General features: G+C 34.7%; 3 protein-coding genes across 6 annotated transcripts; 2 read left to right on the top strand and 1 right to left on the bottom strand.

Moving 5' to 3' along the window:
• Positions 1-12,842: 12,842 nt before the first annotated feature.
• ZFC3H1 (zinc finger C3H1-type containing) lies at positions 12,843-66,407 on the bottom strand. Of its 2 annotated transcripts, none has more exons than XM_074270531.1 (35): positions 65,541-66,407; positions 56,212-56,628; positions 52,649-52,713; positions 50,129-50,327; positions 49,608-49,831; positions 48,392-48,515; positions 45,730-45,842; positions 42,998-43,207; positions 42,632-42,796; positions 41,149-41,286; positions 40,688-40,806; positions 40,041-40,190; positions 37,317-37,491; positions 36,900-37,031; positions 35,690-36,232; positions 35,495-35,604; positions 34,351-34,482; positions 34,130-34,251; positions 32,856-32,957; positions 32,528-32,653; positions 31,173-31,356; positions 29,186-29,372; positions 28,401-28,589; positions 27,591-27,828; positions 22,904-23,009; positions 22,614-22,812; positions 21,940-22,034; positions 18,906-19,016; positions 18,494-18,598; positions 18,219-18,384; positions 16,664-16,764; positions 14,747-14,848; positions 14,177-14,216; positions 13,865-13,927; positions 12,843-13,737 (listed from the first exon to the last, which is right to left on the bottom strand). In XM_074270531.1, the coding sequence occupies exons 1-35, from the start codon at positions 66,184-66,186 to the stop codon at positions 13,600-13,602; spliced, it is 6,036 nt and encodes a 2,011-aa protein (XP_074126632.1). In that variant the 5' UTR covers positions 66,187-66,407; the 3' UTR covers positions 12,843-13,599. The 2 variants fall into 2 exon arrangements, with proteins under 2 accessions (XP_074126632.1, XP_074126633.1); XM_074270532.1 differs by having other exon boundaries at positions 45,745-45,842.
• Positions 66,408-67,025: 618 nt separating this feature from the next.
• Positions 67,026-79,231, top strand: THAP2 (THAP domain containing 2). Its single transcript, XM_074270538.1, has 3 exons — positions 67,026-67,162; positions 70,624-70,819; positions 76,526-79,231. Exons 1-3 carry the CDS (start codon positions 67,092-67,094, stop codon positions 76,856-76,858), a joined length of 600 nt encoding a protein of 199 aa, XP_074126639.1. The 5' UTR covers positions 67,026-67,091; the 3' UTR covers positions 76,859-79,231.
• On the top strand, positions 67,049-99,818 carry TMEM19 (transmembrane protein 19). Of its 3 annotated transcripts, none has more exons than XM_074270536.1 (7): positions 67,049-67,162; positions 84,030-84,180; positions 88,049-88,162; positions 93,788-93,925; positions 94,338-94,592; positions 97,220-97,429; positions 98,734-99,818. In XM_074270536.1, exons 2-7 carry the CDS (start codon positions 84,051-84,053, stop codon positions 98,895-98,897), a joined length of 1,011 nt encoding a protein of 336 aa, XP_074126637.1. In that variant the 5' UTR covers positions 67,049-67,162; positions 84,030-84,050; the 3' UTR covers positions 98,898-99,818. The 3 variants fall into 3 exon arrangements, with proteins under 3 accessions (XP_074126637.1, XP_074126634.1, XP_074126635.1); XM_074270533.1 differs by lacking the exon at positions 67,049-67,162 and adding an exon at positions 83,272-83,387; XM_074270534.1 differs by lacking the exon at positions 67,049-67,162 and adding an exon at positions 83,427-83,787.
• Positions 99,819-132,324: the final 32,506 nt, after the last annotated feature.

Below are 132,324 nucleotides of genomic sequence, written 5' to 3'. Positions count from 1 at the left end.
GGGAATCAGAAGTTTAAATTTAAGGAACTTTTTAATCAGAGGTTGTAACCCTATTCTGTCTTCCTGTTTAATTGGATATTAGCGCCTACGAGGAAATACACTAGGATCCCACAGCTTTTTGAGAGCTGGAGTGGCATGCGTGGTTCTTCCAGGGATGCCTTGATCTCACACAGAGGAGTCTATGTCCCCCCAGATTTCATAGGGAATGTGGGAGAGTCTGGAAAGGAGCACAAAGAGATTATTTGGAGGTTTGAGCAGAGAGAATTGGGCTCCCAGATTCACTATTAAGTCTCTCCCCATTAACGGGGTGGGACAGGAAATGATAATTAAAAATGAATGTGGAAACAATAGGTCCCCAAACCAGCAAGGCAGGGGGAGAGTTTCCAAGCAGTTCCGATGTCTCCTGTCAATTCCCATCACCCAAATTCCCAAAGGGGGGAGGGGGCGCGAGTGGGACCCAAATGGGCAAGCAGAACAGAAAGAGAGGCCTGTATAAAAGAGAAACAAGATGGGCATGTCCAAAATGACCCTGGTTTCAGCAGCGGTGATGGAGCAGAGGGAGCCATAGTCGAACCCAGGGCCCTGTCAGTCCAGGTCTTGAGAGGCCCAGAGGGCCAGACTGAAGGCGGTGGCCCTCCCCTTCCCTGGGCAGTCACTCTTCCAGTGTCCTTCCTGTTTGCATCTAGGGCAAGGACAATTTCAGAGGGCAATTCCTCACCCAGTAACCATGCCTTTTGCACATAAAGCACGAGCCCTGGGGCTCCTTGGAAATAGCAGCAGCCAGAATCTGGGCCTGCTCTTTGTTCTTTGCTCTGGCCTTTCGATCCTTCTCTCAGTTCCTATTATTGAATATCCCAAAGGCGACTTCCAATAACTGAGTCATGGGAGTCTGGGGCCCCAGAGCCAATTTCTGTAGCTTCTGTCTTATATCTGGGGAAGACTGATTGATAAAATGCATGCCAATGACAGTGGTCTCCTCTGTAGAAGTGGGATCCAGATTAGTATATTTCCTCATGGCCTCTACAAGCTTATTGTAATTCAGCTGCTTTTTAATCCCTTTTTTCATGCCTTCAATGAGGCGGGTTAGGAGATGATCCCTCTTCCCTCTGTCCCTGCTCCCCTCCTGATAGTTCCACCCGGAGTCTGAGACAGGCACAGTTATGGCCCCTGCTTGATATCTACCAGTGGAGGAAGCAGCCATGTCATCCCCAAACTTCTAGGCCAGGTCCCAGATCCTCCTTTTCTCCTCTATGGTACAACAAGAGGAGATAATGATATTAATATCTCCCCAGGACAGAACGTACTGGAGGGTAATGCCTTTAAACCCCTCGATATACTTGGTGGGATCCTCAGAGTATCTCCTTAATTTGGGAGAGATCTAACATGGAGAAGGGCATCTGCACTCTAAGATTTCTGCCCTCCCCCAGGGTTGGCCACTTCCCTCAAGGGGCAGAGTTTAGAGAGGATAACCAAATCAGAGTCCTGAGCAGCAGTATGGCTGAATCAGGCTCGTGGGGAGGAGTAAGAGAAGGATAGAGGCTTAAGGGCAGAGTGGCCTCAGAAGGAAGCAGGAGGGGACGGGATGAGGAGAAGGAAGAGCTGTTTCTTGTCCAAGAAGGACTAAGCAGTGGGGTAATCCCAGAGTCTGACTCTGGGGGAGAGGGGAGTTGGATAGGTGGGATCCAAGGTCCCCTTTCTGATAAGGGGGCAGCACTGGAGGTGATTTGGGAGTGTCCTGCTGAGGGCTGTAGAGTGGGGGCAGATGCTCCTTGCACCCCCAAAGGAGTGGGAAAGAGGGTATCATTCAGGTGATCAGTGTCTATCTGCAATTCCCCCACAGTAAATTTAACTGGCAACATTCTGCAATTTAGCATTAATTTAGGATCCTGAGACAGACCCATGAAGGCCTGAACATAGGGAATCTCCGTCAATCTACCCTGTCTCCTGCAAAATAAATCCAGTTCCCAATAGTAGTGAAATTGATTAAGCCATTAATTGGCTGTGCCTTTGGGTTGTCTAACTTATATTGTGGCTAGACAGTATTGCAAAAATAGATTAGCTTTTTTGATTTTAAGTCTCTCAAGCCGAATTTGTCCCTATTTTTTAAGAGACAGCCTCTATTCTTTAGGAATAGAAGAAGGAAGCTGACCCATCCTGCCACAAGCCCCAAGCTTTCCAGTTCTATAGCTCTCATCTGCTTTAGGCATCCTCAGAGAGACAGAAAGATGTAACAAAAGCTCTCCTCAATAAGAGGGCTATTTATCATCCCACAAAAGTTTGTCTGTCCAAGCGTCCTCAGAGAGACAAATCTGCCCCAGTGCAAGGCTCCAGACAGCTCCAAGTGTGTGCCCTGAGAAAGTCAAAAGGGTGGTCTTTTTTCTACCCAGTGATGGAAGATGCCTGTGGAGCATTCTAGCCATTCAGATATCATCCAATGTTTTTGCTGCATAAGATAATGTATTATCATCATGTCACTTTTTGAGGAAATTGTTATCCTTCTAGTTATTCAGATTCTCAAATTGAGTCCTCTTTTATGTTTTCCTGTCCCTCATTTCTCTGTTTAATTAGTTGGCAGATCATGTGGCTTTCCCAAGATCACACAAGTGTGTGGCAGTGGTAGAATATGAATCCAGGTCATTCATCTGGCTTAAAATTCATTCTTTCCATTTTAACATAATTTGACATCTATGCTCTGAAACGAAAGATAATTTAATATGTCTTCAATGTGATTGTTCCTCACACATATTGTAGAGGGCAGGAACTCTGAAAAGGTATACTTAAGGCTCAGTAGGATTGATTTAATCCTACAAGATATTAACTCCATAGAATTGATGAGATAATTATTGGCTTATACTCAGTATGATCAATTGATTTAATTGAAATAGGGTATTTAAGAGGTCAAAGTCAGACTGAAGTCAGAACAGAGACTGAGATGTGCAGACTGCTGACTGACTGGCTGACTGACACTGCTGGTGCAGACTGGGAGACTATAGGAGACAATAAAGACTTTGGACTTTATTCCTGGCTTTTCTCCTGGTGATTATTCTGCTGAGACCAAGGCTATTCCCAAGAAGGCCCAAAGCTAGCCAGAACATTACATATAGTCCTTATATTTACTTTGAAGTCCTTTCATATGAAAGCCAAACACCTCCAATTTAAAGACCTATAAAATCTGTTAGATGAGCCTTCAGAGATCATTTGATTTTAAATAGAAATTCGTTCCATAATATATCTGATAAATGTACATTCACTCTCCACAGACCTTTCCCAATTCAGAATTTACTCTTCCTAAAGTGGTTTATGCAATTGTGGGGTGTGATCCAATTGTTAAAAAGCTTTTCCTTATATAAAACTTAAATCTTCAACTCTGAAGCCCAGGAGAGCAAGTAAAAAAAAAAATTCCTTTGATCTTTAAAACTTCTATAGGCTCAGGATCCTCAATTTCTCCAAGTAGATGATTTATAGTCCCTTTATTATCCTTGTTCTCCTCCATCCCTAAGTCTCCACACAAATGTACACTAGTTACACTCCAGTTTTTAAGTGTAATGTCAGAGAAACTGAGGCAAGACAAAGATGAGATGTGTAATATTTTAATAGTGGAGAACTGGGGCTAGCAAAGCCAACTGGCTGGATGGGACTCTTGTCTCAAAGCATCCAGCACCCAGCAATTCCAGAAATTTTTATAGGGTTCCAGCTATCAGGGGAAATAAGGCAAGGGGGAGGGGACAGAGCACTAGATAAGTGGAAATTCTAGGAAAGGACCATCAATTCTGATTAAGTTGGGGGTCAAAAACAGGAGACAGGAAGTCTGAGCCAAAAAGAGAGAGTACTACACAGGCCTTTGAGATAAGCCATCTGAGTTTTATGACTCTTTGGAATGTAAGAGTGGCCAGAGCTTTGAGGCCTCAATTTTCTCAGTCCCAATGGGGCAAGGAAATCAGGGGTGGCCACCAGGGAAACTGAGGCAGAACAATTCAGGGAAACTGAAGTATTACAATTGTTATTCTTCCTAAAATATATCAATCACATCTGATAATAATAATCTAGATAACATCTGACCAAGACAGAATATAGTAAGTGCTAAATTTGTTAAATTGTTTTTGAGCAAGCCTCTTTAAAATAAAAAGACCTTTTTGCTTTCCTTAATCTTTTTCACAAACCTTAATTTCTAGTTCAAAGAGGCTTAGAGAGAACTTAAAAAGAAGCCTAGATTTTTATGCTGGAATTTTTATTCTTCATACTAGCCATATGAGTGAACTTGGATAAACTATAAGCAAGACAGTGAGCCCAGGACATTTCCCTGAGCCATTAAAGCTTAAAGTAGTATGCGTTGTCCCCTGGCATATGCAGATACTATACTTCTTGGTCCTTTTCTGTCCCATCTCCCTTTACATCTACAGTATGGCTTCCCTTAACCATCACCCATATGAGTACATAGAACATGAGGTCACTGCCAGTAAAAACACTGGGCTCCATGTATACCAATCTTCCCCCCCCCCACTGAATCCATATCCATGTACAACTACCCCCAAAAGTCTTATCACAATAATATCTCTCTCCCTAGGACTCTGTAGCATGTAAGTCTTCATTAGATCATTTTGCTAAAATATGGAAGTGAAAAGACTGTTTCTGGGGTAAATTATCTAGAGGAGGAATTATCCACACTCATTGCTTCTTTTCCACAAAACCTACCTTTGGACTATTTTGTTGTTTCCTAACACTTTGTCACAAGGAAATAAGAGATCCAAGGAGTTGAAGCTTCAATTATTCCATCATGCCATTCTTGGGAAAAGCTCCAATAAGAATCAAAAAACATGTTTCAAATGAATATTTAGAATGAATTTATTAGATTAACTGACTTGCAGTAATGCTTCCTGTGTGTCTAGACATCTCTCTTATTATTTGATTGTCCTTTGTCATATACTGGAAAGAGCACTGGCTAGTGGCAGTCACTAGAATACCTCTAAAATCCCTTCTAGTTTGAAAACTAAGATCTTATGATAACTAAATGTGGATTATGTTATAAGCTAGAACTCTGAACTTGAAACATAGGATTCTTACAAGGTACTAAGTCAGTGGAGACAATAGTTATCTAATTTAGCATGGTTCAGTTATGATTGATTTAATCCTACAAGGAGATGTTAAAGGCCAGGACTTGAAACAAGGTACTAAGTGGAATTGAGGAGACAATGGTTAAATCTAGTTTAGCATTGATTTAATCCTACAACAAATAATGGCTTCCTAATGATATAATAATTTGTTTGTACTCAATATGGAGCATATAAGGAGAAACTCTCAAGGCTAGAAAAGACAAGCGCACTAGAAGCTCTCAGAGGCTGAGGCAGATTCATTCCATTGTCCATCTCTGTGGTGGCTGGAGGCTGAAGGCTGGAGCACAAACCCTTGGACTCAGACAGATTCATCCCATCTCACATTGCCTTGGTGACAGGTTCTCCTCCTTCCCTTCTCCACTGAAACCAAGGCTCTGGAAGGCTTCCAGAAAACTAGCTGAGCCCCAGGTGAAGGAGATGGGACTTTGAATGAGACAGTAAAGGATTTGGACTTTAACACCTGGCTACTCATATGGTAATTTAGTGAACTGAAAGACAGGCTGCCTCCAGAGACCCCAAGAAAACCTCAATAGAGAACATTACATTTTAAAAGAGAATATTACAGAATTAAATGTAAGTAGTCTTGGGTCCTGGTTCTCAAAGGGTAAATAACCTTCTCCCTAAATATCAACACAGAGATCAGTTAAGATTCTGTTAACCAAGATTTCTGAGGACTAAGTGGTAAAGGAGAATGGTTTTCTCAGTACTCCCAGAACTCAATTGGTTTTTGGCAATGTGTGACCCTAATGCCAATGATATGCATTTATTCTTTTGCCTAAGGTGAAGAAAATATCCTAGAGTAACGTTGGAATGGCCCACTGAACCTAAATTGGAATTGGCCACTTGCTTTTATTTGTAGTTTCTTAATCATGAATCAGTGCTGGAGACTTGTCCTTGGGCACATATTTTTTATCAGCTCAGAAAAATTAAATTATATCCCTGAGAAGCAAATTAATATTTTATCGCATCTCTTTAAACTTATGAGGGGTTTTAAAAAAAGGTTCCTCAAACCAATCTCAAAAATAACATTACATAGAAACTTTTTCTAAGCATTTTCCCTCATTGTCTTATCTGAACCTTACAACATTCTCATAATGTATTTACGGTAGGATAGAGACAAGGACTGGATCTGTGGATTCATTAAGATTAGGAATTTCCAGATGAGGAACTTTCTCCTTCTACAACTTTAAGAGTTCTTGGAAACTTAAATTCTTAGAGCTTTCTAGAACACTGAAAGAATAAATGAGTAGTCCAGAATCAGAAAGACATGTGTAGCCAAAGCAAGATTTAAACCTCCAATCTTTCGCAATCGCCTCCTTGAGATATTTATCATTATCCCAATCTTGTACATTTACAAGATTGGGTGAGACCTGTACTTCTGGTACTTCTGAGATGTTGTCACAGAGATTTATGAAGCTACTATTACAATCAAATCTTCCACATCTCTTCAAATACCCATTTTGGAGATTTTTAAGTTTGCAGCACAGGAAACTGCACTTGAGTGACTTGCTAAGGTCATTATGATGGAACTAAGTCTAGCACTCATGTCTGTTACTCATGCTATCATTTCTTCATATTCTCCTCTTTTTTTTTTTTTCCCTTGCCTAGACCCCCTAATTCAACTAGCACAGAAAAACCAGATCTGCATTCACGCAGACTCATAAGCTTGGTAATATGATATATCAGGCTAAATATGTGTTTTGGCTGAACTATGCTGTTAAAGCATGCAGCTTGCTGTGCTGAACTCTCTCCACCACATCTTCCTAATTGGTATGGACCACCTACAACAGGTTGACCATTAGCTATCACCAGTTTACTTCCATAGGGACTATTTCACAAAGTAAGAACTTATGTAAAAACAGTGCAATGAGATAGCCACAAAAGAAAAGTATTTTTAACCTCACCTTTGATCTTGGCTACACACTAAGGAAAAAACAAAACTAAAAAGACAAAAACAAACAAAATACCCTGGCAGAGAGATCTCAAATTACTGCTTATGCAAGATGTTTTTGAAGAAGAGTTAAAAACAGAATCATATTTTTTATGTGTTTGATTTTGGATTTTACAGTCTCTGATTCATAGAGAGTTCTTAAAGTTATTTACTCTTACATTTTGGATAGATTCCAAAAGTCATTGTATAAGCTTGCAAAAACAAAAAACAAAACAAAACAAAACAAAAAACCACTAATGTTATTCTACTATATTTGTAGAGCATACATAAACAATTTTTTGGCTCCTATGTACAGAGACTAAAAGATTCTTAGTGGGGGGGTGAGGGGTAAGGAGGAGGAGAGAAAGACCTCTCTGGTATCTCTGCCAAGATCACATCTTAGTTAAGGCCAGTATTAATTGACTGTAGAAGCTGCATGCTCTGGGATGTATGCTCTTTGGATCAAACCAGGAGGGGGGGGGAGCGGGAGGGCACCAGGGGACCCACATAAGGGCCTCGGCTCATTGCGAAGCTAGTGAGGCCCATCAGGCTCTCCCCACCCCCTCTGCTGCTTCTACAGCGGCCCCGTCCCAGGACGCCCTGTCCCTGAGAGAAGGTTCCAGCTGTGGCCCGGGCGGTCCCGGCATCAGGGGAGCCCCCCCCCACTCACCTGGAACTGGTAGAGGGGGTAGCTCCCGTACAGGTACTCGAACTTCCCGTTGACCTTCAGCGTGTAGTCCTCGGGCCGCTCCATGGCCAACTGCCGGAACACGGTGACCCTCTTCTTGAGGGCGCAGGCCATCAGGGCCAGGGGAAAGTCGGTGGGGGACACCTGGAAGGTGAAGCTTTCCTGGGGAGGAGGGGGGAGTCAGCGCCCGCCAGTTGCTCTTGGCATTGCATAGTTCCTAGTTGACTGCAAACATTTCTGGTATTTGGGATAAAATATATCCTTGTGATGGGAAGTGAAGGGGAAAAGCAATTTAAAACACTTCTCTGATCACCTCTGGATAATAATCTGAATAATAATTAGTACAAAAAAATAAATGACTTCACAATAGAATGTTACTTTGTTAGCATGTTTCTTTTGAATATTCTGGATGGTTACCTGATGGTTACCTAGTTACCTATAAAACTGAGAATCTGACAGTTCTGCAATGTGGTCACAGAGATTCATAAAATTATTACAAATTTGGAGATTTTTATGTGTGCAGCACAGAAACCTAAAACCTAGCCTAAGTAGAACTTTCAATAGCATATAACATATAGCAATAGCAAGAGAACTTTCACATGCCATGAACATACTAGGTTCATGATACATAGGGCAGTTATCTTAATGATTGCCTCCAAAATCATTTAGTTTAATGTTTATTGCTTGAAAAATGTGTATAGGTCTCTCTTAATAGAAATATTAAATTGCATAGTTTAAGATCTAATATGATTTCTCTTGGAAAAGAAGTCCTATCAAAGAACAAAATAATTTCTCCAAATTGTGAAAAGGGTACACTTTACCACTACCTATATATGTTTATTCTTTGATCTGGGGATACTAGTCTCCTGGATAATTCCTTAAACTAACTGGCTCCCTCCTTCAAGTCTAGGCTAAAATCCCATCTTCTACAGAGGAATGCCAATGTTGAGTATTTCCTATTTATCCCATACATACTGTGTGCACGTATCTATTTGCATATTGACTACTCAGTAAGATTCAGAGATCCTTGAGAATAAGGAATGTCTTTTGCCCTTCTTTAAATACCCAGTGCTTATGCCCAGTGCCAGCAGAGTCTGGCACAGAGTAACAACTTACTAAATGCTTACTGATTGATCACATGAAATTCTTAAATATTCACACCCCCAACCTTAAAAGTTTTGCTACTATCAGTATTGTTAACAACAAACTAGGCAACAGCATATATCAGGAATTGCGTCCAGCAGCGACATAACCCAAAAGACCAAAAAGGGGTTGAATTCTTAGGTATTCTGCTATTTTCTGATATCTTCATTATTGTATATGAAATAATGGGCTCCTAAAATCTGTACTCCTAGCATCTAAATTTTCAAAAAGCAAGCTAAATGAATTAAAGGTGGTGATATAGCTATTTATAATATCCATAGCTTATCTAGTACCCTTCGCAGAACTAGATAAATCAAACCCAAAATTAAGTCAGAAGTCAAGGAAGTGAATAGAATTTTAGATATGATAGATATCTGGAAAGAACTGAAAGAGTGACTGGTACAGTAGTTATCATTTGAAACAACTCAGGTATATATGGCTAGGATAGCTAACAAGGGGAAAATAACCAAAGTTCACAAGAAATAATAAAAGATAACATTTATACAGTTTTTTTTTTAAATTTTGATTATCCAAAAGTCTTATGCTAGTTTTTAAATTCTTAAAAATTTAAACTGCTAAGATTTTGAGAACAATTTTAAAGTTTGCAAAGCATTTTAGTTAATCAACTAGCATTATTAAGCATCTATACTAAATGTTGGGAATACAAAAAAAGGCAAAAACCAAAATTTCAATAAAAGTCTGTTAAGGAGTTTACAGTTAGAGAGTAGTCCCAAAGGGAAGGCACTAAGATTAGATTAGATTGGGAAAGGCTTCCTTCAAAAGGTGAAACTTTAGCTGAGAAGGAACCAGGGAAGCCAACAGGTGAAGATGAGGAAGGAGAACATTCCAAGTACTAGGAGTATTACGTTAGAGAAATAGCAAAGAGATCCATAGCACTAGACTGTATAGGACATAGCAAGGAATAAAATGTAAGATTAAGGTAGTAAAAGGTCATTATGACAAAGGGATTTAATAGCTAAAAATTTTCAATTTGATCTTGGAGGTAAGAGTCTCATTGGAGTTTGACTAGAAGGATTGTTATGATCAGATTGATTTGACAGCTGAGCAGATTTTATGTACTCCAGCAAACTGCTAAGGCTGAAAGGTTAGCTTGTCCAAAGTCATACAGCTGGTAATTGCCTGAGGTAATTCAATCTTAGATTCTCCTATTCCTAAATACAGAGCTTTCTCAACTATGCCACAAGTTGCTTCCCTGGTCTAAAAGTTTTTCCTAGAACTGACATGTTCAAAAGTTATCTCGCTACTTTCCCTTCACTTTTTCACCATATTACCTGAACTCCAGCCATCAATCTCAGATACCACCCACTCACTCTCTCCAAAAGCAACTTTGGACCTAGACACCCTAAAATTGTGCCCTGATAGATTCCCATCTCATCTTGATCATTACATTAAAAGTATCTCCCCACCCCGCCAAAAAAAAAAAAAAATCTAAAGCTTCAGGAAGTTGTCATCTTCAAACCTTATCACACTTGCTACTTAAGCTTTTAGTTATAGTACATTAAAATGTTACAGTGGCAAGAGTAGAGGCAATCCAGAATAGATTTACAAGGTTCTATTTTTTTTTCTTAAATTTCATGACTAGGAACATATGGCTGTCACGATAGATCATAATGATCCATTATCTGCCACTGTGCTGTCATTTTAATAACTCCTAATATCTCAAGCCAATTTTCTTTCTAATCTTAATCTACAACTGCCTCTAAAAACTCAACTTATTACCTATTATCACCACTACCTACACTACTCTTTCATCCCAATTACTGTCAAAGGCAACACTGTCCTCTCTCAACCAGGCTCACAATTGTAGATGTCCAAAAAGTTGCCAATTCCCAATTCAAAATCCTTTGTAGATACTCTTGCATATGTTCCCTTCTCCTCTTAGTGCCTTAATGACTTAGTGGAAACCCTCAATCCCTCAGATTTAGACTATGGCAACATATATCCCAAAGAAAAGGACCCACATATGCAAATAATGTAGCAGCTCTTTTTGTGTGGTAGCAAAGAAATGGAAAATGAGTAGATGCCCACCAATTGGGGAATGTCATATATGGAGGAAGTAAACTAATATTGTTCTACAAAAACCACCACCTGCATCCAAGACGACAACGATGGAGACTTGAATGTAAATCAACACATGCTATATTCACTTTTTCCTGTGGTTTTTTCCCTTTTGTTCAAATTTTTCAACATGATTCATAAATATGTATTTTTAAAAATATAGAGATAATAGATTACATAATAACCAGGAAAAAAAAACGTAAAGACGAAAACCAAACACCATTTGGCTTTTATTGTCCTTCAGACTAAATCCTTTCTACTTTTCCATTCTTTTTAATCTTTACTCCTCTCCATGCATGTCCAGTGACAGTAGCCATCTTACAACAGTAAGATAGTCTCTTGATTGTGGAATTGCCCTTGGCAAAAAAGACTTCCCAAAGTCTCCATCTTCTTTGAGTGTCAGCTAAAATCCCATCGAGTGCAAAAACTTTCAACCCCTCTTCATTCCAGTATCTTCTATTTCTTTATCTTGTACTTTGTACATACACACCCTCCACCTCCATTAGATTGTGAGTTCCTTGAATAGGCTTTCTGCTTTTCTTTGTATTTTGTGTTCAGCAAAGTACTTAATATAATTTTAATTTAATCAATTAGCTTGGAAAAAATTAAACCTGGAATCGTTTTATACAGAAGCTCAATGACAGTCTTCCAAAAACCTGCTTTTTTTTTTTTTTTAAACTTTTAAGCTCTCAATGTCATAGTCGAAAGTGTTTCTTCATTTGCTTATCCAATAAAATGACTTGAGGGGCTGGTTTACAAAAATCATTCAAATCGGATACTAACCCTAAAATACGTAGGAAATGCTCTTTTTTCTTCACTGCTTTTTTTTTTTTAATCAAATATCATGTGGTTAAAGTTGTAAATATACTTATCAGATAATTTCAAAAACGATTCCAGGAAGGTGTGCATCAGTAATCTAATAGGAATTTTTGAAGTTACTACTTCAAATTTTATAATCATGCCGAGTTCAAGCTAAGATCAATTATCAGGCAATTCATAAATCATCTTTATGCATATCTTTTCCCCCTATAAACTTCAAATTCTCAAACTGAGCCTACACCAACATTCTAGATGATGCATTCTTCATGATTTGAGTAATTTGACAACACTTGACAAGAGTCAATTTATCTGTTTTGGAGTACTGTGGCTGAGAGATGTTTTTACTTAAGTAGAGTATGAGTAGTTTATACTCATAAGTATAAACTTTTATTTAGTTCTATTATTTTCAAAAAGTCTTCCTAGAATCTTAAACATCCAATTCAAGATTTAGGGTCTGAATTAAACTAACAAAATTTAAATTGCATGGTCGTTCTCAATTTGGCATAGTGGGAAAAGCCACTTTTTTTAATTTTATTTTTTATTTGGAGTTCATAAAATCTGAATTAAAACAATTCACTCTGCCATTTAGTATGTGAGAATTGCAGAGTTATGAGTTAGGAGTTAAACTTCTTTTCAAATCTTTTAATTATTCTCATATAACATGAACCCAATGAAGTAAATTTTAAGAAAATGCTTCTCCTATAACTGAGAACACTGAAAGAACACTGGAAGTAACAAGACCTTGGCTCTGCTTTTCTAGTCAGTTCTGTCATTTAATAACCATTTAATAATCTCAATGATGAAACAAATGATACTTTTGAGATCCTACCTCAAATGAAATATACAAATGAACTTCTAAAGTATTTCATCTATGGGAGGAATGTTCAAGAGTAAATTATGTGATTTTATGGTTAATGTTATGAAAGATATAGTCTTTTCTAAAATGTGTAAAGTGAATAGATAATAAAGACAGAAAGTTTGTTTTAAAGTTAACTTATATTCAAAATATTTTGTATAAACAATTACAATACTACAGAGTAGTATTTTAATACAAAGCAGTTCAAATATTAACTTCTTTAAACTGTTAAACTTTATTATAAATTAAAATTTCTTTACAAAAAAAATTGCACATAATAATTGACCACTCTTGGGTTCTGATGCACTGGCATTTGTGATCGTTTCTTTATCTTCAAGTTAAACAGTCTCAGCAACGAGTCCAGAACGCAGAAGGGCAGTGAACAGCCCTCTTAGAGCCTTCAAGTGCACTAGCAGACTTGTGGCCATGGCAGTTACACTTTCCTTAAGATGGACTGCTTTTGTTTTATATCCTGTAATGAAGAATCTCAAAAGGTTTAAAAAGGAAAAAAATAATAATAATAAAAAATAATTAAAAAAATTATGGACTGTTTGGTTTTTACTGTAAACACAGCCCCAGGAACTAATCTCAAATATGGATCTCTCAGGCATCAGAGAGTGTCAAGTGAATCAGGAAACAGCACAACGTAGGGGGAGAAAAGTAAAATAAAAATAATAAAACAAAATAAAAATAAATGTCAGTCACTTTGATGAACTATACTTACGTACATGATGTTATGAGAATCTGGAAGGGCCTAGAAGCAGGCCAAACAGGAAGTCCATTTATCCAACTGAAGAAGGTCATGTTCATTGCTTCTGGTTTCAAGGACAGGAGATTGTAGGGAACTTGATATGATCAACAATGCTTGTCTGTCTTATACAGACCTTAGCCAGGGATCAGCCTAATCTTGAAGAATCATTCAAATGATTTTGGCAATTATTAATAGGACTTAAGGACTGACTGCACGCAGTGTTCAGTGATTCTTGCTTTCTGTTTTGTAAATGTTTAAATTTAAGAGCTCATTTAGGCTGACTCCAATCTCTTGGCACTTGGAAACTAGTTTTCTCAGGTTATCAGTTTTACCTCCTCCTGATGCTTCAAACAAGAGTTGCTGTAAGAGACAGGGAAGTAGAAAACTAAGATTTAGCTAAAACCTGAGCATTACCACATCAATGGATATGGCACATGCAGAAAATTTTTAGGAAACTTCAAGTTGAAATGAAAGGTGAAAACATTACATCTTTCCACAGTGTTGCACACAGAGGTAACTTCTGAAAGGCTCTCTGATATAAATGGTGGACCTGAAAGAAAAAAAAAATCCTTCAAAAAGGCTTATTTAAACAAAAGCTATTTAATGAATAACAAGCTTTACTCATTCAATAAATTATTGTGATCAAAAGCAACCTTAAACATGTTATAGTCTAATATAAGAAACATAACAGCTGCTTAAATTTGGGCACTAAACTATTTTGGGCTAAAAATTTGGGTATAAACATGAGCTGCAAGCTTGAATACTTAAGTCAATTACCTAATACAAATGATCAACTTACCTCTCTCTGTCCTTTTAGAAAGCTCTCTGCAGCAATGGCTCTGAGAAAAAAGGAATATAGAAAAGGAAGAAAATTATATATCTCTGAACATAATTAACATGCCATTTGACTGGCAGAATAGTGACTGTGGGATCAGAGTACAAAACTTCCTGAAAGTAACAGGCTATACTTCCAATGAGGATAACCTATAGTGAAGAAAAAAAAAAATCCAACAATTTTTATCAACTTAACAAGTAGACAACATTCCAATTTTTGATTATAAACAACGTTGATGAAAAAGATTGATTTACTATTTAATAATTGAAAACTACTTTAACCTGTAGAGGAACAGGGAAGAAAAGGAAAATAAAGCTACTACAAAGAAATACAAACATAAAAAAGGCACTTGAAAAATTGTTTAATAGTGCCTAGATTACTTTATAAATGTTTTCTTCAAGGAAAACAAAGCATTTCTTCTTGGTATCCAGGAAAAGGAAAAAAAGGATGTTGGATTTCAAATTTACCTGTATGATGCAAATCTTAAAAACAAAAGTAATAACTATGAAAACATGTATATGACTGTTGCATTACATTTTCCAGATGGCCAGGCATGTTGGGATATTATATGTAAACATCTTGGCTTGTAGTTTCAGAATCTGAACATTGCTTTCCTCCCATTCTTGCTGGAGTAGCCTGTAAAGTACATTCAGGAAAATGAACAGATCATTGCAACCAATGAAAATCCAAATATGAAGAAAATCATGTTGAACAAAAGTGCCGTATCTAGTTAATTCGTGTCCACCAGGGAAAATAGTAGGAAAGATACCAACTGAGAAAGCCAACTTCTATAAAATCTTTGCTACCTGGAAATATTTGCTTTTCACAAACATAAAGAGCAAATAAGATAATAAGCAGTTAATAATAACAAATTATAAAAATTAACAAAAAGTTAGCTGTTATATAAAAACCAAGATTCATTTTTTCCTACTGTAATACATAAGTCTTTCATAAACTTTCCCTGAAAAATGAAGCTTCTGAAGAGAACTATTCTGCCAACTTATTGCTATTTTCTTCCTGCATCTTGCATTAAACTGAGAATGAGATATGTCCAATTTAGTGCTCCTTAAAAGAAGACGTAAAGGTTCCTGATATAATTTTTTAAGCTGAGGTGTCTTCTTCCCTCAAACAAATTTACAAATATGAACACAAAAAAGGGAAAAGTTTGCCAGCAAGAATCAATTATTCAATTACTTAATACTTTGAAAAGCTTTAGCTGTAATATAAAACAAAGAAAGTTGCCCAATTCCTTGCTTATTTATTTCATAAAACTGGCTTTTAGATCAGTCTTAGATTGCTCCCTTTACTTTTGAACCTATTTAGTACTAACCACAAAAAAATTACTGGCTCTATTATTCTTAAATCTTACTTGTTTCTGTTTTTACCAGTTCCCATGTTCATGTTAACTGAAATTGACACTTAAAAAAAAAAAAAAAAAAAAAAAAAGATAAGCAAATATACTGGATATACACCTAGGCATCCTAAATTTCATCCACAACACCTGTGATCAGAGGATTAGCTTGAAGGACCTTAAAGGTCCTAAAAGAGAATGATCCAAGCCCTGAGTTGCCTGAAATTACTAGGCCCAATAACTACAAAGACTCAAAATACTGGAGCTCAGACAGGATTCTTTCCATTGCTTAACACTACTGCTCACTAGAATTATCATACACCTTAGGGAAAATTTCTTGGATAATGGGGGCAACAACATTACATTACATTAGAACCTAAATGTCCAGGGCAGCTTTTTTGAATTGAGAGTTCAGAATCTTGGTGCTGGAGTGGGGAAGTGGAATCACTTTTGTGGTCACAAGATGTTAACTCTACTGGACAAAATATGTTAAACTGTGTAAAAATTCTCTAAAAACAACATGCTCAAGGAGGTTTTTTTGGTTTTTTTTTATTTATTTATTTATTTTGAGGCTGAGGTTAAGTGACTTGCCTAGGGTCACACAGCTAGGAAGTGTTAAGTGTCTGAGACCACATTTGAACTCAGGTCCTCCTGATTTCAGGACTGGTGCTCTATCCACTGCACCACCTAGCTGCCCCTGTTTTTTTTTGTTTGTTTGTTTTTAAATAAGCTGGTTCTATACAGAAAACTTTTATAATTGCTGCCTTTCCCATGTCATCTAGAACATCGCATCAGATGGCTAATGTAAGCTAATTTCAATATTAATCTAAAAGCATATTTTGGAGGTTTGGGAAGATAAAATTTCCTGGAGAAAAAAACTACATTGAGTTCCAAGTAAAAAAAAAAAAAAACAAAAACAAAACATTTCTATATTGTCTAACACTTTTATTTGTGCTAGTAAGGATAACATTAATGATTTCTTTATTAAATCTCAAATTGCAGATAGCAATGAGAAAGTCTGAAAACCAGACTTTGCCAAAAATGTCTTTTTAAAATGGGTAATGACCACTTAAAAAAAAAATTCACATACTGTTTCTTACCTCAGTGCAAGTCCAGGATTGGTTGGCATATTTGAGCAAAATCGTTCCAAGATTTTGGAATGCTGGGACTTTGGAACACAACTCAAATAAAAGAAAATAACCTACAAAATATGAAGACAGGAAAATGAACACAACTAAAACAAACTAAAACATAACTAAGACAAAATGATATTCATAAAATACATGCATAAATTATGAAATACGAGTATGAACTAGCTATTACTTCTAATTATTTTCAAATATGTCAAATTATGAAAACCATGTACAAAATCTATCTTCACTTATTATGAAATCTCAAATCAAATCTTAAAAAGTCAGTCCTTGTCTAAAAACAAGTATTTATACTACTGTATGAAATGTACTTCTTACAGAGAAGAATAATGTCTCATTGTTTCTTAATATTCTAATTAGTTTCAAGATAAATTTGGATAAATCATGACATCAGTGCTATGATAGTAAAAAAAAAAAAAAAAAAAATCATAACAATTAAACAGGACTTCAGAACCCACTCCATACAAGAAATATGACTATGATTAAAATCAATTTTCAAATTATGCATCACTGGGGCAGATGAAAAATATATAAATTTTAATATATTAGGACTACGCTAAAGTGTGAAGGGGCAGGTCGATTCTCCGAAAGCCCCCATAGCTGTGAATCATAACACACTTGAAGGAATTGCAAATCAGCCCTTACTGACTCAGATGTTGCTTGTAAATTGGGAATGAAATAAATTGGAAGCAAGAGGGAAGAGGAGAGAGGTCAGAGTATGCAACTGCCTCTCTGTCTCTTTGTACTGCTCTCATATGGCCCTTCATCTATTATGCCGATCAGCAGGTGGCTCCAGTAACACCATGAGCAGCCACTAGCAGGTTGCTCCCATAACAAGATCTTGTTCATGAAATGCCAGTGTTAAAAAGGTTTAATATTTGTAAGTGGCTTATAAACCCTGGGATAAAAAGTACAAAGCAGAGACCTTGAGTCTCCTAACAACATTACTGTCAACTGAGAAGCTCACAATTTTGCAGTATGCCATTATTTAGGCTTAAAATGATATAAATAATAACATGATCCTGAACTAGATAGATGAGTAATTTTCTATTTTATCTGAAAAGGTGCTGATACTTTCCTGATTATGTATTCCAAAACTATATTCATAATATCATAATTTTAATCAAAACAAAAGCAGCTATATTTAATTTTAATTTTAGTTACTTTGTTCTTTTGAGCCATTTAATTTCTAATTTAATCAGTTTCCTATCTCAGTAAGTCAAAGTCAATTAAGTAAAATACTTCTGGTACAAAATAATTTTTGAACTGTCTTAATCTAGTTTCCATTTTTTTCCCTTTTAAGGAAAAAAAAATCTGTTTTTTTTATGTGACTGAAAACAAGTTTTATTCTAATAAAGTTTTAAAACATAGCTTACACCATTAAGAAATACCAATTGCTAACCAAGCAAAAAAATCTTAAAGCATATAAGCATAATCAAAATTTTAAATGAAATTAGGATCATACATTTTTTTAAAGGAAGAAAAAACTAAATAAATATCTTACCCTATTATGAAACTCATAATTGGTCCAGTAATCAGCAGTACTAAATGGTATTGGGTATCGGGTAGGAACTGTCACTAAACATCTGTTCACTAAGTCAGTAAAAATTTTGAATTCTTGGATTTTATTTTTGGATCCAAGAGCTCTAGTGTTCGCAAAGATAAGATAACTGTGCAGGGAAAAAAGAAAGAAACTTTTAAAATTCTACGACTTATAAATGCTGAATGTAAATATACATTTATTTTGAAAATTACACATTAAGAACACATTACACTTACTCCATCCAGATGTTCTGTACCATATTAGAATGCATTACTGCCCCTAGAGCTGCTTCATATGCATCCACTGTTTCTTCAATATTTTTCTGAAGAGACTGACACAAGCTATTATGACAGTAAAGAAAAATATTACATCTCTACATATCACTTCTTAATTTGTGTAACTGTATTAAAGTGAAAGAAAGGAAGACTTTATATTAGACAGACATTACTACAGAAAAATCTTCCATTTGGTCTTATAACTATTATTTGCTAAATGATCCATCTCAAACTATCTATTTAAAAAGTAAAATAAACACTTTATTTTACTTCCAAAGTCCTTCACTTTAATTTCTCATAATGGTAATTTAATAAATGTTGAATGCATGCCTGGTATGTAATACATCTTTCTCCTCACTAGATAATGCCTCACCAGTAGATCAGCCACAAAAACGGGACTTGATGGGTTAACATCTCATCATCAAAATTTCCTTTACACAAAGGTGATGCAAAGTCAAATGGTCCAGGAACATTCAAAAGATATCTGAAAACAAGAATTTATACTACTGTTTGAAATAGTTTCTTACAGAGAAGAATAGTTTCTCAGTGTGTTTCTTACTAATGCTTTAATTAGTTTCAACTAAGGTGAAGTTGGATAAATCAGTACTATGATTAAAAAAAAAAAAAATACTTCAGAACTAGAACCAACTGCATGCAAGAAATATGACTATGATAAACTTCCAAATTATGAAATGGAGAAGATAAAAAAAAATACATAAATTTTAATACATTATACAACATATATACATTAAAAATAAAAAACATTGTTGGGGAAACATGAACTGCTATAAAAAATGAGCTAAAACCAACATTTCACACATCATAAGTGAATTTCAATTGGGTCAATGATCTAAATTTAAAAAAAATTAAAAGTTGAATTCAATTGTCAAAAAACTTATTATTATAGATAACAAAAATTATCAGAATCAAAAGATAGGATTTGATGAACTTTATGCAACAAAAAGAAATATTGACACTTTTTGAGGGAAAAATATTTGTACCACTTTTGAGATAGATAAAATCCTGACACTGAAAAATATTTTCATATAATTTGAACAGGCATTTCAAGTGACCAAAATAGAAATTGCTCCAACTCACTATTCACAGAACTACAAAGTAACATACATTTAAGATAATATCTTTTAAAACTGTAAAGATTGTGTCAAGACTGTCAATTTTTAAAATGCACTTATATACATGAATAATAAGAAAAAGATTCAGAATATGCAAACTATGGCGACATCAAAACAAGAGCAATAAAACTTTATAAATATTCTTTAATCATGAAAACTGTTCTAAAATATGAATCATCCTTGTCCTGTGGTTGTTGGGGGAAAAAAATAATAAAATTATTAGTATGAGTTCTTTATAAACTTCAATATACAATTTAATGAAGGATTACTATCAAATATCCAGTTATAGAGAAACATAACAACTATAAAGATGAATTTTTCTATGTGGCTCCTGGATTTAATTTTACAGTAATAAGTAATAAATATTGCCTTGCATTCGTTTATTATTTATTAAGCTTCATTAATATTTTGCATATATATAATATATGCACACACACAAATACACATACAACTTATTCAAATTTTCCTGCAAATATTGCCTTAATTTCCTGATTCCACACACATTTCATCCACATTTCCTGATTCATATTTTTCATAAGCTCTTCCATGGGCTGAATCCAGTTTTGAATACCCTCCTTTGGTTAGCATTGCATTCTACACATCTAGAAAAGTTATTGACTGAATTCAACATCTAATCCATTTGCTCATATTTCCTTTCCACTTCTAGTGATTCGATTCTTGAATTCATAAAACTATCTAAATAGAGCAGAAATCTTCCTGCAAGTTTTGATGCATGTTCTATTCTATGAAGACACAAAGGATATCTAGCCCTTCATCTATCTGAAGGCCTTTCTAATATGTGGGAAAAGAAAACTGCGAGGAAGGCAGGTTTCTTACTTCCCCCCAAGCTAAATTTTCTCTTTCTCCAACTCAAATATGACATTAAGTCCACTGATAAAATTATCTTACTACTCCACAATTATTCCTGATATGGCCTGACAGCCATGCAAAGTACAAATATCCACTTCTTTTACTGAGGTTGCTAAAGGGACATGGAGGAAAATCATATTTTCATAATATTATGATTTATTAAAAACATCATTAAAATATCATATATATCCTCCAATTATATACTAATTATGATATTGGGAAAATTACTTAATCTCTATCTGCTTCAGTTTCTTCAAATATAAAACAGGGAACATTATATAACCTCATTTCATTTGTGAGCATCAAGTGAGATATTATGCTTAGCAAAGTAGCTGGCTACTTTACAACTTTATACCATATACTAGAAGATGTAAAATGAATGCTAAATTAGTGCTTATTCCCTTTTTCTCATCCCCTTCTTGTTGTTGCAAGATATCATAATTCTAATAAGTAACCCAAAATTATTAATAGCACTCTTTTAGATGAATTTCTTCCAACAGTGTACTTGATTTTAACTTAAATGTAAGGGGTTATAAGTATCAATTTTATCTTAATAAAGCACAAGTGTTACACAGGAATCTACAAAATATTCAACCTCTTGGACCTAAAATATTCTTTACCTGCCTTTCAGTTTTAATAGTATTTTTGCATTATGCCTATCTCCATGCCTTTATTCCCTAGCTCCAGATCCTGACATCCTTGATCTTAGCTATCAATATGCCTCCTACTCTGCCTTTTTCAATCCAACAGCCTGCCCTATGTCTATTTGAATATTAATTGAATACTGACTTTAAGGGATTATTATGAAGATCAAATAAGATAACATAAAAGTATAGTCTCCTCACCCTTCATGAAAATTATCTGCTACAGGGGCAGCTAGGGTAGCACAGTGGATAGAGGACCAGAGTTCAAATCTGACCTCACACACTTTTCATTTGCTAGTGGTGTGACCCTGGGTAAGTCACTTAATCTTTTTTTTCCCCCTCCCTGGGGCAATTGGGGTTATCTGCTGTCTTTCCTAATGTATGCTGATCCATTTCCTTATTCAGGGCTAATCATTTCTTTCTCACCACTTTTTGTTAAAATACCACACAGTGCAACCTATTTGTGCATTCACCATATATTTATATTCCCAATCAGATATTATTTGCAAATAAAAGCAGCACTAAAATGATAATTATATTTTAAAAAGATGGCCTTTCCCTGCCAAAAGCAGAATCCTTTTGGTAGACTTTATTTTGGTAGAGGACACAGCTTCTTAAGTACACAATGCCTAGTGTGCCTAGCCCTTAGACAAGAGTAAAAGCAGAGGGAGTATCAGCAAGTCTTACATGAAGAATAAATCAAATTGATGAATAGTTGCCATTTTAAATATACTCTCTAATTACCTCTACAAAAACATACCGAAAGAGATCTATGGGATTATGTTCCTCACACCCAAGTTCAAAAAACGGTGCCATAAATTCTCGCAACAATGGAAAAATGCTGTCAGATCGATCCTATTAAAAAACAGAGAGAGATGCATGTTAATCACGAAAGTCAATGTTCTAGGACAATAAGTGCAAAAGAACCTTATATGGGAAGGGGCTAGGAGCACAAGATAAAAAATTTCTTTGCTATTTAATGGTCTCCAAATTCATGTCAAGCTCTGTCTACTTTTGTAGGCTTATTCCATTCACTCTATAATTCAAACATGCTAGCTTTCTCACCGGTATTTCCAAATAACACTCCACTTCAAGCTTTGTCACTGTTGTCCCCCATATCTGGAATGTTTTCTCTTCCTTTTCCCTTCAAATACAATCCCCTTAACTACTAGGGTACAGTCCTTCCAAAGTCACCTGGTATCTATTTTACATATACCTAGTCATATTGTCTCTCGATAGAACATAAGCTCCTAAAAGGCAGAAACTTTTGGTTTTGCTTTTTTTTTTTTAATCCCTACTGGCATTTAATATAGCAAGCATTTAATAAAATGTATGCCAATTAACTGACTAATCACTGATTTACCATTAACTATGATCATTTCTGAACTAAAATCTGGGCTATGCAGTTTTCAAAATTGATATGCCATACTTTACCTTTAAGATAAGGAATTTGCACAAATGATAAAAAACCTCTGCATTCTGAGGATGTTTTTCAAATGTACTAAGCCACACTGCACTGGCTTTGTCTTGTTGGTCTAATCGCAGATATAAAGCCACAAGAATTTCCAACAACTGGCAGTTCACAGGACAAGATGCCAATAAAGACCTACAGAGCTCCACAGCAGATTCACACCTTTAAAATAAAAGATATCTGAATAAGGTGAAAAAAAAAAAAAAAATCAATCTTCAAATGAAAGATCAATTTTTCTCAAATTCAAGTTTACCTGTCTAGGAGCTGCAGCAAAGCAATCAAATTTGTGTATAATGGAAGACAGACTTCTATTTTTTCAGCAATAGCAAGGCTTTCATCCGTACATGCTTGAATTGCATCTATATATATATATATATATATATATATATATATAAAAAAAAAAGAACAAAATTCATCTTAAATTCAATTAAAATTACAAATTTTTAACATTTAAAGACATCTGTTCAAAGAATAATCCAAAAATCCCAACCATCACACCTCCACAATGCCATTACTTTGTTCCTAGGCTCATTTCCTATAGCATACACTATAGACCTTTTCTCTATTCATATACTTCAATTCGAACACTTGTATTCTATTAGCTAATAACCTTGTCTACCCTCAGGTCCCACTTTAGGGGCACTGCCTCCTGCTCATCTTCCCCTCTCTTCAAACATTTTCAGGTTTCCCTGTCTTATTTTCCTTCAGCCCTATTCACTTCATTCCTCAACAGGGTGAAACCTGGTTGCCATAGCTCTTCTATAGTAGTAGTCTTAAAAGTTACCAGTGACTGGCTTCTAATCTTATACAAAGGCCTTATGACCTTGGTCCCTTTGACCAAGCAACATCCAACACTGATAAACATTTCCTTATTCTCAGATTCTCTTTGAAATTTTTTTCCTTTCTTCCCTTTTCTATTCCACTCCATTCCCCACATTTGGATATATGACAAAAGTTTATAACTTGAGCCTCTCCTTTCTCTCAGAACATTAATATTTCTTCATAAAAGCATCATATGATTCTATGGTGACAACTCCCAAAACAAGTTTAAATGCCTAAAGATAAATACTTAAATGTCACACCAACATTTTTAATAATATATATTATATATAACATATTATATAAAGCCAACTCAAACATATTCTTTCACAACAAATGAGCTACTATTATTTCTGCTAAAGATCCCATTTAATCACCAGTCTCAAAAACTTGCAGTTATCTTGGACTATTCTCCACCCCCCAGACCCCCCCTTCTCCCCCCCCCCGCCAAATTCAGGTTCATATCTAATCAAAACATTAGCTCTTTCAATTCTTTTTTCATATTCTTTCCCATAGATTCCATTTTGGCCTTGTTGCAATTGGTTCATACCTGATTTTTCTATATTAAGGGCCTATTACATTCAAAATTCTACAATTCTTGCTCTCCTAAAGTATAACAATACAAGGATAAAAACATATACACAAATAATTTAGAAAAACTCATAAAGGCACAAGATTGTGTATTAGATGTTTTTATCCAGAAAGGCTGAGTGTGATATCAGGGAAAGCTTTATGGAAAAGATGACATGTGAAATAAATCATGCCCAAAGGACTATAAAATTATGCATATCCTACTAGAAATGAATCCCAAAAGAAATTTTAACAAAAAGACCTACATGTACAAAAAGACTTAAAGTTGCTCTTTTTTCAAGGCAAAGAACTAGAAAATGAAGGGAACTGGAAAATGGCTGCATAGATTGTGATTTCAATGGAATATTATAGTTCGGTGGGAAACGAGAGCAGAATACTTGCAGGAAAACCTGCAAAGTCCTTTATGAACTCAAGCAAAGTGAAATGTACTCTATACAAAGTAATAATGTTCTGGGATGATCAACTAGCTGTGAATGACCTTGCTATTCTTAAAAAGGATTTATAATGAAAAATGTTATTCATATCCAGAGGAAAAAAATGATTATGTCTAAATACAGACTGAAGCATACTCTTCTTTTTTTGAAAAACTATTTGGGGGGAGGGGGAGGGAAAATCTGTATTTTCTTTGGCAACCCGACTATTATGGAAATAAAACATTTGCACACAGGCTTTCTTAATGGGGTTTGGGGTGGGAAGGAAAGCAGAAAATCAAACTCAATTTCACAAAACATGTGCTCATGTTTTAATAATAACAGAACTAAATTTATTCAATGTCACAATCAATTACAAAATTTATTTGGAAAAACAAAAGAACAAATCCTCAAAAAGAAATAAAGTAAAAAAAGTGCAAAGGAAAATTTAATTTTTTGAATTTTGAGTTCCCGCTAAGGAAGTTACATATTATCACAAAAAACAGCTATTAAATTATCTAAGGTAGAATTTGAACTCATGTATTTCTGATTCCAGGCCCAGTGCTTGGTTAAGCTACCTCAATTATGGTATCCTGCTACAAGAGTGAGGATGAGTGAGTAATGATTGAGCTTCTGAGCTGCAACTTGTTAAACTGATTGGGTGCTGAATTTATATATTTTTATATAATATGTGGGTTCAAAGCATATGATTATCTGTTACAAGATCTTTCTCTCTCTCTTTTCTTTTTTTTTAGAGTGGGGAAGAATACCTTGGGAGAAAAGAACTAGCAAGCTACCCCCCAAAAGTCATTACATTATAGAAAATAATACTAAATTTTTAAAAAAGAAAACTATTCAATTTCCCAAATAACCTTTTTTTCTGTTCTATTTTGAATATACAATTTTTAAAAATTTAATTGTGAAATAAAATTAGAAAATAGATTCTTATCAAATGGTGATGAGGAAGGCAGCCAGATGGTACAGACGTTATAAGGACCTGAGTTCAAATCTAGTCTAAGACATAAAATACTAGCTGGTGACTCTGGGCAAGTCACTTAACCCCAATTGGTTCTCAAAACAAAACAAAACAAACAAAAACAACAGTCAATAAACAATTCAGACTGTGTTCATAAAAGATAATGAAGTCCAGAATGGCTGAAATCAAGGCTGAAACTTTGGCTTGGAAGGTAGTACTGCATGAACAAAAATATACTTTTTCCATAAAAATGTATTGTTGAAGGTCTTGAATAACAGGCTAAAGTGCCTGAACTTTGTAATGAGCTACTGAAGCATTCTGAATAAAGGATATATTAGGAAGACTGGTGTGGAAGCAGAATGAAGAAAAAAAAAAATGAAAAAAACAGATGAAACAGAAAAAAACAGAAAAAACAGATGAAAACCAGTTGAAAGCCACTGTTAATAGTCCGGGGTGGGTGTTAATAAAGGGCTTACAGGTTGGTATCAGTGCAAAGAACTAACATTTTCAAACACGCAAGATGGAGAAATCATAGGACTTGATAACAGGACAGAGGGGGGAAAAAAAAGGAAGAAAAAATCTGAATATTTGTGATAGAAAAAAAATAGAGGAAAATTGCTTCAATTTAATCTATACTACTTTCACCATGCTGCTCCAATAAAAAAATCTACATAGCTTTTAAGGCTCTCCATAACTAACATGAACAATAATCTCCCCGATAACATAAAAATGATTATTTTGGCCTTTTCGACTCCTATTGAGGGGAAACTCATTGCAAAACAATTTATTTTACTTTTGGATAATTGTCCACAATAAAGCTTTTTCTTTAAATCAAGTCTAAAACCATCTTATTGTTAACTTCTGTTAACAATAACCTTTTAGCTTTTTAAAATTCTTCCAAGTTGAGACAGCTAGGTGGCACAGTGAATAGAGCACTAGTCCTGAAGTCAGGAGGACCTGAGTTCAAATCTGGCCTCAGACATTTAATACTTCCTAACTGTGTGACCAGTCACTTAACCCCACAATTGCCTCAACCAAAAAAAAAAAAAAAAAAAAAAAAAAAAAAAAAAAAAGTAAGAAATCCCGAGTGATAATCTAGTATCACCAGCTGAGCTCTTAACAATTCTTAAAACCTAAGTCATGTCTTGTGAGATGCACTACCAAATCCTAGAGGTACATCCTTTTCACCTTACCCAAAATACCTTCACATCTTTATTATATGGAAGACAAAGAGCTGCTTCTTCGAGTGGCTTTGACTCCTTTCCTTTCTAGTTTTCAGGGGTCCTTTTTCCCTTGCTTCATTCTAACATTGGGACCTAGACCAGCATTCCCACCTACTTCCTCACACCCTATTCTTCTGTATTCACCCACTGGTTGATGATGTATGTATGTATCCTTGAACATCTCTTGAAACTTGAGAAACATACATGTGTTATCCAAAGCCTCTGAATTTATTTTCTGGAGGGAAATAACTATTCTTAATAATCATTTAGCCTTCATGAACACATATATACACTTGACCCATGAAGTGCACTGCAAATTACCAGAATCTGCTCTCCACAATTGAAGTGAAATTCAAAATCTTTTCTTGTTTGCACATATAATTCCTCCTTAATGGGCAGCTGTGATAGTGCTACCAATCACAGCGCCACCTCATACTTATGAGGTAAGTCAGGCCTTTCTCTTATCTTACAGGCCTCTTTCCTGACTTTAACAACTCAACTTGCTTCTCTTTTGCTCTGTTCTGCTCTACTGATTTTGATTCATACTTTCTCCAAATACAAACAAAACAAAATACAACCAAATACAAACATAATAGTACAACCAAAAATGATTATACTATTTGTTGTACTATTTTTTATACTAGTTTTTATAATGGGTAATTTTATTTTCCAAGAATTAAGCCATCCTATAAATTAATTTCTTTATTCATCACCCATCCATAATTTATTTCCTCATACAAAATATTAACTGAACAAAATATTTACATTCTTATTAGTGTATTCAAATTAATAATTTAGTGAATTGCTAAATCACTGTGTATCAGTCTGCAAGTTAATGCTCAATTTATATAATAACAAATCTCAAGACTGGTAGTCATTCATGTTCTGCTTCAAATAATTTTAAAATTTGTACACACATACCTTGAAAAACAGCTACTAACATGTCATGATCAGTCTTCACATCTTGAGCTGTTTGCCATGGAATTAAAAATGGCTCTTTGTTAACAATCCTTGAAGGATTGGTATTAGATGGATCATAAAATTTCAGAGGGAGAATGTTGAATTCAATGAGGTGTATATATGCCAGCCAAGCCAAACATCGATCACTTGATGAAAGGTGTTCTGCTACAATTTTCTCATTAGCCGATTTTAATGCATTCTATGTAAAATGAAAAATTATTTTTGAAAAAATATTTTTAAAATAATGAAATTTATACCAGAATAATTTTTTTTTTAAAATGGAGGGCAAAGGACAACAAAACCACCTCATTTCTCTTAGTTATGTAATTAGTGACTAATACAGTTAAAAGCAACCAATAATCTGTCTGATAGGCCAAGAAAAACATTTAAATGAAAAAGAAGGAAACGGCCAAGGTGAAAGTTCTTTCAAGAATATGCATTTAATTAAAATGGAGCATTTTTAAAAGTTAAATTTTCTTAAATGAGATTTATATTTGTAAAAGACCACTAATTTTTAATGAAGGAAAATAACAATTAATTTGATAACATTTTAATACCAAATTTAAGATAATTTTCAGAATAAGCTCAAAGTGATAAGAACAAAAAAAATGTCAACAGTGGTTCAATATTCAAAATTAGGTTTGCCAATAATGATTAGTGCTATTGTTATTAATCAAATCTAGAACATCTAACATGAAGGAAAATTTTTAACTCAAGGAATCAAGTGTCTTCAAAACAGTATTAGTTCAAACATCAAAAGTCAATGATCACCTGTAAGATGGCAAGAGCATTTTGGTATCTTCCTGTGAATAAGCTCAGTTGAACTCTAAATAAAAGAGACTCCAATAACTGAAAGGACAGAAGATCTGAATTCTCACGCTCTGCTGCTTCCATAAGAAACTGAAGCATCCTACCACACACATAATCCTTTCCATCAAAAGTGGTTTCTAGGTTCAAAAACTGTCAAGAAATGGTTATACAATTAAAGAAATGAGCCATGATTATTGTTGATTTTATTACAGTATTTATTTCCATTAAACATCCTTTTCTCATCTAAGACTAACGTCAAATTTAAGTAGAAATGAGGTACACAATAGAATCATGTGATACAATTTTATCAAGAATCCAAGAATTACTACTGAATCAAACTGATTAAAATACAAAATTAATTTCTTACTTGAAATTTTTTTTTTTTACTAAGATTATCTTTTCTCAAGGGGAAGATAATTTTCTCCTTGCCTAATCTAAATGGCTACATATCCTATGGAAATATGAGATTATTAAAAACTGAAACTATATTACCACTTAACATCATTCTCATCAATTTTAATTAATGCCTTCAATTTTCAGTTGAGGAAAAAATGTCTAAGAGGTTGGAGGAAGGGTGAGAATAGCCGACTGCTCTAAATTTTATGACCCTGAAAACCTACTTGCAGATAAAAACATAAAGATTTTAAACAATCTGTTTGGTGATCCCAATATTTACATCTTATATGTATCAATAATTTGTGATATTTCAAATTCAATTTTAAAAAAATTTGTGCCAATATACTTACAGTCCACCAAATTTGGTAATTTGGAGCATATTCTACAGCTGTTTCACACATCTCTTGCACCTCCTCTTTAGTTCCCCTTTTTGAAAACAATCTGAGATAATGGCACCAGATTTCAGAATTTTCTTTGTTGTTCTCCAGTGCTCGAGCCAGGACATTTAAAGCTGCATCCAAACACTCTGATGAAGACCTGTGTATTGTTTACTGTTAGTTTATATATACCAGTGTGCATATATTAAAAAAAAAAATTTTCTTGGAAAAAAGATAGGATGTGTGTACTCCAAATTTAATATATATTTTTTAATTTATTAATTTCTTATTTTTGAAAAATAGGCTTCCCACACCACAGGTTACGATTTATACTACACATCTCTGTACTAGGCCCTTCATATGAATTAGATATCAATTTTCTTAATCACAAGGTCTATTTGAACCAAGAAAAATGTATTTTCAATTTAAAACACTTCCAGGTATGAATTGAGGAACAAAGAAATTGCTTTTCAAATGAATGTTCAGGAGGTATTTATTACAAGTAAAAATGTAAGTTGGGTTGTTTAAAAAAAAACAAAAAAACAACCACAGCCACAGGCTTATCATTTTTAAACTTGCTTCAAGTCAATGTTCAATAATACTTTTTATGGGATTACACTTGTCCAGACAGGAAAAGTTAAACAATTTTTTCAAGGCTAACTATGGCCAATTCAAAATATCAAAGCAACGTCAAGAATTGCTCTCTACTGGGAGATCTCATGAGAGATAATTCTCATAAAATATAAAATAATATTCATAAAATAAGGTACAGTTCTTTTGGCCTTCACTCAGTGAGTCACACAAGAAAGCATTATTCATTGTTGTATCAACACAGGAACCACCCACAAAGAGACTAAATGGGCACAAAACTCAAATGCATGCAATAAACATTCTGTTGTTATACCACAAGGAAAATTCTTTTGAAATTTCTCTCAAGATTTTAGTTGCATACATTATTAAACCACGACAGCCCAAGAAGAAAAATTTTTTTTGACACTTGCATCAGTATACCACATTAGAGAACATTCTACAAAATTATTACTTTCAACAAATTTAGTCTCTAGAGTCACAAACTTCCCTCCAACTCACTAGAGTTTTGTGATTCAATTACACAATCACAATTAGCTTTCAGGACATTTCAATCACATTAAATCTACATATTAGGTAGGTAGTACTTAAAACGTTTTTACTGCTAATCTAGAGGAAAAGAAGATGCAGAACCTTTATATGGGGGCCATTTCTTCTTCCCCTTTACTATTTTTCTGGGTCTTGCCCAACAGGCAATAGAGAGCTTTCAGAAGCTGTTATTCACAGATCAAATGCCCTAGATATGTGACAGTACTTTAAAATGAATATATCATCTTTTGTTTAGCCCAACTATCATCATAACTTACTCAAAGCTGCAAAAATTTACAAATTTAAGATCTAACTTTAACACAAATACCAAGTAAAATAATGTTGGCTCAAAATCTCCCTAAGTCAATTCACCAAAATTTGCATCCACTTAATATAAAAAAAAACACTTAACAAAAAAATAAAACATTAATCCGGTCCCTTCTAAAATGTTTAGTTAACATGAGGGAATCTCAAGTGGGAAAGTTCTAGTTTTACTATCATCTTTTAAATTTTAAAGACTGTCATTTGACATTTTTACTAGCAATTACTCCACATACCGTCAACTTCATTTTTCATTTCAACAATTTCCATGCTGAACTAAGCCATCTGGAGTTAATGCTCCAATATGATTTATTACTCATACTAAACTCATGTACAGTTCAATATCTAATCTTAAACTTTTTCTACTGCATTTAAACAATAAAATGTTTGTGGCTTTGACAAAGAAACAAAGACTTCTTTAACACTAAAAAAGGAAACCTGCTTACTACAGATGAAATAAACCTCAAACATATAAAAATATAAATGTACAATAGATTTGCTTACAAAGATAAAACTGACCTACCCCTCATTCTGATTTAAGTACTTGTATGCAAGTTTGATCCAGAGCTGTACATCAGAAGGATTTTCAAGCACACTTGCTTCCAGATTAGAAATGTCATCAGTCTCATTTGTAAAGTATCTGACATCATCGGGAGTGACAACAGCATCCAAAACTGGAAGACTGGTATGATGTTCAGGTCGGGGAGCTAAAAGGGAAAATATTATTCAGTGGAAAAACTCTTTAGCTCCTAGACACAGAATAGAAATTGAGTGATTAAGGAAAGTTAGGTATTTAACATTTATATGCTACTTATATTTTAAGCATGGTGCTAAGCACTTTATTGTTATTAAACATTTAATTATTATGTCACTGCATTCTCTCAACCACCCAGGAAAATAGATGTGGATCATTATTATTATCCTAATTTTATGGCTAGAGAGGCTAGGGCAAACACAGGTCACACAGCAGGTTAAGTGTCTATTGTCAAATTTAAACTCAGGTCTCCCCCCTCTCTGAATCTGGGGCTCCATCAATTATACCACCAGCTGCCCCATCTCATCTGCTATATTCAACAATCAGAAATGAGCATCGTGCATTTTCAAGATTCAGAATCTAATGAAATGCAGCCTACTTGTTAACAGTGAGTAACAAATCCTATTCATTGTATTCATAATAAAATGACATTTTAAAATACTACAGACTCCCAAGATGGAAGAAGTATCAAAGGTTATAATATCCAACCCCAACTTGAAGCCATGAATCTAGTTTTTTATCAATTAATCAACCCTCATCTCAAGACTTCTGGGGTCAGTACATGAAGAATACCATCACATTTTCAAACAGACTTAAGAGGCTCTTTCACATAAGCAATTTAAAAAAAAAAAAAAAAAAGCCACCTCTCAACTTATTCTGCTTGACCTTGGAAAAGAACAATTTTAATGCCTGATCAATCTAACACCCTTTTAAAATATATGAAGACCTTGACTTATCTCCCCCCTCCTCCTTGTAGTTTTTTCCTCTATACATTGCAATCCTATCACTGGCATGATTTCAAGTTCCTCACCATCTTGGCTGACCATCTAAAAGTATTCCAGCACAATTACCTCTCTAAAAAAAGATCAAACTCCACATGAAGTTATGCTTTAAATACAATTAAAATAAATCTGAGTTCTGAGAAATGTTACAGAAATAACAAGATACAACTATCAGTTTGCACTTCTCATTTGAATAATTTCTTAAACTGATATGAACATAAGTCAAAATTTTTGAAGATTATTCCCAAATTTACAATGCTTATTCCAATAAAGCAAATTATTATGCAGAGCTCTTAGAACAATTTCAAAATTGCCTTTTATATCTTAATCTTTTTTTCTTACCATATTTAATAGGTCCTGTGGATTGTTCTTCATCACTGCTACTGTTACTACTGTTATCTGAAACAGGTTTTCTCCAAAATTTTGGCCTCCATTTCCTTTTTTCCTTATAAGTTGTAAATGGAGGAGCTAAGAAAAAAGAATATAAACTAGCTGAGATCTATCCATATTGTTTGGGAGACAACCAAAGCAATATGCTATATAATTAAAATGTCAGTGGTTACATATATAAAACATTACAAAACTACTACTATATAAACATTACAAACTACATTTCCCTTTAGGTTACCAAAAAATAGTACACAGTATAACTTAAGGAAAAAGTACTTACTATGACCTTTACTTTCATTGATATTACTAACAAGAAGAACAGCCATCTGGTCCATTGACATTCGATCTTTGTTTACACCAAAAAGTTTTTCAATGTATTTTTCTGAAATTAGAACAATGCTATCTTCATAAATAGAGGAGAGAAGGTGCATTTTTTTTTGTATTATACAGTTTTATGAAAGAAAAGTCCAGGAGCACATTTGTCTACCTCCTTTAAATTTCCACAAAGAGTTGGGCAAATGTCACCCAAAAAATGAGAGGAAAGAAGGTACAGATAGGGGAATTTAATAAAGTTAAAATGAGAAATATATAAGATGACAAATATCATTAGGAAGCAACATAAAGAAAATGAGGGGGGAAAAAAATCAAAATTGTAAGGGCAGGTTAAAAAAAAAAAAAGCAAAGATTTGAAAACAAAAATGTCACTTAATAAAACTAGCATTCTTACTGAAAGCAAAACCTAATGTTATCTAAAAATTTCTTTGCAAATCTCATAGTACCCTCCACTCAATGAAAGCTAGAAAAATAAAATGAATGCTATAAATGCAAGTGTTCTAACTCAAAGATACAGCATATTAAATGAAAAATCTAATAGAATTAAAAATTACTAATAATTTAAAATTCCATTATCTTAGTTGGCCAAAAGAACATGCAATGTAAAATAAAATATAAGGTCATATACCACAAAACAATGTTTTATTTTGAAGAATTAATGCAATTCTTAGATATGTGGATTTTAAAAGAAAACTAACAGGAAATAATTCATTTTTACCATCTTTTCATACAATTTTAGGAATTGGTCATTTTTTAAAATATTGTCCAAATTCCATAAAAGAACCACTGACTTCTAAAAAATCTTAATTTAGACATAGAGGAAAGCTACAGAAAAAATTTTTTTATTAAGTTACAAACCTAAAACATCTTAAAAAAAAATCCTAACAGTAAATAAACCTAGCCTAACTACTGCCACAAATAAAGCACATACAAAATGATTTTTACTATAATTAACATATAACCAAGTTTTGTCTTCTACATTTTTTTTAATGACAAAAAGGAAACAGGAGCCTATATAATTAACAGTAGGCTTCTTCCTATGGATTCAAAATTCTTCAGTCTAACTATTACTATTTTTTAAATAAGCTGACATTTCTAAATCAAGAAAATCTTATTCATTTGAAGAAAATCAGATCTGAATGTAAAGTTAAAATTTACAATTTTTCAGCTACTTATTTTCACTTGGAGAAATGAGGGAAGGGTGGAATGGCTGATAAAAACCTGTTGCAAGTGTAATTTCTTCTTCTGTGCTTTTCTCAGAACAACCAATTAAAGATAAATTGTAAGACAAAATGTCTTGGAACAGCTGTTTCCGGGTAAAAGTACAATCTTGCATGTGTTGCCTATAAGTAAAAACAGCACGAAGAAAATAATTACATACATCAACCTTCATAAAGACAATTAGCAATTAAACAATATGTTGATGACAGACCAGCACTTACCACTGACAATCATCATCATTACATGTGCCTGTTAAATCAAAACGGCAGAAACACTGTTTCGGTTCAATCATATTACTGTATGATACTGAACTGAGGTAAAGTTTTTCCTTGGTTCGAAAAAAAGGACTAAATCTGACAAAGAAAAAAAGATTAAGTTAAAAAAAAGCAACCCATTTTGATCTTTATCATTTTTTTAAAATTCTGTATTTTATTTCCAATAAAGGTTTGTTAAATGGATGAAGTACTTTGGAAAACAGTAGCAATTGTATGCTACATATACATTCAAAGGGATTAAAATAAAGGAAAAATCTGAATACCATTAGTCAGCTGAACTTTTAATGACTTTTGCAGAATTTCAGTATTACCAGGTATCTTACTGGATCTAAGAAATAACCCAAAATTCACCTGCCATAAGTTGCCTGAACAAGAAGCAGACCACCAGCAAACAACATTACTTCAATAAAGACCTTGAAGTTTGCTCCAATCCAAAATTGAACAAGTATTTCAATGAAAACTACTATAGTACAGGAAAAAACAAAACTACAATTTCTTCGATTACAGCTCACAGACTCTGAGAGGAGGCTCTTCCCACAGTGTCAGTGGGGGAAGCAAGACCAGGGATGGAAACCTTGTAACTCAGGCATCAGAGTACCAGAGCACTCAAGACATCCCTAGGTCCCTAACACTGTCCTAAGTTACCAAAAAGAGCTCTTAAGATCCAGCTCTCTGAACTTCAAAAATGTATGGGGACTTATCCCCAAAAGCTTGAGATCAACGCAGAGTAACTTTGAATTATACATCCAAGCAATATAAAGGTTCGCAATATCTCTATTGTGATTAACCCTGTTCATTTTGTAAATTTTTCAATTTGTCTAACAATAATTTTACTTCCTTGTCTTTTAAAAAGAATCAACTTTGATAGGTTTACTAGTTCTCAACTCTTTTATTAATAGTTTCTCCTCTAATTGTAAAGATTGTATCCTCTCTTACACAATTAAAATTTAACTCTGTTTTCTATGACTTAAGAGTTAACTGTCAGATAGAAAAGAAGCCTATTTTTATAAATGAATTTGCTTTCAATAAAAACTGACATTATCAAGGACAGCAGAAGAACAACAATGAACTCTTTTTTTTTTTTTTTTACCTATAAGACTTAAAAACAAGAAGAGGGCTATGGTATGGTCCAAATGGAAATGGTTTCCCTTCTGTTTGTTTGTTTTGTGATGTAACAATATCCACATCCACAGAAATTTCCTAAGAAACAAACCAAAAATGTTTTACAAGACAAAAAACATTTTAGAAAGCAAAATTTGACTTTCAAAAATAAACCATAACCTACTTGACCATGCAAAACCTTTTCTGAAATGATGGAAGTACTTTTTGAAATCAGCTCCTTCAGGCTATCTTCATTAGCATGCAATCTCTTCAATTCATCAATATTTAAACCAAGAAAGAGTTCAGGTTTCTCCACAGTGTTTTTACTAGGTTTGTTTATGCATTCCTTATTAGGAGTATCTGTGTGCTTAAGGTTAGGTTTGGTGAAAGAATTGGATTCTCGGAAAGATCTCCTTCGTTCTCTGCTGGAAGTAGACAGAATTTCATCATCGACATCATTTTCTTCACTGTCTAGAGTTAGTTTGTCTTGTGTTAGATCATGAAGAGAAGGCTGAGGTAAAGAAAATTCAGGTTCTTCTTCCAAAATAGGAGTTGTATTCGACTGTTCTTTTGTTTTAAGAGCTCGGGCTTCTTTTAGCTTTTGAATCTTTAGAGCATATTCATACTCTAATTGCTGTAATCGTTTTTTTTCCAAAGCAATCATTTCCGCTGAATGCTTTTTCGGACTTGATGCAGGAGAGCTGTCTAGTTTTATCATTTTGTTTGGCTAGAAAAAGAAAGTATTCACTTTCATATTTTCAGTGATCTCAAGAATATTAAAAAATGGTTGTCACTTACCTCTAGTCAGCCATTTCATTCAAGTCAATTTTTGTAAATAAATTCTGAAGCCAAGCCTCCAATAGGTGTAGGCATGGACAATTACAAATCCAGCATAATAAACTTATATTCTCTCTTGCTAATAACTACAGTACTTACATTAATTTAGTACTTTTAAGATATGCAAACCATTTTATTATTTATTATTTTATATATATTATATATGCATTTTATATAACAGTATAAGCATATTATATATTAATATATAATATATACATATATTATGTATATATTTTAAAATATATGTAAAAATATATATTATATATTTTAGATATTATTTTATTCAAAACCAATATGTGTGGAAGGCATTATATTTATTTTCCAGATAAGGAAACTGAAGCAGATACAATTTGAGTGATTGGCCCTAGATCACAGTAAAGTAAGGGTGTGAGGCAGGACTCAAGCCAACATCTTCTAGATTCTAGTTCTTAAGACACTGACTCCCAATTGCCTCCAGAAGTTGTAGACAAAGATGAAAGCAAATTATGACAAACCTCCCACCCATGAAAAGACAATATTTCCTTTTGTTTTGCAAAAGACAGTATTAAGCAACTTACTCCAAAGTAATCTTGCTCCAGTTTACGCTTTCCTATTTCTTTACTAGCCACTGCCTTTGCTCGAGCAAGCTCTTCTCCATATTTTAGTGCCAATGCTTTCTTAACTGTTACTCGCTGCTGAACTCTGTGAATCTGTAAGCATAAGAAAATTCCTAAAAACCTATTAAAAGGATACATGCTTTTGAAGAAATATCTACTTGAATTTAAGTAATGACATGTGACTTATGACCAAATATACTCAGTGGGAACTTTTTCTTTTTAAAATGAAGACAAATAAATTTTATGTGAATTTACACAGATCAGTTTATATAAAGCCAGGAAAGGTTTCTGGACTCTGAGAAACAAGATGGTTTAGAGATTGAGGGCATAAAGCAAACATGAAATTATAGGTGTTTTAAGCCCAAAATGCAGTATTACTTGTTCCTGTAGCTTTTTCAAAAAAATCCTGTTAACATTAAGGATTTTTTCAGTTGCTTGAAGCTGTTCTCTAAGTTTCACAATCTTTGTTTCAGCATTCCTAACAGATTCCCTCTTCTTAGCCTCTTGCTGTAAGAGATTCTTTAACACAGACTCATCTTTCATCAGGAGAAGTCTAAATGGGAGGAAAAAAAAACCCCAAAGAATTAGAACAATATTATCTGAAAAAAAAAAAAAATAATAATAACCTACAGACTACACAGCACAAAGTGATTTTATGTAAACTGGCTAATTTTCTAGATATTAACCCCCCCCATATTCTCATACTTCACATTGAAATTATTTTTCCTGTTTTTTAATAGCTTTTTTATTTTGAAAATATATGTAAAGACAGTTTTTTAACATTCATCCTTGCAAAATCTTATGTTCCAAACTTTTTCTCCCTCTGTTTCCCTTCCACATCCCCTCCCCAAGTCAGCAAATAATCAAGTTATGTTAAACATGTGCGATTCTCATTGAAATTGAAAAGCCTTCAAAAATAATCTTGAGTTAAGGTCTAAATGAAAAAATGTTATAAATGACTAATAAAAGAAATGCAAATTAAAACAATTATGAGGTTCTACCTAACAACCAATTAAAAAAGGAATGAATTCAAGAGAAATCTGGAAGGGAAGGATTTTTGAGCAGATGCTCTGTCAATCATTTTGAAATTATCTGCATAATTAGAAACCAATTTCCTTAAGAATTAACTTTAATGGAGGCAGTTAGGTGGAAGTCAGGAGGATCCAAGTTCAAATCTGGCCTCAGACACTTAACACTTCCTAGATGCAAGACTTTGGGCAAGTCACTTAACCCCAATTGCCTCAGCAAAACTTATATATATATATATGTGTGTATATATATATGTATGTATATATGTATATACACACACACATATATCTTGAAATGCTTAAGAATTGGACAATTTATGGTCATGATCTTTTAAACTTTGACAACTGAAGTTATTAACTTCCTCATTTTAACAGTATTAAACTCAAGAGTATATCTTTGACATTTAATTACTGAAACAGGCCAGAAAATAATTTATACATTCTCCCTGGAATGGAGTCCCATATTCCAATGTCACAAAAGGTATGAATACAAAGTGAATGGAAATTACCAATTCTTATATCTTGATAAGAGTATAGACAGTTTTAGCGTTACATAAAGTAGACTTTTCCACTGACTTCTATATAAATCAATTTTTAGGTAATGCAAATCTGCAGATGTGGGGAAGGAAGAAATGGAGACAGAAAGAGGATCCAGCTCCTATGGTAGAGAAGGGAAGGCACACAGTTCAGGGACATATAGGTGCCATGTAAAGAGTAACAAGGGGAGAAAAATTTGTGGCTAGGGCTAAGTGTGCCATAATACAGACAGATGGAAGACATTCTTGCTAGCAAAACACATGGGCAAAGAACTTAAGCCAAACCTTGTCTCACCCAGTGGTTCAATATAAGTTCTACCTTTATTTGAAGGTTTTCTTTTAGAGTTTGGGGTTTGTTTGTTTGGAGGGAGAGCAGCAGATGATGTACAGCTAATAGATTTTTTTCTGGAATGCAGACTTCAGAATTCTTTATGTAAAGTCAAATTTGTGTAATGAAAATTTATGTAACACAAGAACTGTTTGTAATTAGTTTATTTCAATTTTGATGTTAAATTAAGCAAAATTAAATGAAGTGATTACAAAGCAGTTCCAACCAACAAAAGAACCACATTTTTCTGTCTGAACAAATGGTTCCTCTTCAAAAGTCACCTTTTTAGGCCACATTTACTTCAATTGACAATTTTAATTCTTTGGAAATTACTGTGTGACCATTTTCATAGTTATAAGAAAAATAGTCTTTTTGCCACAAAATTCCTTACCGACCAGAAATTATTACTCAGAATGATCCATTTATTTAAGGAAGTTGCCCCTTAAAAAGTTCTATTTTCAAGAATCAAAACCAAAAAAAAAAAAAAAAAAAACAAAGATCTACAAGTATAGGACAATTACTACACATAATTCCAAAGAGAGGAGTTCCAAAGATGTTTTCCAAAATGGGAACATCACATACTCTTATAAGGTGATAACTCTCATTATATCATTTCTGATGTTTGCTTTTAAATTACATTATGTCTATAATTGCATTATTTTTAAATTACCTTAAGTCTATAATTATTTCATTTAAATCCAAAATTGTTATTAAAGTTCTCAATTATTTAGGTTTCAACATAATATCCATAAGAAAGGCACAATGCGGAGGGCAACTAGGCGGCGCAGTGGATAGAGCACCAGCCCTGAATTCAGGAGGACCTGAGTTCAAATCTAATCTCAGACACTTAACACTTCCTGGACAAGTCACTTAACCCCAGCCTCAGAAAAAAAAAAGAAAAAAAAAAAAAAAAAAAAAGGCACAATGTGGTAAAAGCTAATAAAGAGATGATCTTGAAATCAAGAACTGCCTTTATAAGACTATCAGCAAATCACTTAATTTCTCAGAGCTTTCCTAAACTGAAGAGCAAATATTAATCTGTGATGATTGGTTTTCCTTATGAGAAGTCCTTATGTTGATGAAATCACAAGCCCATGTTAAAAAAAAAAAAAATAAGTTCTGCTTATGAATGCTAATTCAATTAACAACAAAAACAATCCTCAGCTCCCCCAAAATTACCACCATTACTGGCTGAGATAATAAGACTTACTTGTGTTTCTTTAGTTTTGCTTCTGCATCTGTCACCTGCTTAGTAACCATTGCTATTCTACCAACCCCATCAATTTCACCATCTGAATTGGCAGGAGATGATGAACTTGTCTTCAGCTGATCTGATTTTATTAAACGCTGCTTCTCTCGACTAAGAGTAAAAAATAAAAAGGGTGCATAATTATTCTAACAAATCAAAACTATAAGGGGGGGAATAGGGCGTAAATAAAAACTTTAAAACAATTTAAATTTGTTAAGTTTCACTTAGCAATAAAATCATATAAAACAGTAAAAAAATAAAACCTGATTTGAATAACCTAAAGCAGATTATTCAAAAAGCTGTCTTGGTACCTAGTGAACAAGCATCCTTAGACATATGTAGATGGAAGCTATATCAATTGCTGGGGAATTCAAAATGTTATTCATTCGTACTTAATGTCTTGTTCTTCAGTATTTTCTAACATGGTTTAAAAAAAAGAAAAAAAAAATCACTCCTATTTATCTGGCTCCCCCTCATGGATGATGGGTACACATAACATATTCCTCAATCATGTCCCACACAGGTTCCCATATTTAAACATGAAGCAAACCGTTTTTCAAAAATAGTTTAAAATTTTAAAAAATTAACTGTATAGCAATGCCACTGACCTGGCAATCTCTTCTTTTAATAATCTATATTCAATCTTTTTGTCTTCTGGCAGAGCTTCAGGTGTTCTCATAGGATCATTTTCTTTTTCTGATTTTGGTGGTGCTTTTGGTTTTGAAGCCTAAAAGAAACCATTTGAAATCAAAACAGGCTTCAACAATAAACACAACATAAACAGATGAAATGTGTTTAAGTAGGCAAATTTTTGTAAATAAAACACTAGCAAGACTATTTTAGAAAAACAATGAAGCAGCCTATTTTTGAAAAATATAATCAATTATAAATAAGATGCCAATCTCTGTGTATTTCCTTTGAAAGTTTTTCACAATGAAATTACTTAATATCTACCAAGTTTTAATCCATTAAAATTTTGTTTTAAGAATGTAATTCACAGGGAAAAAATATTGTTCTCTAAAGCGACAAATGCCTAACTTTTTCTTCCTCCTTCCACCATCCCACTTACCTCTGCAGTCCGTCTTGCTTCTTTAATCATGGATTCCAATCCTCCAAAGACACTATTTGTTGTATTGGAGGGTTCCCCATCAGATTCACTATCATCAGAGTCATTTAGTGTTACCACTACTGATTTATGTTTAGGAAGCTGTAAGTTAACACATTTGTTACTGGCAAGAATTGTTTATTTTCTAAAAGACACACACACTCAAATAAGAAGTTACAAAGTATCTTGGAAGTTATACAATCAAAACAGGAAAAAAAAAATATTCTTTTACCAAATTCCTAACAAGTCATCCAGCTTCAGCTTTATGACTTTCAGTGACAAGAGAACTCAGTACTTACCAAGGCAATCCCATCCTATTTTGGAGTAGTAGATGAAGTCTGTCACCCTAAACTTCTACTCACTCATCTTACTTTGCCCTTCAAGCCCAAGTTAAGCTTTCATTTTAACCTATACCAACCTTTCCTGACTACTTCCCTAAAAACCTAACTTATTATCATCGGAAAAAAAAAGAATTTACTTTTAAAACAGCACAATCCTTTCAAAAATAACCATTATTCCCTAAAGTTTCAAATATTTACATGTAATTAATTAAAACATTTAATTAAAAAAATCTGAAATAATATTGATTTTATAAATGAGGAAACTACCATGATTCCAAATCAGTTCTATCCTAATGCTAAGCCATGTGACTTGACTGCATTGTTTCCCTTTATCTCCTTTTATACCCAGAGGCCAAGATTATCTTTTAAAAATTGTCTTTATTGAGGAGATCTCATAATATGGCTGCAAGGCTAAACTTGAAAGCAAAGAAAACCTTGGATTGTGCTCTGCTACTATCAAGCTACTTCTCCTTCCCTAAGCCTTACCCTAAGATTATCAAATAGGAATAACCTCAAGTACCTAACTAATACTACAGTGAAGAATGTAAAAGTAGATAACATCTAAAGTGCTTTCAAAAGTTTTAAAATTCTACATAAACATCAGCTATTATTTTTATTTTTCTTCTATGAAACCTCTTCTAAAATAACTAGGTCCATTTGTTTCACATAGAAGAACCACAATGATTCATATAAAGTAAAACAACCAATTTTGCAAGGAATCAAACAAACTTAAAAATCTCTGAATCATTTAAGTTATAATGTGATTTAGAAGGGAAAACAGAGTAATTATGAAGTACCACTAATCAATTTATTTCTTCCAATCTGAAAACCCAACTATAAGTCTGGTGGTCTATAATTCATTACAAATCTCTAAGGTAATTTTGTACAAAAAGGTACAAACAAAATTCTACCAACCTTTTTATTCATTATTCAGGAAAATACTTTGAAAACAATGTGCCTAACCAGCACATTACTACTAATTTTAACCTTAAGAAGTTAGCTAATTTCATGAAATAGCAAAAATTTACCATTTTGGTGGTCCAGAAAAAATCTCTATACACACATTGATACATTAATGCTTTACTTTTTAAAAAGTTACTTCTTACCGATATCACTGTACGTGGAAGACGAGGTCCTCTATGAAACTTGGGATTCTGTATTCTAGGCTGAGATACAGTGTTAATACTGACTATTGAAAGATTGCTTCTTGGCACAGGCTGAGAATTGTTGGAGACTGGAGGAGAAGGTGGGCCACTATTACTAGATGTTTCCTAAATAAGGAAATAAAACATGTAAATTGTTATTTTTAAGTGGAAAAAGTCATTTTATAATATTTAAACATATCTTACATTGCTATCAGGATTAGGCTCATTCCAACTTCAATGAAAAGAAGTAAAACAAATAAGACCTAAACAAGAACAGTTTCTAACAGTGCAAATAATGCCATCTAGAGGTTTATAGCCCAAAATTACCTCAGATTTAAAGGCTCTTTTATTAGCTAAAGATTTTAGTAACTCTTCCCGAAGCAGCATTTCCTCTTCCTCCTCTTCGTCTGCAAAAGGTGGTTTAGGAGGCTGCTCAGGGTCTTCTGGAGGAAGGGGTGGAAGAGGGGGAAGAGGAGGAGGAAGCTCTAAAGAAACACAAATACTCTCAACATAAGGCTGGTTCAAAGGTGGCATAGCCTAAAGATATTGAAAAAAAGAAAGAAGGATTAATAAATAGCAAACATAAGAAAACAGTTTTAATGGAGAAAGAACTTTATAGATTATTGTACTCTAGATGTGATAAATTTTAAAACTTCTCTCATCCACCCCTTTAATTTGGATTAAAATCTTCTAGCACAATATCATTGAACTTTACTCAACTTTACTTGAAGTTTACTCAAAAGGCTAAAGGCCCTACAATCTTCTCCTAGTCAAGGAAGTATCCCTGAACTGTTCTCTTACTTGTTGAAACTGGAAAAAAGACACTGACTCAAGGAAAGGAGGGCAGTATTGCCAATTATACTACCTTATCTCTAAACTCAATACAGATTTAAGATATTACTATCCACCAAAGCATATGTCTAACAAAAGATATGAATTAGAGTTCTCTTCCAGCTGCAATATATGAGCTTCACAAAAAGCCTGACTCACCCTGCAGACGTTAAGAAAACAGGGCGCTGGGAAATATGTATAGGAAAGGAAGGACAACATTCATTGCAGGGAATTCTCCAGGGGGATCTTGCTTTCTTCATTACAGATATTTAATGGCATTTACTAGGATTTGTATAAATGCTAAATATATTTAATTTTAACAATTATAAAGAGAACTTTAATTTGTTTAAAAGAACAGAAACCATAGTTGACTTTTCCATGAAGCTTTTCCTGATCCCTTTCTAATTAGTAATTTCTACTAGTCATTATCCTGCATTTATTTATCTATATACATATTATGCTCTCAAAAGAACATGAACTCTTTGAAAGAAAAGGCTGTTTCATTTCTATCTTTGTATCCCTCTCTACCACTTAGCACATTAAATGGATATATATATATACATATATATATTATATATTATATATTGCTATATATTATATCATCCCTTTTCTCATACCATTATGTAATGGTGAGTTTTACACTCACCATTTACTGTAATTTTTACAGATTGTAAGATAGAATTAAACAAATGGACTTTTCTCATGTCACACAGTCCAAAACATGACCAATTTTGGAAGACAAAACCTCTTCCACTGGGAATTGAATGTAAACTATTTGCACTATTGTCTTTCTACCCAGGTTACTTATACCTTTGGAATCCAATTCTTACTGTGCAACAAGAAATTTGGTTTTACACACATATACTGTGTATCTAGGTTATACTGTAACACATTTAATATGAATAGAACTGCCTGTCATCTAGGGGAGGGAGGGGAAAATTTGGAAAAATAAATACAAAGGATAATGTTGTTAAATATTTCATGCATAAGTACTGACAAAAAATTTATAATTATAAAATTAATTAAAAAAAAAAGTCAAAACTTGTTCCTTAAAAACAAGACTGCTCACAATTCTGTTGTCATTGTAAAATCAGATAAAAATCAGGGAAAAAAATAAAGGAAGCTATAATATGGGAAACTGGCAACCAGGTAAAAATATGTTCATCAATCATTTCTAATAAAAGTCTGAAACTAAGGCATATAAGGAGAAAAACGCAAACATACAGATTAAAAGCCATTCCCAATAGTTAGTTTTGATAAAGACAAAAGATGAAAGATGAAAATAATGTTGGAATGAATAGATTCACACTAATATATTGTGGTAGGACTGTGAACTAATCCAACCATCCAAGAAAACAATTTGTAATTATGCTTTAAAAAAAAAAAATTTCTCCCTGCTATAAAATATTCCATAAGTGAGTCAAAGGCAAAAATGAAGCTACCCTATTTGCCTATATATACATATATATATATCCGTGTGTGTGTATTTGCTACTATGTAGAAGTAAAGAACTGGAAACAAAGTAGATGCCCATCAACTAGGCAAAAGTGGATATAAACAAACTGCTATAATACAATATAATAATATGATGTTAGAAGAAACTATGAATATAAATTCAGAAGCCTGGGTAGATGATGCAGAATGAAGACAAACCACAATAACTACGATGAAATCATGTTGTATAATTAGAAAGATCAAACTTGACCCAAAAGAAAAAAAAGACAAAAATCAACTTTACTTTTTTTTCCCCCCTATTGGAAGAGGCAGAGGACCATAAGAGTGGAATCTATCCTATGCATATATGCCACTGGACACAAATAATGTTTTGGTTTCAATAGACTTTTTTCTAATCATGATTATTTCCATCTTTTATGTTTATCAGTTTGCTAGGTATGAGGCGAAATCTCAGGGTTTTAATTTGCAGTTCACTTATTAGTGATTTGGAGATATTATTACCCATAGTTGTCAGTCATTTGCAGTGTTTTTTGGGTTTTTTTAGCCTTTGATTACTTATCTATAAAGAAATTAGAATAGGCTTAAAAAGTGACAATGACATATAGATAAATTTACCTGCAGTCACACTCAACATGAAATATTTATTCAAACATTGCCTCTCTTCAATAATTCCATTATTACTTCATTATAAAATAACATTTTTACATAAATGAAAATATTTGATAGAAATGATAAGGGGAAAAAAAAAAAAAAAAGCATGAAATAAAACGTACCAAAAGCTGACTTACTGAAACCTGAGGTGGCGGAGGTAAAGAAATAGGTGGTAATGGTGGAAAATATCCCAATGAACACTCAGGGAAGAAAAGAGGCTGTACTGGAGAAGTAGCTATAATGAAACATATTCAGTTATTGTTAACATTTCTTTTACAAAAATATGCTAAACAGAAAATAATTTTTAAATGATATATTCTCCCAGAAACCAAAATAAACCATGCATTCAAGTTTTTAATCAAAAAAGATGCCCTTCTCTCTCAACAATGAGATGAATCAAATCAGTTCCAACTGTTAGTAATGAAGAGTCAACTACAGGAAATGAGTAAAATACAACATAGCATTTCCACTCTTTCTGTTGTTTGCTTGCATTTTTGTTTTCCTTCTCAGGTTTTTTTCTTTCTAGATCCGATTTTTCTTGTGCAGCAAGATAAATGAATAATTATACATATATTGGATTTAACATATACTTTAACATATTTAACATGTAGTAGACTACCTGCCATCTAAGGGAAGAGGTGGGGGAGGAGGGAAAAGTTAGAACAGGTTTTGCAAGGGTCAATGCTGAAAAAATTACCCAAAAGTTAAAACAGGTTTTGCAAGTGTCAATGTTGAAAAAATTACCAATGTATATGTTTTTAAAATAAAAAACTATAATTTAAAAAAAAAAAAAGATGCCCATATAAATCCAAGAATTCCATCTTTCACAATCTTACAATTTTTCCCAAACAGCAGAGGACTGACAAGAACAGTATGACTTTGGACACTAGAATGGCCTCCCTTTTTTCCTCTCTGCCCTGCCAAATATGTTAAAAGCCTTCTTGTATCAACCAAGAATCTGACTCCCACTGAAACTTCTCTGAAATCCTTCTTCCCCCTGCTTTCTCAAGGTGAAAGTGGTAGCTCCTCTCTTAGAATTTCTTATAACACAGCACTGGACCCAGTCATGGCATTTCCCTCGCCTGTTTTTGTACCACAGTCCAAACACTGTTAAAGTTGGAAAGAATCTGAAGAGGTGAAATCCTACTTGCTCATTTCTTCCTGATGCTTAAGTTCTGCAAACTTACTGATAATCTCTTTTATATAAGCTATTGCCCTTATTTTCATGGTACTTAGCATATCTTGTCATCAATAAAAAGGACAGACTCTACAGATTTGATTCTTTGTCCTATTCCACATATTTTCCTCCTCTCTATATATGACTTAAAAAACTAATTTTCCTCCTTTTTTTTTTTTTTGGTCCTACATGCACCAAGGCAAAACTGAGCTGCACATTCAAATTTGAAAATTTTTTTAAAAGAGAAAAACTTTCCAAGTAGAAGCCTAATTTAAACTTCATTTCTCTTATCTGGCGAGATAATAAGGGAAGAACAAACTCCTAGAGTTCATTTGTGTAGCTTTGACCATAGGTTTAACATTCATGCCTATCATTTGCACTAGCTCAAGGTTAGAAAGCATGTTCTCATCCTTGGAAAAACCATTTTCCCCCTCTTATCTCTATATTTAACATGCTCAGCATACATCTGTCACTTTTAAAATGTTTTGATATCCTATTTTATAGAAGAGGAAAGAGCCAGAGAGGCAAAGAAATTTGGATAAAATCATCATAAAGGTAGAACGCACAACCAATTAAGCCCAGGTTCTGACTGCAAATCTAAAATTTATTCTTTTCACTAGTTATTCTATTTTTCATTAGTTATTTCTTGTTAGGGACAAGATTCGTGTTGTTTACATACATAACCCTAGCATTGTAGGCTCAAAATAAATGTATGCTGAATGAACAATTCAGCTCTCTACATAGCTTCACATTAAAGAGTAAACAATGACAGTAGTATCAAAACAGTCTTTATTTTGTTGTCCCACTTTTTTTTAATTTACCAGAAGAATAATATTCTAACAAAAAATACAAACACTACTACTTTTTCCTTACTACACTGATAGAATGCAAGGAATTAAATAGGTGACAAGAAGTAAGTTTGGCCTAATGGGAAGAGACCCAGATCAACATTATGTGACTCTGGAGAATCATACAATTTAATATAAGGTTCCGAGTTGCAATTTCCACATTCATCTTCAGGATACAAAAATCTAACAAGGTCCAAAAATACAGGTAAGAAATACTTTCAAACAACAACATAAATGTTCTATTGGGTTTGGATTTAGAAAGAACACTGCCTTTTCCTGATAAATTAAAGTAGCACTCTATATGTATAATAATTGCTACATAGGATTTTGTAAAACAGATCTAAATTAAAATATCACAGAAGAATAATATACTACCAAAAAATATAAACACTAATACTCTTTTCCTTACTATATTGACAGATTTAAATTAAAATGATAATTAAAACTAAAATGGATTTTTTACTCTGTCTCTCCTAGGGAATGCCCCTAAATAGCTGTTCAACTATCTGGCACAATCCTTTGATTTCTTTATGATAAGCTTCTTGCCTTTGGAATAAACAGCAAACTTAAGTAAAAGACCTACTGGGGATGACTCAGAAAACCAATTGTGGCTTCAAGTAAAAGATGTCTCTAGAAAGTGCTGAAAGTCCTAATACTGACCAAAGAGCAATGTTGCATTTCTTTCCAAAATTCTGGTTAAATAAAAAAATTTGTTTTATAATTCAAAGATGCAAAAAAGCTAATTTTAAAAGTGTCTACCTGGAGAGTTAGTTTCACTGTCTGTATCCATTGCAACTTCTTCATAATTGTCATATTGATAAATGCCTCCAGCACTATCAATAGACTGCTTATCTAAGGATCTTCTCAGGTCTGTATCTGAAGACTAAACACAAAAGAGAAAGCTTTGTTCAATTTATAACACTTAAAATATCTTTGCTTTTTATTATCATACTTATCTATGTCTATTAATAATGAAATAACTACAAATATTTAAAGGGAGGCAATTAGTAGAAAAGTACTACATTGAACAACATTTCTTCCCTAATTTAAAGAGAATCCATTTTAATAACAAGGACATTGTAGGTGACATTTTGAAAAGCATAATCAGTGTCAGAACATCAATTTAAAGCTTAAAATAACAGGTATTTTACAGTCAAGAAAATAAAGACAGAAGATTAAGTGACTTGCCCAAGGTCACAAACATAATAAATGCCAGACAGGATCTGAAGTCACACCAACTCATTCTAGAGCCAGGACTACAATTAGCAAAATTCTCCCAATTCTCAAAAAACCCCAAATGATTTACATGCTTCTTTACAGTGAGATGACTGATACATAATTCAGATCTCAATTACAATTAGAAACTAAAAACTTAAGTGTATTTCTTCTCTCACTGATAAATTTCTGAAAAGCTTAAGGTAATATAATTTCACCAATTCTAATTCTGTAGGAATAAAATATATTACTAAAATTTGAATTTTGCATTACAAACATATATATATGCATTTATGTTTAAAAAAAAAAAAAAGTTTTAAACCTGAATTTTTAGTAATGAATGGCATTTTGTCAACATTTTATAGGAAATTTATTTTCCTAAAGACATTAGTCACAATTTAGTAAAACACGTTTTTCACCTGCTTTCATTAAATTTGGGTGGGCACACAAGTATATGCAAACATGAAGGCATAAATCTAAAAGATTACAACTGAAAAGTCAAAATTTTCTGCAAAAGAAACATATTCATGCCTTCCAAGAATGTTATCTGGCTGAAATGAAAAAAGTAATGCCTCCTTCAGCCATGCCTTTACATTTCTCCATTTCCCTTCAGTCTAGCAAATGCAATGTACTGTTAATCTTGCTGACCTATACTTGCAAATGCAGGACACTAGCAGTAGGCACATTAAAGGATTAGTAGTGGTCCTCTGTTCTTGAGAAAGCCTGAAACCCCTCTTTATCAAGATTGATCATGCCTTACTTTGCTTCTTGACCTCCTTTTTCCCCCTACTAGCTTCATGAACCGATTGTACTGCTCTTCTTGATTTGAGAGATCTCGGATTTTCCGAATTTCTTCTTCTCTTTTTCTTCTCTCCTCTTCTTCAGCCTGTTTCCTCTGATCTTCCTCTTTTTGTCTTTCTTGTTCTTTTTGCTGTTGTAGTTTCTTCCATGCCTTTGTTTGCTGTTTTCTCAAGGCCTGTTTAGCTTTAATGGACAAAATTATTTTAAAAATATTTCTGATTGAAAAATATGTAAGTATCTCTATAAAGTTTCAAAAAAAACAAAAACAAAAAAACAAACAAACAAAAACAAAAACAGTAATAGGCCACCAACTTTACCAACACTTCAGTACCTTTTTAAATTCTCAACTTTTCAGAAGGTATAACCATTGCACAAATTCCTTAAGACCAAGTGAGTCTGTCAAATATTCCATAAACGGACATCTGACAAACTTAATCATAAAAGAATTCAGTGGAAAGATTTGTGTAAAAATAAAATCACCTGTAGCGCTAACTTTTTTGGCTGAGTGGGTTTTTGTGCTGGTTTTAATTTTTTGCTGAATTGTTTTTGTCTTTGTCAACTTCTCTTTGCTTTCCTTCATCACCTGTTGTTCCTTCTGTTGCCACTTTTTACTGGCTGACTGAAGAGCCAGCAAGCGAAGCTGCAACTCAGAAAGCTCCTCTTCATCTTCTCCAAGTTTCTTTAAAAACAACAAAGAAACAGTTATAAAACTTATTTCAACATATCAAAACATTACTTACTGCCACTATCTCCTATCCAGTCTTAATCCCCCCCCCAAAAAAAAAACTTAACTCTTTCAAATTAATGAAATTATTGGTCTATTTTAAAGATTAAATACAAATGCCAAAAAGTCTGTTTCAGGATATTTTGTACGTATGATATACATTAAATAAAAACATGTAATGTATCTAATAAAAAAACTTGGAAATTTAATTTACATTATTAATATGTGTATACACACATGCACACACACACACATAAAAACATACGTAGAATATTTCACTTTGATTCAGGTTTTAAAAATGAACCCAAACAAAAAAAAAATTAAGGGAGAAAACAGTCAAAAAAATCTAATCTAAAATGTGAATATAAGTCAAAAAAATACTGAAGAAAATAAATTAGAACAAAATTTTACTCTGCATTCTCAGATGGGTCAAAACTTAACTGTTATGGTATTAAATGAAAGAGACCAAGACAATGTTTATTAAGTAACAACTTATGTGCCAAGTACCCAAGTGTTAGGAATACTAAAAAATGGTTTAAAAAAAAAAAAAAAAAAAAAACCATAGTCCCTGTAACTCATAGGCTAACGTGGGAGATATCAATCAAGTATACATAAAATATAAACAGGATAAATTAGGGATTTAATGTCTTCAGAAGGTACTTGGTACTAACATAAATGGACAAAGAACACTTGCAAAAGGTTAAGTCAGAGGAGACAGAGATGATGGTAAGGAGGGAGAAAATTTTGGACATAGCAAACGGCAATGAAAATGCTCACAATCAATGATCAGAGTGCCTGTTAAAGACAGCAAGACCAGTATCAGTCTCACATGGAGAGGAGTAAGGGGTAAAAAAAAATTAGGAAAAGTATTCAGAGGATACCGATAAGAAAGGTTAAAATAAAGAAAAGACACACACGCACACACACACACACACACACACACACACACACACAAAAACAACCAACTGTTAGTTCAAACTCTTCAGCTACTATGCTACCACAAATATTGTCAGTCTTCAAGTGTAGGCAGGTATCAGTGCTATCTTTTCTCACATTCTCACCTTCCTGGCTTTCTTCTAAGTTGCCAGTTGGGGTACATATTCATATCAGTCCCCAGACTGCTGTGATGAATATGTACCCCAACTGGCAACTTTGAAGAAAGCAGAAAGGTGAGAAAATCACTTCTAACCTTCACAAAATCACCTATCCTAGCAAAATATTTAGGTTCCACATCACATCACAAGCAGCATGTAATATAGTAGAATGCTTGGTCTCTGATAGAACTAGATAGAGCCACTCTATTTAGCTTTGTTTCAGTACCAAATTAAGACATTATACTTCAAAATTAATAGAGCTTAATCAAAGTGTATATTTCTTAAAGGCCAAAATTCCTTCAAGTATTTCTTATTGGGACTAGTCTACAATTAATACAAGAATGAGGCAGAAAGAAAATTTCAGAAGCAATTATTAATATGCTCTTTTCTCCCCCTCAGGTCATCCTGGACCTAGAGAATTTTTAATCTTTTAGAGAATTTTATCTTATCTAAGCCAACCCCTTATTTTACAAATAAAAGAGATACAGCCCAGAAAGGTTTAACTGTTTCAAAATTTTACACCTAAATAAGGGTCCATAAAATTTACATTTATATAGGTTACTGACAGACCTCAATGGAAATCACAAAAGTTTCAGTTTTTAAGAATTATTTCTATAAGGATATAATCTATAACACAATACATCACATTATTAATAATAAAGCACCAAAAAAAATTTTGAGCATTAAGGTCTTTCCAAAGCTCATTTATCTTTTTCCTAGAACTACCTACTCTTAACTAAAGAATCTCAGGCAGAAGCCTTACATTTAAAAGATTAAAAAACTTATCTTCAAACCAAGTCCATTTCAAAGTAAGCTAATTAATAAATAAAATGGATGAGAAGAATGGAAAGGAAAATAAAATCCTATCTCTCCCAAAGCATTCCTGTCTCACACACACACACACCTGTCACACACCACATCTATGTGGTGTACAATCTTGAGATAATGATCTGCATGTGATCTGTAATTTTGACCAATTAAAATCAAGTTGTTGAACTTAACAAGTTGTTGGGGACAACAAAGAGGATTCCTGTTTAGTTCTTGGACTGGCTAGCTAGTTTCACAGATCCCTTCTAACTCTCTTGAGATCCTCCAAATCCCTCTTTTAGAAGATTAAAAAGCAGCTTAATAAATTATACTTATATCATAAATCATTCCAACCACACAAAGCAAATTCCTTACCTTTTCAGAAAGGAGATCTGAAGTACTAATCTTTCTTGTTAAACTTTGTTCTTTGTCTTCTAATCCTTTAAAATAAGATAGAAAATTCTGAATGCTCACTTAATACAACAACAAAATTACAGGAAAAACAATGCTATCATGTGCTATGGGATTATTAAGTTATGCTAACAGTAAAAACCAAGAGTTTTCTTGTTTTCTTACACCTCTTGCATCATTTCAAACAGTGCTATTATTATGAAAGGTAAGGGAAAAAAAAAAAACCAACTCCTTGCAATATATAGTGATCAGTTGTTTAATGTTAATATTTAGATGTTCTTGTGTTTTAAGAAACAAAGTGCCCTAAAACTACTACAATATTTAAATAAGTACTCAAAACTCCTTAGATTATCTGGCAGAAACTTGGCTTCATTACAACAGATTTTAAAAATATAAGACAAAAGTAGGACAAACTATTACCTGGAAAACGTGAATTTTAATTCACTCACAGACTTTATGTACTAAATTGAAATCTTGGAAAATCCTGTTAATCCACAGAGCAGATTATACAGCATAAGTAGATAACTGCAAAGTATTACAATCTATATTCATTGGCACACATGTTTAGATTTTCCAAGATTAGGCTCAGATTTCTGGTAAACTGGTAGAACAAAGAAGCAGATGGTAAAATATTTCTGTTCCAAATATGATTCCACCACTAATGTAGGCACAGCTCATTAGCAACAAATCCAAACTAATTAGATTTTAAATGCAGAAGAGGAAAAAACTAAGACATAGAAAAATTTCAGATCATCACTAACTGCTTTTAAGTTTTATAAATAAAGGTGAATTTGAATGTGCAATCAAGATTTCAAGAACTAAATGTAAACTGATGGCCACTGCTTCATCATGAATATAAGTATTCTACACAATCCTAACTAGCAGACTGTGGGATCTAGATAAAATTTATCTAGTGAGACTGGGAGACAAGATTTGGATTTAATTTAAAACTGGAGGTAAAAGATATATACAATGATTAAGAGTTTAAATAAAATTGTAGTACATGCATGAAATAGAATATTGTGGTACTATAAGAAATGACAGAGATAATTCAAAGGAACTGAAGACTTTACAAAAGTAAAATAAGAAAAATTAGGAGATTAACACAATGATTGTAATGCCCTAAAGAAAAATAACCCTGAAAGACATCAGAAACTAGTGCTATTACCAATCCTGAATCTCCAGAACTGGTGAAGTATGTATCCCACCTATCAGCATTGAATTAGTAGATTATATATGCAAGCGAGGCAAAGCATCAGTCATGGTCACTGTACGGTTTTTTCTGGGGAGCAGGGGGAAGAGAAGACAAGGTTGGGAATGGCAGAACTGTTTTCTAAAGGCATCAACAAAACTTTTAATCTTCCTTTAATAAAAAGCTTTTTCATCTGAAGTGGGAACAACATACTACCTTCCTCATAGAGTTGCACTATGGATATTTAAATGAATGTGATCCCATGTATGTATTGTCTAAGAATGAAGACTATATATATTTCATCTGTGACTCTCTTCTACATCCCCCCATACATTCTCCATGAGGGCCTAGCCAAAGAGCCCTTTCTCTATATCTCTTGAGAATGCAGGATATTTTAATAATATTTAATATTTTAATGTCCTAATACTAATCTCTACAGTTTGACCATCTTACTATCATAAATTTGGGCAATAAACTTTTGGATTATTCCAGTGCAGTTAGTTGGACCAAACAAATAATTACGAATTCCATTTAGAATATTCTGCAGTACTAAAGCAACGAGCACACATTGACACAATGAGCACAACTTAATTTACAAATACCAGAAGCAACTCATCACCTAAAAGGAATTCTTCAATTTGTACAATAAGCTGAACGATTTCCATGACAGGATCAAATGCCTTTGGTGAACATCTTTTACATAACATTTTATAAATCATATAATAAAAAAAAAAAAAAAAAAAAAAAAAAAAACACATTATTTCTTCAAGGAATCTTATGCATGAAATTTATGCATGAAAGCTTGTTAGAAGAAACTTTTAAGGCAACTTTTTGCTCCACCAAATCAAAATGTTCTTCTTATAATTGGTAACAAACACCATAGGATTTTGTATTCTCTACCCCCCCCTTCACTAAAATGTGACTAAAGATAAGGCTTGCTACAGTGGAGTTTGCAATAATTCTATTTTCTCATCAAACCTTCATTAAGGATGTCATTAATGCATCCAAGTTTTATTCTGATAAAATTTGTAAAGATGGGATCATATAGATAATAATTGGTAGTTTCTCTTTTTTTTTTAGTTAGTATCTTTTGTCTCCTTTTTAATCAAAGAATTTAGAATTTCCCTCTTTCAATTGTTTCTAAAACTAAAGTTGGGTTATAGTATATGAATGTAATGGAATATTTTTATTCTATAAGAAATGATCAGTAAGATGATTTCAGAAAGTCCTAGAAAAAACTTACATGAACTGATGCTAAGTGAAAGTACATGAAGTGAACACTGTACACAGCAATAACAAGATTATGTGATGATCAACTCTGATGGACTTGACTCTTTTCAACAATGAGGTGATTCAGGCCAATTCCAATAGATGTATGATGGTGAGAGTCATCTGCATCCAGAAAGAGACTGAATGGAGACTGAATGTGGATCACAAAGTATTTTCACTTTTTTGTTTGCTTGTTTGTTTCTGTCATTTTTTCCCCTTTTTGATCTAATATTTTTTATACAGAATGATAAATGTGAAAATATATTTAGAGGAATTGCACATGTTTGGCCTATATTGGATTACTAAATGTTTAGAGGAAGAGGGTGGGGAGAAAAAGGGGAGAAAAAATTGGAACATAAGGTTTTTGCAAAGATAAAACCATCTTTACATGTATTTTGAAAATATGTAAAGTTATTAAATTTTTCTCAAAAATTAAATACCACACACACACACACACACACACACACACACAAAAAACTTAATTCCTCAATCATCACAAAATTGTGTTGCAACAGAATCCCTATCTGTATAAATGTTTAAGTCTTAAATATAAGAACAAGACTGAAGTCTTAAGTCTCTTACAAGCTAAGGAATCAGTTAATCACAAACAGAAAAGTAGTCTTTTTTTTTTTTTTTAAGTTTAGAGGAACAAAACTGAAAAAAAATTTCCATTTCCTAAGCATTCCACAAATCTTATTTTTGACTACTAATACAAAAATCTATAAATGAAACAAATTAGACAATAAACTTGTCCTACAAAAATTTTTATAAAATATGACACTAATAGTTTGAGGATGAGTAATTTCAATCTCACCAACAAAGAATGTAATAACTTTTACACGTTAGTGGAGTTTTTGAGGGCTAAAGCTGAAAAATTGTAATCCTGAAACCAACTTAATGAACCCCCAGGAATTGGCTAGGCTAGTCCGTAACAATAAACATGTAACCCACCACTTGCAAAGCATTATGTGAGGTTAAAAAAAACCTTTGATTATTTTTTAAAAAGTAAATAACAAAAAATTACATCAGAGCATTATCATGCAACGGAAATATTCAATTCAGTTACCTTGACTGGATTCTGTAGGTTCTGATTTTAGGCAAAGCTGTTTTGTTCCATCTTTAACTTTTTTTAATCTGTTTTTATCTCCTGGTAAAGTCAATTTCTGCCTGAGAGGTTTCAGTTCAAATGCCTGGAAAGTTTTAACCTGTTTTTTCTCTTCAGGAGGTACTTCTTTTACTGGGTCCTTTATAATACTGACATTCTCTGTAATTATTTGGTCCTCAGAATTCAATATTTTAGCATCATCTTGAGTAGTTTCTTCTTTATTACTCAAAGCCAGTTTTTCATCCTTATTAATACATTCAAGTTCCAACTGGATTTGCTTATATTTTAAAAGCAAGTCTTCAAAACTTTCTTCCCCACAGTTTTCATTTTTGGATGAATAACTCTGTTTTCTTGACGGAGACCTTCCAAAACTTTTAGCTGAACAATCCGTTAAGAAAAATTGGTTCAACAGATTTTTTTCCGTAATTCTACTTAAAAAAAAAAAACTTAACTTTCAAGTGAATTCATCCTTTTTGCTGGAGTTCTTCAATTATATTTAATTACAAAACAAAAATTCTAAAATTCTTAAAGGTTTTGTGAATCCCTAAAAACATTAATTCAAATATACATAGATTAAATAGTTATATACTAGAATTGTGCTAGGCACCAAACTGAAAATGACATAGTCCCCCACCTTAAAAGAATTATTGGTTGTAAGGCAGCCACAGTACAATAGGATTACATGACAAGATACAAAAACAATGCTATAACAAAACCTGAGGAAAGAGAGATCATTTCCCACTGGGAATACAGGGAAGGCTTCATGGAAGAAGTGGCAGCTGAATGGGCCCTTAGAGAAAAAGGAGTGCTTTCAAGGAATAGTAAACAACCTGCTGGAAGAGTATACGGTGAGATCAATGACAAGATCTCAATAAAATAATCATTTCCAACCCTTACCTCCATCATTAATGTTTGATGAAACCTCTGTCAAACTACTAGAGTTAAAGCTTAATTAAACAGTGATAATTGCTATGCGGAAATAAGCCCAGCTATCAATGGCAAATTACTCTAATCCCAAGTATGTCTATTAGAAGCAAACATTAACTTGAAAACACAAATATGCTTCTTAGGCCTCAATAATCTACATAATAATTCCAACACAATGAGGATTCACTATATCAGCAAAATCTGCTAAGAAAATTAGAGAAAACGTTAGGTAGAAACTAGGTTTGAGATAACTCACACCAATAATACTAATAAGCTGCAAATGTATACATGATCTACCTATCAAAGATCGATCATAAACAACTTAGAACAGAGAAAGGATTCCTCTAGCAACTATGGACAGGTGAAGAATTCTTAATTAAACAGAGAGACAAAATTTTTACTGCACAAAATGGAAATTTCTGATAAAATCAATGCAATTAAAATTAGAAGGAAAATGATTAACCTGGGGGGGGGGAAAGGTTTGAAGGAAACATTTGATAAATCTAACATTAGATATAATAGGAAATTGAACCAATATATAATGAGCCCTCCCACAATTGATAAATGGTCAAAAATAAAACAATTTTAGGAGACAAATTATCACCATACTAAAAATATTCCAGAATCACTAATAAGATAAATGCAAATGACAAATTGTTGGAGGAGCTATGGAACACAGGCACATTAAAGCACTGTTGATGAAAGTAAGATGGTGCACAATTCTGGCTAGCCTTTTGACACTAAACCCAAAAGACCACTAAATTGTGCAAACCTTCTGACCCAACAATCTCACTACTAGTTACATAAATCATAAAAAGATCAAAAACTGAAGAAAATGACCAAAAATACATAAAAATATTTATAACAGCATTTTATTATCATTCCATGGTAGCAAAAAATTGAAGTGAAAGTGGATTACCATCAAATGGGAATGGCTAAACAAAATACGCCAAATCTATAAATGGCTTCCAAAAAACCTGAGAGGATGCAGAGAAAAGTGAAATAAGAACAAATTATACAATTTCAATAATGTAAGGTAAAGAACTATAAAAGACATAAAAATTATGATCAATGCAATGACCAATCTTAACTTCAGAAGACTGATGATGCATCTTGGCAGAGATGACTAAAAGTGCAAACTGAGACATACATTTTTAAACATGCCAATGTATTGTTTTGTTTTTCATGAATCTATCTGTTATAACAGAGGATTTTTATTTTGAGTGGAAGAAGTTATTAAGAGTAGGGAATAAGTAATCATAGTATAGTAAGTAATCACTAGCAAAAGAAAATGATTATCAGTGAATCACTTTTAAAAAGTATAAGGAAGTTCAGAAGGAGACATGATAAACCAAAGGCAATACTGAATTTTAAATTTAATATATACTGGATTAGGGGAAGTCATATGTAAATCAAGTTTTATGGAGCCATACAAAATCCTTTTTCTGTAAGGAAATGTTCACACTTGTCAACTTCATAGTATTATCTTCAATTTTTAAAGCAATTCAAACTTTTAAGATTAACTTGTTCATCTTAAACATTGTTTGGTTTAGAACATATTTAACCAACAGAAATAAAACCAATACAAGCAGCAATAAAACAAACAAAAAATTGAAGTGTTTTTAAAGATCATTTCCAAAAAAATGATGGGATAAAGGCAGTATTCATTTTTCATTCTGAAATTCTTCTTTGCATTAAAAATCCTTAGGAGTCAAAGTAATTTTCAATCTTACAATTTCATCAACTTCTTTTTGTTTTTAAATGGGACAAATAAGATTTTTTAAAAATTAAAAACTTTTGCTAAATTATTTTGTTTATAAGTCACTTATTCAGTTGTGACTTTAACCTGTTTCAGTTTTTTCATTAGTAAAACATAGCTAATGGCAATGCTTTATGATGACATATTTTACAAATAAGTATATGCATGTATGTATATTTCATATACTATATATGTGTGTATACACACATCAGCTACCATTATTACCACAGAAAATTAATGAAAACAAGACATTGTTCAGAAACCAAACATAAATAAACAAATCCAATAAGCCAAATAAAGCTAAAGGCAAAGAAAGAAGGGAGGGGAGGAGAAGGGAGGAAAGGAAACAGGAAGAGAGGGGGAGGGGAAGAGGAGGAGGAGAAGGGAAAGGGTAGGGCAGAGCAGGACTTAACAGAATTGAGAAAATATTGAAAAAAGTAGGGGCAGCTAGGTAGCATAGTGCATAGAGAACTAGCCCTGAAGTCAGAAGAACCTAAACTTAACAGTTACTCCTAGCTGTGTGACCCTGGGCAAATCAATTAACCCCAATTGAGGACAGAGAATCAGAAAGAGATAAAGAGAATGCATAAAGAAAAAAGTAATGGGCAACTAACTACTAAGTCTATCAAAGATTACCTTCCTCTACAGACCAAATTAGATACTCAAACATTTGGCAGTCACCTATGTAAACTGACTCCAAATCTTTAATCTAAGTATCTTGAAACTTTTTGAACTACAAAGGAAAGCATGAGGTGGTGCACCAACTCAAAAACCTGCTACAAGTTGCAAATGCACACTGATACAGAGGGCCTTGATCAAAATCAATGCATGGTTAGTTTCATAATTCCAAGCAACCACATGCCTGCCTATTAGGCCATTTTCTAAAAATACAAATACAAAAACTTTATAAGAAAGATCACTTTGTATATAAAGTAAATCTTTAGAGCTTGATGAGACCTTAGAAAAATTCCAACCCTCTCATTTTAACAGCTGAGGAAATTTCGATACATTGAGTAGTTTTGCCCATATTTAGTTGGTACACATTAACACAGAAGCAATTTCAAAGGTAATTTTGAAAATTACATCTTAGAAGAGTATGTGAACATTTTTTTTAAATACTATGTGGCTTTTACTTTTTCAAAACTACATGTTTTTGTTCTTTTGTATGTTTGTTAATGAATATTAAGTTTTTAATTTTTTTGAAGGTGCCTATTTATTTTAATTAAGATCTGAAAACAAGTCTAAGAGAAATACTGTCTGTCAGTCAATTATAATTTATCAAACATCTAGAAGCCTGAAAAAAGACAACTGACCCTCCTTGCTCTTAATGAGCTCAGTTTGATGAGTAAGACAACATCCAAACAACTATGTATAAACAATTGAGCTATCACAGAGAGAAGGCTTGAGGATTGAGTAAGACTGGGAAAGGCCTCTTGCAGAAGACAGGACTTGAAGCAGAAAGCAGGAAAGACTAAAGGCAGAGCTGAAGAAAGCACACATTCCAGACATGGGAGATAATCAGAAGAAATTCTCAAAGATCACAAGTAAGAAACAAGGTAATTGTTGCTGGATCAGAAGGGGAAGGGAATAAGATTTGAGTTCTTTAATTTTATCCAATTAATATCCAAGACTCCTCAAGTCATTCTTAATTCCTGTGTGACACTGAGAAAGCAAATTACTAGGCTTCATTTAAAAGGACTAGACTAAGTTGAGGTCCCTCTCAGCTCAAAGACAGGTAAAATTAAACAAAAAGTACAGTGAAAACATCTACTTTGTGCCTATGGAAATGAATCAAACACTTTTTTCCATACAATCTTTACAATATGAAAATGCCTTTAATTAAAATACTGGTAACTTCTAATTATAATAAGAACATGTTGGTTTGGATATTCCTTTCACCAACAGAAAATGAAAACTCCTTTGAAACTTGCTCAGGATTGCCATCTCTTAACATATTACATGCAAAAGATAGGCCTTGAGTAGCATCTTTCCAGACTTGATTTTGATTAGAGGTCCCCAAATAACTCATAATCCTGGCACTTTAAACCTAAACCTATGCTCCTTGGAAAGACCTGTGAGGTCTTCCACTTTCTCTTCCAATTACAGACTTAACCTTGAATCAACTCCATGCCACAAGATAGACTTTGGCAGAAGAGGAATAAGAAGGGCTGATGTAAGTGGTTTACCGGTTCAAATTTCCTTTTATTTCAAATGTGGCTAGAACTGTGTTCCTTTTCAAATTCACATTTTTAAGACAGGTTAGTGATACTTCACCAGTAAAGGGAAACAGAAAAAAAACTAACGGATTTTAAATCTTTCTTTGGGTACAGAATCTATGCCAAGAAAAGCAGTACAGCAAAGCAACATTTATAGAAACTGTTCTGTTTTAAATATATAATTACCAGGTGCAACTCAGATGTTTGGTTTTCTTAAAAAATAATCTCATCTATTCCTAGTATTTTCTATTAAAATAGTACTAAGCAGCAATACATCCTTTTCTTTCCATTTTCTTCCTCAAACTAGCTACGTTAATTTTTTAAATTAAAAGTTTAACTTTCATTTTCCTAAACTCTTGAAATGATAAAATATTATATTTTTAATAAAGTTTCTAGGGAAAAGGTGTAGTTCTATTAAATGAATACTCTTTAGCTTTTGAGGATTATCTTTATCATGTCATTGTATCACTTTTATTCCTACATACATGTGTAGAAATGAACCTTCTGATACAGTTTCTGCTTCTGAAAGCCATTCGTTAAAATGATATTAAAACAAATATTAAAATAAAGCTAACAGCATCTCTGTATCCCAAACAGATCACAAGGGAAAAGGGCCCATAGGTACAAAAAATGTTTGTAGCAGCCTTTTTTGTAGTGGTAAATTAAGCTTGTACTGGAAATTAAGTGGATGCCCATCAGTTGGGGAATGGCTAAATAAGTTATGGTATATGAATGTAATGAAATACTGTTCTAAAAGAAATGATGAGGCCGCCTTAGAAAAGTCTGGCAAGACAACCAGGAATTGATGTTAAGTGAAGTAAAGTGAACCGAACCGAACCAGAACATGGTATAGAGTAACAAGATTGTGTGATAATCAATTGTGATTGACTTTGCTTAATCTCAACAATTTGGTGATTCAAGACAATTCCAATAGATGTGGGATGGAAAGTGCCATCCACATCCAGAAAGAGAACTATGGAAATTGGATGTGGATCAAAACACAATATTTTCACCTGTTATTTGTTTTTCTCTTGTGATTCCCTCCCCCTTTTCAATTTTTTTTTCTTATACAGATGACAAATATGGAAATATATTAGGAAGAAGTGAACATGCTTAATCTGTATTGAATTGCTTACTGTCTTGGGGAGAAAAATTTTGAACACAAGGTTTTGCAAAGGTGAATGTTGAAAACAACCTTTTTATGCATTTATTTGGAAAAATACTATTGAAAAGCAAAAAAATAAAAATGAAACAATCCTTCCAAGGCATTGAATTAGCAATAAAAATATCATTTACCAGACTTAATACTATGATTTTTACTTATTCCACATTACAGGTGGTTCTGAGAAAGTTGGGTTTGGCTTGGTTTTTTTTTTTTGGGGGGGGGTATATGTGAGGGTTTTCTATTGTCTGTTTGGGCTGTAAAGCATCAACAATTTCTGCCACGTAAACAATCCTTTTTCAACATCTTAAAACATGAACCTTTTTTTTTTTTTTTGCAGTTATCTCAAAAAATTGGGGTAAGTTTGGATAAAATAATGGGAGCATATTTCTAGCACCAGATACAAGCTAGAGCCACACTTGTAATTTCCTAGGTTTGAGTCATCTGTTACTTATTCCCTGTATAATTCTTAATTATCTGGGCCTCAGTTTCATGACTTACAAGGCCCCTTCAGACCCAAAGATCTAATCTCATGATCCTATGATTCCGGGTCATCATAAAATCAAAGATTAAGAAAGAAATTATCTAGAAGTAGTGAGCCATCAGACATCTGTACCAAAAGTCCACAAAACAAAGCATTTTTAAGAGGTAGCTATGTGGCACAATAGAGCACCAGCCCTGAAGTCAGGAGGAACCAAATTCAAATCTGGTCACAGACACTTAACACTTCCTTGTTAGGTTCTTACAAAGTGCTAGTAGCACTTAGTAAGAATCTAACACTTCCCAGTTATGTGAACCTGAGCAAATCACTTAAACCCCATTTCCAAAGGGGAGGAGGAGAGGAAGGGAGATATTTTTGCTTGCTTGTTAGCTAATTCATCAAACAGTGCCACTACCTCTTAATCAAGATTTTGGGTTCATACTTTTCCATGTATCTTTTTAATATAATTATTTATAAAAGCTCATATATTTCCATAAGATGAACACACAAAAAAAAATTGACATGGTTGGGACTAGATTAGTTTTTGTCTACTTCCTTCCTTTTTTTCACACATTGAAAGACTAATGACTGCTATCACACTGGGTAAAACTAAAGTCAGGATTAACTTTCCTTGCAAACTAATAGAAGCTAATGTTTCTGAATGTGTCAGTTTTTCAAATTAATGTCAAATAACAGAGCCTCTGAAGATCTCTCCTAATTAATTAATCTCTTAATCCTAATTCTATGAAAATTCACTTGAAGGAAAGCAACATTTGTAGATACCTTCAGCTTCACAAAAAATAATAATAAAACAAAATGATTGAAAAGAAAAGTATTTGTAAAGTATTCCATATAGTTACCACAAAATAAACTAATCCATAAGGTTTGGCCTAGTTTTACGTATTGTTTTAAAATGTAATAGACCTGGAATTTGACCTAATTTCAAATAGAAAAAATTAAGTCTGCTACTTTTCGCAATAGCCTTTAAATTAGGGAATCTTGAGTTGGAGGATTTTTTTTTTTTTTAATGCTTGGCAACTAGCTAAAAATAATAAGTTTCTTTTACAACCATATGTATTTATATTCTGAGTAGGTATATTCTGAGTAAGGATCTATAGGCTTCACCAGAGCCAAAAAAGTAATAATGAATCTATTAAATAATGAATAATAAAAGTTAAGAACCCCTCTGAGGGACTTCACAAATGTGAAAATTTGGATTCAATTTAAGGAAAAATTTCCTAACAATGTGTTGTGTTCTGCTTTCTAGAGCCCCTGCCAGGGTGATTAAAATATGTCTTCCTAGTGGAGAAGTGAAGAGGTGGGACTACCAAGAATGGTGGAAAAATGGAGTCCATTTATTACAAGGTCTTTTCCCTTTTTATACTCTCATATTCACTGCTCATGCGCCCATTATATACTGCACACGTGGAACCATATAAACAACTTGCTACTGTATATAGTTTGCCACCTGGTATCACTTCCACCTGGTATCACTCTACTTCAATCACAACATAGGTTGTCATGGCCCTCTGACTTCTCAGGAAGACTGAGAGCCCTTAGGAGAGATGGTAAGCCAAACCAGATAATTGTTAGCAGGTTCCCTCTGGGCTGAAGAGTCTTATACCTCATCCTGAGTTTCCCCACTGTCTGTGGCCCTCTACACCAATTTATTCAAGATTGAATGGAATGCTTATGGAGACATGACTTTTTAGCAAAGGCCAAATCCTCTAGAAGAGACTTTTTTTTTTTTCCCTATTATACTGGGTGTATATCTCTGTTAAGCATATTTGTTTAACAAAAAAGTGGAAATACTTTCACTTTTTTGTCCACCAAATTGTAAACTTCTTGAGGGCAGACATTTTCTATTTTCAGCAGTTAACAGAGCCCAAAACACAGGAAGCCCTAAATAAATGATTGTTTACTGAATATACAAGAGAACACCTTTGGCTCCTTGCAACTCAGATATTATATGATACCCTGGGCTTTAATCTCTTATCATAGCCCTAATCTCCCAACTCCCAGTTCTAACGTTATGATTATTGTTTCAAAAAAATGAACACCAATTGCAATTTTATAAATAAGTAAAATTTTTCATCCCAGTGTCTTCCAAGATCTTAATCTGTAACCAAATTTAGTAAATATCTTACCCAGAAATACCCATACTTACCCAGAAATAAAGATCTCCTTTAACAAACAGCAAACACCAAGGAAAAGAAATGGAAGAGGCTAGGAAAATCAAGGGAACAATACAGGGTTCCCAGTAACTCTTCGTCGCACGTGAGCATTTTTTCCCAATACTTTTAAAGACATCGAAAGAGCATTAAATAAAGTTACAACTTGGGTTTGATAAATAATCGAAATAATAAAAAATTTTTCAAGTCAAAAAGTTCAAAGCAATTACCTGGTACAAAATACTTATTTACTTAAGTGTATTGTACTCCTCCACAGGCACAGACGGACTTGAGGAGTTTAGGATTTTGAAGTATGGTTTTTTTTTTTCCTCTCAGTACCCAGCACAGCCTGTGGGCGCTTCCTATTTGTGGAGTGAACTGTAAAACCAGACAAGTCAATAAACATCCCATAAACAAAAAATGGCATGGCTTGTTACGGGGCAGCTCCTGGGCATTACTTTTCCCAATCCCACGACTTCAGGGATGGAGGAAGGATAAAAGTTGTTTAAAGAGGTGAATGATCCCCGAGAAGCGAGGCCGGGGCCAGCCCCGACCACCCCCACGGAAAGGATACAGCTCTTTCGAGGAGAAGGCTCCCTCCAGCTCTGGCCGCCGCTGCTGAAGCCCGATCCCCCTCCTCCCGCCGGGGGCCTGCTGCCAGCCGGCTTGCCGCCCCGGTCACTGCTGCTGCCTCGCCCGCGGCCCCAGCGGCCTCCACCACGATAGGGCCGACCTCGAAAGCGGAAGCGGTCTAGAGCGATGTGGCTCCGCTCCCAGAAGGACTGCCGAGGGCTGCCCTCCGACAGAGAAGAGGACGACGCCATCCGCATGGGGGGCGGGTGCGAGCGAAACGGCTCCTTGGGCCGGTAGCCACCACTGGGACCGCGTAGAGGGCCACGCTCCGACGGGTGCCGCGAGCGGGACGAAAAACTCCTAGGCAGCTGCTGCGACGAGGCCGAAGACGACGACGACGAGCCGCCGCCTCCGCCTCCTCCTCCACTGCCGCCGCCGCCCGAGCCGGAGCCACCGCCCCGGGGCGGGTGCGGAGGCCTCCGCCGAGGGTACGGCAACCCGCTGCCGCCGCCGCCGCTACTACTGCTGCTGCTCCTGCTGCGGGCCTGACTGTTGTCATCGTCGCTTATCTCCCCGTCTTCCAGCTCCCCTTCCTCCTTAGGCGAGAGGCCACTGGAGGCCGGGGCCGCGGCGTCCGGGGTCGCCATCCACGGAACAGCTTGGACTCACACCGCACCCCCACACACGGGGCAGTCTCCACCCAAAAAAAAAAAAACTCACCTGCTTCTCTTTTCTTTCTTTCTTTCCTTTCTTTCTTACTCACCGGGCCGGCCGGGCCTCACCCCTACCCTGAGGCGGACGCTTTCTACACCGAGGGAGCGCCGTCCTCCAACTTCCCCAACACCCGCCACCACCGCCGGCCACCCAGCTCCCTCTGTGCCCCTTTCGAGAGAGATTCCCGGATCTTCCGCCAGGGCCTCGCGAGAAAGGGCAGGAGAGGAAGGAGGCTGAAAGGAGGCAAACCGGAAGTGCCTTCCCGAGGTCGAGACAGCACGCGTTTTAAGGATGGCTCGCGCGATGATCTATAGGGACACGTGGTGCGTGATGGGAACTGTAGTTTTTCTTTCTCTCCTTTCCTTTTCCCGTTATTCGCCGTTTTCCATACACCCTTCCAAACTCCCAGCAGACCCTAAATTGGTTCCTGTTAGACTAGTCTTTGGAGGCAGATTCTCTGCTTCCAAGTGTGCGGCTCTTGAGCAACTTTGGAGTGCTTCTCTTTCCTCCCCCAAAGAAAGAAGATGGGAGGGGGGCCTCCAGAAAAAGCAGGGAAGGGGAGCGGTGGGTGTGGAGAAACAGCGCCATGTTGGTGAAGAACTAGAGTAACGAGAACTCGGGGACGGTTTCTTCAGGTTCAAGCCCGCCATCTTATTAAAGGGAATGAAAATCTAGGTTGAGTAGGGAACCTCCCTCTGTTTCACCCTCTCTTTTCCTTCTCCTCCTCTTCCTTCCCTCCCTAACCCCCCCCTCCCCGCCCAGGCGGGGACGGTGTTTCTGACGCTCCATCCCGCCCCTGGCTAGGCTTTGAGTCTGTTGGATTAAGAGAGCCAGAAAGATGCCGACCCACTGCGCCGCGGCAGGCTGTGCAGCAACCTATAATAAGCACATCAACATCAGCTTCCACAGGTAACTGGTACCGGGAGGGAGGGACTGGGCCGCCAAAGCCGCGTCCGCTCGCGTCCGCTACCTGTCCCAGACCCCCCATTCAGACCCGGGGACGTTAAGTGGGGTCGATGGATACATTAAAGCGGAACTGGGAGAAAAACTTCGTCTTTTCACTAATTGAAATTTAATATTTCTTTCTATTAAAGAATTTTTTTAAAAACACATTGTTATTTGAAGGGATTCCTAGGCTTTACCAGCCTGGCCAAGAGGTCACAGAAAATCTTGGCCTGCTCCACACCCAAAGCCAGAGCAGAGTCTTCTCTCCCATAGGGAATCAGAAGCTCCACGATCGAGGAGTAGAGAAAAGAAAGGAAGTAGGAGAAAGAATTAAAGAAGATAGGAGGAGTCAAGATTCTGGCGACCGTCACGGGCAAAGCAAGGCATCATTCAGCTTTGTTGGACCAAAGAAATCTCTTAGATCTCCATCTGGAGAAACAGTTGTTTTCCAATTTAAATTGGAAAATGACGTAATATAAAATTGAAATTAAAGTTTCTTCTTCTGAGCGGTAGCAGGCAATGAAAACTGGTAGTGCTAATAAATTTGTTTAAATTTTTGTTTTAAATCCAAAAGCCGGAGTTTAGAAAGGCAGAATCGATTCTCTGCCAATTGTTTTAAAAGGAACAAAAATCTATCTTCCTATCCCCTGCATCTTCTTTATGTTTATTTCAATTACCATTTTTTAGAGGCACTTTCAAAAGAACTGTGTGTTACTAAATTGGCTACTAATTGGCTACTAAAAAAAGTGAACTTTTTAGGATTTGGGGAGGAGGTGTTTTACCACTCCCCACCCTGATTCCTGGGTCCTGGAACTTGTTTTGTAGCACCAACCACTTTTTTGAGATGCTGGAAAGGGAGAAATTGGACCTGTGATTTTATTAGCATAGGGAGTTCCCAATGAATAAACTCCTACCAAAGTAGATTAATGGGCAAATGCTGCAAGTAATATAAATAATAATTTCAGAGTCTTATGATGGTATTGAGAAGTCAAATGACTTTATATAGACAATATATGTCAGAGTTCATAGAACTTAAACCCAGTTCTTCCTGATTCTGATTGAGGCTCTCCATCCACTACACCAAGCTAACTCTGTTTTTCAGTGGATGGGCCTGGAGTTAGGAGTTCAAATTCAGCTTCACTAACTGGGTTATACTGAGTGGGTCCCTTAAAACCCCTTTGCTTCAATTTTCTCATCTGTATTATGAGCAGGAAATGGCAAATCATTCCAGTATCTTTGCCAAGGAATCCCCAAATGGGGTCACAAAGAGTCTCACAGGACTGAAAAGACTGAATAACCACAACAGATATTTAATAAAAATTTGTTGAATTGAATTTATTGAAATCATTTTTATTCAAAATAAGAATTTAAAGAGAATCCTGATTGGTTATTCAAACTCCAGTACTGTTCTTCATAATTTTATTCTAATTCTGAATACTTGAACACTCTCTAGAAGAATGTGATTTAGTAAATTTAAGACTGAGCTTGCTCCAGGCAAGATCAGAAATTGAAGGTAAATTGCTAATCTATATTGTGGGATTTTCCACTTTGAGAGTTCCCTCTACTGAAGAAATCACTGATCTGACAACAATAACAAAAATGTACCCCATCAATATAAATAATTAAAAGATTTTGGGAAGATTGGTTGTAGTTCATACTTGTGACTTGCCCAATACAATAACTCCATTGTGATTTTTAATTTTAAAGAGTTGCCTGGTGCCCTGGGAAATTAAAACTTGCCCACCATGAAAGCTGGTGTCTTAAGAGAAAGGACTTGAACCAAGTTTTCCTTATACCCAGGATAGCCCTCCATCCACTACCCTTCTGTGCTTTTCAATCTAAAAATTATCTCAGAATCTCTGTCATGACCCGTAAGAATGTATTAGTGGAAGCCAGATTAGATCTCAGGTCTAGGCTTTATAATTTTAAATTAAGCTACAAATAACAACGTTTTGGAAAATAATACACATATAAAGAAAGAATTACTAATTATGGGAATTATTTATCTTTGAGACTTGTTTGATGGACTACTTATAGTCATGAAGAACTCTTAGAAAAAAACATTCAGGGGCGGCTAGATGGCACAGTGGATAGAGCACCAGCCCTGAATTCAGGAGGACCCAAGTTCAAATCTAGTCTCAGACACTTACCACTTCCTAGCTGTGTGACCCTGGGCAAGAAGTCACTTAACCCCAGCCTCAAAAACAAACAAACAAATAAACAAACAAAAAAAAACCATTCAGCATTACTTAGATTACTATTTATACATTTAGGCTTTATTGTAATAATCATGAAATACTGGAATTGGAATCTTTGAAATCAGACTTCATTTTTGTCTTGGATCTGATTCTTTAAAAGGGAAAGAAAGTGGAAAATGCTTTCTAAACCTTTTGGTAAGGAAGAACTACTTCTAGAAACCTTGAGGTTTTCAAGGGAGTATTTGCAAAAAGTGATAAATGTGCTGCCTGTAGCTTTGGGGGCAATTAGGATTAAGTGATTTGCACGGGTCAAGGCTAAATTTGAACTCAAGTCCTCCAGACTCAAGGACCAGTGTGTTATTTGCATCATTTAGCTGCCTCTGGCTTTACTAAATTCTTGTTAGGGAATATAGGAATAGTGGGGGCCATGACTATGGCAGTTTTCCAGTAGGCACCTCTCTTCTTCATGATCTTTTAATGCCTTCAATATTTTTGCTCCTCAAATATAGCAGTTTCATTCATAAAGAACAGCACTTCCCTTAAAAGGTATTCAAAGTAAAGTTGAAATCAAATTGATATATCTACATGTTGTTTCCCTGGTTTTCAAAACAATAATCTCTTCAATATCCTACTGATTTGTTTTTTTCTGAACTCGGAAGAGACATCAGAAAACATTCCATCAGTGATATTTCTACTATTTTTTATAAGAATCATACATTTTACTGGAATAATCAGTATTGACAAAGAATCAGGTTCAACAACTACAAATATTCAAATTAATTAGAAACTAAAATAACAAATTTTAGAGATTGAAGAATTTTTACCTAAATTTTCTTAACAAAATGAATGGTGTCCAATTTGCCTTTCATCATTTAGCAAAAGTAGATGGCATTGCTAAATTATCCTAACATAATAGTTTTATGTTCTTGAAAAATGAAAGTGATTAAAACAATTTTAGACTGAGGAAAAAAAGTTATTTTTTTTTTGTACATTATAGGTAGTCACTCATACTGATGTTACTATTTATTCACTCTTACGAAAATAAATATGAATTATTTTCATTAGAGTGTGTAAATCTCTTCACTGTTAATATTTTAGACAAATATTTAAATATAATCAACATTGAATCATTTGTTTGTTTTAAAATTATCTTTAACCACTAAGATTACCAGAAATGTTGCAATTTTTCCAAATCAGTTGGCATTTGAGATGTATATTGTTCCTTAGGTTTCCCTTAGACCCCCAAAGAAGAAAGGAATGGGTTCGTCTGGTTAGGCGCAAAAATTTTGTGCCAGGGAAACACACTTTTCTTTGCTCAAAACACTTTGAAGCTTCCTGTTTTGACTTAACGGGACAAACAAGACGACTTAAAATGGATGCCGTACCAACAATTTTTGATTTCTGTACTCATCTAAAATCAATGGTAGGTGATATTCCTTTTCCCTCTTTTCCCCTTCTCCTTAAACCCAATTTTTGTCATCTGTTTGACAGAAAGTGTCTTTTACACAAGAAAGCAAGACTATCTTGAATTCCATATTTGATCAAAAAAGTTGTCCTTGCTGTTATTCATACATATCAGATCTCATTTTTAGAGATAGAAGAGAGTTGCAAATTATGTAGATCAGAGCTGTCAAACAGAATAAAGCATTCCTCAGGAACATTCCTCAACTGATGGAACCAGATTAAAATGTAATTGAGAAATTATTTAACAAAATAAAAATACAATACAATATAGTAGTGGTTTCTATTTGAGTTTGATCCAACTGATCCAAATAAAACTTCATTTTATTAACAAGAATGCTGAAAGCCTAAGAAATTAATCAAGTTTTAAGAATTACAAATGGAAGTTGAAGACCTAATCTGATAGGTCAATTTAAGGTCAATGAAAAAAAAATTTTTTTTTTTTTAATATATGTTGATAACTGTATTTCAGTATTTAAAAGAATTGCACACATTTAGCTTATCAGATTGCTTGCTGTCTTGGGGAGAGGGGAGGTAAAGAATGGAGGCAGAAACATTTCAAACATAGTTTTACAGAAAAATGAATGTTAAAAACAGTAGTCTAAGAAGGGCCCACATGTTTTATTAGAATATCAGAGAAGTCCATGACACAAAAAAAAATGTTGAAAACCCCTAGACTAAAAGAAGCATGAACAAGAGACTCCGTCTCTTAGCTATGGACATTTTCTCTGCTTTTCTCCAAGCCCTCTCTCCTCCACTGTGATTTACTGATCTCCCAGACTTTGTTCCAAATAAAATCCCACCTCTTATAGGAAGCTTTTCCTAACCCCTCTTCCAGTGCCTTCCTTTCTTAATTATTTCCTATTTATTATATATATATATATATATATATATATATATATATATATATATATATATATATATATATTCTATATATGTTTTGCATGTATTTGTATGTGTGTTGTTTGCCCCTTTAAATTGTAAACTTCTTGAAAGCAGAGATTCTATTCTCTTTTACCTCTTTTTGTATTTCCCAGGACTTAGTACCTGGCAAATAGTAAGAACTTAATAACTGTTTATTGAATAGGTAAATTGATAGAATATCTTTTGATTTAAAGTCAGGAACATTTTCCACTTTCTAGATTTTTTTCTTTGTATTTCATATTATTGGAAACAAGCCATTTATTTTGAAATCATGTGATATATAGTTCTGTGATGTAATTTCACTTTATTTTTTACTTGGGAAGCTATTTCTGTAGTAAAATGGGGAGGGCCTGAACCAGAGAGTCAAATGTAGAAATAAAAAGGACTAAATTAAGAAAAAACATTACCGAAGATTAATAGATGTGTTACAGAATAAATAGGCCACTTCTAAGTTCAGTTGGAAACAAAATGTAATTAGGAAACATTTAACAGCAACAACAAAAAAAGCAAAACAAAACAAAACCACAGTGTTAACATGTGGTTTTCTGGGTGGCCTGTTTGCCAGTTGACTGATTGCCTCCCCTTGTCAATAGGTTCTGAACCTTGGGTAGTTAGAAGTCTAATTTGGCTTATTGTGATTGAAAGTACTCCAGTCAAACCATGAAATAAATTAAGGTAGAGAAACCTAGTCTCCATCCCAGAAAACGTCTTCAGAAATCCAGGAGAATGTTAAAAATAAAACACTAGAAACTCAGGAATGAGACTGCTTGTGCAGAGTTTTGTATGACAGGAATTAGATTCATCAAGTTTTGGGATCTTTGCTATACCTCCTCAGGAAGATAGTAATTTCTGTATTTCCCTAATACCGTGAAAGACCTTGAGCAACACTGGCTGGCTAAGGGGATAGAAAGTTTTCCCACCAGGCATATGACAGTTTCTGCACTATATGTCTTGACTAAGTAAAGGGGGTTTTCTCATAGAAAATTTCCTACATCAATGAAATTTTAAGTCCAGCCAAAAAATAAAAGGATGCTTAAAGTTGAGGAAAATGGAACTTTGTTGTTTCAAGTTTCTTCTGTTCTCTTAATTCATCTGCTTCTCAAATTAATCTACTATTTCTCAGCTTTAGGGAAAAAAAAATGTTAAAGTTTGTAATTCTGTATACTGTATTTTAAATATGCCAAATGATAATTTTGTGAATAAATCAACAGAATACTTTGTTCCTGAGCAGCATAACCTTAACCTTAACCTTTTTTTTTTTTTTCCTGAGGCAATTGGAGTTCACTAACTTGCCCATGGTCACACAGCTATGAGGTATTAAGTGTCTGAGGCCAGATTTGGATTTGAACTTGAGTCCTTCCAACTTCAGGGCCCATGCCCTATCTACTGTACTATCTAACTGTCCCCTAAACTTAAGACTTTTAAGGCACTGAATATATATATACTCATACAAAGATATCCATATATGTAAGTATATGTACATATACATATACATTGGTAAATGTTTACACACACTTCTTCAAAATTCCATTTCCTCCAAAAAAAAAAAAAAAAACCTGGCTTTTTCCTTTTTCCATGAGTTAAAAACTTCAATCACTTGGTAATACCCACATTCAGCAAATGAAAGGAGAAAGTGGAGCCAAAGAATAAACCAGCAGATAGGAGAAGAAACAAAAAGTACATTGTCTTGGAAGCCAAGGGACAAGTTAGGATAGATTGAAGAACAATGAAATGCTACCAAGATCAAAACTAAGAAGTCTGGAGGCAGGTTCCTGGGGACTTTCCAGAGAAATCTTTAAGGAGTGATGGAAACAGAAAACCTAACTCTCCCCACAAAGGAGTAGATCAGGAACAAGTGGTGAAACTGGATAGAATTCATTAGTTTAACAAATTAGAAGATAGGAAGTGTGGAAAATAAATGGGTGAGTAACATGGTAAAGTTTTTATCAAAGTTTTGTTCTTCCAGAGATACTAATTTAACAATAAGACATTATTGTATAGAAATATGGACCAACCTTGTGGTTTTATTACTATACTATTACTCCTCTGTGAGGAAATGCTCCCTACTGATGTAGAGTCAGCATCTTAGTTATTGACTGTTAAGTCAATAATCATTTAATAAATGAATGAATAAATACTGAGCCTGCTGTGTATCAGGAATTGTGCTAAACTGGAACTACAAAGAAAGGCAAAACATAGTCCCTGTTCTTGAGCTCACAAATCTAATAGGGAGTTAACATTCGAGCAATGAGAGAGTATCAAGGAAAAGATGATTGACAGAGTCAGGAACTGCTTATGAAGGGTGAGGATTGAGAAAAGGCAATTAAGAGATCTTGAGTAACTTTGGAGAGAACAGTTTCAATCAAATGATAAGAAGCCAGACTGTAGAGGTAAAAGAGTGAAAGGAAAGAAGTAGCCAACCTTCTCAAGGAATTTATCCACAAAAGATAAAATATCAACAATAGCTAATAGGGGATGAATGAACCATTCATTTGAGAATGATGGAGGAATAGGCATAATTGTAGGCCTCAAAGCAAACAGTTGACAAGGACTGATTGAAGTTAAGTGAGAAAGTAGAGATGATACAGGAAACAATTTACTGGAGAAGACAGATTGGAATTGGAATATAGAAGAGTTTGTCTTGGCATGGAAAAGGGGCAACTTATTCATGTGAGAGAGATTAAGAAATAAATAGTGGTAGAAGGCATCTTGGTGATAGGGGATGAGAAGGAGGAAAGAAGGAGCTATAGGCAAATAGCCACAAATTTCTTTTTTTAATAGATTTTTTTTTCAAAATACAAGCAAAGATAGTTTTGAACATTCACCCTTGTAAAATCTTATATTCCAGATTTTTCTTCCTCCTTCCCTTCTGCCTTCCTAAACAGCAAATGATCCAATATATGTTAAACATGTGCAATTCTTGTATATAAATTTCCACATTTTCATACTGCACAAGAAAAATCAGATCAAAAAAGGAGAAAGAAAAAAAAAAAGCAAACAACAAAAAACATGAAAATACTATATTGTGATCCACATTCAGTCTCCACAGTCCTCTTTCTGGATGCAGAAGGCTCTCTCCAACACAAGTTGATTAAAATAGGTCTACAAGTCCATCAGAATTGATTTTCTTTCATATAATGTTATCATTGCTGTGTACCATGTTATCTTAGTTCTACTCACTTCACTTAGCATCGGCTCATGCGCTCATCGGGTCAGCGCTCGTCGGGATGTATTAGCTCTAGAATTACCACAGTTATCCAAGTAGGAGGGAGCGAGAGACCAAAGGAACCATAACTGATTTAATGAGCCATTCGCAGTTGCACTGTACCGGCCGTGTGTACTTAGACATGCATGGCTTAATCTTTGAGACAAGCATATGCTACTGGCAGGATCAGGTCTTTCTGAAATCATCTTGCTGATTGTTTCTTATAGAACAGTATTTTATAACATTCATATACTATAACTTACTCAGCCATTTCCCAGCTGATGGGAATTCACTTAGTTTCCAGTTCCTTGCCACAACAGAAAGCTTCTACAAACATTTTTGCACATGTGGGTCCTTTTTTATATCTTTTTGGGATACAGACCCAATAAATACACTGCTATATCAAATAGCTTGATAGCCCTTTGGAAAGAGTTCCAAATTGCTCTCCAGAATGGTTGGATCAGTTCACCACTTCACCAACAATGCATCAGTGTCCCAGTTTTCCCACATCCTTTCCAACATCTATCATTATCTTTTCCTATCATCTTAGCTAATCTGAGAGGAGTATAATAGTACCTCAGAGATGTCTTAATTTGCATTTCTTTAATAATGATTTAGAGAATTTTTTCATATGACTAAAATTAGCCTCAATTTCTTCAGTAAAATATGAGAAAGTTGGGAAGGAGAAGCCATGGGAGGTTTGGGGAGAGATAAAAGAGTTTAGAAGAATCATTTAGTTAATTAAGGATATATAGAAGGATTGCCTTGGCAACGGTGAGGGCTTAATTGAAGTTATATAATGGTCTCAGTCAGCATGGTGTTTTTGATTTTCCCTAGGTTCATTCTGTGTAACTTGTAGAACTGGCAAAAGCACTGAAAGTGTAAGTGACTTGCCTGGGGTTACAGGGCTGGTACAAATCAAAGGTGGACTTGGACCCACAAAACTTTCAAGTTTAACTGTGGTACCTCAAAGCACATTTATGGGCAGAAAGCAGAGGAGATCAATCAACATAGCTCATAGACAAAAGCCTAAAGGAAATAAGGAGGAAATAGAATCAAGAACACGAGGAAAGGAACTGATTCTCCCTCAGACTAAAAGGAAAAGAAGAAAACATAATTGAAAGCATTCAGATATTTGAAGAGGTCTGTGCTGCTTTTCTCAAGTTATTATATATGTTTTATATATGGTTATTAAGTTTATTAAACTTAAACTTTAAGTTTTAATAATCATAACATTTAAAATATTCCTAACATTTCATATATATATCATATGAGTCCATTTGTTTACAAGAAAAATTAAGAGATTAAGTGGTTTGTCTAAAATCTCATTGAATTAATGGGTAATATAAGATTAGATGTTTATGTTTCTTTTCATTATATGAAAATGTCATATTATTATATAAAAATGTATCCTTTCAGTTCAATGTATACCTTTTCATGAGGTAGTTTAGAATTATTTCATTATAAAACAGGGCAATTTTACTTTTAATTTATGAAATTATAATTCATGTATAATGCTCTTCATCTTATTCTGTTCAGAAATCCAAGTCAAGAAATCTTCCAAAGAAAAACCCTTGCATCTCAACAGGACCATCCAATTCAAAATCCAGTGTTACCTGTCAGCAAGTTCTGCTTGAACACAGCTATGCCTTTAGAAACCCCACAGAAGCAAAAAAGAGGATATTTCAACTGGAGAAAAAGATAGCAAGCTTAAGAAGAAAGATGAAGAATTGTTTGCAGAAAGAACGGAGAGAAACACTGAGATGGTTCAAAACCACATGCTTGGTGAAAAATTTAGAAGCAAATAACATTTTGCTCAGGGGCATATCAGAACACATCTTACCAAATACCTTACATGATCTTTCATTATAAAACTTCAAAATCCTTGTACTAGATCAATGAGATCAAAAATTACACATTTTCTAAATAAAGACAGCCCCAACCATGGAGCCTACCTTCAATATTAACCAGAACTGAATTCTGTGCCTAGCCTTCATTAGATTCAGAAGTAAAAGTTATTTACTGGAATTATATTAAAAATTATGCTCTTAGCACAGTTTTACTTGAAATAGCATAATTCTCTAGGTAAAAGACTTTTATTTATTTTCATGGAAATAGAGTAAACTTTATATGAAAGCTTCATTTTACCATAAGCACAAGTGCCTTACAACAAGGAGGAATATGTACTCTAGGTGAAAATTTTCCTACATTAAGAAATCTTGTTTACAAATTAATTTATTGGAGGGTTTGGTTTTTTTTTAAGAACCTTGTTTTTGAAGGAATGGTGTGGCAGGTAATACTTTTAGGTCATTTCACAGGCTTACTTTCTTTCAGAAAACAAATTTTCCTTGTTGAACTCTATTTGAGGAGGACTTTTATAATCTAAAAATGATGCTGAAGTACATAAATGTAACCTTGGAAAAGTGGTGGCAGTGGCATGACAATATATGGTAAATTATTTATTTCAATGTTTTTACCTTTTTTCTTATCTGTAAAACGTGATCTCTTGTGGAAATACTAGCCTTGCTGTGATTTTATACTAACTTAAATGTTAAGTATTATTTGGATGTAAAGTGCCATTAAGAGACCAAATATACCTCAAATCTGCTCAAATGGGTACTTTGGCACCTTGAGTCCCAATCACACACCCACACCCACGGTTGTAAAATAGCATTGAGTCCATTGCCTGTTTTTTGCCCAAATTACTAAATAAATAGATATTAGTGCTTTGTCATAACACATTTTTTAGTTTTATGCTCTTGTGAATTAAGCAATTTTTAATATGTATTAGGATATCAAAGTTGTTTATAAAGTATTTATTTTACTACTTACATAAGTACTCAGTTTAGGGCATAGCCTTCTGATGCAGAGATGTACTTAGCTTTGTAATATCTTGACAACTTATAATTGTTTTAAAATTTAATCAATTTATAGAGCATTAAATCAACATATCAATTAAATCAATAGTTCACATGAGGATTTGCTTCCTCCACAACTGTAATTTTTTGTAGAGCTGCATCAACACTAGCATTACATGTGGAAAAACAGGATTTTAATGATTCTTTTTTTAAAAATAAACCTATATAAGAGTATTCTTAAAAACTGGTTAATTGGGGCAGCGAGGTGGCGCAGTGGATAGAGCACCAGCCCTGAATTCAGGAGAATGCGAGTTCAAATATGGTCTCAGACACTTAACACTTCCTAGCTTTGTGACCCTAGGCAAGTCACTTAACACCAGCCTCAGGAAAACAAAACAAAACTGGTTAATTGAATCATTCAAAGGGTTTGCCTTATTTCATAAATTATATTTATTCATATTTTATATTTCAGATATCTGTGAACAAAATGGAAAAGTTCATTAACTATTTAATATCTTGATCCCCATTCAAATGTACAATTGTGAATAACCATAGATGGTTCTTATTTTTTCACATAAGGGAATTATTTTATGTGAAAATGCCATCAGACTTATATTTGAGGATTTCTTTTTTATTTTAATTATACTTTACATTCTAGTAACCATAAAGAGCTCTAATTTAATTTTTTCACAAAAAATAGTTCCATATGGTGGAAAATAGTTATCTGCTCACTCAGACAAAATGTATACTACTGGGAGAAAAAATATGTCCCTTCAGAATTTGTTTGCCAAGTATGATGTAGCAATGCCCAAAATTTAGGCAAAATATTAGCTCCTTGAGAGCAAGGACTGCTGTTTTTTTTTTTTTTTTTTTTTTTTTCTGTATGCACCCTGCACATAGTGAGCACTTAATAAAAATCTATGAATTAAATTTGTGGTACTTAGCATCAGTATATTTTTCACTATCTTCCAAGAAGGTAGATGTGACAAATGCAAAAGAAAGTAAATATTTTGTTTTCATTCTTATTGGGCACTTTTCAGAAATACTTGTGGGAAAATTTGTAAATATTGAAAAAACTTTAATCTTTTACATAAATATTGTCCAGTGTTAACATGTTAGGCATGATGTTTTGGTCAGGTGCCATTATTTCTTTTCATCAGTTTGCCATTAGCAAAAATAATTGTTTCCTAAGCTTAATATTTCTAGCAAAGGTGGTCACATATCCATCTATACATAATGTGTATCTTTAAAAATATTAGCTTACAATCATAGAAAAATCCCAAGTTTCTGATTTCAGGCAACTGAAGTGTCTATAAAATTGTTAGCAAAGTCTCTGAAGAAACATAACACTACAATTACCAAACATTAAAGCTTTTTGAAAAGATAATCTAATACTGTGCATTGTTTGTTTGTTTTTTTCCCTCCACTCGGGATTTGCCTCTAGAATTTCCATTTCTACAATGCAGCTCAGATATTGCATGTTGCTGTGTAATTGTTTTATTTTCTCAAAATCATACATTGGCTGCATCACCACCTCAAATCAGTTTCATTAACAAGAAATAATTCATTTTGTACTTCAGAAAATCTATGATTTTGTCAAGGCAAGTACTTCTTTCATGAATCAGTTTCTACACCTTGTTAAAACCATCTTCACCACGTGCTCTGATCCAAAAATTTCCCTTGTGGCTAATCTCTTGATGATGGTTCAAGAACTGGATTTAGACGGGAAGAATTTGGATTCTAATACTCTCTTTTTGTCTCATAAAATATGTGATTCTAGGAAAGTCATTTTGCTTTTCTTGAGTCTGTAAAACGGGAGACTGAAATAGATATCTTCTAGAATTTTTCTCCAAACCTATGATCCTAATTCCAATCTAATCATTTGCCTCCTCCTCAGTCAATTGCAATGGCCTCTTGTAGCTTATAAAATAAAGCCTTTCACAACCTGAATGCAGCCTACCTTTTCAACCACATTAGATAGTATATCCCCTCTAACACTGCAATTTAGCCATATTACTCTTTTTCTCACATGACATTCCATCTGTCATCTTTGTGCAACACAAGTGTTACGGACTTTCCTTCTGAGAATTGCCATGTATTGCTAGATTTTTTCTTAGGATGCAGCACTAACTCCAGATGCTCCCTTCTGTGGATCCATCTATGCAATGCTGAGTGGGCTAGGAATGGGGTAATCCCAGAGAAGAGTAAATATAAATGGCCAGCTTTGAGTCCATAGGCGAAGGATGTGAAGAGATTAGAGAGAGGCAGAGATGCGGAGTTACACATACATTTGCTCTTGCTTCCCGATAACCCCTGCTGAAATTACCAATAAAGAAAGGCTGTTTGGCACCTTAACATCGGCTGGTCTTTGTTTATCCGGAGAAGATTGGTATGCATGGCCCTGGCAGTCAGTAGCCTCAGTGGAAGGTTACACACAAGGTTGCAGTTCCCCCTTCTTTATCTCAGTTTCAGTAAATCTGTTTTCCTTTAAGATTCAATTCAAATACTGTTTTTTGCATGAAAATTTAATTCCCACAACTAATGAGCTCTCTTCCAAATCCTTTAAATTCAACTACTTTGTATTTTATTAACATTATACTGTGTGTATTTTCTTAAGTACTTCTCTCCTCCACTCTCATGTAGTCTCCTTATGAGAAGGGATTCTTTCATTCTTTGTACTTATATTCCCAGTTTGGCAATTTATTGTTCAGACATTGCAGTCATGTCCTACTCTTTGTGATCTCATCTGGGATTTTCTTAAGAAAGATACTGGAATTGTTTGCCATCTCATTCTCAATGAACATTCTCAAGTTCATTTTACAGATGAACAATTAAGACAATTCTTGCCTAGGATCACACAGCTAATACATGTCTGAGGCCAGATTTGAACTTGGAAATGAGTCTTCATGATTCCAGATAGATCAGCACTCTATCCACCAAGCACCACTAGCTTGACCCAGCTTGGCACCCAGTAGCTACTTAGGTCTTTTTGATGATGTTTGATCCTTCAGCCTCTTCTATATTAACTAGAATGACCCTCAAATGACTGATGTGAAATTTATTGCTGAGCCCATGCTAAAAGTTTTTGGAGCTTCTAATAGTATCTTTCAGATACAATGTTCTGCTGGCACACTTTCATACTTTATGCATTATCAGAGTAGGATTTTAGTGATGCGCTCTAGTTCTGGAGCACAGACTCTAAAACATGAAGTCCTGTTTGTTTTTTTATAAGATATTTAAATCATCCTCTTCCCTCTCCCCTTGCCTGCCCTGCCTTCATTTTAACACCTATCCCCTACTTATATCTCATTTCAACCATACATCAGAATAAAAGTGTAAAAGGCTGGAACTCTAGAGAAGTATACTTGAAACAAAGATATTTACAAATAAGATGTTAATGTAGTGGAATTGATGAGATAATGGTAATCTAGTTCACATATATCTAGTATGAAGTAATGATATTATCACTATAGTTTGATATACCATTCTAGTTGGCATATACTCAGTATGCTATAATGATGTAATTGTAATAGGGTATTTTAAGGGCTGAGAAAACTGGGGACAGAGTGAGTCAGTCAGAATGAACAGAGTGTAAAGGAGATAATAAAGACTTTAGACTCTATTCCTGACCATTCTTGTGGTGACCATTCCTCTATACATATTTCCACAATTATGCTGCACAAGAAAAATCAGATCCAAAAGGAAAATAAAAAATGAGAAAGAAAACAAAATACAAGCAAACTACAACAAAAAGAGTGAAAACAACTATGCTGTAGTCCACATTCAGTTCCCATTGTTCTCTCTCTAGGTGTAGATGACTTTCTTCATCAAGTTATACCTCAGTTTCCCTGAATTGTTCTGCTTCAGTCTCCCTGGTAGCAACCCCTCCTTCCTGGCCATTAGAACGAAGATAATTAGAGGTGGGAGTTCTGGCCATTAGCATTCCAAAGAGTCATAAAACTCCAGATGGCTTATCTTAAATACCTAGATAGCAACCCCCATTTCCTGGTCCAGACATTGTCTCTAGCTTCTTCACTTATTAGAATTTATGATCCTTCCTCTTTACCCCCAACCTGTCAGAACTGAATTTATGGTCCTTCCTGGAGTTCCTGTTCACCAGTGTTCTGCCTGCCTTTTTGTCTTTGTTTCTCTGATTGCTGGAGCCCTGTGAGTGTCTGGAATCCCTTGCTTTGAGATGAGTCTGATTCAGTAGGCTGTTTAGCCATGGATCCTGTTTGGTCAACAGTCAAACACTCCACTAATAGAATATTAAAAACTGTAATCTCTATCTTGCCTCAGTTTCTTCAGCATTACACTTGGAATCAGAAAGAACTATATTCATAATTATTGCTTTCACCTTCCCATTGTGCTGTTGTGTTCCTCTCCACTCTCTCCCCCTTTGTATTTATTTTACAAACGTAAAATATTTTCTACAGTCGTGAATAAAAAATAAAAAAAAAAAAACTGACTAGAAGTCAGTAAAACATAGCTCCAAATACTATGTGACCCTGGCCAAATGACTTAACCACCTGATGTACCAAGCAACTGTCTAAAACTATGAATGCTGATGTTTGTTAGTACCAGTTTCCTTGATGGGAGTTCCCTTATATTAATAAGATCACTTACTTGATCCACAAAAAAAATCTCCCCATTCCCCAGGACTGACCACAGTGCTAAACAATTAGCCACTGGATCAGTTGAAGTTTAGTAATGGTGTAGATACCAATCAAGTCACTGCATAGTTTCATCTCAGAAATCTGCAATGGCTACAAATCAAGGTTTGACTTTTTTATATAGTTTTACTAATGTCTACATTTTATAAAGTGATGGTGGGAAAAAAAATGGTAATAATGCAGGTGAAATCTCTGAGTTCCTGTATTTTATTTTGGAGAACTGATTATTAAACATTTAATAAGACACTTTGGCAACCCTAGGTAAGTCAACTGCTAAAAAAAATTTAAATCCAGCTGGATTTAAATCAGTAAGTTCCAAGTTCAAATTCAGCCTTAGTAACTCTGTGACCTGTGGCAAATTACAAATCTCAGTTTACTTATCTGTAAAATGGGAATAATAATAGTACCTATCACCAGTGGGGGTAGTGGGGCGATATCAAATGAGATAGTAATTATAAAGCATCTTAATTTTAGTCATCACCTGGCACATAGTAAACGCTATATGGCTGTGTTTTTATTATCATCTCTCTGAGCTTCAGCTTACCCCTCTAAAAAATTACTTCATGACCTCCAAGGTTCCTTCCAATTTTAAATTTATAATCTCACCCATATCTAAGGCTCGCGTGTCCCAGTTACCGAAAAAGTAGCAGAAGCCCGCAACGCAGCCTCTCCTTAACTCCCACCTAAATCCCAGTTTGCAGTCCCAACCCTGCCCACGTGAGTTTAGCGCCTTTCTTCGGGTTCCTGATTTGCTCCTCTCTGTGCATGCGCGGAGAAGGCTGGGCGAGGAGAGGGCCGGGCGGGGCTGCAGCTCTGACTGCCTTCTGGAGACCGAGCTATTTCTTTCCCTATGCAGTGAAGGCTCTTCGAGTAAGTGTGAGCTGCGCACGCCGGGGTGCAGGATGGGAGAGGGGGAAGGGAAGAGGGGTGCAGCTGGCGACTCCCGCCCTTCTCAACCCGAACTTCAGCCGCCCCGCGGCGCTTGTGTCTTAAGCAGAGCCCTTGGAGATCGACTGCCCGGGTGACCCGGGCTTTGGGTCCATCTCCCACCGTCCTCTCCTACGGGCGGGGGCGTGGGAAGAACTCGAGTGCTGCTTCTGCCTCCTCCGAGGTTGTTGCTTTGGTGGCCCCAGAGCGCACCTCCTACCTTCTGTAGGCCAGCCCTGTCAGGTTGTGTGAAAGAGACGCCCTTTCCTCCTTTCCTTGGAGAGGGGTGGAGAGAACCTTCACTTTTTCTAGGTTTGAGAATACAGGACACAAGAATGGACAGGTTAGCTCTCGCCTTCTCTGACTCCATGGCCGTGTTTTCCTTCTGAACCGAGAGCTGCCTTTCCTGTGTAACAATCGATTTTTTATCAACAGCACCTGCAGATTGGAAGCTGTCTCTCTTTTTTTTTCTTCCGCAGGAGACAGGAAACTTGTCTTTTTGCCATTTTAGGGGCTTTTCCTTTGTTGGAGGGGATTTGCTTGTCTTTAAAGGAATGTTATCTTTGGCTTTTATTTTCTCCCTAGGTGATCGATTGCTTATATCCTATGAAAGAGCTTGAGACCAACATATACAAAGGATATATTAAAATGATGACTAATATAGTTATCCTGAGCCTGATCCTTTTCATTTCTTTATCTTTCTGGATTATGTCCATGACAGCAAGCACCTATTATGGTAAGTATAAAGGTTTGGCTTTTTTTATCTTTAGCTTCTAAGTTACATTAAAATGGCACCTTTGCTACTCCTCTGTCTTTTAAAGTGTAGGTTAACAAATTCTTCATTCCTAATTACATTATCAGTATAGTTAATTCTATCAACTAACTTGAAAAATAAAAGCATATTTACTGCATTTTTTTTTTTTATACGTTCTGGCCGTGGATGACTTCAAATAAATCTAAATCAAGGGTTCTTAACGGGGGTGGTATGTGTGTTGGATTCCTTTAACAACCTTGTGAAGCTTCTGAATCCCCTCCTCAGAATAATATGTTGTCTATTCGCAATTGAAGGAAATTCCAAATTTCAGTTAGAGGCTAAAAAAAATAAAGATGACAATTTCCCCACCTCCCCACCTCCCAGTTCAAGCTCCACAGTTCTCTGAAAACTATCCAGCTTATTAAGAACCTCCCACCTTAAAAGATCATCAAACTTGGAGAGGACCATTCTGGCTTCACAAATACCTGCCTCAAATTTGGCAGATCTTCTAATTTGACCATTAATAAGTTGGAACAATTTGATAATTGTTTTTCTTGGACCAGTCCCATGATTTCATTAGTATGATGAAATACCTGTGAGTAAATTTGCTGTACCAAGGTCAGTCTGTACCTGTTCTACCACTTGGAGAATCTTCAAGTCCACTGTCAGATTAAGTGAGCTGTCTAAAGTCAAATAGCTAGTAAGTTAACATAGGATTTGAAAGCAGGTCTTACTAACTTTAAGGCTGACTTTTTATCTATGGCATCATGCTGTTTCTCTCAATCATCACAAATACATGAAAATAGAAATATTTCAAGTGAAATAGCATGTCAGATATTGTAATTAAGTATTTGAAAATAATAATGTCTGACATTTATCTTATAGTTTACAAACCTTATAGTTTGTAAAGCACTTTACAAAAATTACCTTATTTGAACTTTACAACCATGCCTACCTGGGTGCTATTTTTTTCTCCATTTTCTTGTAGAAATTAAGGCAATCAGGGTGAAGTGACATTTGTCACCAAATCATAAGATTTGAATTCATATCTTTATGACTCCAAACCCAGCATTAATGTATATAATTTTTTATTGTTATCTCCTTCATTAGATTGTGAGCTTTCTTTGCATACCCAGCACCTGGCACATATAGGATGTTGTTTTTTAACTTTTTTTTTTTTTTTTTTGAATTTAATAGTATTTTTCCCCAATTACATGTAAAGATTGTTTTCCATATTCATCTTTGTCAGATTTTGAGCTCCAGTTTTTTTCTCTTACCTCTCCCTTTTCCTAAAACAGCAGGCAATCTGACACAGGTTTAACATGATTGTATATGTATAGCCTATTTCCACATTAGTCATGTTGTGAAAGAAGATTGAAAACAAAAGAGAAAAACCAAGTGAAAAAAAAAAAAAAGAAAGTAAAAATAGTTTGCCTAAACTTATATTCAGATTCATAATACTTTCCCTGAATGTGATAAGCATTTTCCATGAAGTTGTCTGGGATCATTGTATTAGTGAGGAATTAAGTCATTCGTAGATGATCATCATACAGTATTGCTTTTACTGTTTACAATGTTCTCCTGGTTCTGTTCATTTGACTTTGTGAATTCATAAGTTCATGTAAGTCTTCCCAGGTTTTTCTGAAAGCATTCTGTTGATTTCTTATAGCACAATAGGATTTCTTTGCAATTATAATTATATGCCACAACTTGTATAGCCTTTTCCCAATTGTTTTTTTTTTAACGTACTCCACCCACTAATATCACCTTTTCCCCATTTCTCTTTACCTTTTCCCCTAATGTTTCTGCCCTCCCTTCTGTCCTGCCTCTCCCTTTTTTTTCCTCTTTCTTCTCCTACTTCTTTATAGGGTTAGATAAATTTCTGTACCCAACTGAATGATTAATTTCCTCTTAGAACCTAAACTGATGAGATCAAGCTTCAGACAATGCTCATCTTCCCTCCCTTCTTTCCCTGGATTGTTATAGGTCTTTCATGTGAACTGATTTTCCCATTATACCTCCCCTTTTCTCTTCCAAGTACAGACCTTTTTCCATCCCTTACTGTCTTTTTTCTTTGATGTCAGGAATCATTCACAACATTAGTCCATGTGATGACCCCCCCCAGTGGCAGATATCATTTTCCCATCTAGGGGTGTAAACAGTTTAACTATACATATATATATTTCCCCCCTATTTACCTTTCTATGCATCTCTGTGAATTGTAGATTAAATTTTCTGTTTAGTTATGTTTTTTTTTTCAATAGAAATGATTGAGAGTCTTTTAACTTGGTTGAAACTCCATCTCCTCCCCAAGTTAATTCTTGGTTGTAACCCCAGGTCCTTTGCCATTTGAAATATGGTATTCCAGGCCCTCCGATCTTTTATTGTAAAGATTATCCAGATCCTGGATAATCCTGACTATTGCTCTTTGATATGTGAATTGCTTTTGTCTGGTAGCTTGCAACATTTTTTCCTTGAGGTTATAGTTTTAGAGTTTCACAACAGTTTTCAATGGAGTTTTCCTTATGGGATCTCTTTCCAAAGATGATAAATGGATTCTTTCAAAGAGTATTTCCCCTTCTCTTTTTAGAATATTGGGGCAGTTTTCCTTAGTGATGGAGAGACCCTGCCCTCAAGGAGTTTACAATTTAATGGGAAGAGAACATACAAACAAATATATACAAGGCAAACTATGTATAGAATAAATAGGAAATAACAGAAGGAAAGCACTGAAATTAAGAGGCTGAAGAAGGTTTCTTGAGACTTAAAGGAAATCAGGAAGGTCAGTAGGCCATCTGGAGGAGAGAGTGTGTTTAAGCATGAGGGATAGACAAAAAATGCCAAAAATGAGAGATGGGAAACCATCTACCAGAAAGCCAGTGTCACTGGATCTGAGATCATATGTGCAATGAAGTGTAAGACTAGAGGGCTAGGTTATGAAGGGCTTTGAAGGCCAAATCAAGTATTTTGTATTTGCTCCTGAAGGGAATAAAAAGCAAATATGGATTAATTTACAGTCATTTGGTTAGGAAGCTAGGCTTCTAAACCTCAGGTCAGGAATTCCAAAAATGAATGGATTAACTTCACAGAGCCTGAGTGCATAATATTGTTTCATTTAATATAGCTCTTGGAATTCTTTGTGTATAATCTCAACAGATTACAAAACTACAAAATAGTTTTGTGGTTTTGATTTAGGGCTTTACTTTTAGAATAATTTATGCTACTTTAATTCTTTGATTTTTCATTTTTACTATAGAAGAATTTCAGAAAGAAAGATTGGGTCTTTTCATAAAGTGGAGTTTTTTTTTCTTTTTTTTGGGGGGGGGCAGTTCATGTTTAAAAGGACAGTGTTACTTTTTTTTGGCCTGAAGGTAATTTTACAAAGTGCAACTAGTTTTTGATGTTCCTGGAGCATATCTTCAAACTTGAAGAGGAAGGGAAACTTAAAAAGTTGAGGCTATTTCCACTACCAGTGCTGGTCAATGCAAATTTGGACAGAATCTATTTGTAGGCTCATCCATCTGCAAATGAATATATCAGCTTGTTGTCAGTTTTTAAAAGCCAACTGGTAACTATGCCTATCCTGTTTTGGGGTTGTTGGGTTTTTTTTTCTTTTTGGTGAGGCAGTTGGGGTTATGTGACTTGTTCAGGGTCACGCAGCTAGTACATGTTTTGTCTGAGGTCAGATTTGAAATCAGATCATCCAGATTTCCAGGCTGGTACTCTGTCCACTGTTCCATCTAGCTGCTCCTATGGCTGTCTTTTAATGGATGTAAGGGAGGTCATTGCAGAGACTTATCTCTTTTACCATGCTTAACAAGATATTTGTTATTAATCTGATTTTTTTCAGGTTCCTTGCACCCTATTTCTCCATGGCGATGGCTGTTTTCTGTGATAGTTCCTGTTCTGATTGCATTTAATGGTTTAAAAAAGAAGAGTCTGGACCACACTGGTGCCTTGGGAGGTATTTATTTTCTTTTAGCATTTAAATGATCTGTGGAATGAATATTTCATCTCTGCTTGTTATATGGATTTATATCCTCCTTGCTAAACTAAATTAGTACCTCTAAGCGAGCCTCTTTCTAAACTACCATATGATGTTTTAGCAACTATAATATGAAAATGTCATTAGGTTTATATTATTCTAGTTCTTATTTTTTAATTATGTGAAATGATGATTTTTGAAAATAACCTTATTAAGATATAAGGATCTATATTTCCTTAGTACAGGGAACTTCTTCCATCAAGAGTGACCCAACCTATCTTAATACTTAAGAGCATATAAATCCTAAGGTGTTGCTTGAGTTACATAAAGGCTAAGTGACTTGTCCAGGGCCCCAGAATTAGTGTTAGAATTAGAATTTGGGCCTCTGAATTCCTAAATCTGAGTCCACCCATCCACTACTTCACATAATCTAGAAATGATAAACATGTAAAGTTTATTAACATTTTCTGATGATAGAAATGGGTCGTGGAACTTAATTTGCAATCCAAGAATTGTATTAAATTTGGCTTTTTAATCAAATGGTTTTTCAGTAGATAACAAAGAGAGAATCCTCAAGACTATGACCATTTTTGTTTTTTGTTTGGGATAATTGCCCTTTTGCTCATAACCTGAGGAGTTGTCTTTCCAGGTTTGAGTTTCAGGAAAGTCTGAAAGCACTAAGTTTGGCAATCAGCAGTGATGTTGCTGAAATTTTGGAGTTCCAGGGCAGCCATTGGACAACAAGGATTGAGTGGTCTAGGTTGATTTCCTGAAATCTTAATCAAATATCTGACCAGAACTGTGGTCACACACTTAGCCTGCTCATTTAGAAACATGTTGAGTACTGTCAGCATCAAGATATTGTTGACAGTCTGCATTCCCTTCTAAGGTGTTGAGCTCTCTCCTAAAGCAAAAACAAAACTGGAAGCTTTCTGTCAGAGATAAGACATAAACAAGCAGGTTCAGGATACATACAAAATATAATAGACTACTTATAGATTACTTCCTCATCTCTAAAAAATTCATTTTAATACTATTCAGGTAAAGCTATGAGGAGAAACACAAAGTAGACTCTTCTTCCATTAGTATCTCTTTACCACATTACTAACAATCAACCCCTAACTTATACTATGAACTTTAAGTATCTTATCTACCTTTATGCCTGACAGTTTCATACTGATAATGAAAAAGAATGCAACTTTTTTTTTTAAGAATGTATAATACTGGCTTTAGGTCTTCACACAGGTAATATAGATATTGGTACTGTATTTTTAAGAGACAATGGAATCTTGAGGTGACAGGTTAACTGTTACTCTTTGAGAAATCTGGTTGGAGACTGAATTTTGGAGAGACTGTTAAACTGAAGTTTGAAAAGAGAACAAAGAAAAGAAAGTAACAGAACTTTTTTCTTTAAAATTTTTTTTTCCAAATATGTGCAAAGATATTTATCAGCATTCACCTTTACAAAACCTTGTATTCCAGATTTTTCTTTCTCCTTCCTTAGAGAGCAAGCGGTCCAATATAGGTTAAACATGTGCAATTCTTCTAAACATATTTCCATGCTGTGCAAGAAAAATTAGATTAAAAAGGAGGAAAAAAGTCACAAGAAAAAAAAAAAAGCTAACAACAAAAAGGTGAAAATATTATGCTTTGATCCATATTCAGTCTCCATAGTTCTCTCTCTAGATGCAGATGGCATTTTCCATCACAAGTCTATTGGAATTGCCTTGAATCATTTCATTGTTGAAAAGAACCAAGTCTATCACAGTCCATCATCTTGTTTCTGTGAAATATATTCTCTTGGTTCTGCTCACTTCACTTAGTATCAGTTCATGTAAATCTTTTAAAATTTTTTTTAAATCAGCCTGCTCATCATTTTTTACAGAATATTTCATTACATTCATCCATTCCCTAACTGATGGGCATCCACAAATCCTTGTCACTACAGAAAGGGCATTTAAAACATTTTTGTACATGTAGATCCTTTTCCCAGTGTCTTTGGGACACTGCTGGATTAAAAGGTATGCACGGTTTTATAGACAGAACTTATTTCTTAAGAGAACTGGGTTTAATTCCCATCTTTCAAGGAGAGCTGAAGAGAAATTTTGAGAAGATTTTAATTGATATTTAAAAAATAACCAAGTGATGGTTGGGTGTTTCCACAATTGAGAGGTAAGCAGTTGTAGTGATGATTAAAAGGTGACTTGGTGATATTTCTCACAGCTGATATATTGTGAATTATTATTTACGCCTCTTAATGTTTATTACATTATTATAGTATATCCAATAGCTTTTCTCATTTAAACTTGATGATTACAGATCTGACACATATAATGATAAATACAGACTTATGGAGAAAAGATATTTCTTCAGCATAATGTAATTATCTGATGTAGGGGTTCAGAGGTAAGTGATTATAATGAGATGTTCTTTTTTATAATCAGTAGAACTATTAAAGCATTTTCTTTTATTACCTTAGAACATGGAATGAGAAATAGTAAGGGAATTGAGTTAGTTGAAGACAGTGAGAGTTGTAACAATTCTTTCTCATAATAATTGAGAGTTGTAATTCCTGCTATATAGAAGGAGGAAATTATTTTAAAAGCATTAGCACCTTACAGTCACTTATCACAAACTACTTGAACATTTCACAGTAGGTATTTGCAGGCATCTCAAAGTCAGCATGTCCAAAACAGAAAACATCTTTTCACCATTCTAAACTTTCCTTTTACTGTTGAGAAACTACCATTCTTCTAGACCAGCAGCTTCACAACCTTGATGTCATCTCTGAGTCTTCCAATTATTGAACAAGCTGCCAAATTTCATCATTTATTTCTTCATAATATCCCCTTCCCTTGCTCACAAACAACTACCTTCCATCAGCTCTTGTCTAGACATTTCAATACCTCAGTCTGTATCATTCCCCATATTCAATAAACTCCAAACACAAACTCTTCATTGGCATTTAGGGCCTTTTTTTTTTTTTTCAATTTGATCCTTCCCAGGTTTCTAACCCATCACTCACCTCCATGCATTCTGCAATCCAGCCATAGTGGCCTGTTTGTTTTTCAACACATATAACATGACTGAAACTGTCCAATAACAAAGTTTAATTGATTAAAACAGTGAGATACGCTGTATTGAGTCAAAGGGGAAGAAGTATATAGCAGGGATTAAGAAATCAGGTTCCATGATATTTCTTTAAATTTAAAATAAGTATGATTAAGTCATCCTAGCAGGAAAGATGATGTAATAGGAGTTGTGAAATAAGGCTCCATGAGTACTTAAAATTTATATAGGAAAAAAAAAGTTTGTTTTTTGTATGTATTATACATTTTCTTTTTATTATTCTGGATGGAAATAATGAGAATGATTTATTGAAAGTGTCTTCATCTGGACTTGATCCTGATAACAGTACACAAATAAATTAATGGCAAACAATTACTAATAAAGTTTATTTCTAGGTAACTCTTCAAAATTGTTATTAAAATCTTTCCTTTTCATTTTGACTTAATCTACCTTTTGAGCCTTCTGCTACATTGCTACTACCATCATACATTCTACATTCTGATTCATGTAATCTTTCTGCTATTTCTCATGTCGCCCTCCATTTCCTATCTGACTGATCCCATGCCTAGTACATGCCTCTTAAGCTTTATTTCACTGTTGGATTTTTGCTTTGTCTGCTGAATTCTTCTTTTGACTGAAAGTTTATACTTTATATGTCCTTTTAGTTGGTAAAACAGTTCGCACTTTAGTACTAAGATCTTTTCCATTACAAGGAGGTTCTATAGAAGGGATTCAGACCTGGGAAGAATAGAACTCTGGAACTCTGGATTGTTAGTCTTTAGCTTTAATGTTTAATCATATGTATGCTAAGGAGGCAGTTTGGTGACACATCACCTTTCTCTCCTTGTTCACTTCTCTTGGTCCTTGAGGCTCTACATTTCTGTGGTGAGTCACTGTCTACTATTGCTGACCTCTATTAAATGTCAGGAAAAGGTTGATTTTTCAATTTGAGGTTGTGGTTGGGTTGGATGGAAGGGAAAGCAAGCCTTGAGATTTAGCAACATTATAGGTATCTGCAGGTATGAGGCTATATCCTAGCTAGTAGAGCCTGTTCCATTTCATTTCTACCTCACCTTCCAAAGAAGAAGTAGGCATGGAGGTTGAAATTCCAGCATAATTTATACACCCTCTTCCATTTGAGCAGATTTTGGTAGAAGAGGACTGGAAAGAAAGTCATTATAGGTCTGGCTTTTAATTTTTCCTTTGGTAACTTCCCTGTCTCTTCAACTTTAAAATAAGACTAATACTACCTATGATTAAAATAAATAATAATAGCTAACATCTCATTTGATCCTCATGCCAACCATGCAAGGTTAGATGTTTTTATTATCCTCGTTTTATAAATAAGGATTCTAAAGCATACAAAATTAAGTGATTTGTGTATACTACTACAAAGATTGAAGTTTCACATCATAGGATTTTCATGAAGGTAGATGGTGTAATGTCTGGAAAACACTTTGTAGGTATTAAAACTGGTTAGCTATTATTATCTGGGGGCAAATAGGCAGTGTAGTGGGTAGAATTACAAGAAACAGACTGGTTTTTGAAGAAGCAGAGGAAGTAGAGATCAAATTGCCAACATTTGCTGGATTATGGAGAAACTAAGGGAATTCTAGGGAAAAAAAACCCCATCTACTGCTGCTTCATTGACTATACTAAAGCCTTTGGCTATATGATAACAACAAAATGATAATTCTCCAAGAGATGGAAGTACCAAATCATTCTGCCTATCTTTTGAGAAACTTATTCAGACCAAGAAGCAATAATTAGAACTGAAAAGGAAAAAATTATTGGTTTCAAATTGGAAAACGAATATGACAAGGCTATATACTGTCACCTTATTTAACTTGTTTACTAGTACATTATGTTAAATGCCAGGTAGGGCGAATCAAAAGTTGGAATTAAAGTTGCTGGGAATAATAGCAAAAATCTGAAATATGAAGGTAATACTACTCCAGTGGCAAAAAGGGAAAGAAATTAAGAAGCTTCTTATTAAAATTATATGAGTCACAACTACAACCTATTCGTGGCCTATGACATAAAACCAAGCCCATCATCTTTCTTGAGAGGCTTTTCCAGACACTATGTATTATTATCCCTTATGTATTTAAAGAAGTTTGAATATGGTTTTCTTGAAACCAAGGAGAGAAAGCATAAAAAGAAACTATAGACCAATATCTCTAGTGAATTTTATATGGGGTTACATCAGGAATTTAGAATTGCATCAATATTAGAAAATTCATAAATTAATAAAACATCTGTAAATGCAAAAGAACTTATTGCCTCTTAAAGGTATAGCAACAGCATCCATAATCTCTATGGGAGGTTGGTGAAGCTGATGTAGCATTTGTTAAACAAAAAGGAAAGGAAGGAATCGGATTTGAAAAGGCTTTTCTGTTTAGGAATATCTACAAATTTTGAGAATGTGTATATGAAATAGTAAGAAAGGGCCCTACATTTTATTTTTCTTTCTCTAAATTAATGTGAAAGTATAAACTTAACTTTTTGTATATTTCTTCATTGTGTCTCTTTCAGGAGTCGTAGTTGGATTTATCTTGACCATTGCAAATTTGAGCTTTTTTACTTCTTTGATGACATTTTTCATTTCTTCCTCAAAACTGACCAAGTGGAAAGAAGAAGAAAAGAAGCGTGTAGATCCTGAATATAAAGAAGGTAAACTTTATCACATCTGTTGATGCATAACAATTTGTATCTCGCTGTAAAATATCCTAAACTATTGATCTGTATTTTAAGTTTTCTCCTAAAATGTAAATGTTTGGCTCTTCTGACATGGTTAAATTTATTTGAAAGTCATTTAGGATAGCCTACAATGTAGTTTTTCATATAATTTCAAAGCATTTAATTTGTTCTTTTTTTAAAAATCATTTAATTTTGACAGCGGCTATCAGCATAGTTTATTTCATAATGTTTTATCATTAATCCTTTATGTTTTATGATTCCAAAATCATATCTTTCATTGCTTTTCACAATTTAAAAAAATAAATATTCCTTCTGCAAGTGATCTCTATATTTCTTTAAGCATTTCCTTTTGAGCCTAACAGTGTATTTTTTTTCCCCCCTGCAGGGGGGCAGAGAAATTGGATTCAAGTTTTCTGTAATGGAGCTGTACCTACAGAGCTGGCATTGCTCTATATGATTGAAAATGGGCCAGGTGAAATCTGCATTGATTTCTCCAAACAGTATACTGCTTCCTGGATGTGTTTGTCTCTCTTGGCTTCTTTGGCCTCTTCTGCAGGAGATACGTGGGCTTCTGAAATTGGCTCTGTTGCAAGTACTACCCAACCAAGGCTGATAACAACTTGGCAAAGAGTTCCTATTGGTAAGACATGACATTGGTTTTTAAATCTTAATTTAATGTCTATTTGATGTTTTCTTTAGGCTTTAAAAGTGAGCTTTTAATCAGTCAAAATTTATAAATTTCTTAGCTTGTTAATGTGAAATAAAAATTATTAATATAACATTCATTGGCATTTTCTAGCTAGAGATAGAATCAGTTGTCATGGGGTCACAGATTTAAAGCTGGAATAGAAGTTAAAAGCCACTGAATTTGGAGGCAAGTAGGTAGTGCAATGGATAGAACACTGACCTTAGAGTCAGGACCACCTGAGTTCAAATCCAACCTCAGATATTTACTAGCTGTATAACTGTGGACAAATTACTTAACCTCAATTGCCTCAAAATAAAAAGTCCAGTCCTGTCATTACAGACAAGGAATCTAAAGACAGAAACAGGGGACTTGCCCAAAGTCACATAGTTAGGAAATATCTGGGGCAAAATTTGAAGTTAGGTGCTCCTGATTCCAAGACTAGTACCTTATCTGTTACATTGAGATACCTCTTTGAAAGATTCAGAGGGAAGTATTAGAATCTATAATAACATCCATTCTGGGATCACAAGAGCCAAAGAAGAAAGAATAAATGTTCTAGATAGCACATTTTCTTTTCATCCCATAGAAGATAATACTTTAAAATTAGTTTTAATTCATGTAGTTACCTAACCTTCTTCCCTTCAGCTTTTGAAGGAAATCACATTTAACATCAGTTTCTTTCAATGATTTTCTGTCTCACTTTCCACTCAGTGGGACATTCTATATCTTTTCTTCTTTTGTCAAGCCTTCCTGTCTGACACCTATATCAATAAGGTTACAGGACTCACCTTGATTACAACAGAGAAGAAATTCCTTCCACTGAGGCAGACACATAAGGGTTCTATTTCCTAACATTGAGGCAGCCTTGAGCATCAGAAGACTCTTGCACTCTTCAGTGAGGGCAAGAGGTCCTACTCTCAAACATACATCTGCCTAGAAAACCTAGTCTTAGCTTTTTCAATGGCTTATAAGCTAAAGAGAGGTTACAGGTAGTCCAGTCTTTTGCTGTTTAACTATAAAAGTGGTTCATTTGAATTCTAGGAGGAAAGAAATTTTGAGCCACTACAGGAAGCTTTATTAGTAGTGTGGTGATATTTCTAGAGAATTGTGAACAAAACCCAGAAGCTATCAGTGTAAGTGGCAAACCTATTAGAGGAAATATGAGAGGGGAGAGAGAAGCAATTTCTCAGTCAAGGGTGGGATTCTGGCAGTCTTTGTTTCACTAGGATTTTTATAGTGTGTTTCACGTAATCATCTGGATGGAAATAAGGCATTGTGGGGCATCTCCCCTGTGATAAGACTTATTTCTAGAGGCTGGGTAAAGAAGGATCATCCAGTGTTCTGACCTTTGACAATTTGACAATTATATACTCAAACCTAGGAACAAGGTAAGGGGAAGGTCAGAATACGCCAAGGCATGAGGTAGGATTCAGCAAGCCAACTAGTAAATTTTCCCAGCAAATTAAAATGACATCACAAATCAGAATTAGAAGATGTCAAGCAGTAAAATGGAGTTTAAAAAACATAAGCAAAACTCACTGTAACCCCCAACCTTTAGTGAGCTGAAAATCTTCTAATCATATTTTATTGGAGAGTTTCTTCTTCCCTTTTCTGTATTTCAAAACCCCCTGACGTTTTCAGAGGTGGCCTTTCTCACCAAAACCAGCTTGGGTATATTTGATCTAATACTCACTCAGCTTTTCGAACAGATTGCCCTCCCACAGTCATCTTATTTTCAGTCATTCTTTATCTATTGGTTCCTATCAATATTATTTTCATTCATGATTCTGGGGTATAAGTAAACTGGCTTTCTTACTGTTTGTCACACTCATCTCTTTGTGCTTTTGCCCAAGCAGTTCCCTATAGCTACAATACATTCCCTCCTTAGCTCTGCCTCTTAAGAGGCCTAGATATCCAATTCCAGTTATTCATTCTGTATTGTCTTTCCTTGTTATCAGGTAATCTCCTTGAGAATAGCTACGCTTGGGGCAGCCTTGAATTCAGAAGAAGAGTTCAAATCTGGTCTCAGACACTTAACACTTCCTAGCTGTGTGACCCTGGGCAAGTCACTTAACCACAGCCTCAGGGAAAAAAAAAAAAAGATAGCAGCTACACTCTTGTATTTTATATTCCTAGTACTTAACATGAGTGGCTCCAAAGTAATCACTTAGTAAATGCTTTTTCATTTATTCAAACTCAGGTGTCTGCATGTTACCATTAATAATTATATGTGTCAGGCTGTACACAGTGCTATGTTTCATTTGATTCTCGTAACAATCCATCCTGAGAGATAGGTGCCATTACTATACCCTTTGAATCAGAGAGAGGTTAAGTGATTTGTCCAACAGCTATTTAGTTTCTAGCATTACTTTTGAACTTAGGTCTTCCTGACTCCAGGTCCAGCACTCTGTTCACTACTTCTGTGTCCTGATGACTTTGATACTTCTCCCCCAGTTGTCATCACATTTATATTCTGTAATTGTAAACATTAACCATAATGGTTGTCAATTTCTCTTTTAAGTTGCCCAAAATATTAAATGACATTTCATAATTCAATGGAGACTTTTTATGTTTTATAGGTACCAATGGAGGGGTCACTGCGGTAGGCTTTCTCTCCAGCTTTCTTGGTGGGTCTTTGGTAGGCATTGCCTATTTTTTTTCACAGCTGATTTTTGTGAATGATTTGGAATCTTCTGCTCCCCAATGGCCAGTTGTTGCATTTGCGGGAATGGCTGGTTTATTAGGATCAGTTATTGACTCATACTTAGGAGCAACAATGCAGTATTCTGGTAAGTATACTTAATATTATTTTAAACTTCACTTTAACTATATTGGTCTGTAAGGAATTGGGGGAAAATGCAGAAGAATGAAAGATCAATACATGTATGAAGTTTACAAAAATGATCATATTCCTTTGACCCATGATCCCATTTGTAAGCCTGAGTTTTAGGGAATGTCTTGGCCAAAATATTATTACCAGTTTTGTTTATGAAGATGAAAAACTAACCCCATCCTAAAAGTTGGGGAACAACAAGTTTTGGAGTTGAATCCAATGGAATAACTTTTAACACAATAAGGAACTTGAGACACAATTCTCAAACTGAGGGCGTGGAGAAGTGATTTGCCCAGTAATTATCAGAGGTAGATTACCCTTTTGACATTCAAGATTGCAAATATAAAAGGCAAAAAGTTACTTAGGACATGTGTTAGTAATGCCAAGTGAAGAAAGCAGAAGTGGAATATTTACAGTTTTTTAAATAACTACAGTAAAATCCTTTATGTATATAGAGACCTGTGCATGGCATATCAAATAAAGGACCAAGAAGACCTGACACATTAGTGCCCCAGGCAATACAAGTAAAATTTGCACATAAATTTCCTCAGTCTTTTAGAAGGAGTTTTCTGGATCACTGAAATCACAGATCCAGATTTTTCTTTTTTCCCTCTTTTTCTTCTCCCTTCATATATACTCAGACAAAAAACATAGAGGAAGAAAACAGAACAAAAATCTTGCAACTGTTTAGCTCTGCTTTTATGAAAATGTAAATATTTGAATTTTTTATATGATTTTATCCCAAACTGTTCATGATTTTATTTTATTCCTCATTTGATTTACTTGGATCATTTCTGTAGATTAATAGGTGACATTTTTATCTGTAAAATGAGCTGGAAAAGGACATGGTAAACCACTTCAGTGTCTTTGTCAAGAAAATCCCAAATAGGGTCATGAAAAATTCTACATGACTGAAATGACTGAATAACAAAATTTCTTTATCAAAAGTGTTTGTTTTTGTTTTTGTTTTTGTTTTTTTTTTTTTGCAAATCTTCATTGTGAATCAATAAATTAATAAACACTTAATAAGCATCTAAGTGTGGTAGGCACCATACTAACAGCTGGGGTAATGATGAAATTATTGCTTTAACTTGAAGGTGGCTCCTTTTCACCAAAGTCCAAACTTGACCCCTTTCCATGGCATAGAAATCTAGATGGTTGAATATGTACTTAAGAAGTTGTTTGCTTGTGCTTCATTTCAATATTATCTATAATTTGTAAGTGGAATCTCCAACTGTGTTTCTTTCTTTTCTACTTCAGGTTGGGATGAAAGCACCCGCACAGTTGTCAGCCAGCCAACGGGTGAGACAAAATACATATCAGGAAAGCCTATTCTTGATAACAATGCTGTGAACCTGTTTTCTTCGATCCTCATTGCTCTCTTGCTTCCTAGTGCAGCATGGGCTCTCTGGCCCATCGAATGAACAGTTGTCAATTTCCATCATTTGGAGACCAAAACAGTACTTTGTGATTCCAAGATTTAACTTCAAAACAATCATTTCACCCACCTTACATGTAGGGATTTAATTAGCTTTGCATTTTATCTTCCCATAATCATAAGCTGGAAACATTTCAGGAAAGAAAATTCTACAGGAAAAAAACCAAACATATCTTCCAGGACCTAAGCATGCAGCTTTCCAATTGAATAGAGCTGTTGGAGCAAAAAGAGGTTTTAAATAAAGAGGGATTTTTTTGGTGGTTGTTTTTTTTTTTTTTTTTTTTTTAAATAAGATTGGTAATAATATTGGTAAAGATTGGTATAATAATATTGGTTTCTGGAGCTAAATACATACTTCTGTGGCACCCTTGGAATTTTAACATAGAAGAGGGACCAGAAATTGCATGAAAAAAACCTTAACTTCTCATATAAAAACACTGCTGTGCCTACTACTGGCTTACTGTATTTGCAGTGATTTAAACAAATGTGTCTGTGGAAACAAACAATTTTTGTAACTCTAGATTTTATGTTTTTTCATCAATCTACCATACATAATTGTCCTAACTTAAATAATGTTTTTAGGTCCTAATAAGCTGTATTCATGTAAGAGCATTCTTATGTCTACCTGTTTAATTAGTGGGAAAAGTTTAATAAAATAGGTAGTTACACTTTCTTTTGTCTTATCACAATGTGGGGGGGAAGGAGGGGACTTGACTCCTAAGGGAAAAAAAACCCAACCCAGATGTCTTGCATGTGTTTTAATGTAAATCACATGTACCCTATTGGCTATTTTGTTGTTTCTGTGTAGAAATTAATTTTTTGGTTTTTGTAGATTGCTTCTGAAGAAGTCTTTCATAAAGACCTTTCTTTTAAGTATCTGTAAAGTAATATAAGATTCCAGTTTACAGTTTCTGTTTGAGGTGTTAATGCTTAATTACCATGTTACTCCTGGGAATGTGCTTCCTTTATTTTCTGATGAGAGACTCATTGGAAGATAGGGTGGTTTTTTTGTCATAGAGATCTACTGCATAATTTCCTTTATATCACCTCAAAGTTGTTTCCCTTCTTGTCACTTTTATTCCCAATTTTTATTTAACAAGTCTGTTTGCTTTTTTATTTTTCTACTTATCCCCTAATTTTTGCAGCACTTATATTCAGCCCCTTTCCCTATCTAGCACATTGTGTCTCTTGACAGTTTTTTATAAAACAAAAAAAAAGTTCAACTATTCTATAGCCAACATATATCTTCTGAGTCTTACTAAATCCGCAATGTTCCACACCTGTAGGCAAGTGGGGAGGAGAAAAGTTCATTTTCTCACTACTGTGAAATGATATCAGAAGGCTGTGAGATGAAAAGGGAAGAAGGTCTTAGCAAATGGTCTCAATATTTCTGATAAAGAATGAGGCAAGATTCCCTGGCTGAAAAGTTGTTTGGAAGGAAGAGGTAATTTATAAAACATTTGAGAAGAAAAGTTTGGAGCAGCTGCTGTCCGATATAAAATAGAATTTAGGGAGGAATAGTGGAATTGTGTTATTGAAGCAAGGTCCAATTAAGATTAGATAATATAAATTTTTAGTTAACTCAATGATTATGGTTTCATGAATAGTAATAGGACAAGGGAACAAGGAATTTGAGAGTAGAATGTAAGAGTTTCTTTTATTTTTTTTAAATTATAGCATTTTATTTTCAAAATATATACATAATATTCAACATTCACCCCTACAAAACCCTGTGTTCTAATTTTTTTTAAATTTTTCCCTCCCCTAGTCAGCAAGTAATGCAGTATATGTAATGTTAAACATGTGCAGTTCTCTATACATATTTCCATAAATATGCTGCACAAGAAAAATCAGATCAAAAAGGAAAAAAAGAAAAAGAAAACAAAATGGAAGCAAAGAACAAAAAGAATGAAAATTCTTTTTTTCCACAATCAGTTCCCACTGTTCGTCCTTTGGGTGCAGATGGCTTTCTTCATCACAAGACCATTGGAACTGGGCTGAATCACCTCACTGTTGAAAAGAGCCAAGTCTATCAGAATTGATTATCGTATAATCTTGCTGTTGCCATGTATAATAATCTTCTGGTTCTGTTCATTTCATTTAGCATCAGTTCATGTAAGTCTCTCCAAGACTCTCTGAAATCATCCTGCTGATTATTTTTTATAGAACAATAATATTCCACAGCATTCATATACCATAACTTGTTCAGCCATTCTCCAATTGATGGGCATCCACTCAGTTTCCAGTTTTTTGCCACTACAAAAAGGACTGCCATATTTTTGCACACACTGATACCCTTTTGGCATAGTTCCAAATTGCTCTCCAAAATGGTTGAATCAGTTCACAACTCCACTAACAATGTATTAGTGTCCCAGTTTTTCCACATTCCCTCCAGTTAAGTCCAGAAAAGGTTAAGCATAAGGAGAGATAGAATAACTTAATGGAAAATAAATTAACAAATGACAAAGCTATGCTGTTCTTGAAGCTTCAGCTATAATAGGAAACTTGAGTTAGTTAAAACTGCTTACAAATTCTTGAAAATATCTTACTGTAGTTAAATATTGTATAAAAGTATTAAATTCTGGAATGGTGTGATATCCTACTCCAGGAAATATCTTATCAGAAGAATGGAAAATGCACTTAATTTCTTTGCAGTAAGGAACCATGGTAGAGGTATGTAGTAAAAGAAGAAAAATTAGTATGTTAATAAATTTTAAAGTCATAATCTGATCATGAAAAGACTCCACATTAGGAATACAATAGATTACTTGGAAGAATATGAATATAATTCCGTTCAACAAATATTAAACACCTATCATTATAAGATTTTTTGATAGGTCCTAGGAATACAAAAACAAAACTGTCCTTACCCTCAAATAACTTTCTGCTGGGGAGATGAGTGGATGAAAAGCATTTATTTGGTACTTATTTCTAGGCTATGAATTCAAAAGAAAGGCAGTCTTTCACTCTCAGCCAGCTAAATGGTATAGTGAATTGAGTGCCACACAGTGGAATCAGGAATGCCTGGTTTCAAATATTAGATACATAGCAATGTGAGCTTCAGCAAGTCATTTAGCCCTATTTGCCTCACTTTCCTCATCTATAAAATAAGCTAGAGAAAGAACTCAGTATCTTTACCAAGAAAACCTCAAATGGCTTCATTAAGAGTCAGACACAACTGAAATGACTGAACAACCTTGTTCTCAACAAGCCTTACATGTTAGTCCAATTACACTAGGGATTATTGGCTACACTATCCAGGATTTTGGTTGTGAAAAATAATAATACAATAACTTACTGTTCAGTCATTCCTGTGGTACTTCTATCATCCACTACCTCTCCAAGTCTGTTTAATTATTTCTTCATTTCATTCTCAGCTGTGCCCTTTTGCCTTCAGTCTTTCCTATCATCAGGCTCTTTTCCAGTGAGTCCTGTTTTCTCATTATGTGGCCAAAGTATTTTAGCCTCAGCTTCAATATTTGCTCTTCCAGTGAATAGCCAGAATGTATTTCAAGTATTGGCTGATAGGATGTTTTTGATGTTCAAGAGACTCAAAAGTTTTTACTAACACCACAATTCAAAAGCATCAATTCTGCAACACTCACTTTTCCTTATCATCCAACTCTGACAGTTGTACATGGAAAAACTATAGTATTAACTATATGGACTTTTCTTAGGCAAGGCAATATCTCTGCTTTTTAATATGCTATCCAGATTTCTCATAATTTCCTTCCAAGGAGCAAGTGTCTTTTTAATTTCATGACTACAATTACCATCTGCAATGATCTTTGAGTCCAGAAATATAAAGTCTGACATTGCTTCTTTTTTCCTTATACTTGCCAAAAAGTGATGGGATAAGTTGCCAAAATCTTAGGGTTTTTTGTTGTTATTTCAAGAGGCTTTTTCATTACACTTCTTTCTGTGATTATTGTCTATATAACTGAGGTTGATGTCTCTTCCAGCAGCTTTAACTCCAGTTTGTGATCTATTCAGCCTACTATTTTGCATGATATAGTCTACATATAAGCTAAATAAATGTGTATAGCCTTGTCATACTTCTTTCCAATCTTAAACCAATCATTTGTTTCATTTCAGTTCTAACTTCTTGATCAGCATACATATTTCTCAGGGTTCAAGATAATCTGATACTCCCATCTCTTTGAGGACTTGTCAAATTTATTGTGATCCACAGTGTCAAAGGCTCTTAGAGCAGTGAAGCTAAAGTAGATGGTTTTTCTGGAATTCTCTTGCTTTATTCATAATCCAGTCAATGTTAGCAATTTGGTCTGTTAAGTTCTGTCTCTTTGAAAGCTAGCTAATTCTCAGTTCACATATTGCTGAAGCCTAGCTTGCAGAATATTTAATCTTGCTGATATGAAATGAATGCAATTATTCAATAATTTGAATGTTCTTTGGCATCATCTTCCTTTAGAATTGGGACATAAATGTACCTTTTCTTATCTAATGGTCACTGTTGAATTTTCCAAATTTGCAGCACTTTAACAGCATCATTTTTTAGGATTTTAAATAGTTCTACTGAAATTCATCATTTCTGCTAACCTTATTGTAAGCAAAGATTCCTAAGATCTATTTGACTTCCTTCTCCAGGATGTTTGGCTACACCATCATGATTATTACTAAGGTTAAAATTTTTCATGTATCATTCTCTACATTTTTGAATAGGGCAATAAGGTAATTGATTTTGCTCTTTCTGGAGGCAATGATTTTGTGAACCTGAAAAGGAAAAGGGGATATGTCCATGTTGGCAAAGTGAATGAAGAGATTAAAGAAGCATAGAGTTCTGACTTAAGAGGCTTAATTGTTCCTAGCCATAGTCTAGTAGTCCAGTTTTCAAGAAACTCAAATGGGTCCAGGAAGTGAGGAGTCAAATAGCTTACTTCTTCCTGGGCTTACAATATTATGCATAAAATATAGAAACAAAAGAAAAATTATTTTTATAGTAGAACCATTTTATTTAGTTGCCTTATAATTTGTTCTGACTTAGTGCTTTAAAGTTAATTGTGTGGATGTTTTATGTTATAAATGGATTTCTCCTAAATGTAAAACACTTCATTAAGGGGAAAAAATTGCCATCAAACTAAGTTGCATAAATTGAAATTATTTTCCTTTTTTTGTAAATGAATAACTTTTAAAACTATGAAAATAAAAATGTTCTTTTTCCTCCATGGACCTTTCCACTAACTAATAGTTTGGGTTTTTTTTAAACTTCAGAAAAAGCTGTGGCAAGTAAATTCAAGATTTTGCCATAAAAATGCATTAGTTGTATTTTAGTGGTTACTTCAGAAAATAATTTCTATATCCTTTCTATCCAAATTAAACTCTGCTTTTTTTTTTTCTTTTCCATCCTTCCCTAACTCTTGCTTTGCAGTGGGAAAGTGCACTGTGGAAAAATATTTTATCATTCTTCACAGTCCCTGTGGAAGTTCTTAAAGGCAGTAAAAATCCAGAATCATTCTGTAGCTCCAGAAAATAAATCAGGACAGTGACTGAATCTTAAAAGATGGCTTAGTAGTTTGCCTAAATAGTGGTGACAAATAAAGGAACCTCACCAGACTTGAACTCCTTGCCTATTTGATTAAACTTTCTCAGTCTTGGTCTTTTCATCTAAAAAATGAGAACAAAAATACTTAAATTCTGCTTTATAGGATTGTTCTGAAGAGAGTGTTTTAGAAATTTTTTCCCCTGAGGCAATTGGGGTTAAGTGACTTGCCCAGAGTCACACAGCTGGGAAGTGTTAAGTGTCTAAGGTCAAATTTGAACTCGGGTCCTCCTCACTTAAGGGCTAGTGCTGTATTCACTGTGGCACCTAGCTGCCCCTGTTTTATAAATCGTAATGCACCATATTGTTTGTTTACTATTCTTGTAATTGCTACTTAGGAATTAATACAAAAGCTATGATCAAAAAAATGTTATTAATTTTTTCCTAAAGATAACTGACATTTAAAAAATGTTTTGAAGTTACATGTAGACATTATCACATTTGAACTTAACAACAACACAATGAGATAGATACTAAAGGTCATCCATACCAGACAGCAGGTGGTTGGTGCATGGAGATCAGAGCTTGCACTGAGGAAGACTTGAATTAAAATCCAGCCTCAGATATTTCCTAGTTGTATGTACTTGGGTATATCATCAATTCTCTTTGCTTTAGGTTTTCTCAACTATAAATTTGCACCCACCTCATAGCACAATATGTGCTTATGTATACAATATGTACCTGAGACATATTAGGTAACTATATAAGTATTCCCTTCCCTATTATCTCCATTTTACAGATGAGGAAACTAAGGTTAAGTGACTTGCCCATCATCACACATGCCACAGCTGGCAAGCATTAAAAATGGGATTTAAACCCATATTTTTCTGACGAGGAATCAGCTACCCCATGCTGGCTCCAAACAGACAAAGCTGTATAGTCAAGTAGGTATGTGCAACTTTTAGAAGAGCTTTTAAATATTATGGTTTCTGAAAATTAAAGGTTTAACCTTTTTTTTAACCTCTTTTTAAAATAGGTTGGGATGAGGAAGATGGGGAACAATCTAGGAACAATTGAGGAACCCAATCTAGTAAAATTAGGAATGTCAGACATTTGTTCAAGGACATTAGGCTTTTAATAGTCTATTTGCATACAAAAATGTCAGGGAGTTTGGTTGTACTTTGACAGAAATTATAACATGGTCTGAGTTTAAATCCAGGGGAACCAACCTTAAGATCCACCTATGGAGGAATAACTCGGCTCTTGAGGATTCACTTGTGGTTGTAGTTCTAAAAATACACAGCAAGAGATTCCAGGAAGTATGATTACACACAGTTAGAAGGAAATTTAAGGAAGTTGCTTTCTGAACCCTTCAGTTGGAGGATATGGTGATTCTTAGAGCCAAGACTCCAAAGGAGTGGAACTTGTCTGTGCTGGAGTATTTTGAAAGGTGTTGATATTTTTTTGAAGATAGTATCAAACGGATGAAATTGAAACTATATCCACTCATATGAAAGAGTGTTCCAAATCACTACTCAGCAGAGAAATGCAAATTAAGACAACTCTGAGATACCATTACACACCTGTCAGATTGGCTAAGATGACAGGAACAAATAATGATAAATGTTGGAGGGGATGTGGGAAAACTGGGACACTGATACATTGTTGGTGGAGTTGTGAAAGAATCCAGCCATTCTGGAGAGCAAGTTGGAACCATGCCCAAAAAGTTATCAAACTGTGCATACTCTTTGATCCAGCAGTGCTACTACTGGGCTTATATCCCAAAGAAATACTAAAGATGGGAAAGAGACCTGTATGTGCCAAAATGTTTGTGGCAGCTCTTTTTGTAGTGGCTAGAAACTGGAAAATGAATGGATGCCCATCAATTGGAGAATGGTTGGGTAAATATGGTATATGAATGTTAGGAATATTATTGCTCTGTAAGAAATGACCAGCAGAATGAATACAGAGAGGTTTGGAGAGACTTGCATGAATTGATGCTGAGTGAAATGAGCAGAACCAGGAGATCACTATACACTTCAACATCAGTACTGTATGAAGATATATTCTGATTGAAGTGGATATCTTCAGCATAAAGAAGATCCAATTCACTTCCAGTTGATCAATGATGGACAGAAACAACTCTACCCAATGAAGGAACACTGGGAATTGAAAGTAAACTGTTTGCACTACTGTCTTTCTACCCAGATTACTTATACCTTCCGAATCCAATTCTTATCGTGCAACAAGAAAATTGGATTTACACACATATATTGTATCTAGATTATACTGTAACACATTTAATATGTATGGGATTGCCTGTCATTTAGGGGAGGGAGGGGAAAATTTGTAAAAATGAATACAAGGGATAATGTAAAAAAAATCACTCATTCATATGTACTATCAAAAAATATAATTATAAAATTAATAAAAAAGAGTATCAAATATAAAATATTCATTTTATAGTAAAACATTTTTTCAAAAATGTTTATATTTGGTGGGCTTCTAAAAAATTTAAAGATCCTCAAATTCATGCTCACATCTATAAAGATAAGATGAATCTATTTATAAACCTGTTCAAGTTTTAGGTTTATAAAGCTTGATATATTAATTTTAAAAAATAATTTGTGCTAAAAATGAAATAGAATAAAAACTTTTTAATCACTTGAAAAGTCTACAAAATAAATTTTCATTTTATTAAAAGACCTGGATATAAGAGTAGCTAAGGAACTTATTTGCTCTAAGTAGATTGGTAAGTTTGGTCTTAGTCCATTAGAACAAGAAAAGTTATTATCTGTCTTATGATGTTACATTGAAACACATTTAACCCTTAAAATAGTATTTAATATTTTGGCTATGCATAAATAGTTCTCTGTTTTGAGAGAGGAGGAAAAAGAATTTTTATGATAAATTAATATAACTCTTTTGTTCTAATTTGCTATTTTTGCTCCAGTTATGTCTCAGCACATTCTGCTGGACAGAAGCAAAATATTTCCTTTCATCCAAATCATTTAACAAAAAAGGATTGTAGAGGATTTTAATAGTTTAAGGACGTCGTCGTCTCTGTAGCATATGAGATTTAAATACTAAATAGGTGTTTAATAGACAAGCTGGTTGGCTCAGTAAATAGAGCCTAGAGTCAGGAAGAACTGAGTTCAGATTTGGTTTCAGACACTATGTAACTGGTCAAATCACTTAACTTCTGCTTTAATACTTTGGAGAAGGAAATAGCAAACCACTCCACAATCTGCCAAGAAAACTCCTTGAACAGTATAATTCATAGGATCATGAAGAGTCAGACATGCTTTAAAAACAAGGTGCTTATTAACAAATGTTTACTCACTGATGAAGAAAACTCTGTTCCTTCTAGCATCCCTTTTTTTTCTTTTTGTAATAACCTTTTCCTTAACTGCTTTACTACTTCTGGCCAAAGTGTAAGGGATGGATAGAAGAAAGAAAGAAGGAGAGAAGAAAGGAAAGAAGGAGGGAGGGAGGCAAGGTAGAACTGAGTTACAGAGGAAGGCTTTATTACACTTAAAGAGTATCAGCAGATGATGGGGGATGCCACATTCACAATTCAGCAAGCAATATGTATATATTATATGAAACAGAAAAAAATGCTCACTACAATAAGCATAGATGGTCATAAAAAGAAAAAAATGCCTTGCTTGTTAAAAGAAAATTATTTTATTTCCTTTGCTGTTGGACATACACAGATAAAGGAGTTTTCTTGCTTACTAAATTAAAGAGAAGCACTTGTCAGAATGGATAAGGGATGGAGACATTTTAAAGTCTCTGAATTTTTTTTTTTTATTAGAGAAGGAAAGAAGACAACTGAAGGAAACCAGCTGCAGTAGCTGATCTTTGAGACTCATGCAGGGCACATACATAAGAAAATAGCTGCTATAGAACAAGATGGAGTGAATTATTTTATTCCAGAAATTTGCTTTCTCTTTTTTATTATTATTATTACAGCTTTTTATTGACAAAACATATGCATGGTAATTTTTCAGTACTAACCCTTGCAAAAATTTTTCTCTGTTCCAACTTTTCCCCTCCACCTCTAGATGGCAGGTAGTCCTATACATGTTAAATATGTTAAAGTATATGTCAAATACAATATGTGTATACATATTTATACAATTGTCTTCCTACACAAGAAAAATAGGATTTAGAAAGAAAGAAGGTAAAAGTAACTTAAGAAGAAAAACAAAAATGCAAGCAAGCAGTAATAGAAAGAATGTAAATGCTATGTTGTGGACTACACTCATTTCCTGGTTTCTTTCGCTGAGTGTAGCTGGTTCTGTTCATTACTGATCAATTGGAACTGATTTGAATCCTCTCATTGTTGGAGATAGCCTCGTCCACCAGAATTGATCATCATATAGTATTGTTGAAGTGTATAGTGATCTTCTGGTTCTGCTCATTAGCATCAGTTCATGTAAGTCTCTCCAAGCCTCTCTGGATTCCTCCTGCTGGTCATTTCTTACAGAACAATAATATTCCATAACATTCATATACCATAATTTACCCAACCATTCTCCAATTGATGGGCATCCACTCAGTTTCCAATTTCTAGCCACTACAAAAAGGGCTGCCACAAACATTTTGGCACATAGAGGTCTCTTTCCCATCTTTAGTATTTCTTTGGGATATAAGCCCAGTAGTAGCACTGCTGGATCAAAGAGTATGCACAGTTTGATAACTTTTTGGGCATGGTTCCAAATTGTTCTCCAGAATGGCTGGATTCTTTCACAACTCCACCAACAATGTATCAGTGTCCCAATTTCCCCACATCCCCTCCACATTAGTCATTATCTTTTCCTGTCATCTTAGCCAATCTGAGAGGTGTGTAGTGGTATCTCAGAGTTGTCTCTGATCAATAATGATTTGGAACATCTTTTCATATGGGTAGGAATAGTTTCAATTTCATCATCTGAAAATTGTCTGTTCGTCTCCTTTGACCATTTATCAGTTGGAGAATGGCTTGATTTCTTTATATTAGAGTCAATTCTCTATATATTTTGGAAATGAGGCCTTTATCATAACCTTTAATTGTAAAGATGTTTTCCCAGTTTATTACTTCTTTTCTAATCTTGTCTGCATTAGTTTTGTTTGTACAAAAGTTTTTTAACTTGATATAATCAAAATTTTCTATTTTGTTATCAATAATGATCTCTAGTTCTTCTTTAGTCACAAATTTCTTCCTCCTCCACAGGTCTGAGAAGTAAACTATCCTATGTTCCTCTAATTTATTTATAATTTCATTCTTTATGCCTAGATCACGAATCCATTTTGATCTTATCTTGGTGTATGGTGTTAAGTGTGGATCAATGCCTAATTTCTGCCATACTAATTTCCAATTTTCCCAGCAGTTTTTGTCAAATAGTGCATTCTTATCCCAAAAGTTGGAGTCTTTGGGTTTGTCAAACACTAGATTGCTAAAGTAACTATTTTGTCCTGTGAACCTAACCCATTCCACTGATCAATTAGTCTATTTCTTAGCCAATACCAAATGGTTTTGGTGACCACTGCTTTATAATATAGTTTTAGATCAGGTACAGGTAGGCCACCCAAAAATTTACTTTCAAACAAAAGGAAGAAATAATAAACAGCAATATCCTCAACATATTTTAAGAAATTTTTTTAAAAATCATGCAGCTGTCATAAATGACAAAATTGTCAATTATTTTACAAGTATAAGAGTATCCCAAGAATTAATGGCCTGTATATGTATGTTATCCTATTTTATTGTATTTTTAAGAAATCTGTGTTAAAATTGTAATAAAGTCTAAAATTTATTTGAATTCAAATATAAGCTAAAAATTGCTTTTAGAGGTTGTTTTATGAAAAGTAGAATGAAGTCTTGAATTTTTTTTTTAAGAAAGAACTTTGGTCCTTAAATTCAATATTTATTGAACACACAATGCAGTTGGTGCTACAAAGACAAAAAAAAAACCTAAGAGTACTGGGAGGATTGAATGTATATACAAGTAATTAGACACTGTCAAAATGATTTGCATATTGATTCCTACATTACACATTGAGCTTGAGAGGTGGGACTATCCTTTACCATTGTTAGTATTTCCAACATTTTCAAAGAGTACCTAGCCCATGATAGGCATTTAATAAATGTTTATTCAAAGATTAACTGCCCATTCCTATACCAAAGGTTCTGTTTTCTCACCAATCTGTTGTTGTTTAAACAATTTTCAGTTGTGTTCAACTCATGAGTTAGATAACTTCCCTTATCTGAAATACAGGAATAGTTTGCCATTTCCTTCTCCAGGTTATTTTTTAGATGATGAAACTGAGGCAAATAGGGTTAAGTGATCTGACCAGAATTTCACAATTAATCAGTTTTGAGACTATATTTAAACACAGAAAGATGAGGTTTCCTGATTTTTGCCACCCAGCTGTCCTTCCTCCTCCAAAATATGTAAAAATAAGTTTCCTAATCCTCAATTTGTCCCAGGTGACAAAATTGCTACTTAAGGCTTTGTACATTTATACAAGTAGCATACATAGCTTGTTGGCCTAGTGTCAGAAGGACCTGAGTTCAAATTCTACCTTGGACACTTATTAGCTATGTAATCCTGAGCAAGTCGCTTGATTGTTGTTTGCCTTTTTTTCTTCCTTTGTAAAATGGTGGTGACAATCACTTCTATCTCACAGGGTTTTTGTGATAATTGTAAAGCACTTAGCATGCTAGCTGGCACATAGTAAACATTGTATAAAATATGTTATCATTCTGAATCATGGCTAAGAAAAATAACAGAATAACATCAAAATACAATAAGATGTTCTCTATTGATTAAAGCCACTAGCAAAGTACTCAAACAGATCTGTGATTTCAGAAATGTGATTATTTCTCCCAGTTATAATACAGATAACCCATCCATGTCTGTCTATGCTATGGGTATTGTAGAGACTCTGTCCCTAACCTCTTGTAAGTTCACCAAAAGAATTCTCATTTTCAACCCAGAAACAATATGAAAATAATCACAAAACATTTTCCCACAAATAAAATTAGCCCTAAACAATTAGAAAAACATTCATTGCTTGTGGGTATGCCAAATGATAAAAATGACAGTTCTACCTAAATTACTTATTCAGTGACATACCAATCAAATTAGAAAATTTGTCTGGAAAAACAAAAGGTCAAGGATATCAAAGGAATCAGTGAAAAAAGTGATCTCAAACTGCTTTAGGAAGCAGTAATCAAAACCATCTGGTACTGATTAAGAATTAGAGTGGTAGATTAGTGGAATAGATTATATTGCATGTATATGTGTGTATATGCACAGTAGTAAATGACCAAAAGATCACTTTCACAAAAATTGCTGAGAAAACTATGTCATTTTGGTAGAAACTGGGTATAGACTATCTTATGTACTAAGATAAGATAAAAATACTTAGACATAAAAGATATCATAAACAAATTAGGGGAGCATAGAATTATTTCCCTGTGAGCTTTATGGATAAGGGAAAATTTTATGACTAAAAGAGAATATTGCAGGCTATAAAATTGATATTTTGGTTATATCAAATTTAAAAGGTTTTGCACAAACAAAAATGCAATAAAGATTAGACGAAAAGGAGAAAATTGGAAAAATTGTAGGAGATTTCTCTGGGTGGCCTCATTTCTCAAATAAATGGAGAATTGACTCAAATTTAAAAGAATGAGTCATTCCCCTTCATAAATGGTCAGAGAATATGAATAGTTTTGAGAGGAAAAAAAATCAAAGCTGTCTATAGTTATTTAAAAAATATAAAGCATTTTTGATTAGAGAAATGCAGATTAAAACAATTTTGAGGTATTACTTCACATTTATCAGATTGGCTTCTATGACAGAAAAAGAGAAATGACAAATATTGGAGGGAATGTGGAAAAAATAGGAATACTAATGCACTTTTGATGAAGTTGTGACCTGATCTAACCATTCTAGAGAGCAATTTAGAACTGTGCCCAAAGGGGTTATAAGACTGCATAACCTTTAACCCATTAATACCATTATTAGGTCTGTATCACAATGAGATTTGAAAAAAGGAAAATGATTTGTATTTACAAATATATGTGTAGGAATTCTCTTTGTAGTAGCAAAGACTTGGAAATTGAGGGTTGCTTGTCAATTGGGAAATGATTGAATAAGTTCTATTATAAGATTATGATGGAATGCTATTGTGCTGTAAGAAATGAGCATAATATTTTCAGAAAAACTTGAGAAGATTTACATAAACTGATGCCAAGTTAAGTGAGTAGAATAATTCAATTCCAATTGAAGACAATTCCAAAGAATGTCTGATGAAAAATGCTAACCATCTCCAGAGAAATGGAGATATAGAGCCTGAATACAAATTAAAGCATATTTTCTGCTTTATTTTTTCCCTCCTTCTCCCATTCTTCTTTCCTCCCCCTTTTTCTTGATTTTCTTTTGCAACATGGCTAATATAGAAATGTTTTGCAGGACTGCGTATGTATAATCTCTTAAATTGATTGCTATTTTGAATTTTGGAAGAACTGGAAGGAAGGAATTGTGGAACTGAAAATTTTTTAAAAGAATGTTAATTTTTTACATGCAATTGAAGAAAAAATAAATTAATTGGGGGGGATTCTTTATCACTTCTTTTGACATCATGAAGATAACATAAAGGCACATACTTACGCTAGTCATCCCTTGCTTTTGTGATGCCATTAAACCCCCTTATCTTTAGATGTATTTCCTTGTTCTTCTTGACCTTGTTTCTCCTCTGTAATTCCTTTTGTGGTATTTCAGTCCACTCACATCCACAATATGCTTCTCCATTGTCTGTCTTTCAGAGAGTAGAATGTTCTAAGGCTCAGTGCTATTCAACACCACCAAAAGACTGTTATTAAAAATTTGGATTTTTCAAAGTCGACAAAAAGGAAAAATGACATGTTATAAAGACTATGGGAAAACAGGTAGTCATTCTGGAAAGCAATTTGGAACTATGCTCCAAAAGCTATTTAAACTGCATACTTTTTGATCCAGTAATGTAATTATTAAGTCTGTATCCCAAAGTGATCAAAGAAAGAGGGAAAGAATCCACATGTACAAAAAAAAATATATTAATAGTAGCTCTTTTGTGGCAGCCAAGAATTGAAAACGGAGGAAATATCCAACAACTGGGGAATGTCTGGACAAATTATAGTATATGAATATAATGGAATACTACTGTATTGTAAGAAATGATGAAATGTATGTATGGTTTCAGAAAAGCCTAGGAAAAATTGTATAAATTGATTGCAAAGTGAAATGATTAGAACCACAAGAACAATTTATATAATAATATTATAAAATAAACAGCTTTAGACAACAGAGTTTTGAAACATCACAATGACCAAGCCTAATTCCAGAGGACTCATTATGAAAATGCTCATTAACTCTAGTGAGAGAGGTGATAGACTCAAAGTTCAGATTGAAGCAAATTTTTTTTGACATGGCCATTGTAGAAATTTGTTTTGTTTGACTATACATATTTGTAATGTCCTGCTTCTCTTGCTTAATGGAGGCAAGAAGGGAAAGAATGTAAACCTAAAAATAAAATAAAATTTCTATTTTCAAAAAATGGAAGAATGCTAGTATCATTAAAGGCATCTTAAAATTTCCTGAAAGCAAAATCTCTGTAGGTTATCCAATTTTTTTGTTTACAAATCATAATTATCAATCTTAATATTACACATTTTTCATCTGCTTGATATTGTCTTTGTAGAAAGTTGGTAATAAACAAGAGTCTTTTAAATGGCAACCGATTGTTTCTATGAGGCTTTGCAGTATTTTGAGCCTTAATGCATCCTGCGGATAGGATCACTTTAAGAGTACTTCAACATTAATCAAGAATCCCCCTTGAATTTGAACCCTGTGTTGAATCACCATAGCAAATGCTGTTAGCAAACATATCTTACTTTGCTTCATGGTTCTCCAGTAAAGTTTAATTTTGTCACAGCTTAAATAATGTTGATATATGCATGGGACATACAGTCCTTATTGGAAGAGAGCCATAAAGTATTTTGCTTTAAGAATTAGAATATAAGAAAAATGCCAGACATTGTACTAAGTGCTTTACCAATAACTCATTTTATCCTCCAGATATAAGAAGTGGGTGCTATTATTCCCATTCCCAGTTGGGAAAATGAAAGTGGAGGTTAAGTCACTTGCACAAAGTCACATAGCTAGTCTAAGGCTGGATTTGAATTCAGGTCTTCCTTACTCCAAATCCATCATTCATCCAGTGCACCACTTATCTGCCTCTATCAAATTAAAATGCTTTTTTATGATTAATAAATAATATGTATTTTTTGGTATTCTTTGAACCTTTCAGTCAATTATGTGTTGATAAAATGTATGCTACTGTGTAATATTGTTTGTGAAATATATGTTTAGTTTCTACTTATTGGAGATATTCTTATTAAAAATTGCATTTAGTTGGAAAAGTAGACCTGTAAGTCAATAGTTGATGTATACAGATATCTTCTTCAATAGAATATGAATAAATCAAAATATGTTTAAATTTCCACATGCTATATATTTCTGAATTTTAATCTAAGTCCTTCCTATGGTCTCTATTGATACCACCAATCCCCCATTTTCACATCCTTTCAAAGGCAACTAATTTGAAGATTATATAGGCTTATTATTCCTCTTATCTCCTCTCAATCACCATACCCAGGACATGGCTTTTAGTAAGTATTTAATGAGCATTGCTAAGTGAGTTTTCTACACCCAAAAACAATATGCTAACCAAAGTGAGATAACAAGACATTTAAAGGATTACAAGCCTTGTCAACAATCCTATAAATTCTGTATTACTTTTTCATAGTCAAACTGAAGCTAAGCATGATCAAGTGATTGACTCATGATAACAGCTATTGAGTGTAGGTAGGATTTGAACCCAGATTGCCATTGACTTAAAGTCCAGCATTTATTCCCTACTTGATTACATTTTTGATAGAGATATATACAGGATATTGAAGTTAACATGCTATTGTTCAGTAGTGTTCAACTTTTTGTGACCTGGTTTGTGTTTTCTTGGTAAAGATACTGAAGTAGTTTGCTATTTCCTTTTCCAGTTCATTTTACAGATAAGAATACTGAGGCAAACAGAGTTACATAATTAGCAAATGCCTGAGGGCAGATTTGAACTCATGAATATAAGTTTTTCTGACTCCAGACTTGGATGTGGTACTCTATCTGCTGTGCCACCTAGCTTCCCCATAAAAGTTTTATCTTATGTAAAACATTTAATTCAATTGAACAAACATTAATTAAACACCTAAAACATGCATAGTGAAAGTGACTGTGTGGGATAATGGATGAAGAACTTATCTGGCACTTGTGAAGACTTGGTTCAAATCCCACTAGTACTAGCTTTGTGACTCTAGATAGGTTACTTATCAGTATTCTTGGCAACTCTAAGATTATGAGTTCATACAACAGTTGCATTTCTTCATTGGCTGAAATAATTCTCTCATCCTTTGAAATCATAGATCTGGGTTTAAAAAAAAAAAAAAAGCTAATAAATTGTGTCCTGAAGAATGGCAATATAGAATCTTTAGGGATGCCCATACTTGGTGGAAAGGAGATTAATGATGATCTAGCAAAGGTGAAAGAAACACAGAGAAAAGAAGAGAATTAAAAGAAAATCATTTTATGGAAGTCAGGGCAGGCAGAAATGACCTAGGGGGTGAACCATAGAGTCAAATTAAGTCAAGTATGTTAAGGACTGAAAATAGTCTATTGAATTTAGCAAGCAAAATGGGTGGTAACTTTGGGGAGGGAGAGGAGGGAAAAAAGGAATAGATTAATTGAAACCACTAAAAAGTATTAGGCAAGATTATAGAAAGTACCATATGTTTTACAGTAGAGAAACAAAACTTACTTAGCAATATGATTTCTCAAGAGAGGAGCAAGTTCAACTGGTATAGCAAAAGCTAGCTGGCACAAGAGCAAAGCCAAGATGCTGCCTAGCAACTGCACTGGCAACTTCAATAATGGATAAAAGTTCTAGTTCTGAAATCCAACTTTAAAAGTCTCCATAGCAGATTTCCCTTAGGAAATATAAATTTTCACAGATCTCCTACTCAAGAGGAAATAAGGGTAATTCTTAGCATTTTTTTTCAGGAAAAATATCTACATGCTGATAAAAATGTATTGAATGGAATAATCTCTCTCACATAAATCTGGGACTATGCCTTCTCTGATCTAAAATCTTCAGTGCTTACAAGTAAAATTCAAATCTCTTACCACCTGGTATTCAGGATTTTCACTATCTGGCATCACCTATCTTTCTACTCTTATCTTATATTATGAATATTCCTTCCATACTTTCTGTCCTTTTAAACAAATATTGACAACTGCTCTGTCCTTTCTCCTTGTTCTGTGCCTAGAATTTTGTTAAATCATTTCAGTTGTGTCTGACTCTTCATGATCCCATTTGGGATTTTCTTGGCAAAGAAACTGGAGCCTTCTCCAGCTCAGATGTGACCCAGATTTGAATTCAAGAAGATAAATCTTTTTGACTTTAGGTCCAGTAGTGATGTGGCTTAAGATTTCTTTCTAATTCCCAGCCCCCATGAATCCCAATGGGAGATATCCAGGTTTTTCCAGCCCCCACCCGATCTGAGCTAACTTGGGCTGTCCCAGCCCCCACTCAAATGATCTGCTCAGGTTTCCCCAACCCCCACCCCCAGCACAAACAGTTCCTTATCTAAAAACCCATTGAATTCTATTCAATTCTAACCCTGGCCAAAACCATCCAGGAGCCAACCTGGGATTCCACCCACCTTCAAGATTACCAAAAGCCCCCATTGTAAAAAGGGGAACCTTGGAGCCCACTCTTTGCAGGAGCCCCAAACATAGCATATGCTGGCTTATGCCAAGGGTTCCTGTCTGCCCGGTGCCAGCCCTGGCCCTGGCATCTTTCTACCTTTAGATTTACTTCCAAACCCCAAAATAAACCTCTTTTATTAATCTAGCTTTTCTGTATTCCTTTACAGGGGACTCTTGCACCATTACTAGATCTCATTTAACTCTGTATCCTTGCGTTGAATCCAAAGGGGTTGCAGGAGAGCTCTATTTGACTCCCTGTACACTGCTACTAGACCTTAATTAACCCTCATTTCATTTAGATACCCCTTACCTAATTCTCATCAGTACTGTGCCATCCAACTACTTTTGGAACATTTTTCTTCAAGTCAACTCCACCAACAATGCATCAGTGTCCCAGTTTTCCTACATCTCCAACATTCATCATTATCTTTTCCTGTCATCTTAGCCAATCTGAGAGGTATGCAGTGGTATCTCAGAGTTGACTTTAATTTTCATTTCTCTGATCAATAATGATTTAAAGCATCTTTTCATATTACTAGAAATAAAAACTATCTAGTATTGGTTAAAGAACAGAGAAATTCTGGATAAGGGAAATTCAGAAACATATCCTTATTGTCTGGGTAGGCAACTTTTTTTTTTTTTTTTTTTTTTTGGCAATTCTTCTAAACGTATTAACACATTTATCATGCTGTGCAAGAAAAATCAAATCAAAAGGGGAAAAAAATGAGGAAAAAACTAGCCAACAAACAACAATAACAAAGATGTGATCCATTCAGTCTCCATAGTCCTCTCTATATATATGCGGATAACTCTCTCCATCATAAGTTTATTGGAATTGCCTTGAATCACCTCAATGTTGAAAAGAGCCAAGTCCATCACAGTTGATAATCATGATGAGATATAGCTTCTGGGGAAATATAGCAGTAATCCTAAATTCCCCTGATCTTAGAATGCTGCTGTTCTAACAATCTGTCTTTCAATGATTCTAAAGTATTTTGGCCTTAGGATAGTCCTATAAACATTGCTAACCTGTCAGGGAGATAATCTTCTGTTCAGTGATAACCAATTTCCTGAGACAATAGTGAATAAACTACCCCTCAAACTTACCTGTAAGCCATAAAATTAGCAAATAAATAACATGAAGCTCTGGTCTCTCTAACTTTGTCCTATAAATTTATCTTTCTCCTGGTTCTTTGCTAAATCCTTTTGGTTCTTAGCCTGCTTCAGTTTATGTTACAATCACAGTAAACTTTGCTCTTTGACTTGGAGATGGGTTAAAACTTGCAAATTCTTTTGAGACACCTTGCAACAACAGTCTGCAACCCCAACCTTTTGGCATCTCCTTTTGTACCTCAACAATCACCTAATCTTCTTGCTGTATACAATGTTCTCCTGGTTCTATTTACTTCACTTAGCATCGGTTCATGTCAATCTTTCTGAAATTAAAGGCAATATATTTTTAACCAAAAGAGATAGAGGGAATTCTAAAAGATTGAATAGATAAACTTTGATTATTTGAAACTGAAAAGCATCAGCACAAACATTAAACTATGAGAAGGTAAGTGATCAAACAGGGAAAAAAATCTTTGTATTATATTTCTCTGATGAGGATTTGATAACCAAGATATTAAAAAAAAAAAATGGTAACAAGACAATGTTAGAAAAGCTGTGGAATGATAGTATAATATAATACTGCTGGGGGTTGTGAAATGATACTGTTTGGGAAAGCAATTTGGAATTATAAAGTGATTAAAATTTCCATACTCTTCAAACCAGAGACTCCATTCCTATTCCATATACCCCAAAGTATTCATAGCACTTTTTATGATGGTGAAGAATTAGAAATTTCCCACTAATTGGGGAACTGCTAAATAAATTATGGTACATGAATGCAATGAAATACCACTGTTGTATAAGAAACTGTGTATATGATGAATACAGAGAAGCATAGAAAGATATGAATTGAAGCAGAGGAAGTAAGCAAAGTCAAGAAAACTATGCATAGTAACTACAAGATAAAGGAGAGAACAATGATATACCAAGAAATCACAAGTAAATATGAAATTATAAAGATCAAAGAGAAATCAAATGAAAAGATATAAGATCCCTTTGTGAAAGTGGAATGTTTTTGGACTTTTTCAGACTATTGATCAGTAGTGCTGACTTTATTTTCTGTTTAAAAACTACTCTTTGTCATTTAGGATGGCTTTTTGAGAGGAAGAAGAGAAGTAATACATGGGATAACCATGGCAATATAAATAACAGCAAATATCAATAAAGGAAAAGAAACCTCCTCCAAGCCCCCAGATTGATAACAGCTTTCTTTAGACCTTCTCTTCCAACTAGAGAGCATTATTGATCACAAAATAGAAGATTTTGATTACATCAAACTAAAAAGTTTCTGTACAAACAATACTAATGCAAACAAGATTAGAAGGGAAGTAACAAATTGGGAAAATATTTTTACAGTTAAAGGTTCTGATAAAGGTCTCATTTTCAAAATATACAGAGAATTGATCCTAATTTATAAGAAATCAAACCATTCTCCAGTTGATAAATGGTCAAAGGAGATGAACAGACAATTCTCGGATAATGAAATTGAAACTATATCCACTTATGAAAGAGTGTTCCAAATCACTACTGATCAGAGAAATGCAAATTAAGACAACTCTGAGATACCACTACACACCTGTCAGATTGGCTAAGATGACAGGAACAAATAATGATGAAGGTTGGAGAGGATGTGGGAAAACTGGGACACTAATACATTGCTGGTGGAGTTGTGAAAGAATCCAGACATTCTGGAGAGCAATTTGGAACTATGCCCAAAAAGTTATCAAACTGTGCATACCCTTTGACCCAGCAGCGCTACTACTGGGCTTATATCCCAAAGAAATACTAAAGAGCGGAAAGAGACATATATGTGCCAAAATGTTTGTGTCAGCTCTTTTTGTTGTAGCTAGAAACTGGAAGATGAATGGATGTCCATCAATTGGAGAATGGTTGGGTAAATTATGGTATATGAAGATTATGGAATATTATTGCTCTGTAAGAAATGACCAAGATGAATACAGAAAGGCTTGGAGAGACTTGCATGAACTGATGCTGAGTGAAATGAGCAGAACCAGGAGATCACTATACACTTCAACAATACTGTATGAAGAGGTATTCTGATGGAAGTGGATATCTTCAACATAAAGAAGATCCAACTCACTTCCAGCTGATCAATGATGGACAGAAACAACTACACCCAGAGAAGGAACACTGGGAATTGAATGTAAAATATTAGCACTACTGTCTATCTACCCAGGTTACTTATACCTTCAGAATCCAATACTTAACTTGCAACAAGAAAATTGGAATTACACACATATATTGTATCTAGGTTATACTGTAACACATGTAAAATGTATGAGATTGCCTGTCATCTAGGGGAGGGAGTAGAGGGAAGGAGGGGAAAATCTGGAAAAATGAATACAAGGGATAACGTTATAAAAAAATTACTCATGCATATATGCATGTCAAAAAAAATTTATAATTATAAAATTAATAAAAAAATAGACCTTCTCTTCCCCACCCCCATTCCTAAACACATTTTCACAAAATATCTCATATTATAGTTGTGAGAAATACTGAAAAATTGGGTTTCCACAGAGTGTTACAAGCTTCCAGGTAGTATCCATTTGCCTTTTACTCTAACAAAGGAAGGTTAAGATTCCACAGAATAATTAAGTGTTCTATAGAAGCCTTGAGCAAAGAAGGAATTGGAGAGTTAGGAAGGCACAAGTGGATTCAGCCAATCAGAAAGAGTCTTGTGGTTTTGAGAAAACCCCAAATTTAAGATAACAGCTAATCCCGTCCAAACTAGTTGGAGTCAATGATCTGACTTGACCAAATCACTATAGAAATTTGCTTAATAGGCTAATTGAATATTAAATAACATAGGAATTTTCCACCATTTTTGAACATGGGATATATGATAAGAGAAGGGGAACATGTTTATACATATGTAGGGAAAATAAACAATGGGCGTATCTGAAAAATTGTAACTTGGAAAATAAAAGACCAATCTGGTCTGTGAAGGGAGACACTGCACCAAACTAACAAGTTTCTGCATTTGTTTCTTAATTCTCTTATATGATTGCAAGTTCCATTTGAAAGAAAAGACTTAGTGTAAAACTTCTTAATGTATATGAGGAAATTTTTCAGTTTTATAGCCTCATGAGAAACAAAAATAAAAATATGTCTTCTGATACTAAAAGAAAATCATTGATATTTTCCATTTCATGACTTACTTAACTTGAAACAAATGACAGGAACTTTGAGAATTTTTTTTTTTTTTTTTTTTTTTTTTTTTTTTTTTTTGGCTGAGGCAATTGGGGTTAAGTGACTTGCCCAGAGTCACCTAAGAAGTTTAAGTGCCTGAGGCTGGATTTGAATTCAGGTCCTCTTGACTTCAGAGCCGGTACTCTATCCACTATACCATCTAGCTGCCCCAAGTTTGAGAAATTTGAGAAAAGACAGGTAATTTCATAAAATGTATCTGGATTAACTATTGGATTAAATTTGTAGTAAATGAAGTGAATTGTGAAAGCTATCTCACAAGATGGAGACAGTGTTGTAAAAATTGACTGAAGATTGGCTATGCCCCAGGGCCAGGTTACTTTCTCCAGAAATCACGTGGTTTACAAGGAGTGAGACTATATAGCCCTTTTCTTTGGGAGAATAAGTTTGGCATTGAAACTACCATATAGGGGCAGCTAGGTGATGCAGTGGATAGAGCACCAGCTTTGAATTCAGGAAGACCCGAGTTAAAATCTGGTCTCAGACACTTAACACTTCCTAGCTATGTGACCCTGGGCAAGTCATTTAACCCCAGCCTCAAAAAAAGAAAAAAAAAAAAAAAAGAAACCCCCATATAAGGTAATTTAGTAATCCTAAAGATATGCTTGAATTAGAAGTTTTTCTTCATTTGTGACTTAGAATGTGAGGTCATTTGTCTTGATTAATCAGGACAAAAATCTAGCTAGCCTATAGGGCCCAGATCCCAATATAACTCTTGTATCTTAACTGGCCTTGCCTTTCCTTGTCTGCTTGTTGGGAGAGAGATGCCCTTTCTTGCAAGATCATAATACATTTCTGCTTTTACCTTGAGAGATCTTGATTTATTTGAACCCGGTGGTCTTTGTCCCACACAATTTGTGGAGGTTCATCCAGGATCACGTGACTTGGTGAGTGCACAGGGTTTCAAGCCTTAGCAGGATGGCATCCTGCCTTGCTTTTAGCAACCTGCAAACTTCCAAGATCTTTCCCTGATTCCAAGATCAAGTGACCCAAAGGGGAGAGACTTCAGCAAAATGAAAGTAAGTAAATCTTTGGCAAATACTGAGTGGTTGGGATTGGATAGCAATCAGGCAACTTTTGGGCATAGGATGCCAAAGGGTAAGTGACTTGTGAGACCCTTGAATCAAGGATTACAGTCTCTGGAGTGGTGCTGTGGACAAGATAGGACTTTGGGGGTCACTGGAGACTGAGGGTGACTCCACCAAATTGGGAGACTGGGAGAGTCTGGTCAAATATTCAAAATGGGAGGGCTTAGCCAAAAGCTTTCCTCCACAGAAATGATAGTTCCTTAGGAAGATAGAAAGGCAAAAAGTAAACTAATTAAATATTGTTGCTCTGTGTAGGGAAGACACTCCCAGGGCTAATTGAATATGTCTGACTTAAATCTGTATGTAAAATAGATTTCAATGTATAGAAATGAAATTTAGGGCCAGCTAGGTATTGTAATGAATAGAGCACCAGTCCTGAAGTTCAAATCTGATCTCAGACACTTAATGCTTCCTAGCTCTGTGTTCTTGGAAAAGTCCCTTAACCCCAATTTCCTCAGAAAAAAAAAAAAAGAAATGAAACTTAAATTAAATTGAAACTCACAGAGCTGACTTCTGGCCAAGATGGTGGAGAGGAGGCACACATCTTTTTAAACTGCACGTTTTCTTTCAGAATTTACTTCATGACAAGCCTTGGAATTAATGCTTGACAAGAAAAAAACCCACAAATAATTACCAACAGAAGATATCCTTGAAATTCACCAGAAAAGGTCTGTTTTTGCTCAGGGGAGGGGATGAACAGAACAGGAGCAGGCCGAGGGCAAGCAGTGAGAGAGGCAGACAGGGGGAGGGGTGCAATCTCTGCCTTTTCTGAGGAACGACCTTTACCACAGTGTGTATATTCTGTCTTGGCAGCAAGCCAAGATCAGAAGAGAAGCTGTAAATACAGGAGGTAAAGAATAAAACCCTGAAAAGCTAGCTTCTCTTGGGACCTGGCCACCCCCACCCTCACCTGGAGTGACTCAGCATGTTCTTAGAGCCTCAGGAGCCTCAGAGCCCCGCCATAGCTGTCCTGCTAGTGCCTATCTGCTGTCTCCTGCAGTCTGTAGAGAAAGCCTAGTGACACCATCCAGCCCCATCTCTCCACCCTCCCCACCTCCACAGAGCAGAGCATTTGTTTTTCTTGTTAATTTGTTTCCTTTGATTCTTCTCTGAAAAAACAAACAAAAATTTAAAAGGGCTCTAACCATTGATAGCTTCTATATGGATAGAGAGCAGACTTCAAACCCTGAGGAGACTAAAACCAGATTGTCTCCACAGGAATCCCCTAAGGGGGATATGATCTGCTCCTCAATACACAAAACAGTCATAGAAGAAACCAAAAAGGCTCTCACAAGAGATCTGGAAGAGAAATGGGAAAAGGAAAGGGAAGCTTGGCAAGAGAGTCTGGAGAAGTCATCTCATGCATTTAAAGACAGTGGATAAAGAAATCAAAACCTTGAAAAATAAAATTAGTGAGTAGGAAAAAGAAAATAACCCTCTAAAAAATAAAATTGATGAAATGGAAAAAAATTCCATAGAAGAAAAAAACTCGCTTAAAAACTGAATTGGAAAATTACAAAAAGATATAAAAAAAAAGTGACTGAAGAAAATACATAATTGAAAATCAGAATCGAACAAGTAGAATTGAATAACTCAAAGAGAAACCAAGAAGTAGTCAAGCAAAACCAGAAAAATGAAATAATGGAAAAGAATGTCAAGTACCTTATTGGGAAGACAACAGACCTGGAAAATAGATCCAGGAGAGACAATTTGAGAATAATTGGACTCCCTGAAAAATGTGAGGAAAAAAAAGAGCCTGGACACTATTTTCCAGGAAATTATTAAAGAGAACTGCCCAGATGTTTTAGAAACAGAGGGTAAAATAGACATTGGAAAAATTCAACAATCACCTAATGAAAGGGACCCTAAAATCAAAATGCCAAGAAATATAGTGGCCAAATTCAAGAACCATCAGACAAAGAAAAATTATTGGAAGCTACTAGAAAAAATCAATTCAGATATAGAGGAGCCACAATAAGGATAACTCAGGATCTAGCAGCGTCCACATTAAAGGAGCGAAGGGCCTGGAACATGATATTCCGAAAGGCTAAGGAACTTGGTATGCAGCCAAGAATAACTTACCCAGCAAAAATGAGCATCTTTTTCCAGGGAAGAAGATGGATATTTAATGAAATAAATGAATTCCACCTATTCTTGTTGAAAAAACCAGATCTACACAAAAAGTTTGATCTTCAAATACAGAACTCAAGAGATTTCTAAAAAGGTAAAAAGAAATCTTGAGAACTATATTTCTGCCATAAAGATACATAAAGAACACATGTATAATTTGTTCTAGAAATTAGAGGTGGAAAGGAAATTATATCATAAAAAATGGTAAAGTGGTAGTACTACATATCATGAAGAGGCAAAGGTAACCTATTATATCTGAGAGAAAGAAAGGAGGGGATGAACATAGTGTGTATCAATAGACATATTCGATTTGTGGTGAAACTCCTTCCACTTCATTAATAAGTGGGAGGAAAAAAGTGAAAAGGGAAGAGTAAGCTAAGGGGAAGGGAATACAAAAATTGTGAGGAAAAGAGGTAAAATAGGGGGAGGAACTCTAAAGTGGGGGAGGGATACTAAAAAGGCTGTGAAAAGCAAGTGGTGCTCAGAAGTTTAATGCTGGGGAGGGGGGGAAGGGGGAAGGAAAGGAGAAAAGCATAAGCAGGGGTTAACATGATGGCAAGCAATACAGAATTAGTCATTTTAAACATAAATGTGAATGGGGTAAAATCCCCCATAAAGAGGAAGCAGTTAGCAGACTGGATTAAAAACCAGAATCCTACAATATGTTGTTTACAGGATACACACCTGAAACAGTGTGATACATACAGAATAAAGGTAAAAGGTCGGAGCAGAATCTACTATGCTTCAGGTGAAGCCAAAAAAGCAGGGGTAGCCATCCTCATCTCAGATCAAGCAAAAACAAAAATTGATCTAATTAAAAGAGATAACGAAGGGCATTATATCCTGTTAAAGGGTAGCATAGATAATAAAGCTGTAACAATATTAAACATATACGCACCAAGTGGTGCAGCATCTAAATTCTTTCTTTTTTTTTATAACATTATCACTTGTGTTCATTTTTCCAAATTATCCCCTCCCTCCCTCTACCCCCTCCCCCTGATGACAGGCAATCCCATACATTTTACATGTGTTACAATATAACCTAGATACAATACATGTGTGTAAATAACATTTTCTTGTTGCACAATAAGCATTAGATTCCGAAGGTATAAGTAATCCTGGGTAGATAGACAGTAGTTCTGACATTTACATTCACTTCCCAGTGTTTCTTCTTCTGGGTGTAGTTGTCTCTGTCCATATGTAGCCCCATAAAGAGTGAAAGCCTTTTTCAGGTCTTTGAGGACATCTATATCAAAAGGAGTGTATCTTCTACTTTCTTGACCTGAAGAGTTAAAACTGTTGAATCACGGGATATATTTGCAGTTTCAAATCACCTATATCCTTTCCTTCCTCTGTGGCTTTAAGTACTGCCTTTTGCAATCTAGTCATAGGAAGGGGTGATTGCTGGAGGGGAGGTGCTAGTAATCTCATTCAATTTTGAATTGAATTGAAGCCCCAAGCTTCAAAAAGCTAATAAAAGACCATTCTGAACTCAGAATCTTTGCAGAAGTCCTAAAGGGATTTTGCCCCATAAAAAACTGTAGTCTTAGCATCTGTTTTCTTAACCCACCTTTGCTAATTTTCCTACTTAGGAGCTATTTGCCCTTCTGGACTTAGCCCACTGAAGATATTTTCTTCTCATTGTTAACCCATCTTTGCCAAATTCCTAATCAGGAGTTTTGCCCACAAAGAAAGCTTTCTTCTTAGTGCAAACTTTGGATTTGCAAATTCTTTCGCAAAGGATCTGCAACAGCGACCAGAGGGGATCTCTTACCCTCAATTTTCATACCTAATCACTATCAACAGTAACTATAATTGAAATGTACAGATTATTAAAAACTGATTTATAGATATTAATATTTTAAGAAGATTTCTTTACCTATTTGCCTTCTGGTAAAGGGGCTAACAAGCATTATGAGAGATAGAGAATGAGATATAATGAAAGAGACAATTTACATATATAGAGAGAGACAATATAAACATATGTAAAGGACAGCACATTAGTTATATGCAGAAATGAAGTGTTTCAAAAAGATGATTTATTTGACTTAAGGCTTGGCTTTTTAAAAAAAATTATTTGGCATGGCTTAATTGGATATGATCAAGGAAGCATGGAGAGTATGATAGGAACAATATACTAAACCACTACACACACCCCCATTAGGGCAAAAGGAGCTAATTTTTTCTTAAAAGGTATTTAACCTTTTAACCATCTTTGAGACTTGAGTAGCTCAGGGGACTAAAGGATCAGTGTACTGGTATCACTGTTTGGTCACTTGAGTACAAAGCAGCCACAAAATGGTTCAAGGATTTTCTGATGTTTGGAGGACCAAGCTAGGGTAACTCAAGAAAGGGAGATTCTTTTGGCTGAATCACTTTATGGTGGAATCAATGCCTATCTTTGTTGAATATCTTTCTGCTGCTATGGCTAAGTAAATAACCTTTTAAAAGTACTGAATGACTTATGAGAACCCTGAAACTGAAGGGGGGACCCAAAACTCTCTCTCTGAAATTTCTTCAAGGAGATAATCTCCTTGAATTCTTGCCTCTGTAAAAGAACTGTCCAAGGGAAATAAGATAAGTAGCTTCATTCTGTTATCCTGAGAGACCAGCACCACCCCATTGATTACACTTACTATTGAGTTGAAAATTAGGCTAGTACTTCTCATTCAATTCCAAGATTCTCTATTTTGATTTCAACTTAAATTGCTCCAGCCCCCAACAAGAACTGCCCATATAACAAGCTTCCTCCAGCCCAACTCCTTGCAGAGGACCTAGTATGCCATGCCAAGGAACCTTTCTCTCCCCTTGGCATAGCTGCAACCCTCTGCCCACTGAAATGATATTCTCTTTCAGCGTTACTCCTTCTTTATCTTTTTCACCTATTTCCCTAACAAGACCTTATTCATCTCTCTGTCAGGATTTCTCTGCCAGAAACCTTCTCTGCTAGAGGATTTCTCTGCTAGATCTTTAATAATAAAATTCTTTTGCCAGTTTAACTTTTCGGATTTGTAAATTCATTTACGAAGGACAATGGAAAAACAATGATAAAGATGTCTCTGGCTACTCCCACATCAAGAAGTAATTCGATGTTCAACAAAACACTCGAACACAGTGGCTTTCAAGCTCAAGACTTTATTTCATGTGTTCACATCCTAACTGCTCTACTTCTCAACTCTCACTGCACTCCTGCTGAACTCCTGCTTAACTCCTATTGAACTCCTCCTTCTTCCTGATCCCCATTGCTTCTATAGGGTCTATGAGGTCACACACACAGCCAATAAGGAAAAAAGACATCTCCCATTGTTATGCATTCTCGATCAAACTAGAGCTTCTGCTCACCAGGAGGTCTGTGCTGGCTACAGAGATTACATTCAGGTGCCTCAGGCATTAAGGCCTCTTTACTTCCTCTTACACTATGTGAATTTCCTCCCCTGACCCTTACATCAAGCCAAGTTAATCTGTCCCTGTTTTTAACTTTATACTTGTTAAAAATTATAACAAATCCTCAAAAGAATGTAAGAAATGTATAGCTGGTTCAGTTTTATTGTTGCCAATATCAATGTAACTTTGTTCCCATGCATATATAATAAGGTACCTCGAAAATTCCAATATAAATCAAATAAGTTTTATGTTTTAGTTATTTGAAAATTTAGCTTTTTTTGCACGTGAAAGCTTTTTATTTTTCAGAATACATGCAAAGATAGTTCTCAACACCTTCCCCTATAAAATCCTATCTTCCAAATTTTTCTTCCTCTCCTTCCCCTCAGACAGCAGGCAATCCAATACAAATCAAACATGTCTTTGGTTTTTAGCTATAGCACAACTTGCTATTGAAAAACCTTAGATGTATAGATGAGGCTTCATCATTATGAGAGATCTTCACTCAGTTTACCATTCAATCCCTCTTCTTATTTATCAGTTTTTGAAGACCTTTCACACCATTTTTGATATATTTCCTTGACCATCTTATCCTCAGTTTTCAATTCCTCTGAGCCTGAGGAACTGGGATCCATCTCTACTGGGAAGAGTACTCTATTGCGGTCTATCCTCATCCTTTTAATATTCTTAAGTCTAACTGGACCTCCCCCTCTAGGTTGTTCAATCTTTACCATCCTGACCAGTGATGTCTGTACTATCCCTGTGATAAGCTGTATTACACAAGAGAGGCAGACAGGGAGTAGTATGACTCCATTTAAAGCTATCAGCAGCTTCCAGACCAAGACCATCAAGAAGTCTTACATCAAGAAGTAAATGGTGAGGACCAGATGTGGAATGGGACATGAGCCAATTTTCTGATGTTTTGGGTAATTTCCCTCACTACTTGTTAATTATTATCAGCCAACAAGTAGTCTAACACCAATCTGTGCCGGAATACTGCTTCTCTAGTCTGATTGGCCTGGTCTGCTAACAAATCCAATGCTTTTTCAGTCTGGTTGCCGATGACCTGAAGTCTAATGAGCCTATTCAGTATAAAAATTGGAATTCTGTACTCCCAATAATTTACATCCCCAGTAATTGAAGTAGGTAACCCTTCACAAATAAATATGTTTATCAGGAAAGTCAGCAAAAATAGAAATGCTAAAATAAACAAACAGATTACAAACTTTTTACACATATTCTAAAGGCTCAACTATCCACTCAGTGGATGGTAAACTCTTCAGTTTTAACTTTAAATCACCAGGATGGCAAGGTATTTAGTCCATGGCAATTGTGTTTCTAATGCCAATTTAGTGAGTTGTCTCTTGATTTTCTGGCTCATTCTTTCCATCTTACTTGAAAAGGAGTGTGAAACTCCAAGGCCTGAATCAGAGATTGGAGAACCTTAGAGGTAAAGGGAGTGCCTTGGTTCAAATCTATCCTCTCTACCATCCCATGTCTGGGATAATTTGTTCCAATAAGATCTTATTAACAGCCTGAGTAGTAGAAGTTTGGGTTACTGGGAAGGCCTTTACTTATAAGATTAAATGATCTACCATGACAAGCAAGTATTTGAGGTGACCTACCAAGGGTAGGTCAGTAAAATCCACCTGTATTGCTCTGAAAAGGTGTAATTCCCAGGGGCCTCCCTCTTTCTGGTGCCTGGTGCAGAGTAGATTTATTTGTCCTTTGACAAATAAGGCAACCATCCATTATGTGGCATATGAAGGTATATAGGCCAGGAGAAAAGAACCAGATCTGCATCACACAGGTTCTGGATGCCCCAGTGGAAGATGTGCTGTAGTGAACTTGTTGTAAAATTTGTCTCACACTTGCTTTATTTAATACTTCCTAACCACCAGGGAGATACCATTAACCATTATAGTCCTCTTGGGCCCATTGTTTCTCTTCTTCTGACAAAGGCAGAGTGGCTAGATTTAGGGGAAATGATGGGGGTGAATCCTAAAACTATGTCTCCTTTAATCTGTAAAAGAAGGGAGATTCTGGGTCTCAGGCTCTGCTATGGGAAAAGCATACTTTTCCAGACAAGCCCTTCCCAAGTTAGTTGGCTTCATTCAATTGGGGATCTTGGTCAAATCACCCTCCATTGAAACTGAGATCTTTTGAGGGTGGCCCTGTGTGGAATGGAGAGATGAAGAACTTACAGTAATGTGTGAATTCTTTTTCTTTATTTTCATTATTCCTGTGTTTCTCTATGACCTGCATAAGTGCAATATGTGCAGGCCTATATTTACTTAAACCTTAGTTAGTTATAGGCATATTTACTTAACCTAAGTTGGTGACATTTATCAGTGTTTGACATTTATCAATATTTAGTCTATTAGCTTGACCATTTGACCACTTGACTCAATTATCTAAAGCCTGAAGGCCTAAGCAAGAAACCTTCCATTCCAATCTCTCCGGATAGCAACAACCAATTAGATGCCCCCCCCCCATGCTCTTACTTGTGATGTAATATCTTATAACAAAATCTATAAAAGCTGTGTATATTCACCGATTCTTTCGCTCTCCTGCTGTGAGAACTTTCACTTCTCTTTATCTCATAGCTGGACTGCCCAACTTCCATGGGATGCTATAATCTTTCTACTTTCTACTTTGAGTGATCTCTAAGTAGTCATTTTGAATAGGGGTCTCTCAAGTACCATACAGCTCGGTCTGGAAGCCTTCAAACTCCCAGTTAAGTGATTTTATTCAATTGGAAATCTCTGTCTAATGGTGCTTTATTAATTAGCCCGAACAGCTCCCAACTCCAGGCCATCATTTGCCCATATAACCAAGGGTCTGTTAACACACCTCATGAGGAGTTTTGCGAGCTAAGAAAGTCTTCTTTTTAGTGAACAATAAACTTCCCTTTTCTGCCATTCAGACTTCAGGTTTGCAAATTCTTTCACATTGGATCTGCTCCAACCAGAGTACCTCTTCACTACCACTAGCACTATATCAAAAAGAGGGATCAAGACCAACATAGGGTCATCCCATTCAGATTTCTCATTCCCTGTCCTCCTTGTTTCCTCATCTACAAAGCAGTTTCCTCTAGCTTCAAAGGACTGACCAGGTCAATGCCCATTCACATGTACAATAGCAATAGTCTCAGGCAGTAAGAGGTTTTCCAAGATTTGCAGTAACAATGTAGTGTGGGCTAATTCCTAATTGACCACACTCTCTCTTCCCAAATTTTTTCAAACACATCCATCACTCCCCTGAGATACTCAGAATCAGTATAAATATTGCCTTCTTTCTTTTCCAATAACTTCAGGGCTTGATTGAGTGCATAGAGTTCACAGGTCTGGGTATGATGCAGTTTGAATGCTCTCAATTCCTGATGGTCAAGAGGTTAGTGGCAATAAGAGAGTTGTTAAATATCCCCTTTAGATCAGCCGCAGGTTTAGAGTGAAATAATTTTCTCATTCCTGAATTATTAGTGGAAAAATGAAAATTGGATAGAAATCAGTTTACCAAGGTTACCACTTCTATAACCACAAGTTACCACTTTTATAGTGACAAGATCTATTAAGGAAATGGAGTTTTGGCACTAAGAATACTTAGTGGCAGAGTAGCAGCAAAGTGCATGGGCTATCTGCAAAGACTTTAGTTGAGGGTAGCTGTTATATTGGGGATTTTGGTGGGGGCTGGGAAAGCCCGAGCTGATCAGATTCTCAATTGAATGAGAATTTAGAATATCTATGAGAATTGATTTGCCCCTGAATAGTATTGCTTCTCTTATCCTGAAAGGTTTGGGCTTTGTCTTGACTTCTTGGAGCCTGGGAGATCCTGATCTCTGAGATCAAAAAAGGGGACACAATCTCTAAGAGTAATAATCTTTTTTTTTTATTTAGAATTTTTTTCCACAGTATATATGCATGAGTAATTTTTTAAATAATATTATCCCTTGTATTCATTTTTCCAAATTATCCCTCCCCTCCCTCCACTCCCTCCCCCCCGATGACAGGTGATCCCATACATTTTACGTGTGTTACAGTATAACCTAGATACAATATATGTGTGTAAATACCATTTTCTTGTTGCACATTAAGTATTAGATTCTGACGGTATAAGTAA

Source organism: Sminthopsis crassicaudata, chromosome 5, assembly GCF_048593235.1.
Source record: "Sminthopsis crassicaudata isolate SCR6 chromosome 5, ASM4859323v1, whole genome shotgun sequence".
In the NCBI taxonomy this organism is placed as follows: Eukaryota; Metazoa; Chordata; class Mammalia; order Dasyuromorphia; family Dasyuridae; genus Sminthopsis; species Sminthopsis crassicaudata.
This window is presented reverse-complemented; position numbering and strand designations above follow the sequence as displayed.

Excerpts from the sequence above, each read along its gene's own strand:
- THAP2 (XM_074270538.1), top strand. The coding sequence starts at position 67,092 with ATGCCGACCCACTGCGCCGCGGCAGGCTGTGCAGCAACCTATAATAAG. Across the intron at positions 67,163-70,623 it reads ATCAACATCAGCTTCCACAG|GTTTCCCTTAGACCCCCAAA; the intron begins GTAACTGGTACC and ends ATTGTTCCTTAG. Across the intron at positions 70,820-76,525 it reads GTACTCATCTAAAATCAATG|AAATCCAAGTCAAGAAATCT; the intron begins GTAGGTGATATT and ends TATTCTGTTCAG.
- ZFC3H1 (XM_074270531.1), bottom strand. The coding sequence starts at position 66,186 with ATGGCGACCCCGGACGCCGCGGCCCCGGCCTCCAGTGGCCTCTCGCCT. Across the intron at positions 32,958-34,129 it reads AGAAATTACACTTGCAACAG|AAAAATACATTGAAAAACTT; the intron begins GTTTTTATCAGC and ends TTCTAATTTCAG. Across the intron at positions 27,829-28,400 it reads ATGCTCTTGCCATCTTACAG|AATGCATTAAAATCGGCTAA; the intron begins GTGATCATTGAC and ends CATTTTACATAG.
- TMEM19 (XM_074270533.1), top strand. The coding sequence starts at position 83,283 with ATGCGCGGAGAAGGCTGGGCGAGGAGAGGGCCGGGCGGGGCTGCAGCT. Across the intron at positions 83,388-84,029 it reads ATGCAGTGAAGGCTCTTCGA|GTGATCGATTGCTTATATCC; the intron begins GTAAGTGTGAGC and ends TTTTCTCCCTAG. Across the intron at positions 84,181-88,048 it reads GACAGCAAGCACCTATTATG|GTTCCTTGCACCCTATTTCT; the intron begins GTAAGTATAAAG and ends GATTTTTTTCAG.